Raw genomic sequence first — 125723 nt, 5'->3', positions numbered from 1 at the left:
ACTTAGGAACATGTTCCCTAATATGCCTTGAACACATCCCCAACTCCGCAAACCATACATTCACAAATCTGAGCTCGATGCTCTTACATAAATTATTGTAGCTACAAAAAATGGAGAAGTGACATTTTACTTGGAGGCTATGCATAAGAAACAAATTGATTCGAGGATCTTATTTGATCCATTAAGTGGTTATTGTAGCATGGAGTTCATGCAAAAAGAGGAAATTGTTTTCATTTTTAGGTTGAATATGTTATGTTGCTAAGTGCTATGAGTTCTAATTTATTTTGGAGAAGACTGATTCAAATTGTTTGGAAATGAAGCTTATAAAAATTGAAATTTTCAATGGGTTTAATTATGATGTAAAGAATTGAAAATGCAAGAAATGTTGTAAAGCATGGCTATGCTAGTTGGGCTTCAAGTGGGAGATTGTTGGGAATGTGAAGCTCAATGATCACATGACTATTTTTCTACTCATGGCTCTTGGCTTGAAGCATGTATGAGAGTTTATAAATGGATGTGTGTAGTCATGTATTTCATTGTATTGGTTAAACATTAATAAAATGATTCTCTACTTGTAGAGTGGATGTAGGCAATTGTTGAACCACTATAAATTGTCTTTTGTTTTGTTCATTTTTAAATTTTTCTTCCATTTCTCTGCTCGGTTTATATTTACAATTGGTATTAGAACTTGATGTTAGTATTTCATTTTCATGTATACTATAGGAGTGGCAAATGAATTTGGGCTCAAGACTATGCAGGCCACTTTATGCAATCTATTAGTGCAATATAGTTCTTTCCAAAACTTCTTATCTATTTCCAACATCCAATTTGAATTGCACATTTGTATTGTAAAATTGTATCAGTTGCACTAGATCTTGGTGGTTGTGTCACCAAATTTCTATTGAAATAGGTTACCACTGAGGGATTGTTGATTAGGTGTGAGTTTAGTTGGTGTGGTGTTGTCTATGATATGCCACATAGTAGTGTTGTTACGGATGTGGAGGGGAGTAGATTGCTTCTTACAACGATCCATCAAACATAGGGGGAATTATGTTTAGGTCAAACAGAGAAGCTTTCTCCATCTTAGCGTCAATGTCCAATATCCAAGAGGTGTGGGAAATAAAGAGGGATATCATTGCATGTCGATCGCAGAAGTGTCGAGTGTTTGGGAAAAGAGTGGAGATGCGAGTTAAACAGACTAGTATATTATGTGATGGCTCCATCATGTGAGATGGCAGTAGTTTCTAGTGGCATAGATGAAACCACAGGTCCATATGGAGGTTGTGTTAAATCAATGGGAAGTTGGAAAGCCAAAGAAGGTAATGACATCAATGCAACAATTACTGATGGTGCACTAAATAGAGGAGGCTAGGAAATTAATGGAAATGGAACTAAAGTATTAATAGAAGATGGATGAGAGGACGAAGGATGAATAGTAAAGGGATAAAATTCATAATGGGTCTCTTACAAGTAGTAGTACCAAGCATTGAAATTGTGTCATTATCAAAAATACCAAATTGAATAGAATCATTCAAAGAAAGACTTTGAGTTTTCAAACATGAGGAAGATTTCTCATTGAAGAGAACATCTTGACTATAAATCACTTTGTGAGCAATTGGATCTCAAAAAAAAAAACCGAATTGATCTTCACCATTCCGTAATAGTATACAACTCTTGGATTTAAGATCCTATTTTTCTTTGCACTCTTTAGGAATGTGAACATAAGCACGACAACCAAATACATGCAGGTGATTAAATAAAATCTTTTTCCCAAGCCAATATCAAAGTCAAGACAAGATGAAGAAGTATGGTTAATTTAATTAAACTCCAGTATTACATGCTTCTTCCCAAAACTCTTTCTCCAAACTAGGATTAGAGACCATACACCGAGCTCTTTCTAAAATAGTCTAATTCAATCTCTCAACTACACCCATTTTCTTGAGGCATAAAGAGAACTATTTCTATTCTTTGAATTTCATTATTTGCGCAAAAAATTATCAGATTCCAAAGAAAAGAACTCGCCCCCATTATTTGTTAATAGACATTTGATTTTCTTTCCAATTTTATTTTCAATCATTGCCTTGAAACTTTTAAACTTTGAAAAACCTTTGATTCCTTATTAAGTGTATAAATCCACACTTTACAAGTATAATCATCAAGAAATGTAACAAAGTAATTTGCATTACCGATAGAATTAACCTCTGTATGACCCAAAACATTGAAATACATAAACTCTAACAGAGAAGATTTATTCTCATGACCCATCTGTACAAAGTTGGTTCAATTGTGTTTCCCACAAAGGCAATGCTCACATAACTCTAAATCAATTGAATTAAGTTCCAGAAGCTGATCTTTACTTCAAGACCCATCTTACTCATATGTTTGAGTCTCGTGTGCCAAAATTTAGTATTGTAATAGCCATTGTTGCTCCTACTTCATTCTAAAACATATAAACTTCATAATTTATTTCCTTCTTCCAAAATTAATTGGTCTTTGGTTACTTTAAAAAAATCAAAAGGAAAATTAACATTGCAACCTTGAGAGCAGCTTCACAAAAGTCAAATTGTATTTAAAAGTTGGACCATGCCTAACATTCTTGTAAATCCATTTACCACCATTATTCAGCGATAATAAAATATTGCATTTACCAATAATATCACATTGTTTGTTATCTCTAAGGAAAACTTTATCGACATACTTTCATGATAATTTGTGAAAACACCCTGACACAGAGTAACATGAAAAGAAGCAATAGAAGTGAGAGCCTACAAACTTGTATTTATTTCACCAGCTACAAGAACCAAAACTCCATCATGTTTAACAATTGCATTGTTTACACCATCATTTATCACTTTATTTTGGGCCTCTTTAATAATTTAACATTGCATTTTCGTGTGTCCTAGTTTATTACAAAATCAACAAGTATCATTTATGCCTCTCAATTTTGAATTATGTGTCAATCTTCCTCTTCCATTATTCTTATACTTGCCTCTTTTTTGACTTCTACCTTGATTGCTTGTGCTCACTACAGTAATGCATCAACCGAAGAAGACTCTTGATTTTTCCTTCACATGTCTTCACCGAGAATTATAACTACAACCTCATCAAATTTCAAATTTATTTTGGCAGCGATTGAAGCACCGATTGCCATTATTACCCCTTCTCAGATATTTGGTAGTGAAAATAACAATAAAATAGCTTTCATCTCATCATCTAAAGGTATGCCAACTAATATCAATTGAGAAACCAGCGTATTGAATTCATTAAGATGATTTGACATAACTCTGCCCTCTTTCATTTTTAGATTGTACAACTTATTAATTATGAATATCTTATTTGATGTTGGTGGTATTTCATATAATGAAGACAATTTTTCACAAAGATTTTGTGTTGTCTTCTATGTCTGAATATTAAATAACACATTACTCAAAAGTGATAGAAAAATTATTGCTCTTACCTTCAGATTGAGTTTCTCCCACTCTTTGTTCGATAAAGAATCTTTTGTGAGAAATAATAAATTTCAATTAAAAACTCAAAACCCTAACCCTAAAGATATGCTCGGCAAATACTATTACCAAGTGCCAAAAAAATTACCCGACAACTTAATAAACCGAGTGGCAAAATGATTCTTCGACAACTTAATAAATTGAGTGGCAGGAGAGTGCTGAGTGAACTCAAAAAATGAAGAGCAACTCGATAGATGAAGAATCAACTCGATAAATGAAGAACTCGGTAGACGCTAGATACTGAGTGAGCTCAGTAGTGTGGATGTCGAGTGAACTCGGTAACCACAGAAGGGTGGAGCTCAGTAGATGAAATTACTAAGTGAACACGGTGGACACTACAAAGATAAAACCTTTAACAAGACTTAACCGAGTGAAGATATATTGCGTGAAAAACTTTCACCATTAAAACCAAAGAGCTGGAACTTGAAGTTTCCAAATAAACTTGTCAAATGCAATGAATCAAGGAAAGAGCAATAGAATCAAGTATGCCTGCCTGCTTTCTATTCAACTTTAGATTAAATCATTACAAAATCTGGGAGCATTCGGCTTCAAACAAAAAAATCCTAAAATAACCCTAAAACTTCAAATTGGAAAACTTCAAACTTTAAACTTCAAACTTACAGCTCTAATGGCTGCATACTACAATGCCTGGAACAATCAGTGCTTGAACAAGACAAATCAAATAACAAACTATGAACTTACAGGATGACACAAAGAAAGCACATGCCATTGCAGTCACGGAATAAGCTTCCTCTGTCTCTGCAACAATTGGATCTGCTGATCACTTCCTTTCCACTTTGTTCTACCCTGCAACTTCTCTACTCTGCTAAACTCTCTCTGTGTCTCTAGATCTCTGAATCTACAAAATGAATGGCAAAACATTTCTTTTTGCCTTTGGAAAAATATTTTCCCCCTCATTTTTTATTTCAAAAATTTCACCTACCAAAATAAATGTTTATGACAGTTTTCAGGTGGTCAAGGATGGTAGGTGAGCATTTGGCTCCAAGGACAAATGTAAACTTGCATTTAATATTCCAACACTCCCCTTTGTCTCGAGCCAAACAAACAAGGATCACTGCTGATCCAAATCAACTACACCAAGACACTCTCTTAGGTGTACAAAGGTTCCAATGCCTAATGGCTTTGTGAAAATGTCTGCTAGTTGCTCCTCAGACTTGCAAAATTTCATCTTGATATCCCCATTCTTCGCCAACTCTCTGATGAAGTGATATCTAATTTCTATGTGTTTGCTTGTCCCATGGAAGACTAGATTCTTGGACAATGTGATAGATGAGACGTTGTCACAATAAATTATGGTTCCATCCTCTTGCCTTTCATTCAAATCTGTCAAGATCCTCCTTAACCAAGTAGCCTGACATGCTGCTGCATTTTCTGCTATGTATTCAACCTCTGCTAAAGAATGAGCAACAATAGGTTGCTTTTTGGATGCCCATGAAATTGCACCCAATCCCATATGAAACATGTATCCGAAAGTGCTCTTCCTATCATCCATACTTCCAGCCCAATCACTATCAGTGTAACCAACCAACTTGAAATTTTTATTTGCAGTATACAAAATTCCAAATCCCTTGGTACCTTTCACATACCTTAGGATCCTCTTTCCTACTTGCCAATGGGAATCCTTTGGTGTTTCCATAAATCTAGCATGCATTAGGTCTGGCCGAGTTGCAGTTAAGTACATCAAACTTCCAACCATACTCTTGTATAGTGTTAGATCCACTCTTTTGCTGTTGTCTTCTTTGCTCAACTTCAAACCTACTATTGTTAGTGTGGGGGCTGCCTTACTATTCTACATTTTGAATCTCTCAAGATCTGCCCTGCATACTTTTTTTGAGGGATGAAGATGCCATCATGCATTTGTTTTACTTCTATGCCTAGAAAGTATTTCAAGAGACCTAGGTTTGTCATCTCAAATTCATTTTTCATGGCCTCTTTGAACTCACCAATTAGAGCCTTGTCATTACCAGTAAAAATTAAATCATCTACATACAAGACAACAATCAAGACATTTTCATTTTCTACCTTGATGTAGAGAGTAGGCTCACCATTGCTTTTGCTAAAGCCAATGCTCATCAAATATGAGTCAATCCTACTGTACCATGCCCTTGGAGCTTTCTTGAGCCCATAGAGAGCTCTCTTCAATCTATATACTTTGTTCTCTTCACTTGCAACTTCATAATCAGGTGGCTGCTCCACATATAATTCTTCTTTCAATACACCATTTAGGAAGGCAGACTTCACATCCATTTGAAATACCTTCCACTTGTGATGAGCTGCAATTGCTATGATAGCACACATGGTTTCTATTCTTGCAACTGGGGCATAGGTCTCGTCATAATTTCTGCCATACTGTTGTTTGTAGCCCTTGACTACCAGCCTTGCCTTATGCCTATCAATTTTTCCTTCAACATTGCATTTTTTCTTGTAGACCCATTTCACTCCAATCATTTGCTTCTTGGGAGGCAATTCAGTTAGCTCCCATGTCTCATTTCTTTCTATAGCATCTATTTTCTCATCCATGGCCTTACACCATTTCTTCTCCTTGATAACTTCTTCAAAATATATTGGAACACTATGAGAAAATAATGCAAAATTAACATTCTCATCATAATCTTCATATCTTTCATCTTAGTATAGCTCCCTAAGACTCTTGGTCTTTCTTGGTAATAGGGAGGAGAGTGTGGGATCAAAATCTTCACTGCTACTACTTGGAATTGACACTCGGCCATGCCTAGAGGATTCGGTAATGACTGAGGTTGCTTGCCTTTCCTTCTAGCTGTTCCTTCTTATTGTTCATTAGCATCCTCTTCACTTATAATTGGCACTTTACTTGATGTGCTTGGTGACTCATCAATTGAACCATACCAAGACTGATTTTTAAGAAATTCCATATCTCTTGAAAGAGTCATCTTGTTGTTCAATAGGTCATACAATTTGTATGCCTTTGATTCTAAGGGTTACCCTGTGAAGATGCACTTCACACCTTTATCATCCAATTTCTACCTTTTCTCTTTAGGCACATGTGCATATGCAACACATCCAAACACCCTTAGGTATTCAACTATCCATCTTCCTCGTGACCATGCTTCCATTGGAATTCTATCACACATTGCCTTTGTAGGGCACCTATTAATTAGGTAAATTGTTGTTGCCACAGCCTCTCCCCAAAATTCAGTTGGGAGACCTTTCTCTTTCATCATGCTCCTTGCCATTTCAACAATGGTCTTGTTCTTTCTTTCAGCGACTCCATTCTGCTGTGGTGTATAGCTGGCTATGAGCTCTTTCTTTATACCATGTTTCCTGCAAAAATTTACAAAAGAATTGGAGGTATACTCCCCTCCTCTATATGATCTTAGGACCTTGATATAGTGTCCACATTTTCTTTCAACCTGGGCTTTAAATTCTACAAATTTTTTAAATACTTCAAATTTATTCTTTAAGAAATACACCCATGTCCTATGACTGAAATCATCTATAAATGTCATGAAATAAGTACTCCCCCCAATGGAAGTAACTTGCATAGGACTGACTAGGTCAGTATGCACTAACTCTAATGGATATCTAGCCCTCCTAGAATTTCTAGAATTAAAGGGAAGCTTATGTTTCTTACCCAAAATACAAGCATCACACTTGTCACATGAATTTCCTATATGTGGAAAACCTTCTACCATTCTTTTATTTGACAATAAATTTAAACTAGCATAGCCAAGATGACCATACCTGAGGTGCCATAGTTTTGAGGGGTCTTCAATCACACTCCTTAGAGCTGATTGTGTGTGAGGTGAAGCACCAACTTGAGATGAGAAACATGTCTCTATCTTAAAGGGAAACATTTTGTTCTTTGTCATTTGAACTGCTACAAGTAAGTTTTTGCTCCCATCCTTTTCATGAATGGCACACGTATCATTCTCCATTAGCACTTTGTATCCATTTTGAATGAGTTGACCAATGCTCATCAAATTGTGCTTCATACCAAGGGAAAAATACACATATTGTATTTCCTTCTTCTCACCTTTCTTGGTGTGGACCATAATAGATCCTTTGCCCACAACTGGTAGGGTTCCATTGTTACCTATTTTAATCTCAGATTTGAAACTCTTGTCAATGAATGAAAACAAGGTTTCATTACCACTCATGTGTTTGCTACATCTACTATCAAGGTACCAAACCTCAGGGCTTCCTTCTTCACCAACATTACACATGATGAAGGCAGAGGCATTGTTTCCACTTTTCATGTTCACATCAGCCACATTTGCTTGTCCTGACTAATCATTTGGCTTTTTCTAGCATTCACTTGCATGATGCCCATATTTATGACAGTAGTAGCAATCTACATTACTCTTGTTTGAGTTGTAATTTTTCTTACCTCCTCTTGAGGTATTTTGTGAGCTACTTGCTCCATCTGCTCTTCCTAAGCTTTCTGCTACAGCATTCCTTTGTCCTCCATTACCTCGGCCTCTACCTCTAGAGTTTCTGCTTGAGCCATTTCTTCCTCTCCCCCTTCCTCTTGGATTCAAATGAGCCTTGAAAGCTTGCTCTTGGGAAGAAGAAGATATAGATATATTGATCCTATGTTCATGGGTTTGAAGAGTACCCATCAACTCATCCATTGTCAAAACAGTGAGGTCTTTTGCTTCTTCTATGGTCATGACCAAATTGTCATATTTATGAGATAAACTCCTCAATATCTTCTCCACTATCCTCTACTCTTTATAGCCTTCTCCATTTGACTTTAGTTGATTAATCACATTGGAGGCCTTGAATTGAAGTCTACAACTGATTCATTCTCCTTCATTTGAAGGTTCTCAAACTCCCTCCTTATATTTTGTCGCTTTACGAAGCGAACTTTATCAGTCCCCTTGAAGTTCCTCTCAAGGATGTCCCATGCTTCCTTTGCATAATTTGTTGTTGCAATATTTGGGAATACTATATCTATCATTGCTACTTCAATAAGACTTAATGTGTTAGCATCCTTCCTCCTTGACTCTTTCAAATGAGTCTTTTGTGCATTTGTGAGGGCAATATACTGAGCTGGGTCTATCACATCATTGAACCCATTAACTACAAACTCCTACAAATCATTTGCAACCATAATGGTTTTCATTTTCTTTGCCTATGTATAATAATTTTGTCCATTGAATGATGGTGGTTGCTGCCATATCTTTCTTGCATCTCTTGCCATGATAAATATCTGAAGAAAACAAATGCCCTAACTCACTGTGGATGTGGGGCCTCAAAGCTCTGATACCATGTGAGAAATAATAAATTTCAATTAAAAACTCACAACCTTAACCCTAAAGATCTGCTTGGTAAATACTATTATCGAGTGCCAAAATAATTGCTCAGCAACTTAATAAACCGAGTGGCAAAATAATTGCTCAGCAACTTAATAAACCGAGTGGCAGGAGAGTGCCGAGTGAACTTGAAAAATGAAGAGCAACTCAGTAGATGAAGAATCAACTCAGTAAATGAAGAAGTCGGTAGACATTGGATATCGAGTGAGCTCGGTAGTGTGGATGCCGAGTAAACTTGGTACCCATAGGAGGTTGGAGCTCGGTAGATGAAGATATCGAGTGAACTCGGTGGACACTGCAGAGATAAAACCTTTAACAAGACTTAACCGAGTGAAGATATATTGCGTGAACAACTTTCACCATTAAAACCAGAGAGCTAGAACTTGAAGTTTCCAAATAAACTTGTCAAATGCAATGAATCAAGGAAAGAGCAATAGAATCAAGTATGCCTTCTTGCTTTCTATTCAACTTTAGATTAAATCATTGCAAAATATGGAAGCATTCCGCTTCAACCAGAAAAACCCTAAAATAATTTTAAAACTTAAAACTGGAAAACTTCAAACTTCAAACTTACATCTCTAATGGTTGCATACTACAATGCCTAGAGCAATCACTGCTTCAATAGAATGAATCAAACAAAAAACTACGAACTTACAGGATGACACAAAGAAAGCACGTGCCACTGCAATCACAGAATAAGCTTCCTCTGTCTCTACAACAATCAGATCTGTTGATCACTTCCTTTCTACTTTGTTCTGCTCTGCAACTTCTCTGCTCTGCTGAACTCTCTTTGTGTCTCTAGATCTCTGAATCTACAAAATGAATGACAAAACATTCCTTTTTGTCTTTGGCAAAATATTTTCCCCCTCATTTTTTATTTCAAAAATCTCACCTACCAAAATAAATGTTTATGACAGTTGGCAGGTCATCAAGGATGGTAGGTGAGCATTTGGCTCTAGGGACAAATGTAAACTTGCATTTAATATTCCAACATCTTTACCATTCACTTTAAGAAGCAATGCAGGTTGCAAATTCTACTTGATAAGTAGTGATTCCATTTGCACTTTCTATAACCCAAAATTTTGTACTGTTTTATTTTTAATTTGTCTGTCTCATCCATGGCATCGAGAAATCTTTACTGATTATCTAAAAGATAAAATCAAGCACTCTCTGCTCTCATATCGATTGTTGAGTTAAAAAAAGAAGTAAATAAATAAATCAGAATATACAAGACAAAAATATGCAGAGAATAAAACCAAAATTTATAGTGATTCGCCCAAGGAACTAGGCTACATGTGCTCTTCAAACATGGAAAAAATTATTTACTATAATCCAAACCCCAATACAATGAAAACAACAATTACAAATGGTTACGTATATTCTTTAATAGACACACAATGAAAGATCAAATAGTTTCAAATATGAATAGCCAGCACTAATTGGGCTTCAATATCCATGAGAACCATTTTTATTCCAAAACTGTGACACCATCGTCAAGTACACTTGCATAGGTCAAAGTTTATATGAGCAAAAATGTATCACGTTCCAAGCTATATAGCTTTACTAGCAACTTACATTATGCATATTCGAGATTGAAGTAGCTCTGATAAGATTCTATTATTAAAACGAGCCAGTTGTCACCCATGTATGCATTGTCACCATATCTAACCCCTCAATTACCTCTACCTTCTCCCCCTAATTACAATCGTAAAAAGCCCCAAAAGATAATCGCATGTGTATTAATAGTTCATCACACATGTACTAATAGTTGATCATTTTTTAGTTTTCTTAGTTGTTGATTGGTCCATTCATGCAAACATTATTATAGCGATTATTCGTGCAAACTTCTCTTCTTGATGCCTTGTACTCTAGCATTGGTTAACTGCATAATATTTTTGAAGACCTAAGTCATACATTTTGTTTTAATAGGTTCTGGAAAAAGTTATCTCCTAAGTTTTTCTACAAGATAAATTTGAATTTGTCCAAATGTGTATTTTTTAGCGCATACATGGATCCTGGAACACCAATCTTCTTTTCTTTCTACTTTTCTTTCTAGGTGAAATGCAAAAAAAAAAAAAAAACCCAAGTTCAAACTACCTTATTGGCTGCCGATCGAATCCTTTCTTAACGACCATCATTATTTTTGACAGAAACATATATGTAAATGAGTATAAAACCATTTTTTAGGGCAATCGGTTTGGGAGTGTTATACTGTCACTATGGTTCTTTTAAATCGAATAACAATGTATACTTCCAACGCTTTAGTTAGATACAATGTCAACTTCTATTCCATCCGCGGCCAATTGCAATTTTAATCTCAATCTCAGAGCATTATGTAGAGAAGGGTGGTTGAAGGATGCATTACACATTCTTCTTGCCACGCTCCACCCCTAGTAAAGTAAACTCTTCTACATATCTTCTACTATTGCAAATTTGTATTTTCCAAAAAATCCCTTGCAGAGGGTAAGCAAATTCATTCTCACGTCCACGAGAGAGAGAATATGAGTTCAGCTCTGATAGTCTTACACCAGTTAACAAGTTTGATAAATGTGGAAGTTTAGTTTTGGCACACCGTGTGTTTGACAAAATGACTGAGCAAGATGTCTTGTAATGGATTATGATAATTGCAGCTTAGAAAAAAAATGGATTCCCTCATGAGGAATTGAAATTATTTTGTCAAATGCAATAAATGGGTGTCTAACCCGATCAATTCAGCTTCGCCAATGCACTTCAAGCCCGTGCCAAATTTTTCCAGCATCCTCCTTGCCTTTGCTGAAATTGGAGATTATTTTCTTTTATTATTTAAAATTTTTTTTTTTTGTCATTTTAAGTTTTTTAGGTAATATTTTTTATTCATTTAGTTGGAGAAAAGACCTAGTCAGCATCGAGTTAATTTGGTGCATGTAGAACTCTTAAACTGTTAGTTGTATTTTGCTGATTTTTTTGGTGTACCTTTGTAGATGAGGGATTAGCTTAAAAAACACCACTACTTGTGGTTAAATGTCCTAGTAGTTACTATGAGATATCCCCATAATAGTGAACAAATTGGTCAATCACCAACTAAAAAAGCTAAAGGATGATCGACTTTTAGTACAAGTGTGCATAGTCTGTTCCAAATCATCTCCAATTTCCGCAAAGGCAAGGAGGACGCTAGCAAAATTTGTAGAGTTTGGCTTTAGACCTGCAAAATTGCATTTGCCTCATAGTTTCTGAGCCTTACAAAAAGGAAAAAAGTTCGATTTTGTGCTGAGCCTAGATATCTATTTGGAAATTTTATACCTATCAATTACATTTGCTTGGAAGTTCGTAAAGGCTTCTCAACGAATCTATTTTCTGAATACCTTGCATTCAAGAAATAAATGAGAAAATATTTCTTGGCAGCAACCAGTTCACGTACCTAGTCTCTGCATCCACAGTTTGCACAAATGTTTTAGACTATTTCCAACTGAAACATCAAACAAAATTTATGTTTGTCAAAAATGTGTAAGCAAATACAAGATGCGTGAATTGTTTGACAAAATGCCTCAGAAAAATGTTGTCTCATGGACGACAAAGGTAGCAGGATATGTACAAAGTTGCGTTCTTGGTGAGGCTTTAAGAATTTTATCTAATCTGTAGACCATCAATGCCATGAAAATGTCATTCTAATTTGTAGACCATCAAATGAAATCCCCTAATTTCTTCAAATGTTGAAATATATTGCTTATCAGGCATTCACTACGGCTTGATTATCCATTCCAATAAGCTTCTCTTCTATAAAAGACATTAACGTCTTCACACTGGAATAGTTATAGAATCTAATGAATAAACATAGAAGACCACTATATATATGTGATGTTATAGCCTTGCCTATGAGCCTCACCTAGAATGCTGTGAAAAATTTAACTATTGCAGTCACTGATTATTAATCTCTTATCATAAACGATTATTAAACTGCTGAAAATAAATTCCCAGCTAATATCAAAAAATAACACAACTGCAACTTCACTTATAAAATACAGAAAGAAATGCGGAACACAATGAACACAATATTTTCGGACAAATTGTCCCTGGAAAAACCCCTAAGGGAAAAGCAGTTCTACAAATGAGAAATTATATTAAACTTTAGCAAATCAAGAGATACAAAATTCCTTGCCTCTTACTGGCAGAACTTTGACAACCTCCTAATTTATCCCGCTGATATTCCCCACTGCTATTCCCATGCTAACACTACGCCCTTGCTAACACTGCAAATGTTTCTCCAAACTTCATGTTCTCCAAATGCCCCCTGACCTCCTTTTATACTACTCCTGTTGGTAAACCAACGACTGAGATTGATTTACAATCGACGGTTGAGATCAAAACAACTTAACAACCCTAACCAAGTCGGTTTCTAGTTGTTTCTAAAAGTGGTCAATTAATTAACAAATAATTGTTTCTAATCTAACCAATTAGTTAGAAAAACAATTACTTGCTAAATAATAGAAAATAGAAAAACAATTGTCCAAAGCTAACAAAACTAACACTCCCTCTTAGTGAGGAAGCTGTTCTATAGGACACCTAACTTATCTCTGAAGAAGATAAATTTTGCCTTCCCCAATGCCTTAGTCAGAATGTCTGCTACCTGCTCCTCTGTAGGTATGTACTGTAGCTGAAAAACTCCCCTTTGTACACAATCTCTGATGAAGTGATATCTGATATCTATATGTTTAGACCTATCATGAAACACTAGATTCTTAGACAACTTGATGCAACTCTGATTGTCACAATGTATCACAGTAGTCTCAACCTTCTGACCAAACAAAGCTACTAACAACTTTCGAAGCCATATAGCTTCACATGTTGCCATGGTAGCTGCTATGTATTCTGCTTCTGCTGAACTTAGAGCCACAGACTTCTGCTTCCTGCTGAACCAAGATACAACTCCTAATCCCAAGCTGAAACAACAACTTGAAGTGCTCCTTTTGTCTGTTGTACTTCCTGCCCAATCTGCGTCAGTATAGCCTATCAACCTGATACCTTCACCTTGAACATATCTGATCCCATACTCGACTGTACCACACAAGTAACATAGCACATGCTTAGCTGCTATCCAATGCATTCTCTTTGTTTCAAACATGAACTGACTAAGAGAGTTTACTGCAAATGTTATATCTGGTCTAGTGTTGACCAAATACATAAGCGAACCAATCAACTGTCTATATAAAGTGGGATCTACATCTTTCTCCTTAGTTGTATCTACCTTCCTCCAATTCATGATCATGGGTGTAGACATGGCTTTTCAATTCTCCATCCCAAATTTCTTCAAGATTTCAATGCAATATTTCCCTTGACCAAGGAAAATCTCTCCATCTGTCTGCCACACTTTCATGCCTAGAAAGTAGTGCATAAGTCCTAAATCCTTCATCTCGAACTCTTCTGCAAGGTTCCTCTTGCAATCCACTATGAGCCCTAGTGAGCCTATAAGAAATAGGTCATCCATATAAAGAACAAGAATGAGAATTTCACCCCCAACCATCAAGTAGTAGAGGTTAGCATCTGCTTCACTCTTCACAAAGCCCATTTTCTACAAGTATGTATCAATGTGCTCATACCATGCTCTAGGAGCCTGCTTGAGTTCGTACAATGCTTTCTTCAATCTCCACATGTGGGTCTCTTTGCTATGTGCTACAAAGCCTTCTAGTTGTTCTATGTATACCTCCTCCTTCAACTCACCATTAAGGAATGCTGTCTTGACATCCATTTGATGGATTTGCCATCCCATCTGTGCTGCAAGTGAGATTACAGCTCGTATAGAAGTATACCTGGCAACAGGAGCAAATGTCTCCTCATAATCTATTCCCTCCTTCTGAGAGAACCCTTTTTCCATGAAGCTCGCCCTGTATTTCTCGATGCTACCATCTGCACCGTGCTTTATCTTATAGATCCAACGTGATCCAACTATAACCCTATCTGTTGGTCTAGGTACTACCTCCCACACATCATTCTGCATTATTGAAGAATATTCCTCAACCATAGCATCTCACCATACTTGATGTTCTGCAACTTCCTGATAGCTAGAAGGCTCACTATCTACCAACTAACTAACTAATGCCACATAGTTATTGAACTTGGCTGGTTGTCTTCGTTGTCTAGTACTCTTCCTAGGAGCTCCCACAAACTCCTTAGTATCCTTTTGTGTATCTGGAACAAAATGGTTCCCCCTGCCAACTGTAGAGGATGAAATTTCAACCTCTAAGTCTTCTAGATGCATTTCCTATTGCACATGTTGCTCCATACTTTGTTAATCTTCACTAACTGAGTCTACACTCATACTGGTAATTGTACTTGAGCTTTTCTGCCCTTGACTTGGTCTTGGAGCTTCTATTGGCTGCTCACTCTAATCATCTACTAGCAAATCTCTCGATCTCCTGAATGCCTTGTCCTCCATGAACTTGATATCCCATTTGACAATAATTCTTTTAGTCCCTAGAATGAAAATCCTGTATGCCTTTGAGGTCTCACTATACCCCACAAAGTACCCCCTCTCTGCAGTCTGATCTAACTTTGTACGTGTATCTCCAGGAATATGGCAATATGCCAAACTCTTGAATATCCTGAAGTGACTAACATCTAGCTTCTTCCCTGTGAAAACCTCCTCTGGTGTCATCTTCCCTAGCACCTTGTGTGGAACTCTATTCTGAATGTAGACTGTTGTATTACACGCCTCTGCCCATAAGTAACAGGGCATGTCCTGGTCATGTAGCATAGCTCTTGCTGCCTCCGATATAGAATGGTTCTTCCTCTCAACAACTCCATTTTGCTGTGGATTGTAAGGAACAGTCCATTCTTTCTTGATTCCTTCTCTAGTGCAGAACCCCTGGAAGACATTTTGTTTGTACTCGCCTCCATTGTCTGATCGAAGAACTTTTATCTTCTTTCCTATCGAGTTCTCCAAAAGAGCCTTGAACTCTTGGAATCAACTGAAAACCTCATCCTTAGTCTTCAAGAAGTATATCCAAGTCTTTCTAGAGAAATCATCAATAAAAGTAACATAGTAATCATATCCTCTAAGAGATTTCGTCGACATTGGTCCACAAACATTTGAATGTACTAGATCAAGAACACCCTTAGATCTGGTGTCACTCCTTGGAAAAGATGCTTTCACAAATTTCTCCAACAGACATCCCTTACATACATTGTCATGCTCTGTGCTCACCTCTGGAACACCTATCACTGTCTCATGAAGCAATCGAAGTGCTCCATGATGAATATGGCCCATCCTCCTATGCCATAGCTCTCCAAGATCTCTAGGATTACTGTTGCTCATAAGTGCCTTAGGAGTATCAAACTGCAATTTATAAAGGCGACCACTCCTAACTCCAATAGTTATGGGTGATTTCCAATCCTTGTGCTTAATCAACACATTTGTCCATCTAAAGAGTACATTATACCTCCTATCCTGAAGAACAGATACATAAATCAAATTCATACCTAAACTTGGCAGATATAACACATCATGAAGTGGAATTATCTTTTTATTCTCCCTCTAAAACTGAACAGTCCCTTTCCCAATAGGGTTGAGTTTGGACAAGTTTCCCAGTGTCCTCCTCCTTGTAACTGGAGAAGTACTCTCTAACTCCCGTCATATGAAATGATGGCCCACTATCTATATACCAAACACACTGTAAGGTTGAGCTAACCATACAAGCTATGAGTGCAAACTCATCTTCCATTCTACTAGAGAGTTCTTTTGCACTTGCTGAAGCTGCCACCTGCTTCTTACCCTTCTTCCTCTCTGGGAGATCACTTACATAGTGGCCAAACTCGTGACATCCAAAGCACTTGACCTTAGAAAGGTCCTTCTTCTTCTTTTCACTTTGTGAATTTGATCCTTTGCTAGATCCCTTCTTTGCTTTCCCTTTACCCACTAGGGCAACGTTCTCTTATTCCACCTCATTTTTCTGACTCTTGTTGGCCCCATTGACAAGACTTATTCTAAACTCCTCCTGAGTGAAATTAGTCCATAGTCGATCCCAACTCGGTAAAGTATCTCGTCCACTGACAACTTGAACAAAGACACTCCATTGTTTAGTAAACCCATTTAGGGCTATTCTCACTAGCTCGTCATCACTAGGGCTATCTCCAATAGCTGCTAACTCATCCTTGACAAGTTTGAGCCTGGTGAGGTAACTTGTGATGTCTTCTCCCTGATTCATCTGAGTATTCTTTAGCTTCTCTCTGAGAATCAACTTCTTGTTGGTGGTAGCATTCTGGTATAGATTCAGAATAGCATTCCACATCTTCTTTGCCGTATCTAGCTCTGTGATATGTGGAACAATATGATCCTTGACACCATCAAGGATAATCCTCCTCGCTTTGGAATCATCCTTTCTATATGCTACAAGCTGGGTTGCATCCATTGGTATAGGTACAACATTGGTAGCATAATCCTTGATACCATTCTCTTCCAACAATAAAGAAATTCTGGCCTTCCAAACACCAAAATTTGAGGCACCATCCAATCTATCCTAATCTCTCAAACCAGCTGAAGCCATCTCAAGGGTTTAAAGCAATAATAAATCTAAAGAGATTAAAATTTCTTTCTTAGGGAAAAACTCTTCTACCCTTAACAACGCTTTGATACCATGTGAAAAATTTAACTATTGTAGTCACTGATTATTAATCTCCTATCATAAACGATTATTAAACTGCTGAAAATAAATTCCCAGCTAATATCAAAAAATAACACAACTGCAACTTCACTTATAAAATACGGAAAGAAATGCGCAACACAATGAACACAATATTTTCGGACAAATTGTCCCTGGAAAAACTCCTAAGGGAAAACCAGTTCTACAAATGAGAAATTATATTAAACTTCAGCAAATCAAGAGATACAAAATTCCTTGCCTCTTACTGGCAGAACTTTGACAACCTCCTAATTTATCCCGTTGATATTCCCCACTGCTATTCTCACGCTAACATTGCGCCCTTGCTAACACTGCAACACTGTTTGCTAACTCTACAAACGTTTCTCCAAACTTCATGTTCTCCAAATGCCCCCCTGACCTCCTTTTATACTACTCTTGTTGGTAAACCAATGGCCAAGATTGATTTACAATCGACGGTTGAGATTAAAACAACTTAACAACCCTAACCAAGTCGGTTTTTAGTTGTTTCCAAAAGTGGTCAATTAATTAACAAATATTTGTTTCTAATCTAACCAATTAGTTAGCAAAACAATTACTTGCTAAATAATAGCAAATGGACAAATAGCTGTCCAAAGCTAACAAAACTAACAAACACCACTTTGTGCATTACTCCTGAAAGGCCTTCGTAACCTACTTCTCTGTTTGTCATACTAAGCCTTCTTAGTTTTACCAGAAAGCATTCCCCAAGTTTTTGCAATGAGCTCAAATGATCTCTCAACTCCTACACCATTGTTCTTATCAAAGTGCAACAACATAACCAATTTCCTATAGTATCCTGATTACATAGACTTGAGCATCGTAATCCACATCGAAAAACTTATATAATCAATCAAATGATCTTTTTTAAAGCCAACATCAAGTGTCAGGTGGACATTCAGAACTCATGTGAATTTAATGAGGCTTTCAAGAAGAGGATATATATTTTGGGCTCTCAATGCCATTTTCATGGCACTTTTCAAATCCTAGACCTCAAATTTTATCTTTGCAATTTCCTTCAACTTCTTAGCCTCATCACGATACTCCATTAGCAAGACGTGTAGACTCTTCTTGGCTTCGAAGGCTAAGTGCAGACGTATGAACTAGCATAGAAAATAAAATGTGGAACATGCTAGCATATGAAATGTGGGATACATGCAATTAAAAATTAACTAAAAATTTAAAAGCAAACATGTACCCTTCTCTTTCAGATTCTTTGATTGTGATTTCAAATGTATTGTTTCACTTTTTGTTTTTCTAGCTTCTAAAAAGGTGATTGAATTGTTTATAGTAGGCCAATGACATTTTCGGAGCAATTGGTAAAAGAAACGAATATAATTTTTAATTTCTTTGATAAAAGCTGAGTGTTTTATTATGTTTATTTATAGAAATCATTTTATAGCTTCAATTTAAGATTGAGAACAAGCTATTATTTATTATTTTTTTAGCACATAATAATACATAAACATGTTATAGGCAATAGCCTATAGTGCAATGGTGATTTATAAGCCATTCATATGTGAGGTCTTGGGTTCAAGTCTACTTGAACTTAACACATAAAAATAATCAATCTAAAAAAATAATGATTAATCTAGGCTTCCATCCATTATCTATTTTAAAAAACACATAAACATTATAGCACAAAATAGTAAGTTAGCACAATGGAATAAACAAAGAAAGATTAGAATGTTAGACACAGTGCATGAAAAATAGCACAAAAACTGAGAGGACAGAGTTCACTAACCAATAATAGTAAGCAAACATTAGGCTCCTTGAGGGTGCTAGCCACCTCTTCATTAATGGCATTCATCCTTCTAGCCACCTTCTTGAGCTCCTCCAAATCATCAGGTTGAGAAGTAGCAAATAACTTTCTTTTACTTGCTCTAATCCTTTTTCCAAGGCTATAAGCATCCTCAGTAATTATTTCTTTATCAACATATGCAATGAAGGCTCTCTTCTCCTAGCTCAAATTCTTGAGTCTATTGATCAACATCTCCATGTTCTCTACAAACAACTGCATAATTTTTAAGTTGTGCTCAAGAATCTTCTTTAACTTAGCTTCCAGTCCAACCTCGTAGAAAGGTTCTCTATTTTTTCCTCTAGTAACCTAATAGTCATCCCTTTAGTCTCAACCAAGCCCATCACTAAACTCTTCTCCTTAGTCATCCATAACACCTCATTTTTCCTTCTTCTCTCAAAAGAAGATTGTTGTAAATCTTCAAACATAGCAAAAAGGACTCATTGCTCTAGATTCACACTTTTTATCGCATGCAATGCCCACCTATTCACTCGGAAAAGATTTAGGCAAAGAGCTTTTGTAGTTTGGAGAACTCCAAAAGGAGGATCATGTTTATCCTAAAACTTAGTAGACCATAGATCCCCTAATACCACCCTTGTAGAACCTCTCTTCTCACCTTCACCATGCAATTGGGTAGGGGATATAAGAACATAATGAATCAAATTACTGGTGTAGTCTTTAACCAGCGGGATCTACATATTTATCTTATCTTCAATATGATGGATTCCCTCAGAACTATTAGAGTATTGACCACTAGTAGAGCTAGAAGGAATCTTAGTTACCAAAAAATAGCCAATACAAATTTCACCTAGGGAAACACCTAGGATTTTGGACTTAAAACCAACATTCTTTATCCCTACAACATTCTTCTTGGGCTTAGTCAAAACCCTCATCTAAGAAGGGCCAATCATAGGAGACCCTTTAATTTGCAGAGACTCCTTAACATTATCAATACACCTTCCTCCTCAGAAGCAACATGGGCTTTCTTAGGGAGTAAATTCTACTAAGATGGAGAAGCCTCCTCCCCATCCTTCACGTGGTTTCACCAAACACAATCCTTTTTGGGCGTGGTTGAGTCTTCTTGGTAACAAAGGACTTCATTGGCTTTTTGAACCCTCCCTCCTTAACCACAAACTTAGAATCTACATCAAACACAATATCAAAAGAAAGAAGGGCTTCACCCTTTTCCTTAATAACAAAATTGAGATTCTTTGCATTCTTCACCCTCAAATATTTGTACACAATTAAAATTAAACCCAGGTAGAGCACCACTTTGGCGGACTTATTTTGTGAAAATAAATTCTTGTATTCAAAGACGATAAAAGTTAGAAAGGAAAGGACACACAATATTTGTATCTAAAATTATTCAAAAAACAACAAAATGGTACATGTGAAGCCTCAAAAATCTACCATCAACAACGAAAAACTATATGATCATTTTAGCAATACGCTACCAAAAGGGCTTCAACTAACTAGGATCAAAAAAGGTATTGTCCATCTTCAACTTTAATAAAACTTCCCTCTCCTAATATTTTTTTGAGAATTTCTACAACTCCAGGTCAAAGATCTTCCAATCCTTCATATCATAGGTTGAGAGACCAAATGCCTCTGCAATAACCCTTTTAGTGATCATAAACATCTTTCCTTCTAGATCAACCCCCCGATTATCCTAGTCCTCGACAAAAATGTTGGTGACATTCATGTCAAAGTCTTCAATTTCTCCAAAAAAAGGAGTTAAACCACCCTTAAACAACGTGTTCTAAACTTCAGAATCCCTTTGGATGTGCTTGCAAACCACTGGTTCAAACCTCTTCAAGTTCTCTCCCATATTTATTTAACAAGCGATGCAAGTAGTATGCAGAATAATAATGCATAAAATAAGGCAATTTCTCCAATGATATGCATATCTCAAGATCCAGAAAGTGTTAGTTGAGGGGATTAATAATTATGAGAAACAAAATCATGTCTCGTTGCTCTTTAATGATCAAGCTCTTACATTTTACCACTATCGTACGTACTTTCAAACTTTCCTTTTTAACTATTCAGTTTTTCAAAAATCCACCACATATCTCAGGTCAAATTATTAATTTATGCTTCCCCTTGCCAAACCACCTCATGATTACTTTAAACCCTAAGTTAGCAAGGATATTAGTAACTATGTTGTATTCCCTATAGAGATGGTAAATATAGCATTTTTGGAAGCTATTTATAATTTGCTTGCAATCTTTGATAATAATATCTATAAACCAAGAAACAAGATTATCAACCTTTAGGCATTTGATATTATTATTTATATCACCCTCGAGATTATCAACCTTTAGGCATTTGATAATATTATTTGTATCACCCTCTATCCATACCTTACTCGCATTTAATTTTTTTTTGCAAGAATTAGACATTGAAGAGCTCTCATGGCCTCTATTAGTGATTGGTCTAGTATCCCAAGGAAAGTGCTATTGCAGAGCTAACATAGCCATCTTCATTTCTAACCACTCCCTGTACCTAGTCATTCTAGGATTCCTTTGGTCACCCCAATACATAGGCAATATGTTAATTAAGTATATGTTAGAGAATAACTTAATTGAAAATTGAACTTAAAATCTTTGATATTTGGGATCATCTGGAGCCCAGCTTAGTATAGATAAGATATATTAAGATAATTTTATTAATGTGCAAGAAAAGGCCACAACTTGGGTCTATGGGGCTGGAAGCTTAGACCTAAGAAGTTAGCGAACAAACGGAGCACCAAATGATGTCCACAAAAGAACAAGCACAATAAATGAAGAAGAAAGCATCAGACATTGCGGAAAAGATTAGGTCTCCATCTTCAAAGGGAAAAAGTCCAACAACAACTGATATGTTTGGCGACTACTAAAGGCCCTGTGGTGTGGCTGAGTTTTGTGAGAGGAGTGTCATTGGTGAAGAGGGCCATTGTGGGGTCTCAACCAGGAGTATAGGAATATGTCACTTGTTAATATGTTTATGTATAAGAACTTACTATTAATATATGCAAGAAATTAAATGAGAAATGGATATCATGTTAATTTCACCATTACATTGTGCCTCTACTTTCATGTGTATACAAATATAATATGATTGTAAATTCCAAAATTTTATGCAAATTGTGATAATAAGGTTCGATGATTATGTTTGATATAAGATTATAATATAATATTTTAGTTATTCCTAGATAAGTTGTTGAACTTCTATCTAGAAAAAGATACTATATAAAATATTAATCAACAAGAAGTATTAGTGAACATGAGTGAACCCCTATAAATTGGTTAGACTCGAAGTATACAAGATGGGAAAGAAAAATTGGTACAAAAATGCTAATAATAAAAGTAACAATTTAATAGATTAAGATGTAGACATGTAAATATAAGGAATGTTAGAAATAATAGTCCACCAAGATAACTAAGGGCGGAGGGGATGATTCAATTATCCAACAATTAAAACATTTATCTTTCTTAAATAAACTTAACCACTCAACCAAAGTAAACAACAACCATACAAAGATGCACATATACAATTACACCAGATATGTTAACTAGGGAAAAGATGCCCACAAGATGATGTACAAATATAAATACTCCTTGTTAAAGGATGGACCCTATTGTGAGTCTATTACAACATTTAGTACATATGAGTCCCTATTTGGAGACTTTGAATCCCTGTTAGGAGTTGTGGTGCAATGTATGTAAGAAGAGCCCACTACCCAAACATGCAATTTCAATTACAAGAAGAGCTCACTACACAAAAAAGTAATTTACTATTGTGTTCCTCTTTTCTCTATTCTATCAACCAAACCAATCATTGTCAGACCTTGTAGACTAGGTCACAAACTTTGGATCCAAATACCAAACCTCGGATCACACAATAGAACCTCGACAATGAAGTTTCCTTCACTTCCGCTCTCCTCTACTCAACTTCGCATTCCACTCTCTCTACTACTTACAATCACTTTTGATTGATACCATTTCATCTCCTATGATAAAGGAAAATGTCCTTCCTTTATATTAAATCCATAAAATAATTCCCTAAGTCAGTTGTTAAACCTTCTCAATTAATTATTATAGGACCACATTAAGAACACGTTACACTTAGTGATAACATTAATCTTCCACCTTGCAACTTGAATATCTTTCCATACACGTAATATTATGATGAATGAGCTTAGCCACATCATCATAATATGTCTTCTTTATATCCTCAACCTCAATTCTTAGAGTAATAACTCTGCTAAAAGATATAACAAGTTTATCAAAACATGTCTATGTATACTTTATCTTAGAATAGACATCATCAAAACTTAAACATAACTTCTTCCAGACTTAACATTTCTTCATCCAACATTAATTGCATATACTAGATACTTAGATGTGTCCCCCATAACTTTGAATAGTGAGAATACTCAACTAGCCATCCATACCAATTTGATATTTCCATTGTTCTTCTGTCAGATACCACAGAAAAATGCTACGTTGACATCAATGAAAAACACAATCATGAATGTAACATATCATTATAGTAACATATCTACAATACTCCCCCATAAGATAAGATAAAGATAAACATAAAGATAAATTTATTAATGTCCAACAAAAGACCACAACGTGGGTCTATGGGATTGGAAGCTTACAACAAGGAAAAAGCAGACAAACAGAGCACCAAATGATGTCCAAAAAAGAAAGAACAAGCACAACAAAAGAAGAAGAAAGCAAGAAACATCATGAAAAAGATAAGGTATCCATCTTCACAAGGAAAAAGTCCAACAGTGACTGATCTATGTGGCTACCAGAAGCCCTGTGATGAAGCTGAGTGCCACGAGAGGAGTGTCACTGGCAAAAAGGTCCCTTGCGAGGTCTCATCAATCTAGAACAACCTGTGTTAGGAAAACTGTACAGTCGCTTCACACCTTGAGCTAGAGTTAAGGGTGAGAAGAAGGTCGTAATAAGCTATGCCTAGGTCTGACTCCTAGGAAATGAAAGCTGTAAAGTATGGTCACAAAGTTGTAAGGACTCGCGGAGATAGAGTGCAATGCAATGTTGATCAGTGTACCTAAAAAAATTTGAGAGGGATCTACAATCTCTAAACAGACAGTAAAATCTCCCTCTAATCTCATAGTATATGGGGCATCTAAAAAGAAAATGAATCTCACATTCTGCCTCTGCTAAGGTACAAAGTATACACACTCAATCCTCTCTAGCAAATATGGTGATCGACTTGAATCTAGAGTTTGTGCGAGCCCACTCTAAAGAAGCCAAGGGAGATATGTAGGGCGTGAGTCCGGTATCTATGTAAGATTGTGTGATTTTAGGATAGGAAAAAGAGGAAAATATTTACACAAGAGGAGTCATCAAACTCTAAAAGATGCACAATCAGCCTATCCAAACACAAAATAAATTTAGATAAAGGAATGCAAACCATAAATAAAACTCTCTCAATTTGACAATTGTGCCCTTTCTTCTCCAATTGAATCAATGTAGCTCCCATATTTACAAAATGGAAACAAGATAATGATAATTTGACTATAATTATCAAAAGAAGATTTGAAAGATGGTGGTTAGTTTTGGATTGAAAATATGAGCTCAATTTACTTGAATTGGAGACCAAAATGCAGATTTGGAAAATTAAATGTGGAAATGAAAGATTGCCATAATTGTTATAGATAAATGCATAAATCAATGCACAAATCAAGAACATGGATGGAAAGGAAGGTTGAGGCAAACAGGAATGTAAATTAGTGGAAAAAAGGAAGAGGAAAGGTAGAGAAATTTTGAGGCAAATTAGTAGGAAGACACAAAGAAAAATTGTACGAGATGAAAAGCACAATTAGAGGAGACATGTAAGAGTTTAAATTTTTTGAAGTTTTGAACTCATTAATCCGTCCAAAAGGAAAATTGTAAATTAGGAATTAGAAAGTCTCATAATCCATGAAAAATAGGGACAATTAATTAATTGGAGTTAAGAAAGAGGAGAAATTAGTACGATTAAATTATTAGGACATAGGCATAAAGTATGTGTTGTTTATTCCTATAAGGCAAATTAATTAATGATTGGCCAAATTGACGAGTTTAATGTGAAGATGACCCAATTCAATAAATTTGATGAAGATTCAATAGATTGTGATGAATTTGAAAAGGATCAAATAATTATTGATTGATCAAATAATATTGTGAAATTGACTAAACAAGGATTAATGATGTGTCAAATTGATTCAAACAAAGATTGATGATGAATGACAATAATGGACTCTATGAATTTCATAAAATTGATTGAAATTGCTAGATAATGTTGGTTTAGAAGAGCATTGAAGAACTCTATCAATAATGTAAAATTGATTTGGATAAGGTTGAACTAACTTGATTAGACACTAAGAAGCTCAACACTATCGATAATCAACTTGGTGATGATTGATGGTGAATTGAATTGATTAGGTTTAACAATGTCAATAATTAACTTGATGATGATTGATGGTGAATTGAGTTGATTAGGTTTAGTTACAAACTAAGGGGCTCAACAATGCCCAATGATTGACTTGCAAATTGTGTTGATTTGAAAAGGTTTGATAGGGTTTGACTAGGTATAAGGACTTGTCAATGCCCAAAATTGGTTTGAAAGTGTTGTGATAAAAAAATTCAAATGACGATGATAAATCTCACAAAAATCTAGCAAGATGCGGTTAGGCATTGAGGGACTATGATTCCCAAGATTGATTTAATGATCATGAAGTTGGTTTTGAATTGTTTTGGGATTGATTTGAATGAAGTAGGAACTGTTCGAAAATGTTTTGAATTGGTTTAGGGTTAATTTGGGGTAATTTTGAAATATCATAAGTAGGTTTGAAAGAGTTTTGAAATAATCATATAGGTTTTGAAATGTGTCAAAATGGGTTTGAATGATAATCAAATTGGATGAAATGATCAATGTTAGGAGATAAGAAATGAGGAAATGTTAGTCTGTGTTAATGATGAATGTGCAAGCACAAATTATTTTTGAGTGTCTATATTTTATCCCTGTTTAATACAAAGTGATTTAGAGTGTTGTCAAAGAAAATTGATGATTAATCGCCTATAGCATGCCTCAACAATAGTAGGATACATGGGTTACCCCTCAAGAAATTGATTAAGGAATACAAGTAATAGGTCAATTTGTCGAGGATGAAAAGACAAATCCATAGAAATGAACAAATTGAAAATTAGAGTTCAAATGCAATAGTTAGGACACTCAAAGTTCAAAAAGCATCGTGACCAATACAAAACACAAAGTTTGCTACTCCATCTAAGAAAATGGCTTATAAAAGGGCTTGGAGAGGAGTTGGAGGTCATTTTCACTCACACATTTGGAAGAATTAGAGATCCATAGATAGGAGAATGGATAGGTTATTAAGACAAACATGGAGAGTAAGTATGCAGCTACTAAAAAGTAGAGGGCACATGACAACAATCGAGTACATTGAGGCCTCTATTATTATGCATTAATTTCATGCATTTTTAAGTGATTAGGGGGTCAAACATGGATCAAAAGTGGGTCTTGGGGGCTTTTGAGAAGTTCCAACACTCCAACTGCACAAGAAACACAACCAACGATATATACTACATAGTTGGACATACCAATTTCCCACTTGGCATGCCCAACTGTGAAGCGTGTGTGTTTGGTAAACCAAGTTGTGCAGTTGGTCATGCAAGTTGCTAATGCATGTCAAAAAAAGTCAAAAAACCCTAAAAAGGTCAAAACTTGGTTAAAACCCTAGAGTGAGTCCACGAGATCAAATATAGGTTGAATGTGGTCAAACTTGAGTCAAACTTAGTCAATAATAACAAAGAGCAACAATTTGCATGGTAAACACAAGAGTTATCACTACTACAGACAAGAGAGCATAGGCCACCTAGCCTACGAGGTATGACATCAATTGAGTGCATAGGAGAGAGAGAGAGAGAGAGAGAGAGAGAGAGAGAGAGAGAGAGAGAGAGAGAGAGAGAGAGAGAGAGAGAGAGAGAGAGAGAGAGAGAGAGAGAGAGAGAGAGTCAACAATTTAGGCTTGCATTATGTCACATATATGCCTAAGATTGCAAATAAAGGATTGATTACAACATTCACAAAGTAGTGGCACTTAGAGACTAGTTCAGTCCACTTGTTGACAGATGACGCTACAATTACACTAGAGGATGAATGGCACATCCTACGAATCCCAAAACATGGAGAGTTGGTTGGTTATGCTCTGACAATAGTGAGAGCTCATAAAGGTATTCAAGTTGATCGCAAATAGAGTAGTGGTTCCAAGATATTCCATATGTATAGTGTTATGGTTAGGCACTAATACAAGGGCCACTTGAATATACATTACATTTTAGACATGTTTTGGACACTTCAAGGGATTTTACATAAAGGCCATAAAGTGATTACCTGATGCAAGATAATGATGAGGAGAACCTACCCTATAGCAAATATGAGAGGTATTCAATTGGTCCACTATTATAAGGCACTTCATGATTGAGGCATGACTACAATAGAGAGTGCACATGCAATTTAGAGAGACAAAATGTTATGACAAGGACAACACTTTTTGCACAATCTAGAAAAGAGATGAGAGTATGAGGAGCACTTCTCAAACACCAAGTGGCTTTTGCAAAGATTGAACTTAGAATCAAGACAAATAAGTCAAAGTAGATGTGATAGATGTAGGAACCACAATCAAAGTATGATAGATAGATGGTTTGCACAATAAAGGCCTATTCTATTGATAGATCATATTTACAAGTCTTTAAGATTTGAGTGCTCAAAGATAAGATAAATCTATTAATCTACAACAAAAGGCCACCAAGGGTCTAAGGCACTGAGAGCATACAAGCAAGGAAGCTACGGACTACAAGACACCATCTGGGAAATAGTAAGCGAGAACAAAATAAACAAAACAACAAAGAGGAGAGCATGAAGGAAAAGGATGAGGAGGATGGGGAAGAGGAGAATGAAGATGATGATGGAGATGGAGATGGTGGAGATGAGTATGGAGATAAGGATGACATCGGGGTGGGGGGGTGAGAATGGTGGTGATGGGGAGGATGAAGGGGATGCAAAGGATAGTGAAGGGGAGGTAGAGAACAACACAGAGTCAAGAAGCAAGGATGATGATGGTACAAATGTGATACCTATGTAAGTGGCGGAGGATAGAGGGGTTCCACTAGATGATGGGGATAGACAAGCACCCTAGAATACGTAGATGCTAAATGTGACCGTACAATATGATCAACCAAAAAAGTATAGGAGACAACGTTTCAAAGATGAAGGATCACTAGGTAGAGAGGGCAGCCTGGGGTACAGTGCATGTAGGGTGGTACAAAGAGCAATCAATACTCGCAACAAAGAGATCGTTCAACAATGAAAATCTTATGGATTAAGATGTTGGCATATAAACATGAAGAAGGCACACGACATCCTGGGGTAACTTTTAAACATCAAAATAAAACCAATGTTATAATATATAAATTTAAATGCATAAATGATGAAATAATAGAACACTGATAATAGTCTGATAAGGCATCTATGCTCATGATATAATAAAAATAAAGGTGTCGATGCACTTTTTATGAGCTGATATTTGAAAAACATGAATTTATATGTGAATAGATAAAAGAGTGTGTCATATGTTATCAAATTGTATGACCAAAATTATTTGAAACATGTGCAAGCAATCATACCACAAATGAGCATTGCATAACTTGGAAGTAACATCTAATATATAATATATGAAATAAGGAGACATTATAAATTATATAATATTGTTGAAGCACAATGAGCACATGCAAAACCAAGAAGAGGAGGGAACCTAATAGTTTTTAATCCTAACTTTGTGTTTTTTGAAGTAAAATGTTTTATATCAGCCCCAATTTTTTACAATAGCTTACTTGAATACTACACTACATATAAATAAAGTTTTTACACCATAGCTTCAAATACAATGCTACATCAACATTTTTTTAGCACAAGTGTTTTTACAAAGACAAAAAAATGAGATCAATAATGTGACATCACATGCATTGTTCATTTTATATTTATGAAATACATTTCAATCAATTATGAGTTTAATCATCAACATTGACATCTTTAGAGTCTCAACTATAAGGTAATGTTGTTTAAAACAATCAACATTATATAGAGTGTGATTACAACTATTGCAAAATGTTCACCTATAGGTTTATTTTCCCTATTAATGAAGAATACAAAAAGTTTAAGATCTAAAAGCACGCAATTTCCAACATATATATAACACACATTGAGTATATAAGGCTAAAGTATCTCTTACACAAAAGAGAATGTACAAATTGAAGAGTCAATTCAAGATAGGGAGAATAATTTAGGTCACATTTTTCAAAATTATGTACCAATAGCACATTACTAAATTTAGTTTTTTCAATATTTAATATAAATTATTTAAATTAATAGGATAAGCTTGGTAACTATCACAAAGGAATCATTTCACACCAATAATTTAACCATTTTAGAAATCAACATTAGTACACTTCGACATTTTAATTTTTAATATTATAAAATAAATCCATCCTATTATAATATTTTGATGGTTCACCAAGTTTTAATTATGCTATTGATTTAAATTTATATCCACAATGCTACATCAAACTATTGATTATTAAGCAAAGTAATTCCCGTTTCAATTCATTAACTTAATTCACCACTAGTTCTAATAATGCTATTGATTTAAGTTTATATACAAAATGCTAAATCACAATATTGATTATTAAGAAAAATCATTATATGATGCAATTTTTTAAGTATTTGAACACCACCTCAACATATACTCGCTTGGAACAAGTTACAAAACATCAAAACATTTTTTAGTATCTTCTACAAAATTCTCCGTTTCTTCTATTGACTCCAAAAAGTTCAAGCTTGTAATATATTAGAATATAAATTCTACAATGTTGTAAGCAAACTTGATACAAGTTTAACAATGTTGTAAATCAGAATACAAGTTTTACAATGTTGAAAATTAAATCAATGCATCTTCTATACAAAATTATATTGACTTGCATATTTAATTATAAATTAAAAAAATTCCTACAGTAACATAAGTGTATCTTCAATATTTCTATACAAAATTATATTGACTTGCATATTTACTTATATAAAACAAAATTTCCTACCGTAACCCCCTCACACCTCCTATAAGTGTATCTTCAATATTTCTATACAAAATTATAATGACTTGCATATTTACTTATAGAAAACAAAATTTCCTACCCTAACCCCCCTCACACCTCCTTTCCTCCTTTGGCTGCAAGTGTTAATAAGTAATAACTATATCATGTCTTTTGCGATATTGCTAATTTAACTGTATAGTTGTTCGAGTCAAACTCATTGACTCATATTTCATCTCTTTCCTATCATAACCCTCACACCACCTTCAGCTGCGAGTGCTAAAATATAATAACTATACCATGGCTACAAGTGCTAATAAATAATAACTACATCATGTCTATCCTGATATTGCTATCAGCGCTAATAAATAATAACAATATCATGTCTATTCTGATATTGCCATCAGGATTTAACTGCATATCCTGATCAAGATTTAACTGTATAATCCTAGCTGTTTGAGTCAAACTCATTAACTCATGTTTCATATCTTCTACTTATATATCATGTCGAGTACAAGTGTTAGTAAATAATAACAATATCAAATATTTGGCTCAAAAATTTGCATCAGTAAGTCAACTTTGAAGAGTATTTCACATGTAAGTTCAACTATAATGTTAGCTATGATGTACACATTGTTTGGTATATCAAGAAATATTCTTCGCAACGAGGAACCTTAAACTAGTTGAAAGAAGGGTTTAAAAATCTGAGAAGATCTGTCCCGTCGGCCTCTGCTCTATGAATAACTACAGGTTGAGGTTGGGGTTTTTCTGGCATTGCGGGAACTGCAGTCTATCCCTCCAACATCTTCAATGCTTCTGCCATACTCGGCCTTAATGCCACATTCACATGAGAACACAAAATTCCCACCATTACAAATCTCTCCATTGTTTTCATCTCTTCCCTCTCGCGCATTCTCCAATCTATCACTAGATCGATTTTATTCGAGACCTCGAGAAGCTTCCATACCCAATCGGTAAGATGGCATTGACTAGTTATATCCACGGCCCTTCTGCCGCTCATGATTTCCAGCAACACGACCCCAAAGCTATAGACATCGCAACGATCTGTGACCCCAAATGAGATTGCCCTTCCCTTATCGCAAGCCCAAAATCCGCAATGCAGGGATTCATGTCGTCATCCAGCAGAATATTGTCGGCCTTGATGTCTCTGTGATATATCGCTGGCCGAATTCCGTAATGCAGATAACACAACCCCTTTGCGATGCCGATTATTATCTTCTTCCTCTGCTCCCACGACAGTGCTCTCCCATTTCTAATTTTCCCTCCAAAAATGTGTTGATTCAGGCTGCCATTAGCGAGATAGTCGCAAACGAGAAACCGCTCATGGCAGCCCTGTTTGCCATCACCGGCAACGCCGAAACCACGGAGAGCCAACAAATTCCGGTGGTGAAAGCTGCTCATCATCTCCACCTCATTCTAGAAATCGTTGAGAGAGCACTTCTTCATTCTCTTCACGGCGATCATCTATCCGTCGGGAAGTTTTCCCTTGTACACAATTCCAAAGCTCCCCTGTCCGATTAAATTGGTGCAACTGAAATTGTTCGTTGCCTCCTCCAATTGCCGCGCATTGAACCACACTGGGCCAAGGTTTTCATGGAAAGAGGAATCCATTTTCTTCACAGAAATCATCTCATGAGCTTCGACAAGTCTTCCGTTACACACTATTCCATCGAAATTGCCCTGATCGATTATAATGGCGCAACTAAAATTCTTAGTTGCGTCCTTGATTGACAGTATATTGAACCGCACTACACCCATGTGAATTCTTGCAAAACGCCTAATTTTGGCCCTTGCACAGCACCAGTAACTGATTCCCATGCTGCAGAACAATATGATAGCCATGGCCGCCATTACCAGGAAGACCTCCATTTTCACCAATATTTTTCAATATCCAGTTTGCTACAACTCTGTCGACGAGTGAATTTATAAGGAGGGGCCAAATTACAGAAAAAAATGTTACCAAATACATAATCAGCTAAATTATAGAGAGGGGCTAAAATTGTAGATTTTTGTTGCCAAATCCATAATCAGCTAAATCATCGAGACTCGATCTGACAGAGCTGAAGGAATCTTTAGATTTGAAATGCGTGATCCGACTCCGCAGATCTACGGTTCACAGTGTCTTAAAAGTGCGCAAAAATAATATAAAACTTTTCTACCGTTGGATTTCGGTATCTCCGTTTCGAATATCTCGGCAGCTTTTCATTGTATAGTTGGATGTTTCCATTTCCCGTTTTATTTTTTCCTGAGACGTCCAAAGCTGCTAAATGAAATGATTTGTTTCTATCAAATCACAGATGAAGAACAAGAGACGCAATGCGCCTTATATGTGTAATCTAATTTTATTAATTATATTTTACTTTATTTGTATTTTTCTAAACAAATCAGTGTATAATTTGAATTGTAGCAATAATTCTTTCTAGATTTTTTAATTAAAAAAAATTGGATTTTGTAAATTAGCAAATTACATTATTATTATAATTATTTAAAAGTTTTAATGTGAGAAGTTTTTTCACTATATAAAATTATATATTACAAATTTAAATTAATTTTTAGGCTAAATAAAATAATTTTGTCAAATATAATAATAATAAGAAGTAAAGTAAACCGTAGGTTATAATTTTCTTTGCATGTAGGTTATGAATTAATCTATACAAAATTAAAATAAAATAGAATAAACCTATATATTATAGATATTACTTATGATGTGAAGGATGTTGCCATTAGGATTAAGTAATATGGAGAATGGTGGCAAAGGTTGAGTAAACTACCATTGCATGTGTCACTTGAGAAAGCTTGAATGTGGATATTTTCACATTTTGGCATCTCAACTTTACATAATGACTATTCATGTGGTCTATATTTATGCCAAAAAGTGATCTAAAAACATATCAAGCAACGTTATTTCCAGCACAAATGGATTGAAAGTCAAGATGTAATTTCACTTGGAAGATTAATTATTCTTGACCGCTATTTTCTATGATTTGTTCCACAACTTACATGAGAAGTCCTAGCTATACTAATCTGCATAAATCCGTCAATCATGCATTGACAGAAAGAATTGTTTCCCCAAAACATTGCTTGGCATTTTCAAGGATTCGGTAATTTGTTAAAAAAATGTGTTCACAACGAACCCAAATTATTTGATATCAATTTGCCATTCCACCTAAGGACGTTAAAAGGACCTGAATGCATAATTGAGATCAATATCTTGTTTCTTGAAATATATTGACATGCTAATTTACATATCCAAACTTACATTTTTACAAGAAAACCTACATCTAACTTTCACTTATATGCATGAGCATAGTTTGAATTTCCTAAATGTCCTGATTAGATAGCTGATATTTAGCACTAAATCCCACATTTACAAATAGATACATATACCTTTCCAATAGCTGCCAGTACTTAAAAACATCAACCGTTCCCTATTTAGACTACAAATATTCAAATTCCCTATTTAGAGTACAAATATTCAAATTTTCTAGGCATCAGATGTAATTCTATGCAGGTCCCATCAAAATTTTCAGAACACTATTTTCCCATCAAGAATACTTGTTCATGTTCTCACCCTGAAGACGGTCCAATTCAGCCTGTCAAGTAAAATGAAAAAGACTGTTATATTGGTGGAAGAGGGGGGGGGGGTGGGGTGTTTGCAAGAAAGCACACTGGAAACTACATTCTACCGCAAAGTCACAAACCAGAAAAAAGGCAAACAAGAGCTCATATTTAATATATAAAGCTTCTATGCACTCCCAAATAGCTATAGGTAGATGTACAAGTAGGCAGTTACATTTTTGGAAGAAGCCATGTCATAGTTTTTTTTTGTTGGACAAGTAACCTTACTTACGAAGCTCAAATACATAACAATCCATTGTAAAGGAATCAAGGAAATGGCAACACAAAAGTTCCATTACCATGCCTCAAGATTGATGCCTATGATCGAGGTTAAATAAATAATAGCTGGTTTATTAGGCTACATAAATTAAAATTTCTTTGAAAATGGCTTAAAGAAATCTCAACTTTTGCACATCACCCCAATACAGGCCCCATACTAACCTAGATGGCTTCTTAAATGTATCATCTCACTTTTAGGCATTACCTTTCTACTTACAAGCAAGTATGAGCTCAAAGTCACAAAAGCATGTGGCTGGGGGATACAGATCAAATTTATTGGAACATATACAGCCCCCGTCCGATGTTCATGCTAAGAAAGGGAAAATATTTTCTCAATCTAAAATTATAAAGCTATCTTTCACTCTCATTATTTTTAATGATATTGTTTCTTCAAAAAATCTGTATATGACATTCGGCTGTTCTGAATGGTAGTAATTCATCAATCCACTGATAGATCAAAACTCTTCCTATATAAATATATGAATATTCAATGGATACAAAAGATACTATCGAGTTCATATCACTTAGACCAAACCTGATGCATCGACTTCCCATTAAACTAAAAACCATTTTGATATATTATTTTTGAAAGCTCAAATCATTGAAGAAATAGTCCAAGAATATCAAATAGGATTTTTCATAACCTATGATATTTGCAAGATCAACCACTGGTAGAAAGCTAAATGATGCTAAATACCATCTCCAAAACATCACAGAGCTCCATGAATAGTCAGAATTGATGACATCCCAAAGTCAGCTCAGGTTAAGCAAAAATGCTTTGGCGCCTTATATTGAAAAAGGCTTTTAGATCAGAAAGGCTTTGACGTTTCTTTTCTTCCACCTTCAAAGAAAAGCTGGAAGGTGTGGTCTAATGATGAATGAGTTACAATGTACACCATTAACTCCTGGAGAGGAGAAATCGGCATTAAGAACTTATTACAACTCTATTGAAAAAAGGAAAAAAGTGTTGTTTGGCAAGGCTGAACAAATGGAAGGAGCTCAAGAATTTTCAGGAGGGAAAGGGCTAAAGGCATTAGTTTATACTAGCCATGCAAAAGAGGGATTTAAAAAAGGAGATCACTTTTAAGAGCATAGCCATGCAGAAGAGAGATTTAAAAAATGGTAAAGATGTGCATCAACCTCTTGATTATCACTCTGTTTCTTTCCAGTATATAGAAGGCCAAAGTACAGTTCAAAGAATATGAGATCCTATTCGTTCAGACGACACCATCTACGAGTACATTCACATTAATACAGAAATACATGTGAGAAATATAGTGATAAGAAGACCAAGCACAGAAAAAAGAGAAGTAAAGAACCATCCTCTTGCTAAAGTTCAACCTTGAAAGAGAATATAAACATATGCCATCCTCAAACACGAAAGATTCATCCCATGAATCTCTATGCTCATGAAGTTCAAACTTCAAAAAATTCAATTTTCTAGTATAATAAAAAAGTTGCAACAATCAGAAATATAACCTTCAAAAAATCAAGCAAATAAAGAATACAAACATCCCATGGGTTATGACAGATAAACTGCAATAGATTTAAAAGTCATGAAAAAATTTCCAAACTCAGCACTTCAAAAAACACCTTGAATAGAAGAAAGACTTTGCGAAGTCTAACTACATGAAAGATATACATGTAGTTTCAGCCAAGATACTGGAGGAACAGTCATCTAAACCCTTGTAAATATTCAGGATATGCACCTTGAGTTTCAGATTATCAATCATGCTGATTAGAACATGAAGGTACATGAGAACGAACATAATGGGACATTTATGATTATCATTATCATATTATGTAATAGTAATACTTTTCTGTTTTTCTTCTGAGCTTGAATAATAGGAATTCAAATAGTATACCTCTTACTAACAGGATCATAAAACTCAAGTATTCATTTATAAGGGTAATACAAACAGTTTATCATTTAATAATAGGATAAGAATACTTGAGTGTTCCATATAAAGGGGAATAGAGTGGGTATATTTAATTAGAAAATTGTGCTGAAATAGAGCAAAAGTAGCCAGTGCCATACAAAAATAAAAATATAATATTCATAAGGAGAAAGAATAATGCCCAAAGCCTTCACACTGGTATTCAATGATCAATCTCTTATCAAGGTCATTAATAACCTAGTTGTATGCTTGCATTTGAGAAGAGAAGGCAATACAAATAGTTTAAAATTTGATAATAGTATCAGCAAACTCAAGCATTCATTTAAAGGGGGGATAGAGAAGTTATATCTAATTAGAAAACTATGCTGAAATAGTTCAAGTGGTCACTTCCATACAAAACAATAAAACTCGTAAGGAGAAAGAATAATGATCAATACCATCAAGCCAACTTTTAAATGATCAAGCCCTTTATCAAGGTCATTAATTGCCGAATTGTATGCTTGCATTGGAGAAGACTGACTTGTTGTTTGAACCTGGAATGCCAAGAAAATTTGTCAATAGATACATCCATATAAACATACACTAAACTAGCCTAGTTTTCAATAACCACATGTTCCTGAGAGCTTAAACATTTTTTGGCAAATAAGAAGAGGATGCTTGGACCTAGCTATAAAGCTTATATCCAATCGCAATATTCTTTAAATTCCAAAGATAAAGATGGGCATGGAAGTGAGTTTAAATTGTTTTTATGACAAAGAAAATAACCTTGACAATAATCTTGTATTCCAGTGGGTGCGGCAGCTTGTAGCCAGCAAAAAGGACATTTGGATCTTTGTGCAATTGCCTGCACTTAAAGTGCATAGAGTTACAATAATTAATTTCAAATCCAAGCAGTCCTAAAAAAGGGCTATTTCCAACATTTATATAATGAAGAAACAAATTTATTTTGATTGCAAGCTTAGCTATCTCGAGCTAAAAAAAGTTGTTAGCTAATTCTGTATAACTAGACTATAATGAGTTTGAGGTAGGTTCTTATTTTCTATTCTTCTGGAGGAGGCTTGGAATTACCCTACCAATAAAATATTTCAGGTATATATTTGTCACTTACAAGAAATCAACTCAGTTATAAGCATACAAGAGCTCTTAAAAATAAGGGGTCATCTGTTGAAGCAATTCACTCTATTCAGAATCTAGCGTTCTGCATAAGTAACCAGATAACTGCCTTTACATTTGAACTACCTGCATTACTTTGCTGCCTTCTCTACCTCCAAATTTCTATTATCTAGCTTGGTAAAAATGACTATAACAGTTTACATTACCTTAAAAATTAAGTCTCAAAAGGGCTGAAAAGGCCGAACATTTTCCTATTTTTTTAGAGTTCCTGTCATTAGCAACTATAGGTAGAACCACTTATTCTTTTAAGCATTGATTTTTATTACCTAATGTCTTAAAATAAAACAATTCCATTTCATCTTTTTTACTTCTATTTGAACTTCACCCATTCTAGGCCCTTAAAACACATTATCGAACAGTATTATATTTCTATTGTCCTTGCTCTTTCTCCAAGTTTTCCTTCTCTATGTTACTAGAACTCACCCAACCACTTCTTCACGTGCTAGTCTGACATACACATGCCTTAACAACTCCCTTTAAGAACCAAAAAAGCAGAAATAATTCATTTTCCTGTATACTCAGCGCTTATGCTAGTGGCGTCTACAATTAGCATTATCTGTTGAAAACATAAACATCTAGTTACTCATATGAATACCTTACATTTCAGCAATTATATTTGATCATTAGAGAATTCCTACACTCAAAAAAGTTAAGACAAAGTAACAGTTGACTATGTTATAGTCAGTTTAGAGTCTAGACTTGAGAGAAAATTCACAGCTTTGATGCCCTTTAAATCCACATTACAAACTTTAATAAGATGCATTACAAGAAACTCATAGTGAAATCTTGCTTCGATTCCTTTCCTTCAACATGCCGATTGTGTTTTCTTTAACTAAATGGAAATAAGAACTTTACCAAATAATGATATTTAATGCTCACTTGTATTGATTCTCAAACTACTCCATACAGCTCGGTAGATAAAAGACCTCCAAAACTAATCAAATTAGCACACACTTGAACGCCACTGACAGAATGACAATGTTCTCTAAGAAGCTAGCCTATCTATGATACATGTTGGCAACCTTGAAAATAGAGCAATTCGAAATAATTATGAGAACTTGGTTCTTTTGACATATTGGATCAGTGAGAGCTACAAAAATAAAAGATCTACAATTCAACATCATGACAGTTACAACCACTGAGCAGTCATACTCTAACCTAGGTCCTTCGACAGTAAGATGCAAGCAATTAGAGCAACAAGAGAATTCTATCTCTTTCATAGCATCTTCAAAACAATAGACTCAATCATTCCTTGAGAAACTACTAGCAAACTATACCAGAAATTTCAGGGTTCAAATCCAACTACATGAATCAATGGTTCGTAAAATAGGACATGGAGAGAGCCTTCATGTGGTAACAGAAATATCATCCAATACATAGTTGATTAGTTATGCGTTTTCCTTCATATTCAACACACATCATAGCATGATCCAAAGGCAATAGAATAACAATGAAACGACACAGGATTTAGCCACACACAGGCTCCCCATGCTTTTAAAAGAAAATTCATACAAAGCTTCATGATTCTTTTCTGCATGCATATTTGATGTCAGCATGAGGATTATCTTATTTTGAAGAGCTCTTGTATGCTTATTTCAACAGATGACCCCCAATATGGATATGGCTGGACACAATATTAATAAATAACACATTTACATATATTTAACATAGTTTTCTAAGTTATTGTAGGAGATTTTCATTAATTCAAGGTAATATTGACATATAAATATTTGTTAAGTTAATTTAATTCTTTACAATATGTAAACATAGCAGGGCTACATTAGAAGGTAACCCAAAAACGGGTTGCTGCAATAGAAAAACATTTCATTTGTCTCTCATTGGTACAAGTTTTGTTTATACTAATTTTTTTTATTGCTTTAATAAATTTTTTTTTACATTGGTTAAACGGAAGATTTATGTTAAATCTTTTAAACAAACAGATCCCATAGCATTTGGTACGGTTCAAAAATCAAGTTTATTAGGAAGACATGGGTACAATATTCAACTTGTATCTTAGCAGTATTGGATATGTTTCCAAATTAGATATAGGGATATGCACACCAAAGGAGGTACAGAGGAGTTGCTGACAACAGTATGATCCATCATCAGAATGAGGGGGGTAACAATGCCAAAAATGGTTGAGCAACTGAATAGGCAACACTCTAGAGAAGGTGAAGAAAGCAATTTGGCTCTAAGAACACATAGGAAGGCAACTGAGTTCACAACAAACACTGTATAGATCTGAAAATGACCTACCCGTTCTTTAATGAATGTTGTTAAAATATAATTCAAAGCTATTATTGGCTTCCATAAAATAGCTTTGCAACTATTGTCACAACAAGAAACTTCCAAGTTTCCAAACTCCCCGAGCTAAAAAATTCCAATTACCATAGTGAGAAAGATGCAATAAGTGCTAGATATCAATTCCATAACAAAGGTTTTGTTACCTGTGAGTTATTGCCAAAAATTTCTAATTGTCAGAGAAGCCCAAAAAGAGTTAGTTTGCCCTATTATTTCCCAAGTCTTCAATTGTGATTGGATAATGTCCTCTCTTAATTGAGAAAGAAATACTTAAATCCCCACTATAGAATCAAATGGAAAAGTACTTACATACGAAGAATATTACCAATTGTATGGTCTTCTCTTTGGATGGTGAATGAAGCAACATTCATAATTTTCATGTCCCTTTCATAAGTAACTCTGAAAAAAAAAACATATCCAAGGTTTTCTTCTTAGGAAGATAAAACAACAAACAATATTATATAAATTTAAGTCAAAAAATAGAAGGCATTAAATCTCGCTTCCCCTAATATTCATGACAATAACTCAATCAGAAAACAAAACACAAAAAAAAAAAAAAAACACATATAATTGTCCAAGTATTTCCCTGATCCCTCAGTGATCAAATGCAAACATTAAACATGAAATAACAATTCCTAAATAAGAAAACAGCAATTGCGCAGAGATAGTAACCAAACAATTTTACCCAATATTAGGTCTGACCATGGGAATGATGAGTTTCACACCACAAACCCTAGTTCAATTCCCCCCACGCAGAGCACCATCTGCCATGGTGATGAGGCTACCTAGTAGTAGGGGTCACAATTATGGCAATGTGCACAGATAAAATCCCACCATGTTTCACTGTGGGGAACTTTAAGGTGGTCAAATGTAATCATATTAAGGAACCAATCTTACTCCCAAAGATCAAATACCAACATCAAATATGAAATAACAAATACCAAACGAGAAAAGAGCAATTGTGCAAAAATAGTAAACCAAACAAAGTGTTAGAAAACAAGCTAGTAATAAATCAAAAGAAAAATACTTATTAAGAAACTAGGCTCATCCCTGTCTTTTCTATGGAACCCCAAACAATTTTGCACAATATTAGGTCTAATGTGGGGAATGATGAGTTTCACATCGTAAACCTAGGTTCAAATCCCCATAGGCAGAGCAGCATCTGTCATGGCCATGACACCACCTAGTAGTAAGGATCACACTTAAGACAACGTGCAGACAAAATCCCACCATGGTCAAATGGAATGTCAAATGTAACCATACTAAGAAACCAATCTCACTCCCATGTCTACTATGAGATGCACTACCATTTATCCCAAAGTTTTAGGTCCTGAGAATTTTTGCTCAATTTGTTTCATGCCTTGTCAGTGGTATACCTGATAGACAATTCCTTATATATATATAAAATTAAAATACATATTTACATAGTAATATAAGTGAAATAATTTAAAAATAATAAGTTGTGATGTTTAAACCCAATTTTCCTTCCAAAATGGGTTGAGATTTTAAATTTGCCCACCTCAACATATCAGATTTTCGATTTATAATCAGATATCCAATTAATAATCGAATATCCGATTTACGATCGGATATCCGATTTACGATCGGATATCCGATTAGGCTTGGTAAATAGCAAGCCTACCCGGTCAACCCAAAAGACGTGTTTGAAGAGGGTTTTAGTGATAGTCAGACTTCGGGTAGCCGTCTGACAACATTATTTTGATCGAAATTGAATAAAATGAAAAGGGTTTTTTAATATTGATCTCTAGATTCCATAAATATAATTTCTGTCAAATTCTGAGTTCTATAAGTATTTATTAGTTAATTATCAATGAAGATAATTGTAAAGTGTTGATTGACATACTAATTGAAATAGCTATAACTTTCAAACGGTATAACATTTTTTAAATCTAAAAGTTGCATCACATTCTATACTACGGCTAGTATAAGAAAAAAAAAAATTTAATTTTAATTTGGTAAAATTTTCTATTAGTTAGGGTGGTTAGACACGAGACTTTTTTTTTTCGAAAAAGTTTTGGTAAAAAATTAATAGTTAATTATTTATTTGGAATAAAAATACTGAAAAATATGCATCACATTTAGGCATGAGTCTACTTTTCATATCTATAATTATATTAAAAAAATATTATGATTTGATTTTGCTTAAGGTGGTCAGACATACACCTACTTTTTATTTTTACCCTGAAATTTTCTTAGTACTGCATTAAAATTAAAACTTTTGACCAATTAATTATTTTTTTCTCCTGATAAGGCCTAGTAGTTTAGAAACAACATTCAATTTCTTACAAATCATTTTCTTACAATTTTTTGATATAAAGTCCATAACCACTTCAAAATTATGTGTCAAGTTGACATAAAACTGATTTGCTGATTTTTCACTGCCACTTAAGGCCATAGTTTGGTACACCATGATCCTACACATACGCAATAGATCCATTTTAATTTTCATACAAAATGCAAATTATAGAAAACTTGTGAAAATGTAAAATATCATACTTGTTCTTTACACATACTATATTTGGGACTTAAAACTATTAGATTTTCACTTAGAGATGCCATGAAATTTAAAATAAATACCTCTTAAGGTTTTTGGAATTAAAACAAAACCTAAATTATTTAATAAATGAAATTTAGAATGGTCCACCAAGAGATGTTCTTGAACTGAGATGTACTTTTTTTTCCATCGAGTATGGATTGCATCAAGTGTGCCAATAATTGTTAACACAAAAATTTACACTAGTACTTTGGGTATGACCCCCAAGAAACCTTATGAAATATTGAAACAACCTCCAAGTGTGAGAATTTCACATGTAAGGCTAACTTTACGGATTATGCTAATGTTTTTACAATCAAGGTGCAATGAAACTAACAACAGGTAAGGAAAAGAGAAAGGATAATTACATAAAATATAATTGGGGTGATGAAATAGATTGAATGCAGTTTCTCCCTACATGTAGTTGAATATAAAACTACATATATTTAAACTTTAATCTACCGTCCAAGAACTCATATGTAGACCATAACTAATGAGTTATTGAAAGGAAGTATAATCTTCACAATATAACATTAATGAGCAATCAAACACAACTATTAAACTCAAAAGATAGAAAAGAAATAATGAACACAAGGAAATAAATATCTACACATTGTATCATAGCGGTGAGAAGAGGTAAAGAACGAATTTTATTAATTGAGGTAATGACAAATTTATAGGTGTAGGGTATAGACAATGTATATAATAATAAGGGAGAACAACATCGAAAGTAAGTACAAAGCTAATTTTTAAAGAGATAGCATGACTTTAGTTGCAAAAATTGAGTTCAATCTACAACTAGACTAGAGTTAAAGTTACATAAAAGTAGGACAAGAAAATCATATCATAAAAATGATCACTGTGTGTACACCATATATATTAAGTTACATAAAATGGCCAAATGAAAATAATTCTACAGTTAAGAAAGACATCTCATACTTGGTAATTGACACTAAAAGATTTCATGACATTGATTTGTTTAATAAAAATTAAAGACACTTTCAAAGCATAAACAAGCACAAGACAACACCAGAGTTGCGTGCATAAAAAAACATAAGTGGTTCAACATTGAATTTTTAGTCCTCGAGTGCAAATAGTCACTGGTAAACAATCATGTCAGGTTCAAAAAATCCACTAATTTTTCTCATCAAAGAGATAACAAAAATTAACCCTATTGTAATCATGTTAGTCTATCAAAGAGATATGAGAAGAACTCATTATGATATATGTTTTTCTTATTGACCAAGGAAAGTGGATTCTACATCTTTAGATCTCATAAGAGAGACACAAAAGATCTCTCTCCAATGGATTTTTTTTCTATTGGAACATATTCGAATGGATCATATGGGTCAAAGGGGGTCATTCGGTAACCTATGACCCCATTTGACTCATTAAATGACAACATATGTCTCTAGGGGTCCTAGGACTCCTAGGGACATATTCAAAATCTTCATATGGGTCAAAAGGGGTCATAGGGTGACCTATGACTCCTTTGACCCATTAAAAATGACATATGTCTCTAGGGGCCCTATAACCCTTAAGGACATATTCAAATCATTTATATGGTTCAAATTGGGTCATAGGGTGACCTATGACACCCTTTGACCCATTAAACGACAACATATGTCCCTAGGGGTCCTAAGACCCATATGGACATATTCAAATTGTTCATATGGGTCAAAGGGGGTCATAGGGTGACCTATGACCCCCTTTGACCCATTAAACAACGACATATGTCTCTAGGGATCCTCTAACCCCTAGGGACATATTCAAATCGTTCAAATGGGTCAAAGGGGGTCATAAAGTGACTTATGACACCCTTTGACCCATTAAACGACGACATATGTCCTGAGGGGTCCTAGGACCCTTAAGGACATATTCGAATCGTTCATATGGGTCAAAGGGGGTAATAGGGTGCCCTATGACCCCCTTTGACCCATTAAATGATGACATATGTCCCTAAGGGTCCTAACGACATATTCAAATGGGTCATATGGGTCAAAAGGGGTCTTAGGGTGACCTACGACCCTCTTTGACCCATTAAACGACGACATATGTCCCTAGGGGTCCTAAAACCCCTAAGGACATATTCAAATCATTTATATGGGTCAAAGGGGGTCATAGGGTGCCTTATGACACCCTTTGACCCATTAAACGATGACATATGTCCCAAGGGGTCCTAGGACCCATAGAGACACATTTGAAACGTTTATATGGGTCAAATGGGCTCATAGGGTGACCTATGACCGCTTTGACTCATTAAATGACGACATATGTCCTTAGGGGTTCTAAGACCCTTAGTGACATATTTGAATGGGTAATATGGGTCAAAGGTAGTCATAGGGTGACCTATGACTCTTTTTGACCTATTAAATGACAACATATGTCGCTAGGGGTCCTAGAACCCCTAGGGACATATTTGAATGGGTCATATGAGTCAAAGGGGGTCATAGGGTGACCTATGACCCCCTTTGACCCATTAAACGATGACATATGTCCCTAGGGGTTCTAGGACCCGTAGGGACATATTCGAATCGTTCATATGAGTCAAAGGAGGTCATAGGGTGACCTATGACTCCTTTTGACCCATTAAACAATGACATATGTCCCTAGGGGTTCTATGACCCCTAGGGACATATTTGACTGGGTAATATGGGTCAAAGGGGATCATAGGGTGACCTATGACTCTTTTTGACCCATTAAATGATAACATATGCCACTAGGGGTCCTCGAACCCTTAGGAACATATTCGAATGGGTCATATGGGTCAAAGGAGGTCATAGGGTGACCTATGACCCCCTTTGACTCATTAAATGATGACATATGTCGCTAGGGGTCCTAGAACCCCTAGGGACATATTCGAATTGTTCATATGGGTCAAAGGGGATCATAGAGTAACCTATGACCCCCTTTGACCCATTAAACAATGACATATGTCCCTAGGGGTCTTGGGACCCCTAGGGACATGTTCAAATCGTTCATATGGGTCAAAGGGGCTCATAGGGTGACCTATGACTCCGTTTGACTCATTAAAAGATGACATATGTCCCTAAGGGTTCTAGGACTCCTAGGGACATATTCGAATGGGTAATATGGGTCAAAGGGGGTCATAGGGTGACCTATGACTCTCTTTGACCCATTAGACGACAACATATGTCTCTAGGGGTCCTAGAACCTCTAGGGACATATTCAATGGGTAATATGATTCAAAGGGAGTCATAGGGTGACCTATGATGCTCCTTGACCCATTAAACGACGACATATGTTGCTAGGGGTCTTCGGTCCCCTAGGAACATATTCGAATGGGTCATATGGTTCAAATGAGGTCATAGGGTGACCTATGACCCCCTTTGACCCATTAAATGACAACATATGTCCCTAGCGGTTCTAGGACCCTTAGGGACATATTCGAATGGGTCATATGGGTCAAAGGGGGTCACAGAGTGACTTATGACCCCCTTTGACTCATAAAATGATGACATATATCTCTAGGGGTCCTATAACCCCTAGGAACATATTCAAATCGTTCATATGGGTCAAAGATTGTCATAGGGTGACCTATGACACCCTTTGACCCATTAAATGATGACATGTCCCTAAGGGTCCTAGGATCCTTAGGGATATATTCGAATCGTTCATATCGGTCAAATTAAATGATGACATATGTCACTAGAGATCCTCGGACCCCTAGGAAGATATTCGAATGGGTCATATGGGTCGAAGAGGGTCACAGGGTGACCTATGATCCCCTTTGACCCATTAAACGATGACATACCCTTTTGACCCATATGAACGATTCGAATATGTCCCTACGGGTCCTAAGACCCTTAGAAAAATATTCAAATCGTTCATATGGGTCATAGGGGGTCATAGGGTGACCTATGATGCCCTTTGACCCATTAAAGGACGAAATATGTCCTTAGGCATCCTTGGACCCTTAAGGACTTATTCAAATCATTCATATGGGTAAAAGGTGGTCATAGGGTGCCCTGTGACCCCCTTTGACCCATTAAACGACGACATATGTCCCTAAGGGTCCTAGGGACATATTCGAATGGGTCATATGGGTCAAAGGGGGTCATTGACCTATGACCCCCTTTGACCCATTAAATGACGACATATGTCGCTAAGGGTCCTAAGACCCCTAAGGACATATTCGAATTGTTCATATGGGTCAAAAGGGGTCATCGGATGCCTTATGACACCCTTTGACCCATTAAACGACAACATATGTTCCTAGGGATATATTCGAATCGTTCATATGGGTCAAAAGGGGTCATAGGGTGACTTATGACCCCCTTTGACCCATTAAATGATGACATATGTTGCTAGAGGTCCTCGGACTCCTAGGAACATATTCGAACGGATCATATGTGTCAAAGGGGGTCATAGGGTGACCTATGACCCCGTTTGACCCATTAAACGACAACATATGTCTTTAGAGGTCCTAGGACTCCTAGGGACATATTGAAATTGTTCATATGGGTCAAAGGGGGTCATAGGGTGACCTATGACCCCCTTTGACCTATTAAACGATGAAATATGTCTCTAGGGGCCCTATAGCTCCTAGGGATATATTCAAATCATTCATATGGGTCAAATGGGGTCATAGGGTGACCTATGACACCCTTTGACCCATTAAACGACGACATGTCCTTAGGGGTTCTAAGGTCATATTCAAATTGTTCATATGAGTCAAAGTGGGTTATAGGATGACCTATGACCCCCTTTGACCCATTAAATGACGACATATGTCTCTAGGGGTCCTATAACCCTTAGGGACATATTCAAATCTTTCAAATGGGTCAAAGGGGGTCATAGGGTGACCTATGACACCCTTTGACCCATATGAACGATGACATATGTCCTTAGGGGTCCTAGGACCCCTCAGGACATATTCGAATCATTCATATGGGTCAAAGGGGGTAATAGGGTGCCCTATGACCCCCTTTGCCCCATTAAATGTGACATATGTCCCTAAGGGTCTTAAGGACATATTCAAATGGGTCATATTGGTCAAAGGGGGTCATAGGGTGACCTATGAGCCTCTTTAACCCATTAAACGACGACATATGTCCCTAGGGGTCCTAAAACCCCTAGGAACATATTCGAATCGTTCATATGAGTCAAAGGGGGTCATAGGGTGCCTTATGACACCATTTGACTCATTAAGCAATGACATATGTCCCAAAGGATCTTAGGACCCATAGGGACATATTTGAAATGTTCATATGGGTCAAATAGGCTCATAGGGTGACCTATGACCCCTTTTGACTCATTAAACGATTACATATGTCCTTAGGGGTTCTAAGACTCCTAGAGACATATTTGAATGGGTAATATGAGCCAAAGGTGGTCATATGGTGACCTATGACTCTCTTTAACCCATTAAACGACAACATATGTCTTTAGGGGTCCTAGAACCCTTAGGGACATATTCGAATGAGTCATATGAGTCAAAGGGGATCATAGGGTGACCTATGAACCCCTTTGACCTATTAAATGATGACATATGTCCCTAGAAGTTTTAGAACCCCTAGGGACATATTCGAATCGTTCATATGAGTCAAAGGAGGTCATAGGGTGACCTATGACTCCCTTTGACTCATTAAACAACCACATATGTCCCTAAGGGTTCTAAGACACCTAAGGACATATTTGAATGGGTAATATGGGTCAGAGGGGGTCATTAGGTGACCTGACTATTTTTGACGCATTAAACGAAAACATATGTCGCTAGGGGTCCTCGAACCCTTAGGAACATATTCAAATAGGTCATATGGGTCAAAGGGGGTCATAGGGTGACCTATGACCCCTTTTGACCCATTAAACGACGACATATGTCGCTAGGGTTCCTAGAAACCCTAAAGACATATTCGAATTGTTCATATGGATCAAAGGGGATCATAGAGAGACCTATGATCCCCTTTGACCTATTAAACGATGACATGTCCCTAGGAGTCTTGGGACCCCTAGGGACATATTTGAATCGTTGATATGGGTCAAAGGGGGTCATAGGGTGACCTATGACTCCCTTTGACCCATTAAACGATAACATATGTCCCTAGGGGTTCTAAGCCTCCTCAGGACATATTCGAATGGGTAATATGGGTCAAAGGGGGTCATAGGGTGACCTATGACTCTCTTTGACCCATTAGATGACAACATATGTCTTTAGGGGTCCTAGAACCCCTAGGGACATATTCAATGGGTAATATGGGTCAAAGGGAGTCATAAGGTGACATATGACACTCTTTGACCCATTAAACGATGACATATGTTGCTAGGGGTCTTCAGACCCCTAAGAACATATTCGAATGGGTCATATGGTTCGAATGGGATCATAGGGTGACCTATGACCCCCTTTGACCTATTAAATGACAACATATGTCCCTAGGGGTTCTAGGACCCCTAGGGACATATTCGAATGGCTCATATGGGTCAAAGGGGGTCATAGGGTGACTTATGACCCCCTTTGACCCATTAAACGACGACATATATCTCTAGGTGTCCTATAACCCCTAGGGACATATTCAAATTGTTTATATGGGTCAAAGGGGGTCATAGGGTGACCTATGACACCCTTTGACCCATTAAACGATGACATATGTCTCTAGGGGTCATAGGATCCCTAGGGATATATTTGAATCGTTCATATGGGTCAAAGGGGGTCATAGGGTGACCTATGACCCCCTTGAACCAATTAAACGATGACATATGTCGCTAGAGGTCCTCAAACCCCTAGGAACATATTTGAATGGGTCATATGGGTCAAAGGGGGTCATAGGGTGACCTATGATCCCCTTTGACACATTAAATGACAACATATGTCTCTAGGGGTCCTAGAACCCCTAGGGACATATTCAAATTGTTCCTATGGGTCAAAGGGGGTCATAGGTTGACCCATTAAACGATGAGATATGTCTCTAGGGGTCCTATAACCCCTAGGGACATATTCAAATCGTTCATATGGGTCAAAGGGGTTCATAGGGTGACCTACGACCCTCTTTGACCTGTGAAATGACGACATATGTCCCTAGGGGTCCTAAGACCCATACAGACATATTCAAATCATTCATATGGGTCAAAGGGGGTCATACGGTGTCTTATGACACCCTTTGACCCATTAAATGATGACATATGTCTGTAGGGGTCCTAGGACGCATAGGGACATATTTGAATCGTTCATATGGGTCAAAGGGGCTCATAAGGTGACCTATGACCCCCTTTGACCCATTAAACGATGACATATGTCTCTAGGGGTCCTAGAACCTTTAGGGACATATTCGAATGGGTCATATGAATCAAAGGGGGTCATAGGGTGACCTATGAACCCCTTTGACCCATTAAATGACGACATATGTCCCTAGGGGTTTTAGGACCCCTAGGGACATATTCAAATTGTTCATATGAGTCAAAGGAGGTCATAGGGTGACCTATGACTTCGTTTTACTCATTAAACGATGACATATGTCCCTAGGGGTTCCAGGACCCCTAAGGACATATTCGAATGGGTAATATGGGTTAAAGGGGGTCATAGGGTGACCTATGACTCTTTTTGACCCATTAAATGACAACATATGTCGCTAGGGGTCCTCGAACCCTTAGGAACATATTCGAATAGGTCATATGGGTCAATGGGGGTCATAGGGTGACCTATGACCCCCTTTGACCCTTTAAACGACGACATATGTCTCTAGGGGTCCTAGAACCCCTAGGGACATATTCGAATTGTTCATATGGGTCAAAGGGGATCATAGAGTGACCTATGACCCCCTTTGACCTATTAAACGACAACATATGTCCCTAGGGGTCTTGGGACCCCTAGGGACATATTTGAATCGTTCATATGGGTCAAAGGGGGTCATAGGGTGACCTATGACTCTCTTTGATCCATTAAACGATGACAGATGTCCCTAGGTGTTTTAGGACTCCTAAGGACATATTCGAATGGGTAATATGGGTCAAAGGGGGTCATAGGGTGACCTATGACTCTCTTTGACCCATTAGACGACAACATATGTCTCTAGGGGTCCTAGAACCCCTAGGGACATATTCAATGGGTAATATGATTCAAAGGGAGTCATAAGGTGAGCTATGATGCTCTTTGACCCATTAAACGATGACATATGTTGTTAGGGGTCTTCAGACCCTTAGGAACATATTCGAATGGGTCATATGGTTCAAATGAGGTCATAGGGTGACCTATGACCCCTTTTGACCCATTAAATGACATCATATGTCCCTAGGGGTTCTAGGACCCCTAGGGACATATTCGAAAGGGTCATATGGGTCAAAGGGGGTCAGAGGGTGACTTATGACCCCCTTTGACCCATAAAATGATGACATATATCTCTAAGGTTCCTGTAACCCCTAGGGACATATTCGAATCATTCATATGGGTCAAAGGGGGTCAAAGGGTGACCTATGGCATCCTTTGACCCATTAAACGATGACATATGTCTCTAAGGGTCCTAGGACCTCTAAGGATATATTTGAATCGTTCATATGGGTCAAAGGGGGTCATAGGGTGAGCTATGACCCCCTTTAATCCATTAAACGATGACATATGTTGCTAGAGGTCCTCAGACCCCTAGGAACATATTTGAATGGGTCATATGTGTCAAAGGGGGTCATAGGGTGACCTATGACCCCCTTTGACCCATTAAATGATGACATATGTCTCCAGGGGTCCTAGAACCCCTAAGGACATATTCGAATTGTTCATATGGGTCAAAGGGGGTCATAGGTTGACCCATTAAATGATGACATATGTCTCTAGGGGTCTTATAACCCCTAGGGACATATTCAAATCGTTCATATGGGTCAAAGGGGTTCATAGGGTGACCTACGACCCTCTTTGACCCGTTAAACGACAACATATGTCCCTAGGGGTCCTAAGACCCCTAGGGACATATTCAAACCGTTCATATGGGTCAAAGGGTGTGATTCGGTGTCTTATGACACCCTTTGACCCATTAAACGATGACATATGTCCGTAGGGGTCCTAGGACCCATAGGGACATATTTGAATCGTTCATATGGGTCAAAGGGGCTCATAGGGTGACCTATGGCCCCCTTTGACCCATTAAACAATGACATATGTCACTAGGGGTTCTAAGACCCCTAACTTGACTTTGAAGCATTCTTAGGAGGTCTCCACAACCTGAAAAATTGCAATGACTTTCAAACCGTGGGGCCTTTTGAGCTGATTCTTTTTCTGGAATGCTCTAAATCACAATTACATTCATCTGGCCAATTCACACCTTCTAGGTTACCAAAATGATGGCCCAATTGCATGCTCCTATTTTTTTAGGATTTTCTAGCACACTGATAGTTGAACTGTGAGAGTTGGAACCTTTATTTGACCCAAATGGGTGTCAAAAAATGAAAACACATGAAATAGAAACTAAGTCTAAGTACATTTTTTTGGGTGACACAAGATTGCCCTTATACCTCTGGATGCTCCTGCATCATCATACTTCCCTTAAAGACCCTACAAATCAGATTGCTTAACATACATGTCACCTTTACAAATAGCTTCTAGCTTTTTCCATGCCTCATGGGCTATCATTTATCCATAGATGTGAGAATACTCTATATCAGACAAGACACTAATCAAATATTAACTTTCTATCATGCATATAAAATTGGCTAGTTGTCTCTGCTATCTCATACTCTTCCTAAGATCTCCCATAATTTCTTGTGTATCCCGATGCCTTTTTTAAACCTCATGGTTACTATTTCCAACTACAGAGGATGGAATATTAGCCTCTATATCTTCTGGATGCATTTCATGTTGCATCGGCTTTTCCATATTTTGTGAATCTTCACCACATGATCCTACTTTGTAGTAGTAACTATACTTGAGATTTGATGCCTTTGACTTGGTCGATTTATCCTTGTAGCTTTTATCAGCTACTCACTTTGATCATCTAGTAGAAAATATTTATACCTTCTAAATGCCTTTTCCTCCATGAGCTTAACATCACATCTGAGTATAACTCTTCTAGTGTTTGGAAAAAAATTCCTATAATCCTTTGAGGTTTTACTATACCAAAAAAATTACCCCATATCTATAGTTAGATCTTACTTAGTACATGTGTATCACTTGGAATATGAAAATATATCAAACTTCCAAATATATTGAAGCGACTAATATCTAGCTTCTTCCCTATGAAAGCTTCCTCTGGTGTCATCTTCCCTAGCATCTTGTGTGGAGATTTGTTGTATGTGTATACTATTGTACTACATGTCTCTTCCCATAGGTAACAAGGCATGTCTTGGTCATGTAGCATATAACATTTTCTACCTTATATATAGAATGATTCTTTCTCCCAGCAACTCCATTCTACTATATATTATAAGGAATATTTCAATCTCTTTTGATTCCTTCCTTGGTATTCCCTTTGTACTAGATCAAGAACAACCTCAAATCTAGCGTCACTCATTAGAAAAGATGGTTTTGTAAACTTCCCCAAAAAATATCCTTTACATGCATCATAATGATCTGTGCTTATCTCTAGAATACATGTCACTATCTCTTGAAGAAATTTAAGTTATCCATGACGAATAAGGCCCATCCTCCTATTCTATATCTCTCTAAGACAATGCTAATGGATCAGAATTAGTTCATACAACTAAACACTTAGCAAAGGGCCACACCATCTTTTCACCTCTTTAGACACCCTTTAACCACTTCTTAGAGATTCCAAAAGATCAAACTCTGACTCTGTTCCAGCACCAACTAACACCCACTTTGAGTCACAGATCTAATTGGCTATATTAGGCTGGGTTACAAAGGAAGTATGAGTACTACCAATCCATACATACCAACCATACCAAAATTTTACTACTAACAATCCGTACAAGCCATACAAAATTGAAACAACAGAGAAAAAGGTAGAAATTCTAAGTTTTATTCAATGTTTTCTGCTCATTGGTCAAGTTTATCACATATAAATATGAATATCTAGTATAGTTGGATAGCTTTGTGAATCTTCTTTCTGTTGCACTTGGAATGAGGTTCTAATTCACTCTACAACTCTAGATATTCCCATTTTACTAATTGTTGTCCCCATTTTGCACCATTACCTAGTGTTTCATCTATTTTCCCTCATATCTTGAGATTCCACCATGGAAAATTAATGAACCTTGGTGGAATCTGAGTTAGGACAATTTTTTTTATGTTCCTTTTGGTTTTAGATCAAAAGAATAAGGTTGGAGAGAAAAACTTGATGCCCTAGGCATGCAAGATCCATGTGCATGCTAGATTGTAGCAACATATTCCATAACTCACTACAGAGAAGGTTTCGAGGCTTGAAAATTAGTATGTGATCATCTTACAAGATCCTCCTCATGTTCCAATTTCTGGTTTGAATTTTTTTTCAAGGGGTAGGGTACTTCCTTTGTTAATGGATGCCTAATTACCTACATTCCTAAGTAAGCCTTAAAAAACTTAGTTGCTGCATACTTCTCTTGAGATCCCAAGGCTTTAGTATGTTGTATAAAACCCAAAAGGGTATCCAAACCTATGATTCTTTTCTTTGGGTTGTGAGGAGATGTTTGTGATTTTTCATGTTTAAGGCTATAAGCCTAGTCTTGAGTTTGTGAAGCAACTAGCCAATGAAAGTTGCATAGTTTGAATCTAATGTTGGATTCATGTTAGTTTGGACCTAAATAGACCCTTTCCATGCTTGGAAGTCACCCTTGGTCATTATTTTTTAGTTGTGGGGTTTTGTGTCAAATATGCCTATGGGCCACTTTTTAGGCATAAAAATGAGCAATATAGATGATTTTTCAAGGAATTTTTTTTTTTTAATGTTTCATAGAAGGTTATAAATGTCCTTAGGGTCATTAGGTTAAGTTTTAGACATCTAGGAGTTAAGATGTCAAAAATTGCAAAAGTTGTCAAAGCAAAATTGCAAAAATGCTAAGAACTTTGCAGGAGTCTGGAAATTGGTAAAGGGATGAGAATTTTACTATTGTTTAACCTTTTCTAAGTTGTAGAATTGGAATCAAGTGAAAAATGTTAAAAATGCACTTTTTGTGCAAAGTTGTATTGTTGAAAGTTGTAAAAGTTGCTCAAATTTGCAACTTAGTGGAAAAAGGGTCGTGGGATCGAATTGTCTACTCCATTAGCTCTAGGTGGCCGGGTAAACCCTATCCCCAACCTCGTTATGTCCCCTTCAATGCTTGAACATTCTCAAGCATGCCGAACCAGAACGTCCCTAAGGATCACTAAATGGCATAGGGCTGCGATCTTTGACGGGGCATATCTCGGAGCTCGTGTGAGGTATGGATGTGATTCTAGTTCCTACAAGACCATGTTGTGGAGACTTAAAACAATCTCTCTCACTTTTTGGAAATCACATTTCATTTTCATTTTACGACGCCATCTCGGGTGATGCTAAAACTTGTAGTGTTGGTTAGTACAAAGTTGTCAACTGCCAAATCTCTCTCACCTTTCGTTATGGGATCAAACTATCTTCTTCGTTAGCTCTGAGTGGCTGGGTAAACCCTATCCCCAACCTCATCCTATCCCCTTCAGCGCTCAAACATTCTCAAACACACCGAATCAAAATGTCCCTAAGGGTCACTAAATGCCATAGGGCTGCAATCTTTGATGGGGCATATCTTGGAGCTCATGCGAGGTATGGATGTGATTCTAGTTCCTATAGGATCGTGTTGTAGAGACCTACAATAACCTCTCTCACTTTTTGGAGATCACACTTCACTTTTATTTTGCAATGCCATCTCAAGTGATGGTGAAACTTGTAGTGTTGGCCAGTATAAAGTTGCCAATTGCCAAATCTCTCTCACCTTTCGTTGTGGGATTGAACTGTCTACTCTGTTAGCTCTAGGTGGTTAGGTAAACTCTATCCCCAACTTTATCCTATCCCTTTCAGCACTTAAACGTTCTCGGGCATGCCGAATTGGAACGTTCCTAAGGGTCACTAAATGCCATAGGGCTGCAATCTTTGACGGGGCATATCTCGTAGCTTATATGAGGTATGGATGTGATTCAAATTCCTATATGATCATGTTGCAGAGACCTACAATAAATTCTCTCACTTTTTGGAGATCACACTCCATTTTCATTTTACGACACCAACTCGGGTGATGTTGAAAGTTGCAATGTTGGCCAGTACAAAGTTGCCAACTGCCAAATCTCTCTCACCTTTCGTCGTGGGATCAAATTGTCTGCTTCGTTAGATCTGGGTGGCCATGTAAACCCTATCCCCAACCTTGCCCTATCCCCTTCAACACTCAAACATTCTCGGACACGCCAAACCAGAACGTCCCTAAGGGTCATTAAATGCCATAGGGCTGTGATCTTTGATGGGGCATATCTCGAAGCTTGTGCAAGGTATAGATGTGATTCTAGTTCCTACAGGACCATGTTGTGGAGACCTACAACAACCTCTCTCACATTTTCGAGATCACACTCCATTTTCATTTTACGACGCCATTTCGAGTGATGCTAAAACTCTTAGTATTGGCCAATAAAAAGTTGCCAACTACCAAATCTCTCTCACCTTTCATTGTGGGATCAAACTTTCTACTTTGTTAGCTCTAGGTGACTGGGTAAACCCTATCTCCAACCTCATCCTATCCCCTTTAGTGCTCAAACATTCTCAAGCATGCCAAACTGGAACGTCCCTAAGGGTCACTAAATGCCATAGGGTTGCGATCTTTGATGGGGCATATCTTGTAGCTCATGCAAAGTATGGATGCGATTCTAGTTCCTACAGGACTGTGTTGTGGAGACCTACAATAACCTCTCTCACTTTTTGGAGATCACACTCCATTTTTATTTTACGACGCCATCTCGGGTGATGTTAAAACTTGTAGTGTTGGCTAGTAAAAAGTTGCCAACTACCAAATCTCTCTCACCTTTCATTTTGGGATCGAACTATCTACTCCATTAGCTCCGAGTGGCTAGGTAAACATGGCTAAATTAATTTGGCTGGGTAAATGTGCCAAATCTCTCTCACCTTTCGTATGTCTTTCTTGATGTGTTCCTAGATTCTAAATATTAATTTGAACTCAGTTGACGTGGCTGTAATGATATGTAGGAAGTACTTTACAAAGTGTTTAATGGTTGTCTAATTTCAACTTATTATATGATATAACTAACCTATATGAATATAAAGGTCCTATTACTGGTATCGCCATTGTAGGTAATGAAGATCTGCCATAAGACAAGGAGCTAGAAGACCTCCCTCAACCACCAGTACAAGAAATTGAATGCATTGTAGACAAGAGGAAAGCCAAAAAAACCAAGAGGTCTACTTACTATGAATACCTAGTAAAATGGAAACACCATTTATTGGAGGATGCTACTTGGCTAACACTTTAAAACATTAAGAAGACTGCTTTCAATTTAGAAGAACTCCTAACTAAAGGGACTTAAGTTGTTCGGTCTTAAGGAGTATGGTTTTAGTTGTGTGATCATATCTATGGTGATTCTTACAAACTAAGTTGATTTTTTGAATATCCTTTGTGTTATTGTGATATTTTAAATTGGTTTGAGATAGTTTAATTTTGATTTAAAGTGTTTGAGGCAAGTTTTCTAGAAACAATCTAGGAAAATTCTTGTTAAGAGCTCATTCCACAAATGAAGCCATTTTTTGTATTTGAACCAGTGGAATTCTCTAAGATTCTAGAAAATTCAAGTAAGGAGGGTATAATTATAGATTCCTAGAGCTCAGGAAGTGTCTCAATGGAAAAACCATGTTTGCATTAGTCCCTAAGTTGAATAGCTTAATGTATTTAGGTAGGATTGAGACCAAAAAGATTGAAAAATATTGAATTTAATTGATGGGTGTAGTTTAGTGGTGGATTTGAGTTATTTTTGGTTAGTAGAGGAGGTCTGAGGCCATGCACCAATTATCTAGTAATTACTTTGAAAACCAAACCTAGTGTGACCTTATTAGGTCTATGTACTTTACATGGGTTAGGTGCCATAGGAATGGAATTAGGAATCTAGGCTTTGGAGTCTTAAATAAATTCAAAAGGGTGTCTAAATCTACACATAGAATAGTTATATTTCAACCTAAGAGGAATTTAAGTCCAAAAAATTAGAGTAGGAGCCCTACAAGGAATTCTGTGATAGTCAACATTTTGTACTGTACGACAATTGGAGTGTTAAACCAAGCGTTGATTCTCGATTAGTTCAAACATAAGGAAGGTGTCCCAATATAAACTTGGGGTTGGTGAAGCCATTGATGAAGAGTTATAGTTATTGGCTTGGAATAGGGCTAGTGTCCCTAAAACAAAAAGGTACAAGATCTTGATTGGAGAAGTACTCACCTTGGAGGAGTTCACAAATGACCCTATCACTTTGGATAGGCCACAAAAATGATATCCTAAAGGAGTAAGATATTAGGAAGGCCGCAAGTTTAGTTTTGTAGATTGGAAAGAAGAAAGTGCTTAAACCTCACTTCTTGCTCAACATCTCTACATTAGTGAGGGGGAGATAAAGATGATAGATGGCTACATAGATATGGAAAAAATAGGAATATAAAGAGGGGGGGAATAAGAGAGAGTGAGATAATATTTAAATTTTTGATAAACACTCTTTTCTAACTTTTGAAAATATTTAAATTGTTGATAAACACTCTTCTCTCATAGCAATTTTAGAGTTGACTCAATGCATGTTTGTGCAATAATTTGTTATATGTTGGTAATGCAATATATTAATTTGATAGTATTTAAGATTAACCTGAATAATTAAATTTACAAATTTTTTACATAGAAAGAATCATTTATAACCATTACATTGTACTAAAATTAATCTAATCTACACATTAATCTAGGACAATTGCATGGTTGATTATTGTTTGTATGAATACAAAGTTGGTGTAGTTGAAGAATTTGACCTTGGGTAACACAAGATAACACAAATCTTGCAATCTAGTGATCCCTCCCAAGGTATTTTCCATACCACTAATTCTAACAAAAAACTTAAGACATAAAATATATGGGTGAAATAGAGGGTAGGAGCATAGTTGTAATATCACTTTGTGCATTAGGTTAATACTATAAAGGGTAAGATTGGTGCAATGTTGATTTGTAGGTAATACCATCATAGATCTTGCATTGTTACTATGCTTATTGGGGCTTGTATTATATTATCAGTTGTTTTATCTAATGCTCAGTGTATTTTAAATTTGATTGCTTTGATTTGGAATAAACTGGTAGCAGATATTATTTTTGTTAAGGGAAGTGTTAGGTATATTATAGTAATGGATTTCTTTCTAGGGCATTTGATCCTTTTGTGACTACCTTGGAAACAAGTCAAGCTATCAAGCAGCACCTCTTAAACTTTGTGAGATCAATCTTGACTGATAAAGTTTATTGCCAATCAATATTGTATCAAAAATTCAAACTAATTAAGTATTGAATTAAACTTGATAAACAAATGACAGAGAAGGAAAACTTTAAACATGAACAAGATCATAAATCATATGACGATGACATATTAGAAATGATTAACTTATGCTTAAATAGTGATAAAGTTTATTGTTAATCAATATTCTATCAAAGTTTCGAATAGATTAGGTATTGAATTTAATGTCATACATGAACATATCTAATTTAATGTCATACATGTATATATCTAACTTAATGTCATACACAAACATATCTAATTTAATGTCATACATGAACAAACATATAATATAAAATGATAACCAATAATGTCACATATACATTAACAAACACATAATATATTATGATAACCAATAATGTCATATATGAAAAAACATATCATATATTAACCAATAATGTCATAAGTTGAATAATGTCATACATCAAACATAAAATGTCATATATACATCAAAGGTGTATCGAATATGTCCACTGATGCCTATATATATACATGTCTATTAATTATATCTTTTCCTTCCCATGAGGGGAAGGAAACAAATCTCTTGAGGTCTTATGTTGTCGTGTGCAGGGAGATGGTGGAGATGATGGGGTCCTCCTGACATGCTTGCTCGTCCTCTTGTTGAGGCTCTTCTCTAACTCAAGTTGATACAAACAAAGTAGATTTGAATCAATATTTATTATACACTAAAATCAAATATATGTACGCACAAAATTAATTATTTTCTTATAGCCATCAGATAGTAACTCTGTATGTCCACCTTGAAGGCTCGTGGACGATCAGGTGTGACGAGACACTACAACAATTTAATCAATACTTACAAATAACATTAGAAATTTTGATACTAAATATTTTAAACAAAAAATAAAACCAAGAAAATTCTTTCATACCTCAGTCAATGGCTATGAGCTATCTATAGCTGCGGCCACCCCATGATTGACGGACTGTTGGAGATGAGGAGGAGTGTCCGACGTCATGAGCTGCATGTCATACAATACATGTTACATGTAACATGAAATATGAAACAAATATAATCAAATGAATTAAATTAACATGAAACAAATGTACCTATACGTAGCTCGTATGATGTCTATGCTCCGAGTCTGTAGTAAATGTTGACGGTCCTGTAGAGAACTGATGCACATGCATAATTTTTTTCATCAATCCTTAATATGATTACTTAATAAATATATGTATTAATTTAAATGATTAAATCGATACATACCTCTAGACTTGTGGACGTGACAAAAAATGAGGTCGGAGGATCGCTGCTAGACCCGCCAACACTTTGACCCTGAATTTTGAACAATGTCAATAGATGTTAATTAATTAATCATTCACTATACATATAAAATGTGATCAAATTAGTAAATTATAATTTTAATTTACTTGTGTATCAATCCCAAATGTGTCATTTAAGAACTAATTAGTGATGAGCCCATCATCCTCACCATCTCCAGCATGAGTGCCGAATGTGCATAAGGATCCGCATGAAGTGCACATGTGACCATGACGTGTAGAAGGATCCCCCTCAACTAATGGGCTCATGGAATGGATGAGGGTCTGCGTCAAAGCATTAAAAGTCTCTAGAGCACTGGGCTCTACATGTTCCTTCACAACCAAAGGAATAATGACATGCTCGCGTTGTGGCTTTACCACAGGTGCCCTAACTACATTAGGGTCATGACGTGCTCCCGACCTCTCAAATGATGACCCCCCACCTCTACCCTGGGAGTCTAATATATCAAAATAATTGGGGATCTCCCCAAGGACAAACTCACAATACAATTTCTTCAAAATAAATATGGGGACCTCGTGATTGTTGCAAGTAGGGGCATCAAAAACCATCCACCATCTATCCCAAAAATTATTTCTAATAGCATTGCGTATGCACCAATGGATGGGGAACTGTTTAGTACCCTCTCTAATAGTACTTTGCTCACCAAATTTTCTAAATAATGCACATTTCCTACCTTTTGGTATTCCTTTTTTTTTAACATCTTCATATGACAATTTATTTGCATAAAATCTTTTTTGTTCATCCCTCTTAACTTGCCAAATATCTAACTAACCACTAACTGAGGCTATTTGGGTCTTAATGGATTTGAGGGATGATGCCAATTGAACCCTCATTGGATTGGTTTGTCCAGATTCTTTCAATCAACCAATGAGTCCTTCTAATTCAGTTTTGCATCTTTCTATTTCATTTATTATATTTTCTTGTGTGCCAGGCGGAGGTCTTGCAATTGGGTCATGTTGCAAAATTTTTTGTTCTTCTTGGGGAGGGTTTTGGTTTTGAGGTTCTTGAGGGTTTTGAGGTTTTTGTGGATTTGCAGGTTGATTATTGACATTTCTTGATAAAAAATCAATTGAAATCGAAATAAATAAACAAATATAAATAAAAATTGTAAAAAACCTACAAAACAATATGAAAAATGTATCAAACAATGAAAAATGAAGTTTAGATCACATACAACATGGGCATGGGCATGCTTGTGATCTCAAATTTTTTCGACGAGGAGGCATATCAGTAAGATGGGTGATGAAAAGTGTTGTTTTATGCAACTTGCGTACGCATTGCTATTGAAAGAAGCTAAAAAACTAAGATAAAATAAATGTGCTGTGAGTATGCAGCCCATTTATAAAATTTTACCTTTTTTAAAGCACGTATGTGCTATTCAAAAATGGGAAAAAAAAAAACACCACAACTCGGTGCATATACCCAAGGCTATTATTATGTTTCTCATATCTTTTGCATTCTATATGTGCTTAGATGATCTTTATCTAGCTTTTAATAATACCATAACTTGTCATTTGTCTATAGTGGAGACACCATTTTTCTTCTCTTTATTACAAGATTTTTAAAATATAATAAAAGATGTCTAAAATTATGATATTGCTATCAAGATTTAACTATGTAGCTTTTGAGTTAGACTTATTGACTCGTGTTTCACGAGTAGTGATTCGCACGAATCCGTCTCTCATGACAATAAATGAGACACTTAACACTCGTTGAATCTAGGTGATGCTCACAGAGGTGAAGCATTGGGACTTCTTGTGAGGTCACTCATCTTAATACTAATCCAACTAAAACAACAAGAAATCAATGTTTGAATTTAGCAACAACAACAACAACAAAAGATCATTTGGATGTAGGTAATGAAAAAACTTACCCTAAACCTCATATTCAGACTCAAAGAAAATTTAAAGACCTAGTAACTAACATGTGCTTGGTTCTTTATTTACTTTTAAAGATTTTTTTTGGTTTTGAAAAAACCAATATTTTGATTATAAATAAAACAAAGCTACTCCAAGAAAAAACTATCAATTTGCTAACATCTTATAATCAAATTATGGGTAGTTAAAACTCACTATGCATCTCCTCCTTTGTTTGTTCATTGTCGATTATCTATACATTCTTGAGCATTGTCTTTCATCTTGACTAATTCTACTATTTTGTACTCCATACATTGTTGTCTGTAATTGTCTTTTAATTGCATGTTGATGTATCCTTTGTAGTAATGTTGTCAATCCATTAGTGTAGTCTAACTACTTTTTGACATCGATGGTCTCTCACATTTTGAGACAACCATGTTTCTCTTTAAAATAGACACATCTTCAATAGAAACAATAATATATTTCTTTGAACACTTCATTTGATTGATCAGGGTATTTTTAAGGGGTTAGAATCAAGGTCATTTCATTATTATAGGCCACCTTCTTTCTATTATTCAAACTTATATTCTAAGTCAATGAAATACTTCCACCTAGTTGCATGTTCCACACAAATCTTCCTTCAATTATACTGGCCCCATAGATTAAACCTATAATTGTTATTTCATCAAAGGACAATTCATCTAACTTTAGTACCATGTTGAATAGTTGATAGCTCATTTGCTTGCATCAATGAAAAAGTCCATCATGTGGGAACAAGTGGAAGAAATTTCAACCAAAATTTTAATTCAAAAGGAACTATATTTAATTCTCATAATTTGATAAGTGATTTCTACCACTCACTAGAAATGTAGGTTGAGATAATTAAAAGACTACTTTAGTTATTGGGAAAACTGAACACAAGTCTACTACTTATATGATGAATCTTGTAAAAAATATATTATGATTGGATTATGTTTAAGGTGGCCAAACATACACCCATTTATCTTTATTCTTAACAATTATGTACTACAACATTGAAATTTTAAATTTTTACCAAGTAAAATAATCCTTTTTTTTTCAAAATATAGCTAGTAGCTTATAAACTACATTTAATTTTCACAGCATTATTCTGGCCAAGTTTGGGGCCCATCCTCTCGATCTGCGAGATCTTGTAGTAGTTATACTCATCAATGACACCATTCCAACTCTTCTTGGCAGTGATTTAGGGCTCTTTCTTTCCCTAGTCCATACCCTTTGATGCTTGGCTTCTTTCTTTTGAGGAAGGACCCTTAGTCCTTGCCTCATTCTTGTGCTTCTTCATGTTTCTCTTGCTTTTCCTATTTTCTTTCTTTTCTTGGCACCATTTTGTGCCCTAGCTACTAGGGGTCTCTTATCTTGTTCACTTTTTAATCCCTTAGACCTTTGGGGTCTCTCATTGGACATATATTAATAAATTTATCTTATCTTATCTTATCTTACATATTTTTTATAGAAGATTGATAAATTGTTTAAATTTTTAATTTTATTGCCACTTAAAGGCCTTGTTTTTCATATCATGTTCCTACACATGCCTAGGGATGACATATTTGTGTACTATATGTTTCATGTTTACCAATCATTTGTTCACTTGTTCTTTATTGCACTCCTATGTTGCAAAACTTGTGTTGTTCATTAGTTTCACATCTACATGTATATAATCATTGTCATGTTTGTCTCACAATTTCATGTTTACAATATTTATCATGAAACATCTACCAATTGCATGTTTATAATCCTAATGATGTGTATATATTGTTATTATTCTTATTAGACTCATTCTTTTTTACATTTAGTGTTTTCTTTCAAGATCTTTATCTATCTTTTAATTCAGATATTATTACTTGGCTAGTTGTCTATGGTGAGATTTTTTTTCCATGTTAATTATCTTACATATTATCCTAATCATATTTAAATGATAGAATTTTATATTATTACTCTTATCATGCTCATGTCATATATATATAAAACTTGGTGCCTATCATTATATTGAGTATATCCTACACATTCTATATGTTCTTAGATGATCTTTATCTAGTTTTTAATAATACCATTACCTTGTCATTTATCTATAGTGGAAACATCATTTTTCTCCTCTTTATTACACAAAATCATGTTTCCCCTCTTTATTGCATAGCTATGATGTATTCTCATACATGCTTATTAGATAAAGCATCATGATTTGGTTTCCTTTATTATGCAAGTAAATCTTGATTGTACTCCTATAGACTTATTTTCATGCATAAAAATATTGTGATTATGTTTTTAGTCTCCTTCAATTATTTGTAAACAAATTGGAGGGATATAATAAATTTACAACTTGTGCTTGTTATTGTTCCCCTATTCAAGTGTAATGGGGGAGTTTATAACTTTTTATGAAAGGCAATATTGAGCTATATTTTCATTTATCTTTTCTATTTTAAATGAGAGCTCTTTTTAAAATTGATATTTTAAAATGTGTCAATTTTAATTATTTTATAAGTTTTGATGTTTTCAATGTTCAATATAGATTATTCTTGTGTAAAAGATATCTTAGGTACTAATTATTTATTCTAACATATATTTTCTCATGAATAGACCTTTACATTATGTTGGTAATTAGATTGGTTCTTTTTAATTCAACTCTCAAATGCCCAAACTCGAAAGAACAATCAGATACCAACAGTTGGATAATCTATCTTCAAGTTGATATATTTCTTCTAAATTGAAAGGTACAGGTCCCTTATCAAATGATATTCAATGAATTTATTTTTTCCTAAACTAATTGGGTACGTTCTTAATCAGAGAACAGAAGAGGAAAACCAAGCTAGCCCTAGATAGAACTAACTCAGGCAAATTTGAGCTCCTAAACCTAGCCAATACCAAGAACCCACAATTCTTATGACTCCTTGACATTGGTAATGCAATGATGTTGTTAATTATGCAGATGCAATGCCATGAAATGAAAATGGAGATTAACATATTAATCCCTACAACAAGAACAAATGACAGTGCTCTGATCTATCACCCATTCACCATTTAGCTGAGAATGTAAGAAAGAGCTCAAGACTGAATATAACAATACTCCGATTGAAAGTAATCAGAAAAAGTGATGCTTAAATACTTTGGTTCATAACAAAACCTTTCTTATCTTAAACACAACAAACATAATACTTGGATATCATTTGCTCACAATCTCTGCCAAATCTGTTACAAAAAATCATCATTAATCTCTAGCGCATAACCAAAATACGAAAATTAAAATGCCTTCCTCCCTCTACTCCAACTATCCTATTTTCTGTCAAAAAGAAGAAGAATGTCCAATCCCTCGCAAAATTAACCATAAATACTATCCTTGTAGAAATTATTCAGTTTCTCCGTTGGTGACTTTTCAGTTACTAAAACTGACCTTTCAATTTCTTGCTTATGACTTCTCATATTTATGTCTTCATAGGTTTCGGGTTTCTCTTTCATATTTGAATCTATTTCCTCTTACCACCATTATGCATAATTCTTTCAATTGTTTTCTTTATATAATTCTCACTTTCAACATCTAAAGCACTGGTTGCTTTGTCGAGTAGTAAAACCGCTGGGCTTCTTAAAATCTCTCTAGCAATAGATATACATTGTTTTTGTCCCCCACTAAGATGAGCATTAATGAAGCCCAGCTAATAGATATCTACCTTTGAACATCTTATACAAACGAGCTGAAGAGTAGCCAACAAATAAACCCATGAAAACACACAAAGCAGGCTACAGTGACTAGGAGGCCTGAACACATCTCTATGGACTAATTTCCATCCTGTTTCTTCTTGGGCTTCATCCTATATCTTTAGTTGGTCATATTTTGAAATGTCCCTATACCAAGTTCCCATCATGATCATTGCCACCATGCCAGGAGGGAACAACACAATCATCAATGAATTAATTATGGAGAACCAACGGATCTGATCATCTGACATTAGCAGATATGTATTTCATCCAGATGCCCATTTCACAGGATTATCCTTGAAAGTAACATCATAACTAAAGATGAAATCTTTACCTTCCTCTACCTCCTGGGGAGTGTCAGAACTTAAAACATAGTGCTTACTGTTTGCCTTGTAGGTTATCAAATGTGGATTCTTAGGCTCCCAAAGCTACTCATATTCGTGTTTTACACTGAAAGGTGTGACTTCAAAACTAACAATAAGTGTAGTATTAGTTTCTACATCTTTGTGGTACTTCGATTCAAAGTTCAAATGGTTGTGGATAAAATACTTTTCTTCTGTACTCTCTACATAGCTTGCTTTGAAGCCAACATGGAAGCCATGTTCATAGGAATATGTTGCGGTTCCATCCCTCCTTTGCTTGGGTACTACCGCAGGAAGATTATCAAGAATCATTCGCACACGATACTCATCATCTATTTTTTCCTTTAAATTCTTTGTAGAATCCAACTTTTTCGTAGACATAATTGTGCAGCTTGTTCTTTTTCATCCCAAACAAGTGCAAAAAGTTCTCAATACGATCCCCGTGAAGAACTCCCAAATTTTTAGCACTGTTGACGATCTCCTTTGTGTTGGAAATGATTGAAATGATCATAAGGAAAGTTTTTGGAATGATCATATGGAACTAGTAAAGAATGTTCTCAATCATTGTTTTGTCATTGATGTTAAACTTGCTACTTGCAGGAATAATAATTGCTTTAGTGATCCAAATACTATCAATTAGTTGATTGTTAAGGAGGAGGCAATCAATAAGATGTAACAAGAACACCTAGAGAAAGGTTGAAGTTATGATGTTGTAATGAAGTACACGGATCAGCTAAGCCATTGATGAAAAAGTGTATTTGATGACATACTATAAGATACAAAGAATGGGCACATTGAAACATATCAAAGATGTAAGCCTTTAGCTAAGACATCTATAAAGCCTAACTAAAGTTCAATAGAGAGAAGGAGCCGAGCGAGCTAATAAGTGCCGAACAGATTCCTAGTTGAAGTCGAACAAGTAAACTTCAAGTGCCGAATAAACTTCAAATGTCGAGCAAGTTCAGATGCCGAGTAAACTTCAAGTGCCGAGTGATATCAAGTGCCGAGCAGATATAGGTGCCAAGTAACATAGAGATGCCGAGCACCAGTAAAACCAATAGTGCCGAGTAACACAAAGATTCCGAGCACCAGTAAAACCAATAGTGCCAAGTAACACAGAGATGCCAAGCACCAGTAAAACCAATAGTGCTGAGTAACATAGAGATGCCAAGCACTAGTAAATTAATAATGCCGAGTTGTTGCATTATTTTGAAAATTGAAGATTCACTAGATCTAAGCCGACAAGGTTGTTACTTAGAAATTTGTGAATTAAATGGAAGATAAGAATGATGAGCTGGTGGCACAGAACACCATGTAGAACATTTTTAAGGATACAACTGACGAAGTTTGTAGGTAAGAACAAGATATGAGGTAGATACATTGTATACTACCTAATCCATTCGAAACCCTAAAATTGGAGAGGGAGAATTGAGCGGCAAACAAAAATCAAATTTCTATTTAAGGAGTCATAAGTTAATAAAGAAATAGTGAGAGGTGGTCAGGCATGAAAGCACGAAATGTTGAAGGAGGTGCTAAGGAGGAAAGAAAGCATAGTTACTCTATTTCAGTAAGAAGACCCCTAATTTGGATGGATTGGTACAATGAGTTAGAAGACTCAAGGAGACGAAGCTTGAGAAGAAGACAAGCAGTTAGAGCTGAAGTGATTGAAGCCAAGCATAAGGATTCAATTGAAAGTATGATATGAAATCTGCAAAGTATGTTGTAAGTTATATCAGATCAAAAGGTCATTATCGTTACTTTCTAGCAATTGTAACAGTTAGTTTAAATCCTATGGACATAGGTTGGTTTGATAGCCATGAGATAAATCCTTTAACAGGGTGACATTCCAAGTGAATGTTCAAAAGTCCTTTAATTAGGCCCATTCCTAACAATTTGGTGAAATCCTCTAACAAGGTGACATTTAACAGTGTGTTATAAGCCTTTAACAGGGCATCACTTCAGAAGAGTGAGAATCAAGTAGCATGTTACTGGTGGTTTTTTCCAAATTGGATTTCCACATAAATCATTGCGTCATGCGTTGATCTTGCATGTTTTATCTTTGCATGTTGATTTACTGTAACCTGCTAATATCGTTGATTCAAGTTTGGATGGATGAAAAGTGTATGGATTCATTAAAAGTAGTGAAAAAGTATTAATAGGGTATTTGGACCTTGAATATTCTCTTCACTATTGATGGTGAAATTCTTCCCAATTCGTGCATTTTTGTCTATAATTTTATTCTTGATACTGGTGTTTTCTCCAATTCGTCTAGCAACTCCACTTTCTGCAAGAAGTGATCTTCTTTCATTATCTGTTTCATAGTAATCTACACCAAGCATTACCATATCCCTTAAAGAAACACCAAATTCATGCGAGATTGGAGACCAATGTTTGAGTGTTCGATAGAACAGCTTCTCAAGAAACAACCATGAGAAACAATTGAATGCACGATCTTAGACTGCTCAACTTTATTTGGTGGTATACTCCGAGGTGCTGTATAAATAGGCTTTTCTACATCATAGAAGCTGAACTTAGATGGTTGTGCAGTGAGATCAAGATTTTCTCTTTTGCTGAGGTAGGAATAATTTCTGAGCCAAAGTCATTTTCAGTAGGAAACCGCCATCTTAGAAGATTCAAGAGGATATCCTCTTTAAATACATAGGCACCCATTGCTGCAATATAAGGCTTTTTATTTGCACCTTTTGCTGATAAGCCCAAAATAGTTGTGTCCACACCCATAGCTTGCAGGTCCTTTCCTTTTGGCTTCTCAATAAAAGTAGAGGACTCGACCATTATCATCAATTTTTATCAACCCAAAATCAGATGCACGACTATCATCCATAGAGATGCATGAAATGGTAATATCTGCACTGCTACTTCTGTGATTCTAAACAAAGTCCATATAATCTATACGGTATAAGTGATCTACAGATAGGATGAGGACATCTTCAATTTCCTTATTTCTTGCATCCTCAAAAAGCCAGTGAAACTAGCGCACATCTGTCGTACCTTGAAACCAATTTCTTTTCTTTTCTCCAGGTCTTTGAGTAGCAGCCAAGGCCTTTCATATTATACTTATTGCTTATGAAACGAAATATTCTATAGAAATTCCTCAACAAAGCCATCCGCAAAGTTTACTCCATTACCAAAGTTGTATGCCTTTGCAAGGTGTCGATTGAGAGAAGCTGAATTAAACTGAGTAAGAATGTAAACTTTTTTGATTCCACTATCGATACAATTACTCATTGGCACATCAATTAAACAGTATGCACCCCCAATAGGAACCTTTAAAACACAATCATATTTTTCACATGTTGGATGTTGCTCGGCTTCGATTTCAACTTCAAGATAATATTGGGAATCTTTATCTTTATCTCGAACTAGAGTCTGCATGATGAATTTAGCTTTACTGTATAATGAGATAGCCCATTACGAAAAACATGAAAAGTGATTTTCCATCCCAATTCTAATTCCAATTTCATGTGATTCTCCATCCCAATTCTAATTCCAATTTCAATTTTGCTTCTTTTTGTATATTCAATCAAAAAATTTTGAAGACTAACTCAATTGTTTCTTTTTTTTCTAAGTCAGATTATGAACATGAAGCTGAAGAAGCATAATAAATCATATCAAACTAAATCTATAATTCTGAACCAAGGAAATAAACTCTGAATTGTGGCATAGGAACTTTCACATCTGCATTAGAATTTTGATCTTTTTCCTTCATATAAACATTGCTAAGCAAACTAGAAACAAGTTTGGGAAATTCTTTACGAGAGGCAACTTTAAAAGTTTTAAAATGGTGTACTGAAAGTGCACCTACACATTAAATAAGAGTTAAAGATACACTATTCAAAACAAGTAGAGGATAAAATGTGTGACACATGTCTAGTCATTTCATGTTCTTTACTATTTTACACATTTTTTTAGTGTTCTTTATTTGTTATGGATATAATTAAAAATCTCAAAAATGAATTCCAAGTTTTGTTATATCATACAACTTAGCATCCTTGTGTCCAATTTTGTTTTATCAAAATTGATTTGAAGTGTGATTTGAAGTGTGTTAAATCATACAATTTTGTATCTGTTCATCTAAAACCAAATATTTTTTAATATGCACATACATTCTCCAAAAATTCATATGTACATTTAAATAAAAGAATATAAAATTTATAAAAGAATAACATTCCATAATCTAGATTATATCTTGAACTCTCTTTTATGAAGATTAAAAGGGGCAAATTCTTGCATAAATTAATCTCAACTTCACTTAACAAAAGGAGTTGGACCCTCATATCATGTTCCCATATATCTTGAACCCCCTTATAGTTGAGTTCTTAAAGAAAATAAGGGGAAAATTCTTGCATAAACTTAGTTCAACTCTACATAACAAAAAGAGTTATACACCCATGCCATGTTCTCATGTATTTTGTGCCCACTTTAATTAATGTTCCCATGTATTTTGTCACGTGTGTTGCATCCACTTTAATCATTCTCATACATATTGTACCCACTTTAATTAGTGTTCCAAATACAAACAAGTGACAAATTCTTGTGTAATCTTACCTCAATTCACCATTTCTTATTTTCAAGTGTTGATCTCAATTCCTAGATCTCCATTCATCACCCTAAATCAAAACTACAACCTTAAAAGTATTTCAATTCCAAATAATTTTTACTAATTTTGTATTGTAGGCCATCCTAGTGCACATTGTGTTACTTTTTTTATATGTTATATTTTACAGAAGATGTTTATTTATTTGTAAATCATCAATGATAACGTAACAACTACTGAGATGCACATAAAATCTTGATTTGCTAATGCAAATAGAATTAACATTTATTTAACCTTTACAATTTAGTTTATTCCACAAAGTTGTGCCTAAACATCCACCAATCCTTGACAACAATGCATATGTTACAAATTGAAGTGAATTATTTTAGTCCCTTACTAAATCCTAAAGTCATTCATATGAATAACCCACGAAATTTAGTTTTGGAAAATCAATTAGTTCAACTCCACTTGACAATAAGAGTTAGACATCCATGGCATGTTATCATATACCTTGAACCCCCTTTTTGAGGATTCTAAAAGAAAATAAGGGGCAATCGTGTAAATTTAGCTCAACTCCACATTTTAAAAAAAAAAGAATTATATGCCCACGCCATGTTCTCGTGTATTTGAAGAATTTGAGCTATAGAAATCCACAAAACTCGAAGAAGACTTGCATGTAAGAACCTATCACACAAAAGAAAAGACAAAGAAGAGGCAAAGGTTTTTCTTTGAGAATATGCAAATTATATTATCATACTAAAAGAATGAGAGATATTTACAAAAGATCAATCCTTATAGAAGGAGATCAAAAAATCTAAAAGGGAAACCCTAAGAGCTAAATTACATTTAATAATTACTAATTAATTATTAAATGGAAATGTAAGTGCATAAAGAGAGACTTTAAGAACTAAGTAAAGGTAATTTAATAAATTAAATTAAATTAACATTTTACTCTAACACCCCCCCTTAAGATGAGCAATAATGCAACTATAGACAATGTGAAAAGAAAAAGGAAACTACAATGCTGAAAGAAAACTTAGGTCCTGACAACAAGGCCTGATGAGGTACCCAATCACAACCAAATCTCAATGAAATGGAGAAACAGGAAAAAATGTGTGGAAAATTCCTACTCCAAAAAGAGATAGCAAGAAAAGAAGGAAGGAAAAATCACTAAGACCCCCTAAGGACAACGTCATTCACCCCAAGCATAGAAAGTAGTTGAAGATACCGCGGGGTTGCAAAAAGTTTAGTGAAGATGTCTGCAACCTTCTTAGTAGTGGGAATGTACTCCAAGCTCAAAGAGCCATCCTAAATCAGATGCCTAATGAAGTGCATGTGAAGATCAATGTGCTTGGTCCGCTAATGCTCAATTGGGTTGTAGGAAATGTGTATAGCACTTTGAATGTCATATCAAAGAAAGGTGGGACTATCAGGAGGAAATCCAAACTCTGTCATCAACTATTGAAGCCATAAAACCTCCTGACTAACTAACATAATTGCCTTGTACTCTGACTCTTTATATGATAATGTGTGAGCATGTTGCTTCTTGCAAGACCATGTGATAGGACCGGAAAAAAAAAAGAAAACAAATCTAGAAGTAGACGTGCAATCATCAATATCACTAGCCCAATCTGAGTCTATGTAACCAAAAATGTGAGGATCCCCTAATGTGTAGTGAATGCCATAACATGTAGTACCCCTAATGTACCTCAAGATATGTTTGGAATCTTTCCAATGACTCTCATCTGGATCATGGGAGAATCGAGACATAAGTCCAATCAGAAAGGACATATCACGATGTGCGTGCTTTAGGTACAACAAACTACCCACAAGTTGTCTATATAAAGTGGAATCCACAATAGGAGTAGTGCAAGTGTTAGATAAAACCACACCTAACTAAAAAGGTGCGGGAACAGGTTTGCAATCAAGAATGTCGAATCTTTGAAGCATATTAAGAGCATACTTCTATTGGAGTATGGCTATCACATCTGAAGACTGAACAACCTGTAGGCCTGAAAAAAAGTGCAGAAGTCCAAAGTTTTTTTAAGCTCAAACTGCTCTCACAAAGCTCGGTGAATGCTCTAGATCATGGAGGATGAACTACCTGTAATGATGAGATCATCTACATAAAGCACAAGTATCGATAAGTCATCCCCATGACGTTGAATGTAAATTGTAGGATCAGAATGACACTGAGTGAACTTTGAAGCGAGAAAGAAGGAATTCATAATCTCATACCAAGCCCAAGGGTCTTGTTTGAGACCATATAAAGACCTCTGAAGCCTGCATACCAAATAAGAGTTCTACACAAAACCAAGAGGCTACTCCATATAGGTCTCCTCATGTAGGTTTCCATGCAAAAAGACACTCTTCACATCCATCTAAAAATTTGTCCATCCTAATGAAGTTGCAAGAGAGAGTACAAGGTTAATAGAATTCATCTTGGCAACAGGAGCAAATGTCTCAGATTAATCAATACCCTCAACCTGTGAAAATCCCTTTGCAACAAGACATGCCTTGTATGTGTCAATAGAACCATCTACAACATACTTGGTATGGTCACTGACACCAAACTAACTTTCTTCCTTTCGAAAGAGGACAAGGATCCCATGTGTGGTTCTTAATCAAACAAGAGTACTCCTCATCCATAGCCCTATCTCACTCTAAGTGTTCTTTCATATGTGAAAAACTCTATGGATCATCTAAAATGACATGACTCAATAGTCCAATACCAAAAGTCTAAGTACGAGTGTGACAAGAATTTGAAGGATCGCCTGCCATAGGTCTTGTTGCATCAATAGTACCATGAGCTTACTTAGGCACTCATTGAACAATTGATGGAGGTGGTGAAGGGGGTTCAATATCAAGATCTTCCTCAAAGGTTGCATAATAATGTGGAGGAGTAAAGGAAGTACTAGGTAGTGAGGGAGAATCTAGTGATGGAGGCTCCATCTGAGGATACGCTCATCAAATTGAACATCTCATCGAAATAAGACATCTCTAGAATCATGTTCAAACAACATGTATGCCTTCACATCCTCACAGTAGCCAACAAAGATGAGTGATCGACTCTTTCACTCCATGTCTTTTCATTGAGCATTTGAGATAAATGCCCAAGCCTCACTACCAAAAATGTGGAATGTAGAAACATTAGGCTTGACATGAGTCCAAGCCTCCTTAGGATTCAAGTGTCGTAATGCCTTGTGAGACACCCAATTATGCATATAGTTGACACAATTGATAGCCTCATCCCAAAATAAAGAACTCATAGCTCAAGATTGTATCATACAATTGGCCATCTCCCGTAATGTCCTATTCTTTCTCTCTAAACCCCATTCTACTAAGAGATTTGGGGAACTATGAATTGATGTTGTAAACCATTATCAATACAAAAATCTCTAAAAGATTGATTCACATATTCCCTGCCATTTTTAGTGTGTATATGCCCATCAGAAAGACTAGACTTCTTCTCCACAAATGTCTTAAAGATTTCAAATGAATCAAGGACATGAGACTTGTACTTCAAAAATTACATCCATGTGCATCTAGAGAAGTCATCTACGAAGGTAAGCACATATCGAGCACCAAAAAAGGATGGAGTAGGGAATGGCATAAGATCACTATCTATCAACTCCAATGGTACCTTAGTACGTGTGGATCTACCTAATGGAAATGGATCTTTGTGATGTTTTCCAAATGCACAATCTTGACAAATACTGTCAGTACAAGAGATCTGAGGTAGCCCAATCACTAGCTCCTGTGTACTCATCTTTTATAGATATATGTAGTTGACATGGCCAAAACACTCATGCCAAAGCTTGCTCATTATGTTTGCTTGAGCAATAAGAGAAATAACTATAGAGTCATAGCTCTCAAAGCCATTAAACTGATATAAGTGAGACTGAAGATCAACACTCCCAATAGGAATAACCAAGTGAGGATCATGGACGTCTTGAATTATCACTTCATGTGTTGAGAACTCAATTGTCTTACTAGAGTTGGAACAAAAAATTTGAAAGACAAACAAGAGGTTCATCAAAATGGCCAGAGCCAAGAGAGCATCCTATAGTGAACCACCCTCTAAAGAGATGGTTCATGAACCTGAAACTAAAAGTTGTGTAGAGTCACCAACTATGATTTTTGTAGTAACACTCTAAGAAAGAAAGGTAACCAAATTAGGTGAGTGTTTCATATGGTGGGAAGCACCTGAATCAAGAATTCAAGTAGTTGCAGAAGAAAATGCTAATGCATAAAGAGCACGTCCTTTCCCTAAAGGAAGTGTTGGCTTTAGAGAAGCAATACAATGTTGTTTCATGGCCTCCTCTACCTCAAGATGTCTTCAACACCTGGAAATTGGATGTCCTTCCTTGCCACAAAAAATTGCAAGGATTGCTTGTATACTTCTTAGTCTTGGAGAAAGACTCACCAAACTTAGAAGATTTACACATTGGAGTGGGTTTCCAAGCATCTAATTTAGGATTAATCTTGGAGGAACTCTCATCACACGTTGAATCTCTCTTGGGCTTCAATTTCTACTTCAGGTTCCCTATAGATGTTTGAGCAACCAATGCATGTGTCTTTGAACCTCTAATAGTATCCAACTATGTAAGCTTGAACTACTCTCTAGAAAATCAATTATAAAAGACCTCAAAAGTGGGCATGATAAATCTAGGACCCAAGGCATCCATAGTGGAATAGAAGGTAGAAGAGAAAATCTAAAAGTTTCCTCAAAAATTTGATAGAATCAGATAGATGCACTCCTTGTCTGGCTTCTCTTTCTTGCATCCCTATAAAAAATTTCTCTATTGTTTGAGCCTCATGAGAAAGTCCTCAATAAAGGGAAAAGTATCTAGTACAAGAGAAGTAAGCTTTGCCTCAATTTGAAGTGCTTTGAACTCGTTGATGGTACCAAACAAGTCCTTGAACTTGTCCCACATTTCTTAAGGAGTGGAACACGAATCAAGATGAAATTGTAAGTTGTCTGAAAAACTCAAAAAAAAAAGACCTATTTCTTCATCCATCTTATTCTTGTGCTGCAAAGTTTGATATTGACTTCGAAATACTGATTGCATTGTATCTAAACAAGACCACAAACCCTTTGAATAGAGAAGTTGTTACATAGCATATTTGCATGTGTGATAGTTATGTGGGTTTAAAAGTACTAGATAAGAAGAGGTCTTGAACATTGTTTTAAGATTTTTTTTTGAAGTTTTTTGATATACTAATATTGTAACAAAAAATAATGAAAAAATGCCCCCACAATACAAAAAATTGAAGCCCAACTTGTAGAAGGAATGTGTATACAAGAATAGAGGAAAGAGACTTTAGTTGAGTATTGCAAATACCAAGTAAAAAATAGTGGTGAAATGATAGATAATCTAGAAAGTTCTCGAGAAGAGCTTTCCAACACTTCTTTCAAATGAAAAAATGGAGCTAAAAAAAGCATGTTATGCCCCCTGGAAGATAAAAGAAATCATCTAACTTTGAGCCAAAAAATAGGTTAAACTAGAAAAATGATCCAAAAAATACTTTCACTATCATCTTCATCTCTGAATCAGCTTTCTAGCCCTTCTTTCGAATCCAAAAAACACCTCTGTATGCTCAAGTTAGAGCGAAAAGACTTGTAGGGCCTCTAGAAGGCTATAAAAAAAGTTTAAAAGGGAGTTGGCCTCTAGCTCCCCCACATGACAATGAGCGAGAGGCTAAGCGGAGTAGTGGTGGAGGGTGGGCAGTGCAGTCAGTGTCAGAGTGGTGCAAAGATAATGGCTGGCGAGGTTGCGGCGATGCAAACTGGCAAAGGCAGTTGCAGTGAGAAGGTCGACCATTAGCGATGCCGCTATAGTGAGAAGGTCAATTGCTAGCGATATCGCTATAATGGTCGCTATGGTTAGGATGACCATAATGATGTTTTCACACTTTTTTTAGTTTTTATTTCAAAATTGTACGTGTGCCTCGATATGTGTGCTAGAGGCACTATGACCCTAGTATGCAAAAAATATTTGTCTTTCCAATCAACATTGTCCAAAATTGACAAATTGTATATGAAAATAGGGTTTTTACATCTTCTAAATTCAATCGTGAGGTTTTTTTGGCCTCAAATTGCTCCAAATATTAGATACCCCCTATTTTCACAAAAAAAAAAGACAAAAAAATCTAGATATGTACTGTCAAATCCTCGTTCTTCTTTTTCTCCAAACAAGAACAAGCTACATCAAGTCAAGCTCTGATACCGTGAAGGATTTGAGCAATACAAATCCACAAAACTTGAAGAACACCTGCATGCAATAACCTATCACAGAGAAGAAAAGACAAAGAAGAGGCAGGGATTTTGTTCTGAGAATATGCAAATTGTATTATTAGACTGAAAGAATGCAAGATATTTACAAAAGATCAATCCTTATAGAAGGATATCGAAAAACCTAAAAGGGAAACCCTAAGAGGTAAATGACATTTAATAATTACTAATTAATTATTAAATGGAAATACAAGTGCATAAAGGGAAATCTTAAGAAGGGAGTAAGGGTAATTTAATAAATTAAATTAAATTAACATTTTAATAATATTTTGTTCCCACTTTAATTATTTTTACATATTCATGTCATGCTCTCACATATTTTGTCATGTGTCTTGTTCTCAATGTAATTATTGCTCTCATGCATTTTGTTCTCACTTAAATTAATGTTCCTAATTAGTGTTCCAAATATAAACAAGTGGAAAATTCTTGTCTAATTCTAGCTCAATTTGTCATTTCTTTTTTTAAGGTATTGATCTCAATTACTAGATCCCATTTGTCACCCTAAACAAAAGATATAATCTTGAAACTATTCCAATTTTGAATCATTTTCATTATCTTTCTATATGCTAGGTGGATGTTTTGCAACTAACAATTTATGCATATTTAGTCCCAAACTAGGGTGACCAACTACAACATGTGAGATAGGGTCTCTCCTACCTTTAAAAAAATGATCTCCCTTCTCATCGTTATGTTGGGACTCAAAAAGCCACAAGGATTTTGAGTGCCATATTTGAAAACTATGCAAAAGTACCCCTTATAAATGTTTTTCATGCATATCTCCATGACTCTATTTTTTAGGCCTATGATGTGTTTCAAGTACTCCATGCCTTGAATTTATCATGTCCAAACATCTTAGGTCATTCGTTTTAAACTTGATTCATTCGGTGAGATGTGTTTTTGTGCACTCGTCAAATTTGCAAATTTGTCAAAGTGTACTCAAATAGTATTTGGAAGCCTACTTTGCATTTGAATATCTTGCACCTAATTAAGTTTCTAACCACTTTGGCAATGTTTAGCATGCATATTAGAGAACCATGATTCATATTTCAAGTCGTTTTGACATGTTTTGATAGGGTTTTGAGTTTCCCAAAGTTGGTTGTTAATTATTGTCTTGCTAATGCACTTTGTTAAAAAATTGGGAAGCCCTATTTGACCTTGAATAACTATGACCCAATTGACACAAATGTGAAAATTCCTTCACCAATGCATTCTAGAGATCAAATATATCCTATTTTTTAAATTTGAGCTTATGAAAAATTCATTTAACTAGTTTTCAAATGCAATTCCAAATGAAATTTTTAACTTTTGACTGCAAATCAGATCCCCAGAATGATTGGTAGGCCTGTTTGTGAGGTCATATCTTTCAACTTGTGATTGATGAGGTAAAATTAATTGTACCCCTAGATTCTACATTGAAACTACTTCAAGTATGTTGGTTTTTAGATCTTAATGAAATTCCGTTTGAGCACTTTTCCAGGTTCATTTTATTTGCAAAAAATTTTGTTTTTCCTAAATGTCCAATATTGCAATTTTAGGAGGCCAATTTTAGAGGCTTTCCAAATTCACTCAAATTATTCATGAGCCCTAAATTTTTTTTCATAATCTCCATATAAAAATGAACAAGTGCTCCAAGTTTCATCTCCCCAAGTGGTTGTTTGACTGATTTTTGAAGTCAAATCCAAATGCAATTTTATGTTTTTGACATGTTTGGATGCAGATCAATTTTAAATGAGCAACAGCAACAGTTAAAATCTTTTGACCTGAATATCGTCATGAAATGAAGTTTGGCAAGGTGAGTGTGCTGGCCTAAGAACAGATGTGCCAAGTGCCATACCATGATTGTAAGAAATTTTTAATTAATGAACTATTGTTCATGTTTGATTTCAGTCAATGTAATGAACTTATTCACAACAATCTTCAGAGGTTCAAGTGTTTGAAATATTTTTAAAAAATAGTCGGGCCACTTTGTGATCTGACTCTCCTTATTTAGATATTGCATTTTAAATTGATGGGATATTGTGGTTACTTGAATACGATTTGCAATGTTCAATGCAATTTTAATGTGTCATCAATGGGGATCAAATCGGTGTGTGGAATCATACATAGTGAAAAATCGAGGAGCGAATTGAGCATACCAGTGAGGTTTCAAGGTTCACACTTATTGAGGTTCACTTCAGATGGCCCTTCACTTGAAACAATTGTCTAAAACCTTGAAAGAAGTTATGCATTCTTATTGGAATTTAAGACGTCCTAGGGAAATAATTTGAAATGGGATTATTTCAAAAAATTAATAAATTTGTGACCCAAGTATATACATTGCAACTTGCATTTTTATAGAGTGACTTCTTATACACCAAAGATGCCACTACCAAAATATTGTGAATTTGTTATATGTCTTAGGTAGTCTCTAGTCTCGTGGTAATCTAATCAAAGTTGTTATATTGTATTAGGAATATGGAAAATGAAATTCTAAGTGGCTGAATGGTATACTATGAACATGATGGGACAGTGATTGACCAATTAACCATTTCCTCTTTAGTATGAGGATCATGCCCATATGTAGAGAGTTTGTGCAGAATGCCAGTAGAGAAGAGAAATGATAAATAGTTATTGTGGGAGCAAATTGATTGTAGAAGAGGACCCCATTTCTATTTCAAATAGTCAACTTAGTGAGTATGTTCATCTAGAATGATAGTGGCAGTTTGTGCATAGACCATTGTCATGTCTTGTTTGTCAAATTAAAGAAGTAAGCAAAACACCATGGCAGATTCAGTTTCTTTCTTAGTGGAAATTGTCCATGATCATTTGAAGGCCATGGAAGTTTCTCATTTATCCTTTTTATCCAACAGTGACTTTCTTATAACCCCTCTCACCAAGGAGAAGAAGAGGGTGTTTAAAGTATTTTCTTCAGTAGTAACCAAGAAGGATCACCACTTGCAGTTGAGTGAGGAAAATAAAGTGCTTATAGGAAGTTGCATACCTTTTTTTATTTTGATAGAGAGGATGATAATTATGTGTGGATGTTGCAAGATAGAAGAACAGGGGTGACCAATATGATAAAACAATGGACCATTTCAAATGTTTTTGACTTTTGCAATTACCCGCATCATGACTGTAACAAAAGTTGGAGCCTCTATTATTATTGTGTTCTCTTCCTAATCTATTCAAGTTAACACAAGAGGAAAAATTATTTCAATTGTTATCCACGATAGAGGCTAAGGAAGCTTGCACCCAACTTGCCAAATACAAGTTAGTCTTTTGTCAAATCTAATACATAGGCTGTGGATAACTTTGTGTTGACTTCTTATGCACGTGCCTAGTGTATTCAAGAAAACTTGATTAACTGGGATATCGTCCAATTCTATAACTGATGTCAGAGCCTCCCTCATTTGAAGTCTCTCCCCTACTTATGCACAAAATAGCATAAAGCCAATGCATTATTTTAATTATTCTCCCACTTAGTGGCTACAAAATCTGGTATGTGTTGGGGATTTGTATTAAAAAGAACATGGTTGCCATTTTTTTTTGTATGTCAAAGGGGTTTTTCTTTTGGTGCATAGTGCTTAGGGATAAAAAAAAATTATATATAGTCACACAGAATGGATTTTTCTAAAGCATTATCTTTGTGACACAAATGAAAAGTTTCTCTCTTATGGGACCCAGGCCGGTTGGGGTGCTAAAGTAATTTTGATTGGTTATTCTGATGAAATGGATGGGTGACATGAGTCGACCAACTAATTGGAGCGTGACACATGATAGACAGATCAAGGTGGGTGACTTTGCTAATATTGATAGGTGTCAAGTGGTCATGTTTTTAGGTGAGGTTGTTAGAAGAACATGAAAATGTGACTAAGCACCACGTGGCAGAAAGGTCCCGCGGGATGGACATGCATACAAGGTGACATGTGGCCCAATATCATGTTAATGTGAGTAGCTAACATGTAGTGTGTTGGGCACTATAGATGTTGAAGTAGATGTTCTGAGGAGGCAAGATGTTGTGAGGAGGCGACCAATTGACAGGTGATGTGCAAAGCTAGTGAATCAATAAGTGACATGTGGCACCTGGGGCTCAAAGATTGTGACACCAACAACAAGATAGGTGTCAAATTTAAGTTGGAATATTTTCTAACTACTGTGATACCATCTTTTCAATTTTTCTCTGTATATGATCAGCAATAATGTTCAGCTAATATAGATAGTTATGGTCTGGTTAGTAGTCTTATGGATCATTTACATGCATCTTGAAATCTTTGGGTACAAAACCTAATTTTTTTTTGAAAGGTTTGTGGTAAGCCAAAACCACTAGTTTTAAATAAATGAATACAATGAGCAAGAAATTTCTTAGTTACATTCTGATTCTCGTCTCTTATCTCTATAATTTGTAATGTTTTGCGGTTTAAGGATAAATAACTTAAACCCTTTTGCATTCCCTTAAGGTTGTATGTCTTATGTGTTTTGTTGTTGGAACAAAGAGCCAAGTAAATGTTTGATACATCTAACAAGGTTGTTGGTTATATGAGAAGGATATTGCATGAGTATGAGGTCTTTATGAATACTGATCTCTGCTTCACAAAGTGATATGATAGATCCGATATGTTGGTGTATGGAATATGTCATTGGTATCATAGGTGTATGTGTATGATTTATGGAATTTCCCAATAGATACGACACTGATAAGATATAGGATCAACATGTTTCTTACTATTGCATATTTGGGATCTTCTGAAATCAAATTTATGATCATCCATTTCCCTTTCTATTTAAAAGATGAAAGGATACCCTCATTCAGCTTGTGGATTTCACAGGATTTGTAATTTTCTACTGTACATCTATGTTATTGCATAAGTGGTCTTATTTTCTTTGTCTAGATTTAGTTATATAAATTGCACTGGTACTATATAAAGAATCTGAGGTACACCTGCCTAGGTTTTGCAGAGCATGAAGAGAAGAAGGAGGGTTAAATAGCCTTCTAGTTGGCCCTAGTGTCTAAATAAGTGCATTGAATATGGGAGTTAGTTGCCCCTAGGTGCATGTGTTCTTATCACTAGGTTATTCAAAAGTTGTTAATTCAGAAGCCAACAAGACAACGACTCTGTTAGGGACAAGGTTGTAGTATAACCTTATTAGAAGGACAAGAATCTTTGATTTAAATTGAATATCATAGTCTTATGTTTCTTTAACCTTGTCAAGAGTGTAAATTCCAAGGTTTTTGTGTAAGGTTTTCAAATATCTGTTGTAAAATATGAACCATCTTGTTATGTTTTGCAAGTTTGGAAAATCTTTTCTCACTAAGTGAGTGGTGACTCGAAGCTATATATTTGTACCAGTGCACAGTGAATTTGAAGGTATTGTGAAGGATACAATAGTTGGAATGCAAATTTGAAGAATTGATCTCATGCCCTTGGCAACAGTTAAAATAAAATGTGAGATGTTATGCAAGAGTTACTAAATCAAGATAGGATTTGAATCTGTTGTTGTTCACATCATTGAAGAGGTTTGCAAGCATCACACTTAAGGTATTTTTCACTTTTATGAGTTTTCTTTTTCATGAAAGAAAGTTCTGCAAAAGTTTTTTCGTCAAGTTATTTCTCAGCACTAAGTAGGACAAGTGTTTTAAGGCATCTCAACATACAATATGAAAGATAGATTCAACAAATGCATTCACATTTTGGAGTATGTTAAGAGATTAAATTGGTAGATAAGTTTTCAAACCTACTACAAGTTATAAATTCTGAAAGTTATTCTGGTGAGTTGCAATTTTGCAAGATATGGAAAATTTCTTTTCACCTAGTATGCAGTCCATTAACAAAAATCATACATTTTTCTCTGCCAAGAGTTATATACCATTACTTTTTTATGGCATTCATGGTTTCTAAAACACCATGTTGTATGATCTTAGAAAGAATTTTCCTAAGTTCAGTGGGATCCATTTGGATTTTTCCAATTAGCATATTCAGATGTTCAGTGATTTGATTGGTGATTTTGAGATCGCTCATGAAGATGTGCATATGAAGTTGTTTGTTCAAACTTTAGAAGGTGATTCTAGAGATTGGTTCTCCTTTCTACCAACATGTTCTATTTCATCTTAGAGTGAGTTACATTTAGCCTTCATGGAACAATTCAGGGAAAGGGTGAGCATCTCTGATTCTTTTGACATTTAAAAAAAAATTCAAATTAGGAATGGTGAACTTGTTCTTGAATTCAATATCAGATTTGCAAGGGCCTTAAATGAGATACCTGAGAGATGTAGATAGGATGATCAAGTGTGTCTAGTAGTTTATCTTGAAGGATTTGATGCAAAAATGAGTTGTAGGTTGAGAGATAAATAACCTAGGACTTTGTATTAGGCATTAATGATGGCAATAGAGATTGAAAATAGTGCAAGGTATGGACTAACTAGGAGTCAATTCTCTAGGAGTGTTTGCCTATAGGATGAAGTCAAATAGAAAAACTAGTGTCATGTTTAGTATTCAAGTTCATATCAGTATGTAGGTTCCCCTACTGTTATAAATAATCTTGTAAAAAAATCAAAATAAAAAACATGTGAAGTTGAAGTTGAAGTCTCTTTGCTACCAAGGAGAGTTGATCTTGTTCTTGTTGAATAGAGTGCACATGTTTGTAGTTTTTTAATAGTAGATAATAAAGTTGATTCATTTGATCAGTTGTATATTCAAGATTTAATTTTATTTGTTACTTCTCCCATTCATGATTTGTCTTGTGTTGAAAATGGTACTAATCGTGAAGTTGAAAGGCATTCATCTCAATTTTATATGGGTGAAGAGGCTGGAACTTATGTTTCAAGCGATGAGAACAATGTTGTTGATCTGGTATGTTATGAAGAAGAATCATATGAAGAAAATGATGAGAGTGGTTACTCGAGTCAGAGTGAAGAAAATGATAATGCATGTTCTTCTTCATATGAGTCTGATGTGAATTGGGAAGAAGAGAGCAATGAAGATAGTGAGTGCTCTTATTCAAATAAAGGTATGGATCTTTCTTCTAATTTTTATGGTATTTCATCTTTGAATTGTAGGGATCAACATGTAGTTGAAAGTTTTGAAGAGGAATTGTTTACACAATATGAGGATAAATAAATTATTTATAGAGGTAAATTGCCTAGCTATGTAGACAAATGCCCTGAGGCTGCAAGCAGTTATAATCATCGGTATGCTAGTAATTCTAGGGTTACTACATCAACACCTATTGATAAAATAAGAAATGATTGGTGGGAAAGTCATATGAATCATCTTAATGAAGACAATGCAAATAATATTGATTTATATTCCACATGCTTAGTTGATGAAGTGGATGTTGTGTCTTCATGTAATGATGATGATGATCTGGATTTTTCCTGGTCACATGCTAAAAATATTTATGAAAGTGATGTTAGAAATGTTTTCAAAGTTTTCACTAATTCATTGCATGGTAAAGAGTTTGATGTTGATCAACACATCACTTGTTATAATGTTTACAAGGGAGCTCTGCATGGAATTATCAACCCACTTTTTGAAGAGTACATAGAATGTCCAGATTTGGTTGATATTAAGCTTGATGGTGATACCTTATCTTACTATTGTAAGAAGTCATATTGTTCTTCTTCTAGGTGTGATAATGATTGTAATGATGATTCTGCATCTTACAATGTTGATGGCAAGGTGTTAGATGGATTTTTTATTGAAGATCAACCTGCATCTTGCAAGGATTTTTATGTTGAATACTCTAATGATGACATTTGTGAGTATAACTATGAGTACTCATTTGAGCACCAACTGGCTATACATGAAAATACATAATTTCAAGGTATATATGATCCTTTTCCCCAAGTTCAATATGAATCTTTTATATTCAAAGTTGATAGCATGCATAATTCATCTCATGTAGAGAGGTATCGATTTGATTCTGATAGATTTGATGCTAACGCCTATTTTCATAGTGGGCATTATATTAAGTATGTTCCTAATATGCACTACGAAAGTCAAGAAAGTTATTTTGTTTTGCCAACTAAGATAATTGAGAATTATGATATGTTTGGTGAAACAATTAAGAATGATACTTAAAGCTTGCCTCAAAAATTTGTAAATTAAAAACAAGTGTTTGATAGAGGTAAGAAATTTTGAGAAGTTTTGGGGCCATCACCTTGTACAGTTAGATTTAGGTTTCCCTTTTTTCAGTAAGTTGTTCAGATTTAAAAAAAAAATCAAGTGTATGGTCTACTTCCTCTAGTGATTCTAAATCTTTTCCATGCCCACAAGGGGCATGCATCCCCAGATAGAGCCTTTGCTGGCCTAATTTTCTACTCCTAAAAAAAATTGCAAATACCAATAAAAATCAGGGTTGAATTTGCCTTTCTACATCTAGGGTTTTAAAAAATTGTTATTCATGTCCAAACCCTAAGGGTTTAACCCTTGTTTTTAAAATTCATGAAATTCTCAACTATCCTTTCCCTATCCTAAGTTTTTATTTTGAGTGGGAAATCAAACCATTTTCAAATGTTGTGATCTTTCGATATAAGTGTTAGGTGTCTTGTCGTAGGATTGAAATTATCCTTATCCCAATTTTATGATGTATTATGGTCATATCATCATAGAAGTTCATGGTGAGGTCTCCAACCCTATGACTCCTTTTTGTATCGTATCATCTTATGTCTATGTTGGTAGGGTTTGAAATCAATGTCACAACACTATGGAAAGGGAGATATCAAATGGCATGATAAAAGACAAGATCGTAAGATCTCGATGGTGGAAATGATGGCTTACAATGCAATGAAAGGTCAAGTGATCGCTTGAACGATTATAAGATCGTAAGATAGTACACTGTGAGAATGTGTTGGTGTATGGTCAGCTCCTAATTACCTATAGGTGCAGACGAAGGTCACATGTTGCAGTTTTACTTGGGTCATCGATCAAATGAGGATTAATGAATGTCATTATGTCACCTATGAAAGATGCATGATGAATAGCTACAATGACATAATGACATGAAGAAACGTGTACCAGCGGGCCCAGATGGTGAAGCTAGAGTAGAGATAAACAAATCATAAATTGATATGTGGCACCCTCTAGGGAAGGTTGAAAGGTCAACAAGAAAAGTTTGTTCAATGATTGGTAGATTGTCGCAACTTAAAGGTTTGGGATGTAGCATCGAGAGATCGCAGGATCACATGGAGAGAAAAATTCAATCTTTCGAAGGATTTTTTATCATATGAGGAAGAATGCATTCCTTCAATGTCATTTAGTCAAGAAATGGAGTTTTGATCTTATGACAGTGCCTTCATCGTGAGATCATAAGGTAATGTAAAGGGACCTGAGATGCTATGATGTATCGTGAGATCGTAGAGGTCAAAATGTTGGGTTGTGGTGCTATGATGTTGTCGTATATCAGAAGAATAAATTGCATGGGAGGAGATGCTACAACTTCATTGTCGGGTCATGTGATCGTGTGGTTGAGTGATCGTAAGATCATAAATACATGATGGCCAAGGAAAATCAAGCTCGGATGATATGACTTTGTTTCATCGTGAGATCTCATTTGTAAAATGTGATTGGTCTCGATCCTGTGATAAAGGGAGTTTTGTGACATCATGAGGTATCTCTAGGAAGGGCACAAAGCTATGAGGTAAAGAATGATCATAAGATCGTATGATGTAGATGGTATCGTGATGTTACGATAAAGGAAAATGATCTCTGATGTTCTGATCTGGCAATGATACGACAGTTGCTTTATCATGAGGTCTCAGGGATATGTGGTTTAGGTTTTGATCTTACAAAGCACCATGTCATAGGATTGTAAAGGAAAAATATCAAGCTCCCGACGCTACGAAGTTTAAAGGTAACTGCAGTCGTGAGATTGTAGAAAATGGAATGCATGCTCTTGATGCAATGAAACAATTACATGACTATTGTCATGTGGTCGCTAGGGATAAAGGATGTTGTCACGATGTTATGTCAACCTATCTCATAACATTGTGTAGGGTTTAGGAAGCTAATTGTCTAACCATGAAATGGTCTGGCTAGCCACGATCATAAGATTGTAGAGAAAATGAAGATAGGACAAGATGTTACACCAGTGGAGTATAAGAGACGATCATAGGATTGTCAACAGCTAAAGGGTATGTTCAGATGTTGCCATGTACTAGTTATCGTATGATCATAGGAGCCATTTCATGGGCTCGTGATGTTGTGATAAAAGGGGTAAATTTCTAATGATCATAAGATCATAAGGCCAAGGTTTCCATGTTGAGATGATATGAAGGGCTTATCTCTCCAGTTTGTCATGTGGTCGTCTTGTCGAGAGATCAGGGGTCAGATGTTTTAAGTTGAATTTTCAACTATTGTATAAGTGGATCCCATTTGACAGTCAGTAGGGTTTTGACCAAGGTTGATGGAAAATTTGCAGGGACAACTCAGCACTGAACAAACAGGAAAAAGAAGCACCAATGCTCAGAGTTCATGATCTAATTAGATCTGATCTTTAGATGAAGTGCAGTGTTAAGAAATGTAGATCAAATCTAGTACATTGGGTAGCTTATCAAGAAAAATTCAAATCTTGATTGGAGAATTGATAACCCTAATGATGGAGATAGTTGAAGATCTTGATAGCCAGAGCAATAGATAATGAGCAGAATTGAATGAAAGAACCCTATAGTGGATATCACCATACTGATTTTATGGTTATTGTCCTAGTTTCAATACAAAGAGTGTTAAATGAAATATCTTATGCATTCTTTATATGGGTTTTTGGCTTTTCAATCAAATTTGACAGGTCCTCTCATCTGTAGCTTGTTGCAATCCTTTATAAGGATTTTCAGGATGAGGAGAAAGGGGTTCCAGAGTTGGAAATTTTTTTAAACAAGCTATGATACCATATTTTCAATTTTTCTCTATATATGATCAGTAGTAATGAAGCTAATATAGATAGTTTTGTTCTGTTTAGTAGTTTTATGGGTCACTTACATGCACCTTGAATGTATAGTTGCAAAGAAATGAATACAATGAGCGAGAAATTTCTTAGTTTCATTATGAATCTCATGTCTTATCTCTATAATTTGCAATGTTTTGTGGTTTAGGAAAAAAGAAATTAAACCCTTGTGCATCCCCTTAAGGTTGTATGTCTTATGCGTTTTGTTGTTGGAACAAAGAGTCAAGTAAGTGCTTGATATATCGAATAGGGTTGTTGGTTATATTAGAAGGATATTGCATGAGTATGAGGTCTTTATGAACACTGATGTCTGATTCACAAAGTGATATGATAGATCTAATATCTTGATGTATGGAATATGTCACTGGTATCATAGGTGTATGTGTATGATTTATGGAATTGCCCAATAGATAAGGCACTAATCAGCTATAGGATAAACATGTTTCTTATTGTTGCATATTTGGGATCTTTTGAAATCAAATTTATGATCATCCATTTCCCTTTCTATTTAAGAGATGAAAGGATACCCTCACTCATCTTGTGGATTTCATAGGATTTGAAATTTTCTACTGCACATCTATCTTATTGCATAAGTATAGGAGAAATAAGGGTATTATATGCTTTGTCTAGATTCAGTTATATGCCTTGCATTGGTACCATATAAAGAATCTAAGGTCCACCCGCCTAGGTTTCACAAAGCCTGAAGAGAAGAAGGAGAGTTAAATGGTTTTATAGTTGGCCCTAGTGTTTGAATAGGTGCATTGAAGATGGGAGTTGGCTGCCCCTAGGTGCATGTGTTCTTATCACTAGGTTATTCAAAAGTTGTTAATTTAGATGCCAATAGCTCCTATATTTTATACTTCATTTTCCACTAGTTTGATAGATATTTATTATTTTTTGTGAAAGTTACAACCATTTTAGTAAATGCATGTCGAAACATTGACTAGGGTTTTTTTTTAAAGAATTTAAGCCATAACTTTCATCCCCACCAAGGATCTTCACATAAATTTTAGAAAAAGTATATAGAGATGTTTTTTTTTCACTAAAGTGACTGGATTACTTATATGTTTTGTAAATGATATGGGTCATTTCTCGTTGATGGTTTTGCTTGACATTTAACCATTATTTAAAATAAATCAATTTTTGAAAGTTATCAAGTGTTAGAGGGTTATAGGTTAATAGAGTCTTTTAGGGTCTTGATTTTAATTCATTTGGACCTTAAATATATTCAATATTGTTTTGATATTTGATGTAGGAGTGTTTTGGGTTTTCTTTTACTACTTTAGAGTTCATGGGAGGAGGCTCAGTAGTTACTTTGGAGGATGCTTAGAAGGAGTGGTACTTAGTCGCTATTGGGTACAGTTTATGTTTGGGAACTTGGCATGGTCTCTAGAACTCCACATGGCCTCTAGAGCTTAGCAATGCTTGGGAATTTACTGGTGCTCAATTTGGCCTTGGTTTCTATTGGTGCCGAGTTATCTATGAGCTGACTTTTGGCATTTAATCTGTGTATGGGTATTTAAGTTGGTGTTGTAGCCAGCTTGTGGCTCAACCTATATTTAATTAAAGGGATTTAATTTATTTTGTAATGAGTTGGGTCGACTTGTGGCTTAGTTTGGTATAAGTAAGGGGTCTTGTAGAGTCTTTTGGTAGGAGGAAGAGCATTGTTCATTCTAGCTTGGAGAAGGGGATGAGGAGTAGTTGTAAATTTTGAAGAAGGGCTACAACTTAGGAACTAGAGGATTTCTTGGTGGACCTAAGGGTACAAGTGTGGATTCTTCTTGGTGTTCTTATCTAGTTGTGTATCTGGACTTGCTAGGATTAGGTTTTTAAGTTGGATCTTGTTGCATCTTGCAGAACTAATATTGTAATTGCTATTTGTCATTGGCCCTAACCAAGAAGGCCTTACAACCAGGCATATTATATGTGATCAATTATTATATGAATAAAGAGAAGTGATTGGGTATTATATCTTGCATTATTGTTGCTTTGTTGTTGTATTTCTACTCTGTGGTTGTTTGCTAGGGGTTTGGACATCTCCTTTGGGGATTCTCCTACCTTGCACTATGTCAGATGGTATCAGAGCAAACGTTGTTCTTGAGTGTGTAGACAGATCACCAAAGTTGAGGCAGTTTGCACCAAGGCTTGGGTTGCAAGAAGTTGATCTAAGAATATATTGATCTAGTGGTATAATGTTCCTTTTAGAGTCCTAGATATCTTAGTTGTGAGGTGGAAGATCATGATTCTAACTTGAAATTATAGGGGGCTTGTAGGTGGATTGATGGATGCAAAGATGGAAGACTAATCTTGTTGAGGCATGATCGTAGAGAGTTTGTGGATTGTAGATCTATGGTTCTCGACTTATGATGTGGTTCTTAATTGTTTGTGTGAGGTGGTAGGTTGCGATCTAACTTGCAAACATTTCAAATTTATTACAAGGAGCATGGAAAGGATTTTTTGCAGAGGGTTTGTGAAGATCTTAGGAGATGGCTTTGAGGGGATTGGACCCTAGGATGATTGCAAATCTTCATGATGTGGTGAAGAGGAGGCTTTTTGAGATGTATATTTAGCATGAAGCTAGCTTGGTTGATTGAGTTAAGGATGGGATAAGGAAGAAATTGCACAGATGTTTGTGGAGTTGGAGTCTACCGATTCAGAAGAGAGTTGTCTCACCAGTTAAGAGACTTTTTTGAGAGAGATGGCATAAGAAGGTCGAGGTGGAAGGGGTTAGTTTTGTTGATTAGTTTGTGGAGTCTGGTACAAAACTTGCAAAGCAACTAGAGGCTATTGTTGTGAATATTCCTAACCTTGTTGATGCTGGCATGGAGATTGGTTTTCATGATCAGTTGGTTGGGACTAACATGGAGATTGCAAAGCATTTGGTCATAGATGATTCGATTTTTGTTGGTGGTGAGATGCATGTTATAGATCATCTTATTATGAGCAATGAGATTGTTGGTGTTGTGAGTTTAGCATGTGTTGATAGAGATCTACATATTGCTACTGACATGGAGTTTATTGCTACTACTATGGATTCACTAGTTTCTGATGTGGATGAGGTTTTACTGATGAAGTATTATGTTCAGTTTGTTTGTGGGAGTGAGCATGTTGATTCAATGGTTGAGATTCTGGTGTTTGATAGAATGATGCAGATGTGGATGATGTGCAGATTGGTTTTCCTATCCATGTTTGAGTGGAAGCCTTTGGTGAAGATGAAGATGGTTATTGATCATTCTTTAGGCATTGAAGTGTGGGACACAATTTATTATTTACCTGGGGAGTCTGATGTAGGAGCATTTTGGGTTTTCTTGGTGACTCTTTTGGAGTTCATGGGAGGAGGCTCAGTAGTTACTTTGGAGGATACTTCGACTAGTAATTGGTCGAAGGACTGGTGCTTGGTCACTATTGGGTACAGTATATGTTTTGGAACTTGGCATGGTCTCTGGAGCTCAACAATGCTTGGAAATTTACTGGCGTACAGTTTAGTCTTGGTTTCTATTGGTGTTGAGTTGTTTGTGAGTTGACTTTTGGCATTTAATATGTGTATGGGTATTTAAGTTAGTGTTATAGCCAACTTGTGGCTCGACCTATATTGAATGTAAGGGATTTAATTTAGTTTGTAATGAGTTGGGCCAACTTGTGACTTAGTTGGATATAAGTAAGGGGTCGTGTATAGTCTTTTGGTAGGAGGAAGAGTATTATTCATTCCAACTTGGAGAAGGGGATGAGGAGTAGTTGCAAATTTTGAAGAGTTAGGGTTGTGTCTTAGGAACCAGAGGATTACTTGGTGGACCTAAGGGTACAAGTGTGGATTCTTCTTCATGTTCTTATCAAGTTGTGTATTTGGACTAGCTAGGATTGGGTTTAAAAGTTGGATCTTGCATAACTAATTTTGTAATTATTGTTTGTAGTTGGCCCTAACCTGAAAGGCCTTATAGTCGGGCATATTGCATGTGATCAATTATTATATGAATGAAGAGTTGTGATTAGATATCAGATCTTGCGTTATTGTTGCTTGGTTGTTGTATTTCCACTTTGTGGTTGTTTGTTAGGGGTTTGGACATCTCCTTTGGGGATTCTCTTGCCTTGCACTATGTCAATACCATGTATAGATCATTTTGATTCCTTCTCATGAGTTTTGAAGGCCATATTAGGATTTAGGGTTGTCCATTGAGCTAGGGACAATTAGAGTTTTGCTAAACCCAATCAACTTTTTATTATGCTTTCTTAAGGGTAGGTTAAATTAGTTTCTCTAGGTGAGTAGCTCACCATAGGTGGTAGAACCCAAAATTAGTCGATAGAGGATCCTATGAAGTAGGTGACTAGGCACTATGTAGGTTGGATTCTACATGTGAGTTTGGTAATTAATTAAAAACATTAATAAAATTAACTTTTTATTTGGGAGTTTGGGTGATCCCATTAATAAAGATAAAGATGGTTAAGAGGTTGCATATGCTTTGTTGGTGTACTGGGATCATGTGTCATTATGTAGAAGGCTTAGGTGTAGCAGGAAAAAAATTGGTCAGGGGATTGATCCCAACATTTGAGGGGTGTGTGATGATGCTCACCTAGTCAATACCTTAGAATCCCTCACTCTTGATATTGTTGCCTCTAGCAATCCTTTTTCCATTATTATTTTTTATAACCTCATTGTTCTTTATTTTGGGAAGGGTACTACCACCTTAGGAACATGTCATGCCAAAAATATCAAGGTAAAACACACGAATAAATTTTTTTTTGTATGTAGTTTCAACTAAATTAGCATATAAACATGTAGACCATCATTTAGTAAATTTAGAAGAGTGATAACAAGGAGCAATAAGTTTTTAGGCTACCAGGTTTAGGTACATAGTTGAGCCATAAGGATGTAGAAATATGTATTCCATCCTATTGCATGGTTTTCAAAACCCTAGGTTCCAATGCCATAGGAACACCTAGGTCAGGTTTAATGAATCAGTTGGTTGACTATAGTTTCATGTTTAAATGTAATATAATGGTTGGAACACTTCTATTTTGATCATGAGTTAGGCTAGATCAATTTAATGCAATTGTACTTAATTCATTTTACAAGTTAAAATTATAGGTGTATTGAACTGCATTTATAGGTTGTCCAAGCAATACCTGAGCACTTTGTCATGAATATAACCTAACCATTTAGAACTAAAAAAAATACATTCAAATATTCATTATTAAGTTGATTTCGACATACTCATTACCTTACCATGAGATCATATACCACTATCTCTTATCAACTACTACGTTTTAATACATTATTAATCTACCATTACATACCTAAGCAACTAACATTGTCACTAGAAATTTTAAAATGCCTAATTTCAAAAGTCACCTTTATACTAAACCTTATTTGCAGATACTAACCAAAATTACTAATTATTTAATTCTAACTAAATTTAAAACTAACCAACTAACTATAAAATGGTACTAAGTAAAGATTACTAAGTAATCTACACTTTATTAACTCAAGGTAATTTCCTAACATAACCCTATGTACACATAACACTTTTATTTTAATATAACTAAATATTAAAAAAGAAAACAAACATTTTCATTAACACCTATTTACTAACACTAACATCATAATACAAAACTTATAAAACAAAAACTATGAACTAACACTAGTTACAAACTAACTTATCCTAGCACATAACCACCTACTTGACACATCACCCAAGTGGCCCATTTTCCATCACTTCTCCCCAAACCCCAAATGTGTGCTTCCGAAGTGAGATCACGTTGTCCCATGGAGCTAGTGTGTTTCTCAAAATGGGCCAAGGGAGAACATTGGGGAGGAATGTGCAGGATGGGATGTGTTGGAGATTGGGAGGGGAAGGCCAAGGTTTGAATAAATGTTCTCTAATCTCCCATTTTCCACAACACATGTCAGAAAGGTGATGGGATGGTAAGATGTACTTATGGTAGGAATGAAGGATTCGCAATGCATGGAAATGGAGAGAAATGTTGGAAAGGGGAGGGGTAGTTAGGAACACAATACATTGCAAGTTTGTTTTTTGTTTGTCTATATATTTGTTTTTTTTTGTTTATATAAAACTCTACATTCCTTAGCAATACCTAGGCCCAAATTTGAAGTTATGAGATGGGGGTGGGCCCTCATAGGTGTCCTATCATCCCTTACATCAAGTGTTATATATATATATATATATATAAGTTTGAATGGTTATCCTTAGAAAGAGTTAAGTAGGACAGTTATACCATAAAATTTATTAGGTGGGGAATTTTTTAGTAAGTTCTATTAAGAAAATAATAGATTATAAGGAATATTCTCTATTGCAATGAGAATTAAAACTTTTCCATACATTTTCCAAAGAGCATTTTGGCTCTCTTAGTTGGATGAAAATTGTAAGCTCTCTTTTCTACTTCAAAGTGCTAGGTTGCCCTATAGGAATTTATAGTGTCATGGGATAATAATGTTTGGTTCAATATATTGAGTGAATTGTAGGTATAATTTTGATATAACTTTTGTATTTAGATTAGGAGTAATTTTGGGTAGTTTATAAACTATGCAATATAAGGTAACAATCATTTAATTAACAAAATTTATACGAATTGAAGTTTCAATATGCAAGTAAGATAAATGTATCTAAATCAAAAATTGATTATTTTTCACAAGATTTTAAAGATGAATTATAGTGTCTATCAATTAAATAACTATTTTATCCATTTTCTATAATAAGAGGTTTCAAACATAATGAATCAAAACAAATATTTCATGGAGAAAGGTAGAGAGTTATCAGCTCAAACTTTTGCAAAGCAATCTAATTGAAAGTAAGAAGTGATTTACAATTTAATAAAACTTGATCACATAACTTGCTTATTTCATACAATAACTAAATTTTTGATTTATCAATATTGAAATTACAACATTTAATCCAACTCTTTAATGAACATTCTGAACGTGGATATGCAATTCAATAGGTGGTATAACAATGGAGAAACCTCCAACAACATGACATCAAGAACACCATTAGTGCTCCAAGAAAACAAGGATTTCTCCATCATGATAACCTATCCAGACAATCTTCAAAACACAAATAACAACCATGGGGAGCTCACCTCTCAACCTAGGCCTCAAGAAGGCCACACCCTTAGCTAGGAGAACTAGTAACCGACCGAGTGACATTCATAAAAAAATCACAATGACCAACTGAACATATTATTCTCATCAAAGGTATGCACAATACGTTCCAAAATGAACCTATGACTTGGAAGGAGGTGGATTTTTCCAAATAGGAGATGTGAAAAAGAACAAAAAATCACATGCCTCTTCCAAGGCTACCAAATCTCATAAACTTCCATTTCTTTCTCTCCTTATTTCCCTAAAACAAAATCAAATTTGCATTCACAAGAAAGGACCCATAACACCTTTCTTCCTCCCTCTCCTCAACATGAGAAAATACTTTACACTGACTTGGAGTCCAACTAAAGCCTTTCTCTTGTACATAGCCACATCTACCCTATTCGAGGGTGAGTAATGCCAACACTCCCTTCATAGTTTCCTCAACAAAAAAAGGAAAAAGAAATATGAAAAGAAAGAAAATTAAACCCACAATATCCATCCCTCACATCATACAAAAACACACATACTACAATATACAAGAATTTAACACATTCAAGCAATGAACAAGAACATCACCATGGTAATGGAGAACTACCTTCACAAACGTTATGACAATGAAATTTGAGATGAGCTAAATCCTCTCCTTCTTGTAACTCTACACTTGACTTCTCTAAATATAGAGAATGGGTGAACAACCTTCAACTCTTCCAAGGGACTCTAAATAGCCTCTAAACTTATCTACCCAAAATAGCAATAACTCTAAAACTTGACTCTAGGCCTCCTATGGTCTCCCCACTTGCCCCTATCATAAAGGAAACCTTTTGAAAGAGTGAAAACTTGGGTAACCTCATGGATATGATCCATTTTCGCAACAAAAGGAAATTGGGATATTGTAGGGGTCATAAATATTCCTAGGTAGCTCTAGAAGGGTGGAAAAGGTTCCTAACCCATACACATACCACCTGGGCACTTGAATTGCACTAAATTTGGCCTCTACGATCATTTTAGGACCTATACAAGTGGCTTTAAATATTTTATCTTCAAAAACCCTAAGGATGTAATGTTTCCACTAAACCCTAACTAAGGAAGATTAGTTTAGATTACTAACTAATCAATCTTAGATTTATGGGTTACTATGCTAACCCTAAATTGACATGTTAGCACACATATGCATATAACGAGTGTTAAGTGACACTATAAGAATTACTTTTACATAACATTCAACATATCACAAAATACAAAATGATACACAAACATTCAAAGTACGATACAAATTAAACACTTGCCAACTAGGTTTGAATCACTTTATTAGATTCAACGTTAGTCTTAAAGTTTGCACATAGAGTCAATTACTATTTCTTCAATTAATTTAATGGTTAATTATCCTACACACTCAATTCGAATATTAGTAGTTTAATAACATCACATTCATATATGTAAACCAAATTTGCATAATCACATTGACCAAACATTAAAAATTTCATTTAAATAACCTCTCATTTCTGCACACATATTTAATCATCACTAATTGCATAATTAAAGTATTTAACATATTCATAATTCTGAATCATTTACTGAAATACATCATCATAATGGATGCCTACACATTAAACTTTAAATAACATGATTAAGAATTTTTAAGTAAAACATCACACAACATAAATAATATAGATAATGTCCAGTCAATCAAATAATGTATCAACATATCGAGTCATAATGTCTCAAAATATAATATATCAGATGTGATATGATGGATTACGGTGAGGCCTTACATTCTCCCCCACTAGGCATGAACTTGCTCTTAGAGTTCATCAAAAAGGTATGGGTATTAAGATCTCATCTGTGTTCCATCCTCCCATGAAGTTATAACCTCATCATAACAATTCCTCTTGCCCTAACCTGGTCCACTTCTTGTCCTCAAAGATCTAGGGTCCACCGAGCAATAATAATCCAATGCTAACTGTCTGTCTGACTCCACTTGCAAGGCATCCCAATCTATAATGTAAGACTCATCATATATATATATCCTCTAAGTATAGAAACATGGAACACATCGTGGGTGCATGACAAGCTATGTGGCAAGGCTAGATAGTAAACAACTAGTCTTATCCTCCCCAAGACCTCAAAAGGTCTAATGAATCGATCTGCTAACTTAGAACCCTTTTTGAATTGGATTGGACTCTTGTGTGGTCGCTCACTCAAGAAGACTTTGTCTCCAAATCTATACTCTGGATCATTCCTCTTCACATTAGCATACTTCTTCTACCTATCATATGCCTCTCTAAGGCATTGTCAAATCAATTTCACCTGTTGCTCCATCTCTTTGACTATTTGAGGTCCAATAGATACTCTATCGTCGATCCTATCCCAACTCAAGAGTGTTATGCAAGGTCTTCCATACAAGGCCTGATAAGGTGGCATAACTATAGAGGAATGGTGCCCATCATTATAAGAAAACTCGACAAGATGCAAGTATTCATCACATTTGACCTGATGGTCCATTATGTACATGTGAAACATATCCTCCAACACCTAGTTCACTCTCTCGGTCTCACCATCAGATTGAGGGTGGTATGATGTACTAAAATTGAGCGTAGTGCCCAATGTTGATTGTATCTCTTTCCAAAAGGATGATGTGAATAGTGAGTCTCTATCTAAGATGATATTATGGGGAATGTCATGAATTCTAAAAATGTCCCACAAAAACAACAAAGCTATGTCTTGTGATGTGAAAGTAGAACGCATGGGTCAGAAGTGGGAAACCTTGGTTAACATGTCAACCATCACCAAAATTACATCATGGCAGTAAAAAGACATGGGAAGACTAATAGTAAAATCCATAGAAATGGTATCCTACTTCCACTATGGAATCTCATGAGGCTGAAGAAGTCCATCAAGATGATGGTGCTCTGCCTTCACCCTCTGACACTCAAGGCATTTTACAACAATGCTAGCAATTTGCACTGTAATGCTTGGCCAATGATATAACTACCTCAAATCTACATGTAGCTTGTGCAAACCCCCAATGGAAGCTACATAGATATATTCTCTATGATGCAAAAGTCCATTAGACTCCAATGAATACTTTGAGTACTTCCCTTCTAAGGGTCTCTAAGAATGCACCAATTGACTAACATGTGCATATAGCTCATCTTCTGGAAAATGATGTAGGATACACTCTCTTAAATTAGTGCAAGTGGTCACAGGTGAAAGCTCATGGTGCCTTCTACTCAAGGCATTTGCAACCACATTATCCTATCCCCTTATATAATGAGCATCAAAATTGTACTCACAAAGGAACTCCATCCACCTTATTCTCCTAGCATTAAGGTTTGGCTGTGCAAATATGTATTACAAGATCTGATGGTCAGAATGAAGCTCGAATCTATGACCTAAGAGGAAGTGGTGTCATCTCACTAAAACATGTACCACTGTTGCAAGCTCTAGGTTGTGAGTAGGGTAATTAAGTTCATGAGTCTTCAACTTCCTAGAATCATAAGAAATAGGTCATCCATCTTGCATAAGGACTTCCCATATAGCATTCAAAGATGCATTTGTTTACACCACAAGATTCACAGAAGGATCTAGCACTACAAGGATCAATGCACTTGTGAGGGTTCTCTTGAGCTCTTTGAAATCTCTCTAATACTTCTCTATCCACTCATACTTCTTCCTTTTTCTTTGAAGAGACGTGATCGGGTGTGCCAATCTAGAGAATCTTGCACTAAAGTGTTGGTATTATCCTGCTAATCCCATAAAAATCCTCACCTCAGTGAAACTGGTGGGTGCTAACCAATCCATGATGGCCCTAATCTTTTATGGATCTACTAAGACTCCATCACCTAATATAACATGACACAAATAATGTATCTCAGGTCTGAAGAATGCACACTTCGATAAGCTACCATACAACTGGTTTTCTCTCAACTTCTGCAACACCCTTCTTAGGTGTTCCTCATGCTCTTTCTCATCATAAAAATATATCAAAATATCATCTAGGAATACAAATAAAAACTTATCCAAAAAGGTGCAAAATACTCCATTCATGAGGCTCATGAATACAACCAGAGCATTATTAAGGTCAAATGGTACCATAGTGAACTCATAGTGACCATACCTCATATGGAATATAGTCTTATAGATGTCACTCTCCAAAATCCTCAAATGATGATAAACTGACTTCAAATCTATCTTTGAGAATACTCGAGCACCCTGTAACTGATCAAAGAGATCATCAATCCTGGGAAGTGGGTATCAGTTCTTAATGGTTACTTTATTCAATTGTATATAATCAATGCACAACCTAAGTGATCCATCCTCATCAATCCTGAGAAGTGGGTATCAGTTCTTAATGATTACTTTGTTCAATTGTCTATAATCAATGTACAACCTAAGTGATTCATCCTTCTTCTTCACGTAGATCACTGGTGCACCCTAAGGTGACACACTAGGTTGAATATGACTTTTCTCTAAGATTTCCTCTAACTAAGTCTTTAGCTCATCGAGCTCATGAGTAGTCATCCTATATGGTGCTCTCGATACTGGCTTGACTCCTGGCACAAGATCTATGTGAAAATCCACTGCTTTGGGTTAAGGCATACCAAGGAGCTTTGAAGGAAATACATCTGCAAACTCCTACAGAATAGGAAAATCATCGAGGGATGGCTCTCCCTCTAAATCCTTCTCTCTACTACTAATGGTGATAGCAAACAACTGACATCCCTTTTGCATGCACCATCTAAGCTGCATAGCAAAAATCATACGAAGAAATACGAGTCTCTACACTTTGGAGATCACTCTAGAAATCCCATGCTTATCCACACATTCTACCCTCTTCTATCGACAGTCCATCTTGGCATTGTGGGCATAAAGCCAATCCATACCAAGGACAATATCATATGAACCTAGAGGGTTAATGTGTAGATCAAACATCATGGACGTGTCTCCAATCTGAATTTGACAATTTTGAACCATGGAACTAACTAACACTCTGGCTCCTAAGGCTAACTCTACCTCCCAACTAACATCCTGTCTAACTGCCTCTAGCCCGCAATGCTCCATTGTAAATGAAGATATAGAGGAGTCAGTCACTATGGAATCAAATAAAATAGCAACCATACTACCTCGTATCATACCTATGGCCTCTATAACTATGGCCTGATGCTCAACCTGGCAGTTATCGGCCACAAGTGGGATCTACCCATATCACAAACTGTAGGCTCTGAGGTGGCCCCTCTCTGATCACCGGTTGATTGTCCCTGGGTAAGTGCAAGAAGTTGGATCTCACTTTTGGGCAAAAAGTGGAAGTGTTTTTCCTATTTTTGAAATTTTTTATCAATTGATGTCAAAATTTGAGGCATTTAGAGATTGAATATAAAAAAATTTAAAAATAAATTTTTTAGTGTTCAAAATCTAGTTTTTGAATATGTAATTTATTTGTGTAGCCATATGATGGATTTTTTTTTACTATGGATCTTTAGAAACCACTTTTTAAAAATGTTTGTTTTAGAACCATACCACACTCGTGTACGGACACCATAATTTGACACAAATAAATGAATTTTTGTAAATTCTTTTAAAGAGAGTTACCTAATACACCTAAGATTGATGACAATATTTTTCCTTAATTTTTTATTGAATATTTCTTTTATTATTAGTTATTAATTGGCTACAAAGGCGAATTTTAAAACCTCTTGTGTATGAAAACTATAATTTGATTAAAATTTCACTTTTTTCAAAAAATCTTTTTTTAACCTCAAAAGAATTGTATGTATATTGATGACATATAAATTGATTTAAGAAAAATTATAAAATAAAAAAGTTATTAAAGTTTTAGTGAACTTCACTATTTTACATTTAGGTACCACGTTCATTAAAAAATAATGCAAAAGTATTAAATAAAATCATAGCACTACAAAATGTATATTTCTAAAATTAGGACAGTTAGAGCTCTAATGGGTTTTTGTTTCATAAAAAAATTTGATTGAGAAGATCCTCTAAAAATTATGGCAAGGTGTGAATTTGTTTGTTCAATGCCTTAGCCAAATCTTGAGGTCAATGCATAGGCTTGGTCTTACCAAGCCTATCTCGAACCAAAATTCAAGGTGGGAGAAAAAATCCCACCCAATGTTGTAAGAAACAAGCACCCATTATTTGAAATTCAAAAAATGAGTACCCATTTTGAAAATGTCAAATCAACATACGAAATCCCCCCCAAAAAAAAAAAATTTAATTTTTAAAAATAAGTATGGGTACCCATTTTTAACTTTTCAAAAACAATACCCATTTCTAAAAAATACAATTTTTTAATGTTTTCAAAAATGGGTACCCAATTTTTTTAAAAACGACTACCTATTTTTTAAATTTAGGATCAGGTGCTTGAGCCTAAAATGAGTACCCATTTTTAAATGATCTCAATCCTCAAACTTCCATGAAATTGAGACCCAACTCCTTGCTTCTACCCCACTACGAATACTCTCTAGCTAGGTGATCCATGCCACCATAAGTGTAGCATAGTCCCTGGGTATAAACCTATATACCCTATGATTTAGATTGTTGTAGACCTCCAGTCCTACTAGATCTAGTGTAACCTAGCTGTAACTCTGAGGCCTGTGCCTTCTGATCCTATTTAGGACCATATGACTACCACTACTTGGGCTTAGAGCCCTAATATCCCTGTGATGGTTTCTACCTAGAGTACACCCTTAAAGGACATTGCTAAGTTGTTCTAATTCCCTTTCCAAGGGGGGTCTCTATTGTCCTAACTACTTACTGAGTAGAGTTTCAGTTCTGAGACCGATCCTGAGACTCTTGTCTACCCTAAGAATCCTCGGTAACTAGTGCTATCTCAACTACTCATCTAAAAGTAGTAGGGAAAGCTAAGAGGATTGTACCCTAGAGAGAGAAATCAAATACCATGATGAAATGATGGATCTGTAGTATCTCATCCTTCATGTATTCAACATAAAGTTTGATCTTGAGGAACTAACTCCCATAATGGACTACTATGAGGCCCATTTGTTGTAGAGAATGGAACTCCTCTATCTGCTTTTGTTTAAAGTGTTGAAAAAGATACTTCTCACAAAATTTGGCCAAAAATGTCTCTCATGTAAGGGTGTCAATCCTCACTCCTCCTATAGATTCCTCCTATTGCCACCAATTGGAGGCATTCTCCTATAGTAAATGGACTGCTAGTCATGCCTTTAGATTACTCCCATAAGGATGTAATCCAGATCACCACTACACACTCTATAACAAAGCCTCTGCTACTACCCCATCTTTGGAGCCCAAAAACAATTGTGGATGGAGTCATGTCAACTCCTTGATCTCATTTCCTACATATCTAGGAGGTCTATCAAGTGGTGGTTCTAACTAATGCACTGACTCACCCTCATGATTGCTCTATCCCTCAAACTGCCTTGGTGGGGGAATCATACTCTTCTCTCTATCATCTTCCATGCCTCCTCTAGGTACCTATGCTTTCCCTTTAGGAATTTTCTGCTCGAGTTGTACTATGGGTGGTAGTCTCTACTAAACTACTTCAATCAAGGTTTGGAGGGCATCCAAAATATCCTAGTTAGGGTAATGTGTGATGGTGTTGGTGGAGGTAGAGATTGAGGTGGTGGAGGTGGTGTTCCAACCCCCTATTCTACCCAACCACCTGTAGCTCTACGACCTCTACCTCATTGGACATTTTGTGTGGCAGGAGGCATCCTTCACAAAAGCTAAAGTTTTGAAAAAGTTAAAATGTAATGGGTTTAGGTTCCTAGTGTTGAAATTGATGATCTAATACCAAAATGTCATGCCCAAAATTTCAGGAAAAAAAACACAATTTTTTTTTAAAGGGGGTAAATTCAACCAAGTTAACATATAAACATGTAGACTATCATTTAGTAAAATGCAGAAGAGTGATAACAACCTGTACAATAAGTTTTTGACTTACCAGGTCTAGGTATATAGTTGAGTTCAGATTATGTCCCATGAGGATACAAAAATAGGTATTCCATCCTATTGCATGGTTTTCAAAACCCTAGGTTCCAGTGCTACAAGAAAACCTAGGTAAGGTTGAATGATTCAATTGATTGACTATAGTTTCACGTTTAAATGTAAAATAATGGTTGGATCACTTTTATTGCGATGAAGAGTTAGGCTAGATTAATTTAATACAATTTTACTTAATTCATTTTACAAGTTAAAATTATAGATACATATTGAACTGCATTTATAGGTTGGCCTAGCAATATCTTAGCTCTTTGTCCTGAATATAATCTAACCATTTAGAACTAAAACAATACATTTAAATATATGTTATTAAGTTGACTTTGACATACCTATTACCTTACCATGAAATCATATACCATTATCTCTTATGAACTACTACCTTTTAATACATTATTAATCCACCGTTACATACCTAAGCAACTAACATTGTCCCTACAAATTTTAAAACACCTAATTCCAAAAGTCACCTTTATACTAATCCTTATTTGCAAATACTAACCAAAATTACTAATAAGTTGAATCTAACTAAATTTAAAACTAATCAACTAACTATAAAATAGTACTAAGTAAAGATTACTAACTAATCTAAACTTTACTAACCCAAAGAAATTTCCTAACATAACCCTACTTACACCTAACACTTTCATTTTAATATAATTAAATATTAAAAAGGAAAACAAACATTTTCATTAACACCTATTTACTAACATTAATCTCATAATACAAAACTTATAAAAAAAAAACTATAAAGTAACACTAATTATAAACTAACTTATCTAAACACCTAACCACCTACTTGACATATCACCCAAGTGGTCCACTTGCCACGAGTTCTCCTCAAACCCTAAATATGTGCTTCCCGAGTGGAATCACATTTTCCCATGTAGCTAGTACGCTTCCCAAAATTGGCCAAGGGAGTATGTTGGGGAGGAATGTGCAGGATGGCATGCATTGGAGACTGGGAGGGGAAGGTCAAGATTTGAATAAATGCTCTCTAATGTGCCATTTTCCATAACCCACATCAGCAAGGTGATGGGATGGTAAGATGTACGTATGGTAGGAAAAAAGGATTCCCAATGCATGGAAATGGAGAGGAACATTGGGAAGGGGAGGGGTAGTTAGGAACAAAATACATTGCAAGTTTTTTCTTTTGTTTATTTAGAACTTTGCATTCCCTATCAATACCTGCGCACAAATTTGAAGGTATGAGGTGGGGGTGAGATTGCATGGGTGTCCCTTCCTCCCTTACATCAAGTGTAATTTTATTTTGTTTTATTTTATATATAAGTTTGAATAGTTATCCTTAGTAAGAATTAAGTAGGAGAGTTATACCATAAAGTTTATTAGGTGGGGAATTTTTGAGTAAGTTTTATTAGGAAAATAATAGATTCTAAGGAAAATTCTCTATTGCAATGAGAATTAATACTTTTCCATACATTTTCCAAAGAGTAACTTTGGCTCTCTCAATTAGATAAAAATTGTAAGCTCTCTTTTCTCCTTCAAAGTGTTAGGTTTCCCCATAGAAATGTTTAGCATGATATGGTATTAATGTTTGGTTCATTCTCTCGAGTGGATTGTAGGGATAATTTTGATGTTGAATTTGGTATTCAAATTAGGAGTAGTTTTAGGTAGTTTATAAACAATGCAATATAAGGTAACAATTGTTGAATTAACAAAATTTGTACGAAGTGAGGTTTCAATATGCAAGTAAGATAAATGTATCTAAATTGAATATTGATTTTTTTCGCAAGATTTAAAGGATGAATTATAGAATCTATCAATTAAATAACTCATTTATCCATATTCTATAATAAGAGCTTTCAAATACAATGAATCAAAATGAAGATTTCATTGAGAAATTTAGAGAGTTATCAACTCGAACTTTTACAAAGCAATCTAATTGAAAGTGAGATGTGATTTATAGTTTAATAAAACTTGATCACATAACTTTCTTATTTCATACAATAACTAAATGTTTGATTTATAAATATTGCAATTACAACATTTAGACCATCTCTTTCATGATCATTCTTAACATGGATATGTAATTCAACAGGTGGTATAACAATGGAGAAACCTCCAATAACATGACATCAAGAACACCATTAGTGCTCCAAGAAAAATAGGATTTCTCCATCATGATAACCTATCTAGATAATATACAAAACAAAAAGAACAACCATGGAGAGCTCACCTCTCAACCTAGGCCTCAAGGAGGCCTCACCCCAAGCTAGGAGAATTAGTAACTGACTAAGTGACATTCAGAAAACAATCACAATGACCAACTAAACATATAATTCCCATCAAAGGTATGCACAAAAGGTTTCATAAAGAATCTATGACTTGGGAGAAGGTGGATTTTTATAGGTAGGAGATGTCAATAAGAACAAAAAATCACATGCCTCTTCCAAGGCTACCAAATCTCATAAACTTCTATTTCTTTCTCCACCCAGCATTGGGCTCAAATTTCTCTGCACACAGCTAGCTATCCTTTTGTTTTGAGTTACTTTTTCATTGTTACAAACCACTAGTTTTGTGGTTTTGTAATCCCCCTTTTGTTATTTTTCCTCTTTCTATTCTTCTTGTTATGATTATTTCTATTTTGTTTTGTTGTACTCAGACACTGTTTGGTGGTCTTCCTACCTTCTAGCCCCTGTTTATATTCTCAGTCCTTTAGACCCATTTGTGGTCTCCTGTTGGAAATTAATAAATTATCTTATCTTATATTATATTATCTTATCTCTCCTTATTTCATCAAAACAAAATCAATTTTGCATTGAAAAGCAAGGGCCCATAACACTTGACAACGAGGTTTGAATCACTTTATTAGATTAAACCTTAGTCTTACAGTTTGCACATAGGGTCAGTTATTGATTCTTTGATTAATTCCATGGTTAATTATCTTGCACACTTAATTCGAATATTAGTAGTTCGATAACATCAAATTCATATTTAAACTAAATTTGCATAATCAGATTGATCAAAACATTAAAACTTTCATTTAAATTACCTTTCTTATTTCTCAACACATATTTAATCATTGCTATTTGCATACTTAAAGTATTTAACATATTCATAATTTTGAATCATTTACTGAAATATGTCATCATAATGCATGCCAACACATTTTACTTCAAATAACATAATTAAGCATTTTTAAAGTAAAATGTCACATGACATAAATAGTATAGATAATGTACAATCCATCAAATAATGTCTCAACATATCGAGTCATAACATGTCACAATATAATGTATCAGATGTGATATGATGGATCAGGGTGATGGCTCACAGAAAATCCTAGTTGTCACCTCTTGTGTGGGCCTTTTTTTCTATATCCTAGCTCAGAGGAGTGGACCTTTTTGGTTATGTGTGGTTGAGTGATTAATTTTATCAAGTAATTGTTTGTGGTCTCATGAATGCTCCTTGTTCATTTTCTCTTCCAAACTGATCTTTGAGGAATTTATCTTCAAGTATATTATTTTATGTTGAGGTGTACTAATGTATATCTATTCATATAAATATAATATACTAAAAGGAGTGATAAGTGTGTGGCTTAATTATGTATATTGATTTAATTCAATTTCAAAGCAATATAAATAGCAAAAGGTAGCTCTTAGAGCAAGGAAATGGAAAAGTGAACACATTGTATTATTTTAGAGCATTTAAAAGATGTTTCAATAATGGTATTTGTTTAAGTATCTCTTTATATTGATGGATAAAAGAAAAATGAGCTTAAGAATAGTTATGCTATGATGTATCTAAGTGAATGATAGAAAGGAAAAAAATATCATGTTTTAATGTAATGTTCAAAGGAAGTATTATTAATGATAACTTCGGGAATTAAACTTGTAATTGATGATTAGTTATGATATGATGGATAGAGACACTAACATGATTGTATTAATCAGTGAATGGTATATGTTTACTTAATGAATTTAAAATTAATGTAGAGTAATCAGCTAATACATACCTTAATGAACGTTTATCTCTACTTCTAGTTCTAGTTTCCCAACCCTCTGCAAAACAGTTAGAAAATTTTTGTTTTCTTATTCTAGTGGAACTTATTCAGTGCCAAAAACACCTCTCTAAGTTTACCACTGGTGTGAAATTTGGTGAATTTTTCTATTTGATCAAAGCTCTAGTAGCCATGGCATACTGTCCATCTGATAGTAGCGCTTATTAGTTTTTTTCTTTTTCTCAAGACCTAACTATGGGGATCTACAATGAACAGACAAGGAGCCTGGGTATGGAGATGCCATGATCTAAGGTTGTGCTGTTGCAGGTTCTAGTTTGTGCCTCATTCCCTCTATAGGTTAAATTCATGGTTAAGCCATGTTAAATGGGATATAATGGAGTTTTTATACTCTAGAGGGGTTGGTATGCAAGTTGTTGGTGGTTTCTCTGATTGAGGCCCAAGTGTTTAAAAAAAATACTTCTGCAAGTAGATTATCCACTGCAAGACAAGATTGTATGTGAACTATTTGATAGAATGTCAGGTATAGTATCTACTTTGGTTTATTAATATAATGATTAGATTTTTTTATTCATATATTGTGTAGTACTATTTTGAATCATGGAGCCTCGACCCAATCCCACAACACTACAACAGATAGTTGACTGCTTGACATTATTGAAGAAGGATAATGTAGCTTTGAAAGTCACAACTCTTTCTCTCTCGGCATTTTCCCAAGGTCTCTTAGTGCAGTTGTAGAAGTAAGAATTAGTGAAACAAACTCTCCAAGACAGTACACACTCCCTATCTCAATCATTGAATGATTTGAACTAGTAGGTTGTGGCTAATTCTTGATGCATCCAAGACCTCTTTGAAACTTTTACCACACAAACAATAGGCATTACAAAAGATATCAACTCAATTATCGAATACTTTGGGGATATGGGAAACCTAAAGGACAATAGATAGAGCTTGTTAATAAAAAAACATCTCTTTGGACTGAAATAGAGTAGCAAATAAAAACTTGGGCCTCCACTTATAAAAACTCTAGCACTACGCCTTTTCCTGAGGTCGAAAAAATTGTCCAAGAGAAGTTGGCAGAGGATTGGGTTAGGCACTTCAAGGAACTCAACCTTTAGGTTAGAGGTCTTCCTTCATCCTCTATTGATCATCTCCCCATAGGCTACTCATTTCTCAGTGAGCAACTAGGTATTCCTGATATTACATTAGATAGAGCATGGTTTGCTCATGATGAAACCCTTTTTATTGGGTTTCTCTCATTAGCTGATGGACTACAAGCTCCTAGGGCAAAGAAGAAGCTTTTCCTTCTTCCCACAAAGATATTTCTTAATGAGGACCTCACAAAATCATAGGTAGTTAAACTAAAGCACTCTAGGAGCCTCTTGGTAGAAGCAAGGAGTAACAGGAAATGGGCAATAATAAGTAATTTAAAAGCAGTTATTCATGACTCACCTCCCAAGGGATAGGATGAGAGACATACCTAAGCCAAATGATGGTCTAAGCACCAACAGTTGGCTAGGAATAAGCCCTCCATTGGCTCTCTACTTGTCAACTGTTGGAATGGCAATGGCTCCCTATGGCCCTTGCTAGGCTTAATTCATGATGTAGTTGGGAATGTTGATTTTTTAGTTGTTATCGAGACTTAGGTGAGTCTTGCTCAACCTCTTCCAAGTTACATAGGATATCAGTGGCTTTCATTTTGTAGAGAGGAGGTTCACACTTCAAGTGGTGTGTGTAGTTCTAGTGGGGTTGCTTATTTGATTAAAGATGATCTGTTCAATACTACCACATTGGTTCTTTCTGACTCTCAGGCTAGATTTATGTGGATCTGGGTTGGTAGCACCAGTCACCATTAGAGAGATATCTTCATTGTCATGTACTACTTTCCACTAACTTCCTCACCTTATGCCATTCATAATTTTGAGGATGAGAACCCTTTTACAAACCTATTCGAGAGCATCTCCGAGTTAAGGGGTATGGATGACATCATCATCTTAGGAGACTTTAATGCATAGACTAAAGATCTCTAGACCCCCCAGTATGAGTGTGGGTCCAACTTGATTTGTACTACTGAGAGGGATCCTACTAGTATGGGGCTCCAATGTTTGTCCAAGGATCACAATGGACCTCTAACTTGCTATGGTCATCACCTTCTCCAGCTCTGTGAGTCCTTCGATCTGGTGATTCTGAATGGCCTCTCTTGCTTCCTGGGTTCTAATATTTTTATGTGTTGGCCTCATAGTGGGGGTACAAGCATGGTTGATTATATCCTCATTGTTGCTTCTTTCCTCCCCTCCATCCAAAACTTTACTATCTCTCATCTTCCCCTAGTAGATCATGCCATCCTTAGCCTTTTGGTTTGCATTTCTTCCCACCCTCTACCACCCATCTCTAGTCATCCTTCCCAAAACCACCCCCTTACCCATTTCTATTTTGAGGATATTGATCAAGACTTCTTCATTTTCCATTTGAGAAGATTCCTCTACCCTGCTAGCTTCATGGATCACAGTCAAGTGTCCATCATGTTTCAATCACTAGCTACCACAATTTGGGAGTTAACTCTCCTCTCTATCCCTCACCGCTCCATTCCCAGCACTCCCAGATCTGTTCGACAAAATACTTGTCCCATGAACTAGTGGTTTGATGATGCCTCTAAAACCTTCCACCGCTTCTTACGCTTGGCTTTTGATACTCATTCCCTCACTTTCACCAATTTACGACTCTCCTATAAATGCTTTCATTACCATAAGAAGCGATTATTTATTGATTTATAGGGAAAATTCCTCAATGACATGCTTATTCAATATCCCAAGTTATTTTGGCACATCATGTTCCCTTGACATAGTCAACACCAGTCCACCCCCAACCTTTGCCTCCTTGCCTTTCATGTCTCCACATTTTATGATATCCTAGGTCAGCTTGCTCCCCTTCCCAGCCCACTCCCTCATTGTCACTTATTCTCCACATCCAACATTTACAAGGCCATTAGACTTATGAGATGTAGTAGGGTGGCTGATGAGGAGGGTTTTTAGGCTGAGCTCTTCAAGCTTGACATCATGATCCTGGGCCCTTATCCCTCTACACTCTTTAATAAAGTAGTTTGTTTTGGTTTTCTAGACTCTTGATCGAGACACATTATTCACTTGATCCATAAGTCCTATCTAGAGCACCATTGGGGTGAATCAAGGCTACCCTCTCTCACCCACCTTGTTTAGGATCTACATTGATGAGCTCGAGGCTTTTCTTAGTGACTCCTCACTTCTAGGTGATGGTTATCATCTACACTAGGTATTGATCTCCATCCTTCTTTTTACTAATGATGTTTTTCTCCTTGCTTCTTCTCCTAAGGGTCTTCAAAGGATTTTGGATAGACTTGCATCTTTTTGTGACATGAGACAACTAGTCGTGAACCATGAGAAGACTTGTGTTATGGTCTTCGATGGTTTGAAGACTTCACATCTCCATTTTCACTTCTAGGGTCAGAAAGTTGAGATAGCATCATCTTACACATACCTTGGGGTTAAGTTTTTTGAATCTTGTTTCATCTTGAGATCAACCATTTAGCCTCGGATTAGTAAAGGGTTGGGTTCCCTTGTCATGCTCAAGAGACAGTGCTTTAGCCACCACTTTCAAGACACATCATGTAAGCTATCCCTCCTAGATTCCTTAGCAAGACCCATAGTGCTCTTTGGTGCAATGGTTTGGGGTCCTTCCTTTTTAGACTTGAATTGGGCAATGATCGAGAGTACCAGACTCTACTCCTCCATTAGATTATCAGATGTCACAGATCTACCCCCCATAGTATAATTGTTAGAATCTGAAAAGGTTAATAACCCAGAAAACTAGTGCAAAGAGTAAATATCTAAACTATGAATGCAAATGATACAAAATCAAAATAGCATCATAGAGTTAGTCTCCAAGAGAGTAATGTAAATGCTAGAAGCAAAATAGCATTAAGAGGATGCAAAAATAAGAGATATAAATACAAGCCAGGTAGCATGCTTATATAGGCAAGGAAGAGAGAGGAGGTGGCAACACCAACCAATGAGGAGCAACCATCTATCGGACTAAAGATAGCAAAGTATCTTCCCAAGATAGCTAATGGATGCTCACATGTAGGAAGGTGACACCTCACAACCATTCACCTAATAAGACATGCTTTATTAACCTAAGTGAGATTATTAAAAGTGTAGGAAAAACCTAGCAAAATAGGAAAAAATAAAAAACTACACTAACACCCCCCCATAAGCAAAGCTTAGGTGGATGTAGAAATGGGTCTTGGGAACGAGGCCATGTTAGGTACCCAAGTACAATGCAAGAAGATGCAACCTCTGAAAGTGGGGAAAGAGAGAAAAACACAAGGGAAAAACCCTCCCCCAAAAAGAGGTAAGAACCTAGTGAAGAACTGAAGAAGTCTCTCGCTAGGGAAATTGTCCCCTAAAATAGGAACAAGGAGTGATCATGAAGAAGCAGCATCACTGAAGCATGAAGAACCACAAAACTCTGTCAAAATGCTGATCTATAGAACCCCCATGGAAATAGAAGGCACGAACCATCAACCAAAGGAACCTCCATGGAAATAGAAGGCACGAACCATCAACCAAAGGAACCTCGATGGAAATAGAAGGCACGAACCATCAACCAAAGGAACCTCCATGGAAATAGAAGGCACTAACCATCAACCAAAGGAACCTCAATGGAAATAGAAGGCATGAACCATCAACCAAAGAAGCATAGAACAACAATATAACCTCCCCTTAAGGTAGGTGAGGTGACAAGTAGCTGAAAAGATGGGCCAAAAATCTCCTACAACACAGGAGCCAAAATCATCGAGAGTGAGGTACAAACACGAATAAAGGCATGTGTCATTGACACTGCATGAGGAATTAGAGAAAGAGAGCCTATAAGCAACAAAAAACTATCCCCCCCATGTCACTTTATATAATAGTGCGAGTACAACGAATCACAATGATGAAAAGGATCCCAAAACGCAAGAGTGGCACTTTATCTCAGTGTGTTGCATAAAGATGCTTACAGTGAATATCAACAATGATTAGAAAAAACATAAGGCTGAAACAACAGAAGGTAAAGCCCAAAACAAAGCAACTAAAGCAACAAAATCGATCTCCGGAGCTGAAACAAACAGAATATCCACCAGAATGCTAAAATGCAAAACACTGAATAAGATGTGTCTAGAATAGAATCTGGAACAAAAACTAGCATCACTAGAAAGAGCATAGAAAGAGATTTCCAACAATATAAAGAAGTCCAAAATTGGAGATCAGAAGCTCAAGATACGCCTCCCGGAGTGCAAAATAGAACATCCAGCTTTGACTGCCATAATAGGCAACCAAACTGAATCAAAACTCAAAAACACCTATACTAGCATCTCCATCTCAGAACCAGCTTTTTGGCGCTTCTTTCGGATCAAAAAAATACCTCCGTATGCAAAAGTTATGGCCAAAAAACCACAAGTAGGTCCAAAACCAAATAGAAGGAGAGTGCAAGCAAGGATGATGACACACCGCTGACGTCAACATTCGACGGGAAAATGTTTGACGGCCCATCAGCCATCACAGCAAAAAGTATGCCACGTGGCAGTACGGCAGATGACATGGCATGGGCCACGTGGCAATGTGCCACGTGACACCCATGCCATGTGTCACGTACAGACTGTGCAGAAGACCGCGAAGTACGCTGACTCAGCAAAAAAAGCTGACTGGATGCGACAGCTGTCGCTGATAGCAGGCAGAGCAGCAGAGGGTGGAGATCACTGGCGCTGGCGGAGCTGCTCGCAGAGGAGGAGGCACCGCTGGTGGCGGGCGTCGCGGCGTCTGAGGCCGATGTTGCAGAACCCGTGGCGGCAGTGGAAAAAAAATAGAGCGGCAGTGGCTCAGCAACCGACATAGCGAAAAAGAGATGTTCACTTCGGGCGGAGCCGGGACTGAGCGCGGGCGGAGGTTGCTGACGCTGGCGGAGCGGTCAAGCAGACGGATCGCAGGCGGCCGCCGGGTGGCGCGGTGGTGGCCGCTCGGCGGTGTGCGCTGCAAATTAAATTTTTAAATTTTTTTTTAAATGCCGAATCATCCGTACATCCGTACGGAAGTGCCTGCAACCAAAATTTTTTTGCCTCGCGGAGCTCTGTCTCCAAAAATGACAACTTTTATATGAATCCTGACTGCAAACGGCCTTCCGGATCTAATGGTGATGTCTGTTTGGGCTGAAAGTGCTCCAAAAATTCGCTGATCCCCTGATTTGAGGAAAAATTGCATTCAAATTTGCGACCGCCAACGGAGAGGGGTATGGCTGTAGCTTTGCATGCTCGATTCTGAAAAATATATAGCTTGCATGCAAAATCTAAAAGATACCCAGATGGTTTTTCGAGGCTGCAAACAAAACCCAGAAAGTGTTTTTTTGTCAAAACTTTTCTAATTCTCAGGATCATCCAAAGATGCAAGAGAAGAGCATACTTCATTTTTCAAAAAACTGCAATAAAATTTATTTGCCCCCCCCAAATCTCTCAAATAAGGAAACTAAAATCTACTCTTGCACATAGAAAAGCTCTGATACCATGTTAGAATCTGAAAAGATTAATAACCCAGAAAACTAGTGCAAAGAGTAAATATCTAAACTATGAATGCAAATGATACAAAATCAAAATAGCATCATAGAGTTAGTCTCCAAGAGAGTAATGCAAATGCTGGAAGCAAAATAGCATTAAGAGGATGCAAAAATAAGAGATATAAATACAAGCCAGGTAGCATGCTTATATAGGCAAGGAAGAGAGAGGAGGTGGCAACACCAACCAATGAGGAGCAACCATCTATCGGATTAAAGATAGCAAAGTATCTTCCCAAGATAGCTAATGGATGCTCACATGTAGGAAGGTGACACCTCGCAACCATTCACCTAATAAGACATGCTTTATTAACCTAAGAGAGATTATTAAAAGTGTAGGAAAAACCTAGCAAAATAGGAAAAAATAAAAAACTACACTAACAATAATTTCAAGTGAGTTTGGAGCTCACCCATTTAGGCTTGTAGCCATTTTTGAACTCATCTAGTTTCTCCACCATCTTCGTGGTTTTGCAAACTCAGTTGAAGGCCAACACAAATACCCTTACTTAGCCTACTACTCCTCAGTTGCTATTGTAGAGTCTGATATAGCTACTAGAGCCCACTGTTGGTATGCTTAGGCTACTATCTTGCTGAGTTCAGTTGGGATCAACATTGACCATTTCCCTCCATACCAGTTCTCATTAGACACTCCTGCTCATCTACTCCCCTCTCGGTAGGAGTTGAACGGGCATGTCAAACTTGACATTTATAGGCAATATATCATATGGACCTAGGTGGATCCTCTAGTAGGACTATATTTGAGGATGGCCTTCTACATCGAGCACTTCTTAGATATTTGGAATGGGATTATTATTTTCCCTAAGCACTTACACATATGTTTGACACACGCCTTGTGTATCTCCCTTGGCTCCTTCAGGCTAGGCTCACACACACTCCAGATCTAGGTCGATCACCATATTGCTAGTGAGGATCGGGTGTGCACACTTTGTACCTTAGCTGAGGTAGAATCCAAGATTCATTTTCTTTTCAAATGTCCCATTTACTACAAGATTAGAGGGATATTTTACTATCTGTTTAGAGATTTCAGATCCCTCTCAAGTTTTTTCAGGTACATCGATCAGCGTTGGATTGTGCTCTATCTCTATGAGTCCTTAAAACTTCATGAGCATACTTTAGAGCTTTCATTTCGTAGGAGTTAGGCCCAAACACAACTTATTACAACCTTCTTCTTACCCTTGACTCTAGTTTGGGGTGTGAAATGTCCATATTGTTTCCCTAGTACGGGCATAATATAGTGTTTTTCTAATTTTTAGATAGGTGTTGACATTGATGGTAGCTGGTGGTAAGCCCCACAATTATTAGATAGTAGTAAACGATTTATCAAAAACCATTTTGGTTTTGAGTTTTCCACACCCTGTATGGCATCACATCTTACAGCTATATAAAATCTTCAAGAGAAGCTCAATTCAATGGATGTTCCTCCAAATTTGGTTCATCTTTATTTCAATGATATAGCATATTATGTCTTAAGACCCTATCTATGTAGAGGCATTAAGACAAAACAAAAATGGATCAAAAAAACTCAAACTCACTTCTTTGGACACCACCTATAAAGATGATCTCTATGGTGCTTTTCTAGTGGGGAATTTGTTTACAGGAAGCTAACAAACATGATCAGAGACATATTAGAGAAATCTAGTTGAAAATTTTGGGAATGTGAAGCCCAACAATCACATGATTGTTTGAAGTTTCATAGCTCTTGGCTTGAAGCATGTATGAGAGTGTGTAAATGGATATATACAATCATGTATTTCATTATATTGGTTAAAAATCAATAAATTCATTCCTTTCATGTAGAATTGACATAGGCAATTTTCAAACCACCATACATTATGTCTCTTGTTTTGAACATTTTCTATTTTTATCTTCGTGGCTTAAGTTTACAATTGGTATCAAAGCCATGGTGGAGTATTGAGTAGAGATGGTGTCAAGACATCATGTCCATTGATGGGATAGATGGACAAAAGAGAAGGATTTGGAGGAGCAAGTTGGGTTTGTTACCTTCTCAACTCTTAATGTAGTTGTCGGTGTAGTTGGAAAAGAGATAAAAGAGAACAAAGAGACCAAGAATCGAGAGGATTGCCTTAAAAAAGAAATCATTACTCTAAAAGAGGAGGTTTTGATGCTAAAAGAGTGGATTTCCTCTAAGGAAAAGAAAAGGAGAAATTTGTGAAAAGGAGGAGTTTTCAAAAAAGAGAAGAAACAAATAGCTAAAGATGGAATTGGTTAAGCTCCATAGAATTCTTGTTGAGTTAGGAATTGATGAGGAAAAATGTGCAACCTAAGAGTCCATATGAGATAAAGAAACTGGAATTGAAGGTAAAGATGTCAAAAGAATTGAGTGAAAGGATAGTCCTATGCTTATTGAGGTTGTCAAGTATGATGGAAGTGGTGAGAAACTATATGTAAATGGGATTGACAGTATTATTGATGCAGTACAAGGTAGGACAATCCCCAAAGGGGATGTCCTAGCCCCTAGAAAATAACCACATAATGGAAGATAAACAATAACACAGAGATTTATATCCAAAACAACACCAATTCTTATAATATAATCATAAGATTTTCATCCAAGATGTTCGGTTGTGTGGCCCTCTGGATTATGGGCGAATAAAAAGCAATTACAATAATAGTTTTTCAAGACCTTGCAAGATCCAACCACTAGCTAGCCTAGACCACAATATGATAGAAACTCCAAGAAAGATCTAAACATATGCTCACAAGCCACCAAGAAACCTTACCATTTCCCAAGCCCACACTTAGCTACTAGCTCTTGCAAACTTTTCTCCTCTCAGCTACTTCATGTTGAGCTCAATATGAGTACTCTAGACATCACAAGACCTCCCCTAATTATACTAAACCAAGCCATAAGTCAGCATAGCAAGTTACATTAAATAAACTCTCAAGCCACAAGTCAACCTAACAGACTAAATTAAATAACACTTAGGACAAGCCCCAAGTTTAAAAAGCATAGCTAACTTAAATGAGAACATGAAAGTACATGCCCTTAGGCATAGGTCCATGTGTCATCCAACTATCCAAATCTAAGAGCACATAAGCCAACTCCCATGGATCTAAACTCACAAAAATAATTTCCAAATTCTATCCATGAAATCATGAACACATTACCAACAGCCACCAAAATGGCTCTAACACAAACATGATTACTCCAAACATTATGAGCACTTAGGAACATGTTCCCTAGTATGCCTTGAACACATCCCCAACTCTGCAAACCATACATTCACAAATCCAAGCTCGATGCTCCTACATAAATTGGAGGGTATGCATAAGAAACACATTGATTCAAGGACCTTATTTGATCCATTAAGTGTTTATTGTAGCATGGAGTTCATGCAAAAAGAGGAAATTGTTTTCATTTTTTGGTTGAATATGTTATGTTTCTAAGTGCTATGAGTTCTAATTTATTTTGGAGAAGACTGATTCAAATTTTTTGGAAATGAAGCTTATAAAAATGTAAATTTTCATTGGGTTTAATTATGATGTAAAGAATTGAAAATGCAAGAAATGTTGTAAAGCATGGCTATGCCAGTTGGGCTTCAAGTGGGAGATTGTTGGGAATGTAAAGCTCAATGATCACATGACTATTTTTCTACTCATGGCTCTTGGCTTGAAGCATGTATGAGAGTTTATAAATGGATGTGTGCAGTCATGTATTTCATTGTATTGGTTAAACATTAATAAAGTGATTCTCTACTTGTAGAGTGGATGTAGGCAATTGTTGAACCACTATAAATTGTCTTTTGTTTTGTTCATTTTTTAATTTTTCTTCCATTTCTCTACTCGGTTTATATTTACAATTGGTATTAGAACTTGATGTTAGTATTTCATTTGTATGTATGCTATAGGAGTGGCAAATGAATTTGGGCTCAAGACTATGCAGGCCACTTTATGCAATCTCTTAGTGCAATATAGTTCTTTCCAAAACTTCTTATCTATTTCCAACATCCAATTTGAATTGTACATTTGTATTATAAAATTGTATCAGTTGCACTAGATCTTGGTGGTTGTGTGACCAAATTTCTATTGAAATAGGTTACCACTAAGGGATTGTTGATTAGGTGTGAATTTAGTTGGTGTGGTGTTGTCTATGATACGCCACATAGTAGTGTTGTTACAGATGTGGAGGGGAGTAGATTTCTTCTTACAATGATCCATCAAACATAGGGGGAATTATGTTTGGGTCAAATAGAGAAGCTTTCTCCATCTTAGCATCAATGTCCAATATCCACGAGGTGTGGGAAATGAAGAGGGATATCATTGCATGTTGATCGCAGAAGTGTAGAGCATAGGGTGTTTGGGAAAAGAGTGGAGATGCGAGTTAAACAGACTAGTATATTATGTGATGGCTCCATTGTGTGAGATGGAAGTAGTTTCTAGTGGCATAGATGAAACCATGGGTCCATATGGAGGTTGTGTTAAATCAATGGGAAGTTGGAAAGCCAAAGAAGGTAATGACATCAATGGAACAATTACTGATGGTGCAATAAATAGAGGAGGCTGGGAAATTAATGGAAATGGAACTAAAGGATTAATAGAAGATGTATGAGAGGATGAAATACCAATAGTAAAGGGATAAAATTCATAATGGATCTCTTACAAGTAGTAGTACCAAGCATTGAAATTGTGTCATTAACAAACATACCAAATTGAATAGAATCATTCAAAGAAAGACTTTGAGTTTTCAAACGTGAGGAAGATTTCTCATTGAAGAGAACATCTTGACTATAAATCACTTTGTGAGCAATTGGATCTCAAAAAAAAAAACTGAATTGATCTTCACCATTCCCCAATAGTATACAACTCTTGGATTTAAGATCCTATTTTGTTTTGCACTCTTTAGGAATGTGAACATAAGCACCACAACCAAATACATTCAGGTGATTAAATAAAATTCTTTTCCCAAGCCAATATCAAAGTCAAGACAAGATGAAGAAGTATGGTTAATTTAATTAAACTCTAGTATTACATGCTTCTTCCTAAAACTCTTTCTCCAAACTAGGATTAGAGACCATACACCGAGCTCTTTCTAAAATAGTCTAATTCAATCTCTCAACTGCACCCATTTTCTTGAGGCATAAAGAGAATTATTTCTATTCTTTGAATTTCATTATTTGAACAAAATATTATCAGATTCCAAAGAGAAGAACTCACCACCATTATCTATTAATAGACATTTGATTTTCTTTCCAATTTTATTTTCAATCATTGTCTTGAAACTTTTAAACTTTGAAAAACCTTTGATTCCTTATTAAGCATATAAATCCACACTTTACAAGTATAATCATCAAGAAATGTAACAAAATAATTTGCATCACCGATAGAATTAACCTCTGTATGACCCAAAACATTGAAATACACAAACTCTAATAGACAAGATTTATTCTCATGAACCATCTGTACAACGTTGGTTCAATTGTGTTTCACACAAAGGCAATGCTCACATAACTCTAAATCAATTGAATTAAGTTCCAAAAGTTGATCTTTACTTCAAGACCCATCTTACTCATATGTCTGAGTCTCGTGTGCCACAATTTAGTGTTTTAATAGCCATTGTTGCTCCCACTTCATTCTATAACATATAAACTTCATAATTTATTTCCTTCTTCCAAAATTAATTGGTCTTTGGTTACTTTAAAAAAATCAAAAGGAAAATTAACATTGCAACCTTGAGAGATACTTCACAAAAGTCAAATTGTATTTAAAAGTTGGAACATGCCTAACATTCTTGTAAATCCATTTACCACCATTATTCAATGATAATAAACTATTGCATTTACCAACAATATCACATTGTTTGTTATCTCTAAGGAAAACTTTATCGACATACTTTCATGATAATTTGTGAAAACACCCTGACACTACTTGGCATTGACACTCGGCCATGCCTAGAGGAGCTCAGTAATGATTGAGGTTGCTTGCCTTTCCTTCTAGCTGTTCCTTCTTGTTGTTCATTAGCATCCTCTTCACTTATAATTGGAACTTTACTTGATGTGTTTGGTGACTCATCAGTTGAACCATACCAAGACTGATTTTCAAAAAATTCCACATCTCTTGAAAGAGTCATCTTGTTGTTCAATAGGTCATACAATCTGTATGCCTTTGATTCTGAGCTGTACCCTGTGAAGATGCACTTCACACCTTTATCATCCAATTTCTACCTTTGATCTTTAGGCACATGTGCATATGCAACACATCCAAACACCCTTAGGTATTCAACTATCCATCTTCCTCGTGACCATGCTTCCATTGGAATTCTATCACAGATTGCCTTTGTAGGACACCTATTAATTAGGTAAACTATTGTTGCCACAGCCTCTTCCCAAAATTCAGTTGGGAGACCTTTATCTTTCATCATGTTTCTTGCCATTTCAACAATGGTCCTGTTCTTTCTTTCAATGACTCCATTCTGCTATGGTGTATAGCTGGCTGTGAGCTCTTTCTTTATACCATGTTTCCTGCAAAAATTTACAAAAGAATTGGAAGTATACTCCCCTCCTCTATCTGATCTTAGGACCTTGATATAATTTCCACATTCTCTTTCAGCTTTGGCTTTAAATTCTACATTTTTTAAAAATACTTTAGATTTATTCTTTAAGAAATACACCCATGTCATATGACTGAAATCATCTATAAATGTCATGAAATAAGTACTCCCCCCAATGGAAGTAACTTGCATAGGATCGTCTAGGTCAGTATGCACTAACTCTAATGGATATCTAGACCTCCTAGAATTTTAAGAATTAAAGGGAAGCTTATGTTTCTTACCCAAAATACAGGCATCACACTTGTCACATGAATTTCCTATACGTGGAAAACCTTCTACCATTCTTTAATTTGACAATAAATTTAAACCAGCATAGCCAAGATGACCATACCAAAGGTGCCATAGTCATGAGGGGTCTTCAATCACACTCCTTAGAGCTCATTGTGTGTGAGGTGCAGCACCAAATTGAGATGAGAAACATGTCTCTATCTTAAAGGGAAACATTTTGTTCTTTGTCATTTGAATTGCTGCAAGTAAGTTCTTGCTCCCATCCTTTTCATGAATGGCACACGTATCATTCTCCATTAGCACTTTGTATCCATTTTGAATGAGTTGACCAATGCTCATCAAATTTTGCTTCATACCAAGGGAAAAATACACATATTGTATTTCCTTCTTCTCACCTTTCTTGGTGTGGACCATAATAGATCCTTTGCCCACAACTGGTAGGCTTTCATTGTTACCTATTTTAATCTCAGATTTGAAACTCTTGTCAATGAATGAAAACAAGGTTTCATTACCACTCATGTGGTTGCTACATCCACTGTCAAGGTACCAAACCTCAAGGATTCCTTCTTCACCAACATTACACATGATGAAGGCAGTGGTATTGTTTCCACTTTCCATGTTCACATCAGCCACATTTGCTTGTCCTGACTAATCATTTTGCTTTTTCTAGCATTCACTTGCATAATGCCCATATTTATGATAGTAGTAGCATTCTACATTACTCTTATTTGAGTTATAATTTTTCTTACCTCCTCTTGAGTTATTTTGTGAGCTACTTGCTCCATCTGCTCTTCCTAAGCTTTCTGTTGCAACATTCCTTTGTCCTCCATTACCTCGATCTTTGCCTCTGGAGTTTTTGCCTGAGCCATTTCTTCCTCTCCCCCTTCCTCTTGGATTCAATTGAGCCTTGAAAGCTTGCTCTTGGGAAGAAGAAGATATAGATCTATTGATCCTATGCTCATGGGTTTGAAGAGTACCCATCAACTCATCCATTGTCAAAACAGTGAGGTCTTTTGCTTCTTCTATGGTCATGACCAAATTGTCATATTTATGAGATAAACTCCTCAATATCTTCTCCACTATCCTCTACTCTTGATAGTCTTCTCCATTTGACTTTAGTTGATTAATCACATTGGAGGTCCTTGAACTGAAGTCTGCAACTGATTCATTCTCCTTCATTTGAAGGTTCTCAAACTCCCTCCTTATATTCTGTAACTTTACAATGCGGACTTTATCAGTCCCCTTGAAGTTTGTCTCAAGGATGTCCCATGCTTCCTTTGTATAATTTGTTGTTGCAATCTTTGGGAATACTATATCTGTCATTGCTGCTTCAATAAGACTTAATGCATTAGCATCCTTCCTCCTTGACTCTTTCAAATGAGTCTTTTGTGCATTTGTGAGGGCAACATACTGAGCTGGGTCTGTCACATCATTGAACCCATTAACTACAAACTCCTACAAATCATTTGCAACCATAATAGTTTTCATTTTCTTTGCCCATGTATCATAATTTTGTCCATTGAATGATGGTGGCTACTACCATATCTTTCCTGCATCTCCTGCCATGATAAATATTCGAAGAAAACAAATACCCTAACTCACTATGGATGTGGGGCCTCAAAGCTCTGATACCATGTGAGAAATAATAAATTTCAATTAAAAACTCACAACCCTAACCCTAAAGATCTGCTCGGAAAATACTATTATCGAGTGCCAAAATAATTGCTCGGCAACTTAATAAATCAAGTGGCAAAATAATTGCTCAGCAACTTAATAAACCGAGTGGTAGGAGAGTGCCGAGTGAACTTGACAAATGAAGAGCAACTCGGTAGATGAAGAATCAACTTAGTAAATGAAGAAGTCCGTAGACATTGGACCGAGTGAGCTCGGTAGTGTGGATGCCGAGTGAACTCGATACCCGTAGGAGGGTGGAGCTCGGTAGATGAAGACACTGAGTGAACTCGGTGGACACTGCAGAGATAAAACCTTTAACAAGACTTAACCGAGTGAAGATATATTGCGTGAACAACTTTCACCATTAAAACCAGAGAGCTAGAACTTGAAGTTTCCAAATAAACTTGTCAAATGCAATGAATCAAGGAAAGAGCAATAGAATCAAGTATTCCTTCTTGCTTTCTATTCAACTTTAGATTAAATCATTGCATAATATGGGAGCATTCGGCTTCAACCAGAAAGACCCTAAAATAATACTAAAATTTCAAACTGGAAAACTTCAAACTTTAAACTTATCTCTAATGGTTGCATACTACAATGCCTGGAGAAATCACTGCTTCAATAGGATGAATCAAACAACAAACTATGAACTTATAGGATGACACAAAGAAAGCACGTGCCACTGCAATCACGGAATAAGCTTCCTCTGTCTCTGCAACAATCAGATCTATTGATGACTTCCTCTCTACTTTGTTCTGCTTTGCAACTTCTCTGCTCTGCTGAACTCTCTTTATGTCTCTAGATCTCTGAATCTACAAAATGAATGAAAAAACATTCCTTTTTGTCTTTGGCAAAATATTTTCCCCCTCATTTTTTATTTCAAAAATCTCACCTACCAAAATAAATGTTTATGATAGTTGGCAGGTCATCAAGGATGGTAGGTGAGCATTTGGCTCCAGGGACAAATGTAAACTTGCATTTAATATTCCAACATCTTTACCATTCACTTTAACAAGCAATGCAGGTTGCAAATTCTACTTGATAAGCAATGATTCCATTTGCACTTTCTATAACCCAAAATTTTGTATAGTTTTATTTTTAATTTGTCTGTCTCATCCATGGAATCGAGAAATCTTTACTGATTATCTAAAAGATAAAATCAAGCACTCTCTACTCTCATATCGATTGTTGAGTTAAACAAAGCAGTAAATAAATAAATCAAAATATACAAGACAAAAAAATGCAGAGAATAAAACCAAAATTTATAGTGATTTGACCAAAGAACTAGGCTACATGCACTCTTCAAACATGGAAAATATTATTTACTATAATCCACACCCCAATACAATGAACACACCAATTACAAATGGTTAGGTATATTCTTTAATAGACACACAATGAAAGACTAAATAGTTTCAAATATGAATAGCCAGCACTAATTGGGCTTCAATATCCATGAGAACCATTTTTATTCCAAAACTGTGACACCATCATCAAGTACACTTGCATAGGTCAAAGTTTATATGAGCAAAAATGTATCACGTTCCAAGCTATATAGCTTTACTAGCAACTTACATTATGCATATTTGAGATTGAAGTAGCTCTGATAAGATTCTATTAGGAAAATGAGCGAGTTGTCACCCATGTACGCATTGTCACCACATCTAACCCCTCAATTACCTCTACCTTCTCCCCCTAATTACAATTGTAAAAAGCCCCAAAAGATAATTGCATGTGTACTAATAGTTCGTCACACATGTACTAATAGTTGATCATTTTTTAGTTTTCTTAGTTGTTGATTGGTCCATTCGTGCAAACATTATTATAGCGGTTATTCGTGCAAACTTCTCTTCTTGATGCCTTGTACTCTAGCATTGGTTAACTGCATAATATTTTTGAAGACCTAAATCATACATTTTGTTTTAATAGGTTCTAGAAAAAGTTATCTCCTAAGTTTTTCTACAAGATAAATTTGAATTTGTCCAAATGTATATTTTTAAGCGCATACATGGATCCTGGAACACCAATCTTATTTTCTTTCTACTTTTCTTTCTAGGTGAAATGAAAAAAAAAATACCCAAGTTCAAACTACCTTATTGGCTGCCGATTGAATCCTTTCTTAACCACCGTCATTATTTTTGGCAGAAACATATATGTAAATGAGTATAAAACCATTTTTTAGGGCAATCGGTTTGGGAGTGTTATACTGTCACTATGGTTCTTTTAAATCGAATAACAATGTATACTTCCAACGCTTTAGTTAGATACAATGTCAACTTCTATTCCATCCGCTGCCAATTGCAATTTTAATCTCAATCTCAGAGCATTATGTACAGAAGGGTGGTTGAAGGATGCATTACACATTCTTCTTGCCACGCTCCACCCCTAGTAAAGTAAACTCTTCTACAGATCTTCTACTATTGCAAATTTGTATTTTCCAAAAAATTCCTTGCAGAGGGTAAGCAAATTCATTCTCACGTCCACGTCAGCTCTGATAAATGTGGAAGTTTAGTTTTGGCACACCGTGTGTTTGACAAAATGACTGAGCAAGATGTCTTGTAATGGATTATGATAATTGCAGCTTAGAAAAGAAATGGATTCCCTCATGAGGAATTGAAGTTATTTTTTCAAATGCAATAAATGGGTGTCTAACCCGATCAATTCAGCTTCGCCAATGCACTTCAAGCCCGTGCCAAATTTTTCCAGCATCCTCCTTGCCTTTGCTGAAATTGGAGATTATTTTCTTTTATTATTTTAAATTTTTTTTTTTTTTGTCATTTTAAGTTTTTTAGGTAATATTTTTTATTCATTTAGTTGGAGAAAAGACCTAGTCAGCATTGAGTTAATTTGGTGCATCTAGAACTCTTAAACTGTTAGTTGTATTTTGCTGATTTTTTTGGTGTACCTTTGTAGATGAGCGATTAGCTTAAAGCTAGGATTTTGACATTTGGGTATTCACGGATCTTTGTATAAGGATTGTGGAGAAAAAAAGTGGTCAAAAAGTGTCATTTCAAAACATTTGTATGAGACCTTCTATGTTCATGCACCAATAGTAGCTCACTCAAAAAACACCACTACTTGTGGTTAAATGTCCTAGTAGTTACTCTGAGATATCCCAATAATAGTGAACAAATTGGTCAATCACCAACTAAAAAAGCTAAAGGATGATCGACTTTTAGTACATGTGTGATTAGCTATTAGCACATATTTTTTTCATTTTTTGGGGGCTCTTTTAAGAGCAGTAATTGGGAGGTAGCAAAACAACCTCAATAGTCGCCCAAGCTAACTTCGTACACCTAGATCTTATAAACTGTAAGTTGAATTACACCTATTTTTTCGGTGGCACCTAGATCTTATAAACTGTAAGTTGAATTACACCTATTTTTTCGGTGTACCTCTATAGGTGAATCAAGAGCTTAAAGCTAAGGGTTCAATGTTTGGGCATTTACGGATCTATCTATAGAGGTCGTGGAGTGTGAAGTGGTCGAAAAGTGCCATTTTAAAGCACTCACCGAATACCCATTATGTTAATCCCCAACAACGGCTCACAAAAAAAAATAGTACTTTTGGCACAAAAGGACTAATCAACAACCATGAAAGCTAATAAAAAATGACCAACTATTAGTACATGTGTGATAAACTATTAGTACATGTGTCATCATTTTTTTGGGGCCTTTTAAAAGCGGCAATTCAGTGGTATCTATTAGGAAACACTCATAGTCATTGGACCCCCTGGTGGCTATTAGACCTCTTCCTGTATCTATGACAAAACTATCATGGTTATTAGACCCCCTGGTAGAAACTGCACTTCTTCCTGTAATCCAATTTCAAAAATTTATGTTTTCTCAGATTTTCTAAGTAGTGTTT

The 125723-nt window shown here is 35.8% G+C and overlaps 4 pseudogenes; all 4 read right to left on the bottom strand.

The window, feature by feature from the left end:
• Positions 1-31443: 31443 nt before the first annotated feature.
• Positions 31444-31851, bottom strand: LOC149577717 (putative receptor-like protein kinase At1g11050 pseudogene; annotated as a pseudogene).
• Positions 31852-32478: 627 nt separating this feature from the next.
• Positions 32479-65308, bottom strand: LOC149577716 (uncharacterized; annotated as a pseudogene).
• Positions 65309-65502: 194 nt separating this feature from the next.
• Positions 65503-66418, bottom strand: LOC149577715 (transmembrane 9 superfamily member 7 pseudogene; annotated as a pseudogene).
• A 1621-nt stretch (positions 66419-68039) lies between these two features.
• On the bottom strand, positions 68040-112654 carry LOC149577714 (glucose-1-phosphate adenylyltransferase large subunit 3, chloroplastic/amyloplastic-like; annotated as a pseudogene).
• Between the last annotated feature and the right edge of the window lie 13069 nt (positions 112655-125723).

This window comes from Cupressus sempervirens, chromosome 1 (genome assembly GCF_028749045.1).
Source record: "Cupressus sempervirens isolate cs-2001-9-10 chromosome 1, ASM2874904v1, whole genome shotgun sequence".
NCBI classification, from domain to species: domain Eukaryota; kingdom Viridiplantae; phylum Streptophyta; class Pinopsida; order Cupressales; family Cupressaceae; genus Cupressus; species Cupressus sempervirens.
This window is presented reverse-complemented; position numbering and strand designations above follow the sequence as displayed.